Source organism: Nelumbo lutea, chromosome 3 (assembly GCF_056320005.1).
Source record: "Nelumbo lutea isolate HS-2025 chromosome 3, American lotus-T2T, whole genome shotgun sequence".
Taxonomy (NCBI): domain Eukaryota; kingdom Viridiplantae; phylum Streptophyta; class Magnoliopsida; order Proteales; family Nelumbonaceae; genus Nelumbo; species Nelumbo lutea.
In genome coordinates, this window is record NC_142686.1 from 15,688,920 (window position 1) to 15,833,098 (window position 144,179).

The 144,179-nt window shown below is 36.4% G+C and overlaps 5 protein-coding genes, 3 long non-coding RNA genes and 1 pseudogene across 33 annotated transcripts in view; 6 read left to right on the forward strand and 3 right to left on the reverse strand.

Moving 5' to 3' along the window:
* The first annotated feature begins 19,649 nt into the window (after nt 1-19,649).
* LOC148863164 (transcription factor bHLH79-like) lies at nt 19,650-34,355 on the forward strand. 12 transcript variants are annotated; one of them, XM_088981250.1, is made up of 8 exons: nt 19,882-20,651; nt 21,116-21,319; nt 21,571-21,670; nt 21,765-21,833; nt 21,913-22,029; nt 25,097-25,199; nt 25,887-25,971; nt 33,738-34,355. In XM_088981250.1, the coding sequence occupies exons 1-2, from the start codon at nt 20,327-20,329 to the stop codon at nt 21,124-21,126; spliced, it is 336 nt and encodes a 111-aa protein (XP_088837376.1). In that variant the 5' UTR covers nt 19,882-20,326; the 3' UTR covers nt 21,127-21,319; nt 21,571-21,670; nt 21,765-21,833; nt 21,913-22,029; nt 25,097-25,199; nt 25,887-25,971; nt 33,738-34,355. The 12 variants fall into 12 exon arrangements, with proteins under 12 accessions (XP_088837374.1, XP_088837372.1, XP_088837376.1 ...); XM_088981253.1 differs by having other exon boundaries at nt 20,038-20,651; nt 21,571-21,628; XM_088981248.1 differs by lacking the exon at nt 33,738-34,355 and having other exon boundaries at nt 19,650-20,651; nt 25,887-26,159.
* Nucleotides 34,356-55,027: 20,672 nt separating this feature from the next.
* Nucleotides 55,028-59,270, forward strand: LOC148863165 (cyclic dof factor 1-like). Of its 2 annotated transcripts, none has more exons than XM_088979637.1 (2): nt 55,028-55,855; nt 57,503-59,270. In XM_088979637.1, exons 1-2 carry the CDS (start codon nt 55,637-55,639, stop codon nt 58,820-58,822), a joined length of 1,539 nt encoding a protein of 512 aa, XP_088835763.1. In that variant the 5' UTR covers nt 55,028-55,636; the 3' UTR covers nt 58,823-59,270. The 2 variants fall into 2 exon arrangements, with proteins under 2 accessions (XP_088835763.1, XP_088835764.1); XM_088979638.1 differs by lacking the exon at nt 55,028-55,855 and adding an exon at nt 55,876-56,774.
* A 1,316-nt stretch (nt 59,271-60,586) lies between these two features.
* On the reverse strand, nt 60,587-64,142 carry LOC148863166 (uncharacterized). Its single transcript, XR_016110311.1, has 2 exons — nt 63,910-64,142; nt 60,587-61,871 (listed from the first exon to the last, which is right to left on the reverse strand). It is a non-coding gene; the product is annotated as an uncharacterized LOC148863166 (long non-coding RNA).
* Nucleotides 64,143-77,765: 13,623 nt separating this feature from the next.
* On the forward strand, nt 77,766-78,754 carry LOC148863167 (uncharacterized). Its single transcript, XR_016109187.1, has 3 exons — nt 77,766-78,283; nt 78,401-78,453; nt 78,707-78,754. It is a non-coding gene; the product is annotated as an uncharacterized LOC148863167 (long non-coding RNA).
* Nucleotides 78,755-88,989: 10,235 nt separating this feature from the next.
* Nucleotides 88,990-89,580, forward strand: LOC148863168 (Calcium-binding EF-hand family protein). The gene has a single exon (XM_088976258.1). It carries the CDS (start codon nt 88,990-88,992, stop codon nt 89,578-89,580), a length of 591 nt encoding a protein of 196 aa, XP_088832384.1.
* A 2,238-nt stretch (nt 89,581-91,818) lies between these two features.
* Nucleotides 91,819-93,825, reverse strand: LOC148863169 (pentatricopeptide repeat-containing protein At5g39680 pseudogene; annotated as a pseudogene).
* A 4,625-nt stretch (nt 93,826-98,450) lies between these two features.
* LOC148863170 (uncharacterized) lies at nt 98,451-106,933 on the forward strand. Of its 9 annotated transcripts, none has more exons than XR_016108952.1 (6): nt 98,451-98,733; nt 98,940-99,040; nt 99,193-99,350; nt 99,638-100,041; nt 102,758-103,166; nt 106,720-106,933. It is a non-coding gene; the product is annotated as an uncharacterized LOC148863170 (long non-coding RNA). The 9 variants fall into 9 exon arrangements; XR_016108948.1 differs by having other exon boundaries at nt 98,593-98,733; nt 99,663-100,108; XR_016108950.1 differs by having other exon boundaries at nt 98,593-98,733; nt 99,663-100,100.
* Nucleotides 106,934-111,068: 4,135 nt separating this feature from the next.
* LOC148863171 (uncharacterized) lies at nt 111,069-113,750 on the reverse strand. The gene is made up of 3 exons (XM_088979844.1): nt 112,947-113,750; nt 112,209-112,748; nt 111,069-111,690 (listed from the first exon to the last, which is right to left on the reverse strand). Exons 1-3 carry the CDS (start codon nt 113,536-113,538, stop codon nt 111,407-111,409), a joined length of 1,416 nt encoding a protein of 471 aa, XP_088835970.1. The 5' UTR covers nt 113,539-113,750; the 3' UTR covers nt 111,069-111,406.
* A 24,232-nt stretch (nt 113,751-137,982) lies between these two features.
* The window catches only part of LOC148863172 (agamous-like MADS-box protein AGL65), a 10,009-nt gene continuing 3,812 nt past the window's right edge, over nt 137,983-144,179 (forward strand). For 2 of the 6 annotated variants that reach the window (XR_016110612.1, XM_088980569.1), the window contains exons 1-8: nt 138,299-139,267; nt 140,301-140,360; nt 140,462-140,480; nt 140,611-140,675; nt 140,790-140,805; nt 140,912-140,973; nt 142,361-142,457; nt 143,337-143,467. Coding sequence is in view for 5 of the 6 variants with exons in the window: in XM_088980569.1 (XP_088836695.1) it covers nt 139,083-139,267; nt 140,301-140,360; nt 140,462-140,480; nt 140,611-140,675; nt 140,790-140,805; nt 140,912-140,973; nt 142,361-142,457; nt 143,337-143,467 (635 nt within the window). In the remaining variant the exon portion in view is untranslated. Of the gene's footprint in view, nt 139,268-140,300; nt 140,361-140,461; nt 140,481-140,610; nt 140,676-140,789; nt 140,806-140,911; nt 140,974-142,360; nt 142,458-143,336; nt 143,468-144,179 lie in introns of all 6 variants that reach the window. The other 4 variants (XM_088980570.1, XM_088980573.1, XM_088980571.1 and 1 more) reach the window with 4 other exon arrangements.

The following is a 144,179-nucleotide window of genomic DNA, read 5'->3' on the forward strand; positions in this document are numbered from 1 at the left end:
GATCTGACAATAATTACAAGTTTTTTTATTTTTTTCAATGAAGTATGAATAAATCCAAATTATTTTACGTACCAAAAATATCCAAACAATAGTTATTCGACTTTATTATGGCATAGATATGAATATTATATTTGTTTATGTGGTTTATTATGGCATATATATATTCATTTAACATTTAGATATATTTAATAACTCTTAATAGCATAAATATTTTATATATAATTGTTGTTTGTTTCAATTTTTAACCTATAATTTGATTTTCAATGAGTTGTTCATGCTTTGAGAAATTGTGAATGCGATTTATTTAATAGAAATATGTGGCACTTGTTAACATTAAATTTGATATTTGAATTTTATTTGTTATCAATCTAGATATTCATGTTATTTGGGCTTATTAATTGGGTTAAACCCAATAGAATGACCCAAACCATATTAAAAATTAGACCTGAACTGTAATAGATTGATTTGGTTTAATTTAGGAGGAAAATACATCCATTGTTTAAAATGTATTACAAATGTCAAATTTCCTAGTAAATCCCTCTTTCTTTATGGTTGTTAAAAATGGTTAAGCCTATGTGTATGTATGTATGTATTCATTTAACATTTAGATATATTTAATAACTCTTAATGGCATAAATATTTTATACATAATTATTGTTTGTTTCAATTTTTAACCTATAATTTGATTTTCAATGAGTTGTTCATGCTTTGAGAAATTGTGAATGTGATTTATTTAATAGAAATATGTGGCACTTGTTAGCATTAAATTTGATATATATATATATATATATATATATATATATATATATATATATATATATATATATATATATATATATATATATATATTAAATACGAATAGTCTCAAGAATATTTTTGGATTTTTCTGTGGATAAAAATCTTCCCTCCATATTTAAATTTATTGATAAAAAATGAGAGCAAATAGGGTAATCGGTTATTGATATTAAATGAATCGAAAAGATGTAATTGTAAAATATTCAATACATTCAATTCCCTCTCATTTGATCCAACATTTAAGGTATTAATTTGCAATCACCTTCATTTAATCATATATTTAAAGCATTTTTGTTTCTTCTCATCATTAAGTTCTATTAATTAAATTCATACATAATAAATTAATAATTCAAATAACATAAAAACTTATATTTTTAAAATCTATTTGAAAAAAATAGTGTTTTCATCTAGGTGGTGATAAGAAATTAAACCATTTTGGTTTAAATGGGTGATCCATGTTACCACAATTAAATAATACAATTCAAAAATAGATAAAATGCAAAAATATATAGAAATAAAAAAAATGGGAACATTTTTAATATCATATATTTGACATATTAAACAATAATAAGTATAATAAATAAGAAATGTTTTTATCAATGATGGAAATGGATTGTAAAATTTAGAACCAATTGGAAATAAAACTATTTACCTATTCTCACTCATTAAATCTCATATCTAAGGTATATTTTCTCATTAAATGATCTATTTAAGATATATTTTTCTCATCATTAAATTCTACTAATTAAATTCACAACATTAATTTTAATAGTATAAAAATAAATATTTTTTTAAGAATAAATTTTTTGAAAAGCAATTTAGAAACAAACATTATCTTCCCCCGGTGGTGGGTAAGATATTCAACCATTTGTGGTCAAATGAGTTAATAAATAATGTCATAATTAAATAATAAAAAATTAAAATATATAATACAAAAACTAAAAAGAATTGGGAATATCTCTAATAGTCTTTATTCATTATACTAAACAAAAATAAGTATAAAGTGTAAAAAATATTTTTATTAATAATGAAAATGGAATGACAAATTTAAAATCAACCTATAAATGAAATGATGTCATAGTCAATTAATAAAATGTTTAAAAAAATACAAAGAACCACAAAAATAAAAAATAGAGAAAATTTTAGACACATATCAAATGTTATATATTAATAAATAATAAAATATTTGGTAAATATCTAATATTATACATTCATTATATTGAACAAAAATAAGTATTATTCATAAGAATCAATGACGAAAATGTAATACAAAATTCAATATCAACCTAGAAATCAAACTATTTTTTATTTTGAGTGGTGGGTTGTGGTTTAATTAGGTTAAATGGATTAATCGATGATATGATAGTTAAAAAATAAAAAATAAAAGTAATCAAAAGAATATATAAAAATTATATATTAATTATGTCAAACAAAAATCAAATGTGATAAATAAAAATAATTTATAATTCTCTTATCTAGATAGTGGGCCAATGATCCAACTTTTCAAAGAAAGTCATGGTGTAATAAATTGAATAATAAATATTAAAAAAAAAGATAAAACACAAAAAATAAAAAAAGTACATAATTTTGTCAAAAACATTTGGGAACCTTTTTTATGTTATATATTTATCATATTAAATAAAAATAATTGTTAAAATTAAAAGAAAATATATTTTTTTATGACAAAAAATGGAATACAAAATTTAATAATAATAATAATAATAATAATAATAATAATAATAATAATAATAATAATAGTTATTATAATTTAAAATATCCACATGCAATGCATGTGCACATTTACTACAAGCATTTAAGTTTATTTTTAATCATATTGTTACTTTTGTTAATGCTCAATTTTTATCTTAACTATAATATATCTAAAATTCAAGTAATTAATATGAATAAAAATTTCTCACGTGCAATATATGTGACTAATTACTAGTTAAGTTAAAAATGATCAAAATATTTTGTTATTATATTTCACAAACATAATTGAGTAAAATCATAACATTTTAAACAACTTATTTATGCATATGATATAAATTTTTAGAATATATAACCGTATATATTTAAATGATATCTGAGATAGTGGTGGATTCATATTTGATCGAATTATAAGTAGATCAAATTCAAATTTGGAGAAACAGAGATGAGAACCATGGGATGAAACTTGGATTCAGTCCTCATAAAAAACGGTATTCATAGTCACTTGCAGTCGTGCATTGGAAATATCTCCTCATGATAGGGGTGGATTTAAGCCGAGCCGAGCCAAATACTTGGCTATTCGAGCTTGGCTCGCTTCAAAGCTTGCAAGTTCAAGCTCAACTTGGCTTGAGCTCGATTGCAAGCCAATTTTTTTTTTTATAAAAAATAAAAAAGTATACATATAAAAACATTATTTTATTTTACATACAAAAAATTAAGAATTATAAAAATAATTATTATTATACATATAAAAAATAAAAATACACATAAATAATGTTTTTATTTTATATACACAAAATAAGAATTATAAAAATTATTTGTCATTATACATAAAAATAAAAATATCATATATAAAATATTATTATATAATAAAATTTATTTATTATATATATTTATATGTATGTATGTATGTATACAATAAAAATTATTTATTTATTATAATAGGCTCACAAACCTCACGAGCCAAACTTCACTGGACTCAAACTTGACTCATTAGCAAATGAGCCTATATATCATACTCGAGCTCAGTTCGAAGCTCGACTTAAACTAAGCCAAACTGAACTCGAATAACTCGTGAGAAATTCAACTCGTGGCCACTCATGAATAAAAACTTTCAAGCATGAATGTATTCGAGATACATAATTACAAGTGGCTGTAAATACCGCATAAGCATCGTTTGTAACGACTAAATCCGATCTCCATGGGAATATGGGATGAACTGTATGTAGAAAGATGTTTCTTTTTTTTTTTTTTTTTGAGGGGATAAAATAGACTGTAAAAAGAGTTGAGAATGAGATATGATTTTTTCATTGTTAAGGCATATAGAGTTGCTAGGAAGGGCCCGCGGTGCCCTTGCCAAAGATATTCTTATTTCCACAGACCCCTTAAACAAAGACTACTCAACTCCAACAATTAAGCGCCAAAATAGGCTTTGTGTGGTACAAAAATCCAGATGGTTGTGTGAAGAAAAGATGCTCGATTCCTTTCTCACACTTCACAAAGCCTGTGAAGTGTGAATTTGATTAATGTAGAATGCACATGCACAACAGCGGAACTCATGACAAGTTTAGCACTGTTACATCAAGCAACTTTGATTTGAAATGACATTGAGCAATATCAGCTAAAATGCTGCATGTGATTAATAGAACACGTGGCAAGCTTACTATCTCCACTGCACGGTCGCTGTGACATTAGACAGATTGAGTCACTACTAAGAACATGATGAAAATACGTGGCAACTGAGGATTTAAGAGGCTCAAATTTTGGTTCACACACTAGAGTGAGCTCTGTTAAACAAGTATATTTATGCTACTTTATGCAGCTAATTTACTCAATATCTTAAAGCTTTTAGGTTGAAGACTTGAATATGAGAACTTCGTCACCTCATTATAGTTAAGGGTAAAATAAAATGCTCCCCTAAGGCTATGTTTGGTTTAAACGAAAAAGTAGGGAAAAGAAGGAAAAGCCGAAAAGGTAGAAAACTTTTACAAATCCTTTTATTGTAAATTTTTAACAAAAATCTTTTTTTTTTTAACCCTTGAATATGACGGGTGGTTATCCGAATATGACAAAAATAGGATCGGATAATAATATAAAGTAATTTGAAATAATAATATAAAATAATAATGGATAAAATAAAACGACAATACGTAATTGTTAATAAATATAAAATAAATATATTTGTCATTATAATATTATCTTCAACAATAAATAATTTCTATATAAATTATAACATATTAAAAGATTAAATAAAATAAGAGTAGTTGGAGTGTATTACATTGAATCTTTCTCATAAACTGTCTTCACCATAGTGTGCCTCATCCACAATAAAATACTGTGAACGATAAATTAGAATGTGGCTTATCCTTGTTTATGCTATTTTATTTACAGGGATTGTCTACACCCAGTAGAACATCACATTCTACCATGAACAGGATCAAAACGATCTCATCCACGATATTTTCACACTATTGAATGCTACCTTAATTGATATTTGAAATTTGAAAAAAAAAAAATCCCAAACATATGAAGTTACTTGTACAGTGTACAATATAACAACACCTAATAAGTGTTAATTGGTTTACACCACAGAAACCTAAGTTGGAAAGTTTACTCACCCTCACTAATGACTCCTCTCCCCTCCAACCCTGAAAAGAAAATTCATTAGGTACAACCGTATAGTTGTTAGGCGATATCCTATAAATGTCCTGGAACTTCCCATGTAATTCATACTTCGTGCCAGCTTTTACAAAGAAGGTTGTCACTATAGCATATTGCCCTTATTGAAATGGTTTGAGTGGAGGTTGTGAACTTGTTTGTGCAATTGTGCTGAACTGATCATTCAATGAGAGCTCCTGTATTTGCACTTCCTTTTTAACCATATCAGTTGGTGTTAGAGGTGAATCATGAAATGAAGAACAGGTAGGGAACCGAACCGTTGAGCCAGCTTTTTAAACTGAATCAGTCTTGTCGGTTTCTAGAAAACCAACAATGAAATGAAATCAAAGTTGATCGGTTAATCGGTTGACCAGTAAGATTAACAGTTGATTTTTCAGTTTTTTTTACATTTATAATATATATTTTAAATAATAAATAATATATTATATATTATAAATATATCTTTATATATAATGTACATTTATTAATTTATAATATGTAAAAATATAAAATATAAAAAATATATAATATATATATATATATAAATATATATATAAAATATATAGAAATATATGTATATAAACCAATTCGATTAATCATTAATTTTCTATATTGATTAACCGAAACTAAACCAACACCTTCAGTTTTTAAAAAATATGAGTCAAAACCGAACTGACTAATTCGATCCGATTTTTAGGTTTTTTTTTCTCACCCGGGTAGCTGTGATTGTTAAGAGTAAATTAAATAGATACCCATGAAACTTCAACGACATGATCAGGAAAATTCATCACTGAATCCATTTTCTTGAATTTAGGGGTTTGACAGTGAAGTGATTTAATTAGCAGAGAGCGTCTTCTTACGTGAGAGTGCGTCTCCAATTTTGTGCAACGATCTGGTAAAAAGGCACTAAATGGGTATGATCTGACAGTTTACAGCTCTTAATTGATTGATCATTTGATTGAATTATTTGAAAACAGAACAACAAAACGATGGGCGGGTGTGCCCCACCACCAAAAGAGTGAATCAATATCCTGAGTTTATGGACTGAATTCTTGGAATAGTCATCATAGAATTGCATTGGGTATATCTCCCCATTAAATAAAATAAAGTATAGAAATAGAGAGATATTTTTGATGCAAGGCTACAAAGGCTGTTCGAACAGCATTGGAACGGACTTTGTTCTGACTAAAGCCAATCTCTCTCAGAATAAGCTCAGCCGCATCTCAAAAAGTACCATAGAGGTACCCTCATCCTCATCAGCTCATCTCATGTGTACGCTTGGTTCAGTGTTTGATACTTTGATTAAATGGGTCATATTTGCTCCTCAATGCATGCACCCCAAACAAATGAAATTGGCACCGCAAACAAATTGAGCCTGAGAAATTAAGTCAGGCCCCATGAGTCTCGAGTTTAAGGGCCACAAATGATGGAACCGTTAATCAGTTCAAGACTGTTGTGTGCACTAAACATGTCAAAAGGTCAATGAGCAGAAAATGATAGCAATTGGATTAATCGGAGATTATGCAAATACTCTGCTTTAGGCTTCGTTTGGATGAGTTTTGCTTTTTAACATTGGGCTTTGGAAGGTAAATATGAACTAATAAGTGGGTTAGACTTAAGAGTTGCTTTAAACCAATACCAATCTACAGTTAAAACATTTTTACTCCCAAGCATAAACCCTAAAATTGGGGCTATGTACTTTTTCGCTTCAAAACCATAAATCCTGAAGCTTATCTTTACTGTATTTGGTTTGAAGGAAAAAATAGGGAAAGAAAAGGAAAGGCAGGGAAGTCTTTACAAACCTTCTATATAGGTTTTCTTATAGTTCCTTTCTGATGGTGCGCAATCCGGCCGGTCCTAGTTGTCAACGACCTTGCCTCTGAACGAAGCTACAGGGAGCCTAAAACGGAGAAGATGAGGAAACTCCGGGGGGAACCGGGTGAGATTGCTCCGAAGCTCAAGTTAGAATTCTCTCAAAGGCAATATAAAACCAGATAGCGCAAAGTTCACATTCCTCGTTCTTGGGGGGCAAGGAGCCTTTTATAACCACCTCGTGTACTCACTCCTAAGCTTCTGTCAAGTCGGGTATGATTATTTCTGCGCTCCTGCCAGTTCAGGTGTCATCACCTCTGCTGGGACAGAACCGCCACTGCTCTCTTTGTCGGAGCTGTCTCTGCAACTGGAGATGGTGGTAGCAAGTGGCGGTGGCAGGTGGCCGTTGGAAAGCGGCTATCAAGCATCAGATCCCAAGTCAGTCAGGCGTGCCGCCCCTGGATACGGACTTCCTTAGTGTCAGGCGAGGTATGGTTGTTCAGTTTGGCGTCCTGGAGGCGACTGCTGGAGTGGTGAGCGAGGTGAAGTTTTGAGTTCAGATAGGGGAGTGTCCCGAACTGTCATGGGGCGGGCCAGTTCGGGTAGTTGCCTTGTGTGAGGCTCGAGGCCTAAGGGAGAGTTCGGGCTCCTAGTAGGGAGTTCGGACTACTGGTTCCTCCCTTCGGTGCCCGCGCCTTGGGCACGCTGTTGTGCCGAGCTGTTGCTTTTGCCACGTGTTGAGTGATTACAAAGTCGGGCCAAATCTTCCTTCATCAATTGCCCCCTACTCCTCGTGCTAAGGGTCTTGCCCTGGCGCGAGGAGTTCACGAGGTGGCAGGTGGATTTGTCCCGTACTTCGAATTTCGGTTGACTAATAGTGCGAGGTGCGTTGTCAGGGTTCTTTGGGTTTCTCGAGTGCCCAAAAGATGGGAAACACGCTGACCTGCCTACAAATGCTAACAGACGTGACAGCATGCGCCTTATTTCAAAAATTCAAAAAGCGCGTCGCTAGGAGATGTGACAGCGTACGCTTTATTTCAAAAAAGTGCGCCATTGGGGGATGTGACAACACGCATCTTTTCAAATTTGAAAACGTGTCGTTGCCACCTTTAAAGTGAGGAGATGTGCGCTTTTAGTTTCGAGAGACGTGTGACTAGTCACGTCTCGGTCTCAGGAGACGTGCGGCCAGCACGACTGCGAGCCATCGGATTGGCTTTGATCTGAGCCGTTGTTTCTCGGTTACTATGGGTATAAATAGTGGGGGACCCTAGTCGCTTTGTCACTTTTGTGCTTTGCTTCTTGAGCTCGGGTCCAAGTTTCATCTCGCGTCCAGGCTTTTAGTTCGCACTCAAGATTTTAGCTCGTGTTTCAAGTTTTCACAGTCCATTCAAGCCTTTTTCCGGGTGAGTACTTTCTTGGAATCCATCTTCTCCTCCTGATGTCTAGCTTGGATAGCTCAGACAGTTCTTCAAGGGGGTCCGATGCAGGTTCTATGAATTGAGTTGCATCCCCCGACGGTCCTAGCGAACCTGAGGTAGAACTTGAGGAAGAGTTCGAGCCTGTAGGCTGAGTCACCTTGGGAAGTTTGGCGTCCACCTCTCGTCGAGGTCGGATGTTAGACAAGTTTGGGCCCTCGACCATGACGCCCAAGGGGCTTCAATCCCTTATTACCCAGTTTAACCTGCCTGGGGAGTACGCCTACTTCATACCTTCGGGCAACTTCCCTTGGGAGCACGGTCCAGATGAGATCATGATATTCCAGGAGCAGCTCGTTGCGGGGTTGCGCCTGCCTTTCCACCCTCTCCTTGTCAAGGTCATGAACCACTTCAGCGTTACTGTCGGTCAGCTTCACCTGAACTCCATTCGTAACTTGGTGGGGATAATCTCCCTATTTTGCGAATAGGGCTCTCCTTTAGACTTGGAGATCTTTTCTTCTATTTTGATGCTTAAGAAGCAAGAAGGTCCCCTTCTCGGGAGTAGGCGGGTGTATTACCTATCTCCTCGCCCGGGTTTTAAGCTTTTACATGAAGTTCTCAACAAGGTCCCGGCGTGGAAGCGAGACTACTTCGGGGTGCGAAGTGTATTGGGGTGGCCGTTTCAGACCGGGTGGGGAATGGTCGCCCCTGACTCTGGTGTTACGCTTGATAAAGAGATGGTGAAGGTGGTGCGGCTTGGGCTAAAATGCTATCAGTATCTGACGAAGGCCAAACTCATTGCGGCCTGCCTGAGTTCGGGTAGGTTCCTTACTCAGAGGTTTTTTGTTTTTATTGTTCTTTTGTTTTTTCTGATGCCGAACTCTTTTTGCAGGTGCGGTGGACTCAGAAAAGACTCATGGTGGGCACTTGTTTCAAGGCATGAAGAGGAGGAAATGAGTCGCCAAACGAACTCGTGTCGAGCTGCCCTGGGATGCGGAGCCCAAGGTACTAGACTACTCGTCAGAGGATCCACCCAGGGAGCCCGAGATGGTTCCTCCAATGCAAGAAGCGGCAGGGGGCCCTTATGCTGAGACTACTTACACGGGGGCTCCCGCTTACTCTAGTGCTCCCGCTTACTCTGGGTCTGCTTATATGTGAGCTGGGCCCTCAGGCTCGGGAGCCCAAGGGGAATTCAGAAGTGTGTTGTCGCTGAACCACGCTCTTCAGAAGAGTAGGGAGGCCATTTACCCTGAGGAGGTCGTGACGTGGACCGATCTCCCTTTGAACCAGGTGGCCTGTCGTGCTGTCACTCATGCCATGGTGGTAAGTCAGATTTTTTGTCGAGCTCTTTTGCTTTTATCCATCTTGTTGTCGTTCTTCTGATCACTTGTTCTTTCCTTTTGGTAGGTGAACTCTTCTATCCATGCCTTGGCGGCCTAGGTGGAAAGGAGCTCGAGGCAGGCGTGAGCTGCCGAAGAGGCTCTTCGTGCTGCTGAGATGACATCCCGAGCTGCTAAGGCGGCTGCTCGCGCTGCTGAGGCGGCTACTCGTGTTGCACAGACCAGGCAGGCGAGGTCTCAAAGAGATGCCGAGGCCATGGGAGTAGTGGTGAAGCACATGGCGGACCTGAGGCTGGATCTGCAGCATCAGGTTGAATACCTTCAAGAGGATATTAGGGAGAGGATGCAGATCTTTTCTCAAGGCATTGAAGATGCCAAGAAGAAGGTCGTCGATGAGTACATCGCCTCGCCACGCTTTGATGACCTAATGGTGGATTTGTACAGAAGGGGTTTTAAACTAAGCCGGTGGATGATCCGAAAGAGTACCCCGAGCTCGATATCAGTGCCGTATCCACTTCGCACATAACTTAGGAGATGGCTAATGCTGCTGATGGTGAACTAGATTCCGAGGGCGAGGCAGGATCTTCAGGTATCGTTGAAGTGCCTTATGATAATGAAGAAGTAGCTCCGGGCCTGTGAAATGTAAATTTTTTTTGTTCGAAATGCACACTCCCTTATTTTGAAATGGAATGACTTTTCTTTTGGTTAAGTGTTGGTTGTTCTTTCTCCCGAACTGAGCGTATGCCTGATCTGTTTCTTGCCCGGGTTACTACACTCGCACGACCTGTTTTGGTGTTAATACTTAGTCTCTGAGATGTTGATGTCCCTGTTAATACTTAGTCTCTGGTAGCGATTTTGTCCACTTCGCTTGGTGGTCTATATGTAGTATCGCCTTAAGTTGACAATGTTCCATGCTCGGGGTACTTATTTGCCCTCTAAGGTTTCGAGCTCGTATGCCCCCCTGAGCGCTCTCTTTACTCTGTAGGGCATTGTAGTACCGAGCTACTTTTTGCTTGTAGGTCGTTGTCCGAATGTGCGCGAGGTCTCTTACCTCATCTAGTAGGTTGAGGTTGGTACGTAACTCGTCTCCATTTGTCTGATCGTCATATGCTTCTAGTCACAGTGTAGGTATTTCGATTTCCGCTGGGATTACTGCTTCAGTGCCATAGGTGAGGTTAAAGGGGGTCTCTCCCATGGCAGTTTTTTCCATAGTTCGGTGAGCCCATAGAACACTTAGTAGCTCGTCTGCCCACAACCCTTTAGCTCGGTCTAGTTGTGCTTTCAGTCTGCGGAGGATGGCTCTATTCATTACTTCTGTCTGACCGTTTGCCTGTGGGTGTGCGACCAATGTGAAGTTTTGACGAATTCCCATATTTTGGCACCATTCTTGGAACTTGATATCCTCGAACTGCTTGTCGTTGTCGGAGATCAGTACCCGAGGTAGCCCGAAGCGGCATACTATGTTCTTCCAAAAGAAGTTCTGTATGTTTTGGACTGTAACTGTTGCCAGAGGTTCAACTTCTATCCACTTTGTGAAGTAATCTACTGCCACCACTAGGAACTTTCTCCCACCTGTTGCTGACAGGAATGGCCCCAGGAGGTCGATGCCCCATTTTGCAAAGGGCCATTGACTGGTGAGGTACTTGAGGTCAGTAGCAGGTTGATGGTGGATATTGGCATGCTTCTGACACTTGTCGCATTTTCTGACGAGCTCGACAACTTCTGCCTTCATCGTTGGCTAGTAGTATCCTTGTCAAAGTGCCTTTTGGGCGAGGGCTCTGCCGCACAGGTGTCCGCCGCATAGACCTTCATGAGTGTTGCGGAGTACGAGCTCGGCTTCGGCAGGTCGCAAGCAATGCAGGTAGGGAAGCGTGTAGGACCATCGGTACAACCGTTCGTCTATTATGACGTATTTGGTTGCCTGGCGCTGCACCCTCTTGGCTGCATTGCAGTCCGCAGGGAGAGTTCCATCTAGCAAGAAGCTCGCGAGTGGGTCGATCCAGCTCGGCTCGGCTTCAAGGACGGGAGTGACCTCCTCTGCCCCACCGAGAATGCTAGGTCGAGGTAAGTCCTCTATGTTACACGGTTCTCATGGTATTGTGACTCGTGCTGGCTAACCAGGACAAGGCGTCAACCTCAATGTTCTCTGACCTCGGGATTTTCCAAATGAAGTGTGACTGGAAGTTGAGTAGAGCCTCCTTTACTTTTGCCAAGTATGCGATCATAGTGAGCTCGCGTGCTTCGTATTCGCCCGTAACCTGGTTGACTATGAGCTGGGAATCACTGCAAAAACTATGTGCTTTGCTCTTACCTTTTGCGCTAGGTTCAGCCTGGCTATCAGTGCCTCGTACTCCGCCTCGTTGTTGGATGTCGCGAACTCAAACCGTAGTGCGTATTCTAATTTCGTGCCATTCGGGCCGCGTAGGACTATTCCAGCCCTGCTGCCCTGCTGGTTCGAGGAGCCATCTACGTGAAGGATCCAGGGCTCCTCATCCCAGTTCGCGTTTGGCCTAACTAGGAGAGATGCCATACTGGCTGCTACTTCACGGGGTTCAAACTCTATTGGCTTGGGAGCTCCGGGCTCACCCAAACTGGGGATCTCGGGCTTAACCGGCCCAGGGGCTTCGAGGCTGAATGTGCACTCGGCGATAAAATCTGCTATGGCTTGAGCCTTAATAGTAGTTCGAGACTTATACTCGAGGTCGTACTCGCTGAGCTCGATGGCCCACTTCATCAGCCGATCGGAAACCTTGGGATTGAGTAAGACTTGCCTCAGAGGTTTGTCAGTCACGACGATGACGGTGTGAGCCTGGAAATATGGGCGAAGTTTCCAAGCTGCAATTACTAGTGCGTATGCTAGCTTTTCTATCTGCGGGTATCTCGTCTTTGCTCCCTGCAAAATTTTACTAACATAATAGATGGGCCGCTGCATCCGATCTACTTCTTTTATTAGTACTGAACTGACCACCTCGTCGCTTGCCGAGAGGTACAGTTCTAAGACCTCGCCCTCCTCGGGCCTGGCTAAGGTTGGCATAGTAGTGAGGTAGCTCTTTAGCTCGTCGAACGCGAGCTAGCAGTCTCGGGGTCCATTCGAACCCTTTGCCTTTGATTGCCTTAAAGAAAGGCAGACAACGGTCTGCCGATTTAGACATGGAGCGGCTCAGAGCGGCTATGCGGTCGTTTAGCCTCTGAACTTCTTTTACTTTTCGGGGTGGTCTCATATCTAGGATGGCCTTTATCTTGTCCGGTTGACAATGTACCCTAGGAACTTACTCAAGGTGACACCGAAGACACATTTGTTGGGGTTCAGTTTCATGCCAAATTGACACAGAATTTGGAAGACAGAATCTAAGTCTTGTATTAATTCCTATGAGAACTGCGTCTTGATGACCATGTCGTTTACATAACATTCTATTTTCATACCAATTAAGGGCCGAAACAACTTATTTACAAGTCTTTGGAAGGTCGCCCCAGCATTCTTCAGTCCGAAGGGCATGACCTCTGGTTTTTTCCTCATTGGACTGGTCCATCCTGATTTGGTTGTAGCCTGAGTAGGCGTCCAAGAAGCTTAGCAACTCATGTCCCAATGTCGTGTCCACTAGGCAGTCAATTCTGGGGAGGGGGAAGCAATCTTTTGGGTAAGCTTGGTTCAAGTCGGTGTAGTCAACGCACATGCGCCACTTGCCGTTTTCCTTTTTCACCAGTATTGGATTGGCTACCCAGCTCGAGTAATGAGCTTCCCTTATGAAGTTTGCTACGAGGAGCTTTTCGACCTCCTCGTCGATTGCCCTCCAGTGCTTTGGGGCTAAGTTGCATTTCTTCTGTCTAATGGGTCTGACTACAGGGTCAGTGTTAAGTTTGTGAGTTATAAGGCTAGGGTCAATATCGGGCATATTGGTCGTGGACCAGTTCGGTTCGTAGAGGCTCCTTGATGGAAGCACCAATCTGTAGCGTTCGAGCCGGATCCATAGCAGAGGTCGAGATTGCGACCGTTTCCTCTATGGGCGAAGCTCGTTCCTCACCCTGCTTCGTAGGCCGCTCCAGCTCGAGATCGTCATCTACCTTGGTTTTTCCCTTCAGGGTGGCAACATAACACTTGTAGGACTCAAGTTGGTTGCCCCGCGCTACCCCCACACTGAAGTTAGTAGGGAACTTCATTGCCAGATAGTAGGTGGAGACCACTGCCCGCAGAATATGCGTAATTGGCCGCCCTATTATGGCATTGTATGGGGAGGGGGTCGCGACCACCAAGAAATCGTGGTTGAATCTGACTGTACAAGGTCATGTGTCGACTTCCACAGGTACTGTTATCTTCCTGAGGGGCTTGACTTCCTCTCCGCTGAAGCCCACCAGAGGAGTGTTTGTGGGATTCAGCTCGCTTCTCTGCAACTGTAGCTGGTCAAATGCCGACTTGAAGATGATGTCTACCGAACTACCTAAATCCACAAGTACGCGCCTGACTTTGAAGTCGTTGATCCTTAGTTTTATGACAAGCGCGTCATTGTGGGGGTAGTGGACACCTCGCGCATTGTCTTCCGTGAAGAAGATCGGTTCTTCTATCTTCAGCCTCTTTGGAGGGTTCTGTTCTTCTTGGGCTGCCTCGTGAACTGACATTCGGGCTGCTGCCGAAGTACACCCTGCTACCACCGAACCTCCCACTATCACATGGATGGTTCCCCGAACTGGCCTCTCTTCCGGAGGCTGTCGTTGCAACGCTTCGGCTGGTCTGCTGCTGGATTCGGGGGCATCCTTTCCATGCTCCCCTTGTCGACCTGCCTTATTGTTATTATTATTATTATGCTGTACAAAATTTCTCAAGTATCCGCAATGGATGAGTCCCTCTATCTCATCCCGGAGATTATTACACTATTCGGTACTATGACCGTGATCTCTATGAAAACTATAGTACAGATTTTTATTTCTCTCGTTTGGATTCCCCTTTAGGCGAGGTGGCCACTTTATGTATGGGGCGTCTTTGGTCATCATCAAGATCTCGGTCCGCCTCGTGTTTAATGGCGTGTAATCCGTTCGAACTGCTAAGGGAGCTCGGGACGACTGGCTTGGCTTCGCCTCGCGGGCTGGGTTTCTTTTGTCACCTGGGTTGGAGGCCTCACCTTCATTTTTTCTTTTCTCGACCCCTCCTTCGGTCTTTTGGTTGAGGAATTTGGCCACGGTCGCGGGTTGGCTGGCTACCATGTGCCATTTGAACTCCTTGTGCGTTACTCCTCTCTTGGCCGCCGTGAGCTGTACCGCAGGGTCTAATCGCGGTATCTGCTAGCACGCTTCATTGAACTGCTTAATGTAGCCCCATATGGATTTTCCTTCTCTCTGGACTACTCCGAAGATGTTTTCCTCAGTTCTGAGGCATTGCTTGCTAGTAACGAAGTGTGCGGTGAAGACCTGCACGAACTGGGTCCAGCTTCTTATTGACCCGGGGGCTAGGATCTTGTACCAGGTGCGGGCCACCCCCCTGAAGGTGGTGGTGAAGGCCACGCACATGCATGATTCACTGGCCCTAGCGAGGTGCATTTGGGATTGGAAAAGCATTGACGTGGTCGTTGGGGTCAAAGGACCCATCATACTTGTCCAAAGGTTGGAGCTTGAAGTCTCTGAGCATGGGGACTACTAGGAGTTCTGATGCGAGGGGGGAAGGAACTGAGAGAATTGGGGCAGCTTTTACCTCGTCTGAGCTCGTCTCTTCCTTACCTTTGAGCTCGGGCAGGACACGGGTGGCAGTTCGGTGACTTCGTCGATGCCTTCGTTGTTGAGTGGGCCTGGTACTGGAACTGCTGGCCTCTGTGTTGCCGAGCTCGATGGGCCCAGAATGTTGGTAGTCTGCTGCTAGGGCATTGAATCGGTTCTCTGTGAGCGGAAACTTAGGCTTGGAGCGCCGAGGTGCTGACTTTGCGGGCGAGGTTCCCGACCCGCCTGCGAGTTGCGAGGCAGGGGTGATTTTCCTTTCCCTTCAGCCTGGGGATGAAGCCTGGCTGTTAGGGGGGTTCTGGAGTTGGGAGGCTTCTCCTCGGTGAGGGCATCCACCCTAATGGGAGGCCTTAACCGGCTTCAGAGCGGGGTGCTGAGGTGGAAGCAGTGACTAGTTCAGGGGTAATTAGGGGAACTGTTGCTGATAGTGATGTTGAGAGAGGTGATGTAGTACTTGGTGCTGCTGGAGTTGATGCTACTGGAATTGTTGCATTTGGGCTTGCATTGCTCGCATACATCGCATCAGGTCGTCATACTGGTTCTGGCGGGTCTCCAGGGGACAGTAGTTGGTTTAGCAAAAGTTGTTTCGATAGGGAGTGGAAGAGGGACGTTCATGGTAGGAAGGTTTACGGGCGCCACTATTTGTGGCACATTCAAACTGGGGATTCCATCCACCAGAAGGGGGATGGTAAACTGTCCGATGCACACCACGAGGACTTGAAGTTGTTCCCCGGTGGTGTTCGTCTTTGTGCCACGTCCGACATTGCTGGAAGAAGCCATGAGTGTTGGAGTTTTTGAAAGAAGAGAAGGTTATGAGAGTTTTAGAGGGAGGTTTTTAGAAGCGTATCCCACAGATGACGCCAATTGATGGTGCGCAATCCGGTCGGTCCTAGTTGTCAATGACCTTGCCTCTGAACGGAGCTACAGGGAACCTGAAACAGAGAAGATGAGAAAACTCCGGGGGGGAACCCGGTGAGATTGCTCTGAAGCTCAAGTTAGAATTCTCTCAAAGGCAAGATAAACCAGATGGTGCAAAGTTCACATACCTCGTTCTTGGGGGGCAGGGAGCCTTTTATAACCACCTCGCACACTCACTTCTAAACTTCTGTCAGGTCAGGTATGATTATCTCTGCGCTCTTGCCAGTTCGGGTGTCATCACCTCTACTGGGACAGAACTGCCACTGCTCTCTTTGTCGGAGCCGTCTCTGCAACTGGAGATGGCGGTAGCAGGTGGCAGTGGCAGGTGGCCGTTGGAGCGCGGCTCTCAAGCGTCAGATCCCAAGTCAGTCAGGTGCGCCGCCCCTGGGTACAGACTTCCTCGGTGTCAGGCAAGGTACGGTTGTTCAGTTTGGCATCCTGGAGGCGAAGTGCTGGAGTGGTGAGCGAGGTGAAGTCTTGAGTTCGGATAGAGGAGTGCCCCGAACTGTCATGGGGCGGGCCAGTTCGGGTCGTTGCCTTGTGTGAGGCTCGGGGCCTAAGATAGAGTTCAAGCTCCTTGTAGGTAATTCGGACTGCTGGTTCTTCCCTTCGGTGCTCACGCCTTAGACGCGCAGTTGTACCGAACTGTTGCCTTTACCACGTATTGAGTGATTACGAGGTCGGGCCAAATCTTCCTTCATCACTTTCCTTTCCTTACTTTTTCCTTCAAACCAAACATAGCTTAATTAGACTGTTGGGCATGGTGATCACAGAATCTTGACTAGGACCATGTTTCCTTTTTCATGCTGATTGATGTTTAAAGAGCAGATAAGTGAAAATGGATGGGTGAGCCCACAATGGAAAATGAAAGGACATGAGTAGCAGAACTGCTTGAGCGCAGTACAGAGGATTCTGCCACCATGAGTTTTCAGGTTGCACAATATTAAACTTGAAGGACGTTGGTGGGTGAGGGCCTTTTTTGGTTTTTGTAGGCAAGCCATTAGATTCAAACAATTAAAGATCGCGAGATAACGAGTAAAATGAAGTAATTCCATCAAAAATTACTTTTAGCTTTTTATTGGATTTTCAGAGTGTCAGTTCATCATTTCATGGATTTATTGAGGATGTTAATAAAACTGAAACGAACTCGTTTTGGGATATCAAGAAATATATATATCCATTTATAGTTTTTACTAGTAATAAGAAAAAGCAGGGCAAGTAAGTGCTGACTGATGAATTCATTCAAAGAAGATGGTAGGAGTGATCTTGTTAATGTGAATAGCAGGTTAAACAGATCAAATCAAAGTAAGATGCATTGCAAGGGATGAGTACTTTCCAGGCCCAGAATTGGAAGGGTGGAGTTACTGGGAATTCATCACTCAATGGTAATAGTAGCTAGGGCCTATGGGTGTTCAGGACTGGATTGGATAATATTAGATTAAATCAGAAAATTATAGCTAGTTTGAGATTTTTTAGATCAAATCACGTTTTAATATAGAAACTAAGGTGGTGGGATTGGCCACGATATATTCAGTTTCAATCCACACTACATCTGTGCTATGCATTCAGTTGTCTGTGGTGTGGATTGATCTTTCTCGTCCATGTGTTTATCTCGTGGAAGTATTTACATTATACCATTTTGCATATAATGATATAATGATCCCATATTTCGTATGGATGTTTAACCCTAATATAAGACCTAGATTGAATAAGAAAAACTGAAAAATTAAATTAAATTGAAAAAATAATAGAAATTAAATCGGAAATCCGATTAACCGAACTAGCCACTTCAGTTTCAGTTCGATATTTTAAAAAAAACCAAAGGTACCAGTTCGGTTTCAGTTAACCAATATAAAAAACTGGTGGTTAACTGAACCGAGCGGTATACATATATTCCTATATATTTTATATATATTTATGCATAATATATATTTTTTATATTTTTATATATTATAAATTAATAAATATGAATTATATAAATATATATTTATAATATATAATATATTATTTAAAATATAATATTATATATTTCTATTTTTTATTATACATTTATATGTTTTTTATAATATATATTATAAATATAGAAAACCGAAAAACCGACGAACCAAACCGGTCAACCAATTAACCATTCGGCTTTGGTTTGGTTTCGATTACTGGTTTTCCAGAAATTGGTAGAATTGGTTTTGTTTCAAAAATAGGCCCACGTTAATTGAACTATGAGAACCCCTAATAAGACCTCATTTTTTGTTACTTTTATAACACTTCTTTGTGAGTTCGTCGTTGCTAGATTGGATGCGGCAAAATTCACATCTGATCTGATTAATGAAACTTTCAAAATGTGATAATCTAGTACCCACCGTTTACCAGCCCGTTAATCAGCCATTGACATTTGAAAAGCCAAAAATGCCCTAAGATTGCCATCTAATTATCTTTACCAACCATCCAAACATTGACAATAAAATGAATAGTCTCAAATTCTAAATTCTTCTAAACTAACTTTTTTAAATAGAAGAGGTTAGGATTTGAGACTGTTCAGATTTTTGTCAATATTTGAATGATTGATAAAGAGAATTAAATGACAATCGAAGAATATTTTTAACTATTCAAATATCACTTAATGATTGATTAACGGACTAGTTAACAACAAGTAGTGGACTATTATATTTTGAAGGTTCCGATACTGTATTGTTGCATTCTAAAAGCCAAATTATCACTTGAGCGAAATTACAATTAATGATCGAGAATTTTCCCTAAAGTTAACGCCACCTTACGTAAAATGCGATAGCTGACAAATGACAAAAAGAAAACAGAATTCCAGACTAAGCCCTTTCACGCGAGTGAGACAAATTGGACGTATGCTTCATTAATCTTCCTATAATTGACCTACTTGAGTAATTAATTAGGCATGCTATTGAAGAAATTCATCATCTAATTTTCTAATTAGATCCATGTCAACTTTAGCAAATCATGAAAAGGGTATTACAGTAATTATATACCTACAACGAAACAAAGATTGAATACGGAGATATTTACAATGCAAGGCTATAATTGTAAAGGCTATTCGGACGGGCGTTACACTGACCGAAGCCGAACTCTTACAACGATGGCATAGCTACTTGCCATGAATGGTGTACCACTTACCACACAAGTTCCGAACGGTGACGATAAGTAATGATGAAGATTTCGGTAATTTGTCGGTCAGCAAAACGGATGTCTATGGTCTACCCACTCATGAGTCACGATTTCACGATTTTCTGGGGGCATTTGGTATTATACATCTTATCATAAGATGGGATTCATTAGACTGAGATGTGCGGTGTCGGATTTTGTTGGAACTTGGAAGGGTTTTAGAACTTATATCGTTGGCAGGGAATCTCAATGCACCTCGCTGTGTGTGAGGACTGCGTGTGTGTGAGTGCCGAGGGCGTGCCTCTTGACTCTTGTGAGTTGCGAGTACAAGTGACGATCATCTTGAAACGTTGGACTCTCCGAGAATACCATAAATACTCAGTGACTCACTTCTTTCCAACTCCAACTCCCCAATCCCCACCGCTCTCTCTCTCTCTCAAACTGTGAGTACTGAGTAGTGGTGGCCTGGTGGGGTAAGACAGCGTGCGCATTGCGCACCATTCTCCACTGACGAGAGGAGATTGTGTAACTCTTGTTCAGATATTGGTGGCTTGGAAGCTCTCTCTTTTTGTATCTGTTTCATTGAAGGGTCCCTTTCCTTTTCTTTCATTTCAATGGTACTCTCCCACATTTCCCTTTTAAGCATACAACTTTAGAGTTGAGTTGCGAACAATTAACAAAAGGTAGGATGAATTGTTGATCACAGTTAGGTTTTGTGGAATCTGAGTCTCACTCGGTTCAAGTTCCTACTTTCTTCATCCTTTTTTTTCTTTTATAATGAAATGTGTAGTAGGATTGGAAGAGAATTTCCAATAGGTTTGCACATTTTGATGAATTTTGTGTCTGGAGATGGATCCTCCTCTGATTAATGAATGTCCGTTTCCCGCCGCTAACCCGTCCTCTTATAGTTTGGCTGAGATTTGGCCGTTTCCGCTCAATGGTGGTGGAGGTGTTGGGGATTCCGCTGGTGTTTTGGGATTGAGGAGGAATCATTTTCGGCAGAATTCGGGTGGGTTTGTAGATAGTTCCGGGACGGGGACGGCGGTGAATCGGGATATGTCCATGAATGAGTCAACGGTTTCGGAGCAGAGCGTGAGTCGAGGTGGGAATGGAAGGAAGCGTAGCGATGCTGGTTCGGAGGATGAGTCGTCTAAGCTTGTCTCTACGAGCAGTGGTAATCTGTTTTTAATTCATCTCTTCTCCTTTCCAAACTGTCTCTCTTGTTGATTTCCATTTCTTAAATGCTTTTCTTCACTTTTGTTTTGTTGTATTTATTTGTTTTTCTGAGTGTTCTAGCAGTGTAAGACTTGGGTAGTTTGGAATTACCGTATATTACTGAAATTTGCCTAAGGTTATTATGATTTAGGTTTTAAACTGGAATTGATATTTCTTATCTGGGAAGAACTTATTGCACTAAAGTTTTTCTTTTGAAGATTTTGATTTAAATAAGCTTCAGTACATTAATTTGGGGCTGTTGATGTGTTGAAGCTGGACTTTTTGAGAGTTAAAATGTATGAGGATGGATGTTCAGTTGGTTGGGAGTTAAAATGTTTGCATTAATTCAGATATTTAGATAGAAGTTCAATTGGTTGTCGGTTCTTATTATAGTTCTCTTGATAACATTTCTCTTTTGAGCAGAACGATTGTGATGGTAAACGTCTAAAGGTTTCTAGATCCAAAGATGAAAATGGTGATTCAAAAGCTTAAACAGAAGCAAGTTCTGGCGCCCGTAACAAGCCTGCTGAACAAAACACACAACCTCCTGAACGGCCTAAGCAAGATTACATTCATGTGCGGGCAAGGAAGGGCCAAGCTACTGACAGCCACAGTCTAGCAGAGAGGGTAATTAACTTATATCCTCTTAACTTCATTATTTGCAATTATACCTTGCTGTAAATGTGTAGAAATAGTGACCAAGTTTCTGAGGTTCACATGGAAACATTTTTAGCTTTACATTGAGATGCATGAACACTGCCTCTTTATTATTGCTATCATCTAGAAAATAGATACTTTATTGGATGCAGATGGTGCACCTTATAGATGATGTCCACGTATACCATATAAATTGATTATTGGAGCCATTTGTTGGACAGGCTAGGAGAGAGAAGATCAGTGAGAGGATGAAAATTCTTCAAGATCTGGTTCCTGGATGTAATAAGTTACAATATTGTTGCTTCAGTGCTTATATTATTGGTCTGTTTACCTTGGCATATGCTGTAACTTCTCTGTGTTATGAAGCCAGTGCTATTTTCTGAAGAGTGTTGCTCAGAAAAGTTTTGTTATCTAGGTCATTGGCAAAGCTCTGATCCTTGATGAAATAATTAATTACATCCAATCACTCCAGTGTCAAGTTCAGGTATGCATCATTTTTCTCTAATTTACTTTGTTGCTTTATTTATTTATTTATTTATTTATTTTATCTTTGCTCCTTTCAGCCAGTGAACTTGAAACTGGATTTATATAAAACTTTTGGATGGTAGTTTTTGTCTATGAAGCTTGAAGCAGTTAATTCAAGAATGAACCCAGGCATTGGAGGATTCCCTTCAAAAGATGTAAGTCTTAATTACATAGACTGAACCATGCTGCTCATTCTCATTCTCATTAATTTTCAGATCAACTTGGTTAAGTCTTGATCATTAAAATTGCACTTTTTTTGTTGAAAAATTATATGGTAGACTACCAATCGAGGGCTGGCTCGTTGGTGTGTTAGCTGGGTTGCTCCAGCATTGACGCAGAATCAAGTCCCGCAACCAGCACTTTGGGGAAAAAAAGGGTAAAGGGGGAAGTTATAGGTGATTAATAAAAAAAAAATATATGGTAGACTGCAAATCCTCACGTAACATTATTCCTCATGCTATATATGTGGTATTGGGCCATCAACCCAGCCGACTTAGTTGATGTCCGTCTTAACCCTTAACCCTATCTCTTCTACTTTTATGAATGCAACTCTAGATTGGAGACCATCTTCCAGCAGGAAAGTTGGTTTTCGTTGTCCATTTATGTTGTCAATTGACTGTGTAATGTGTATTGACTTTGGTGAACCAGTCACATAGTTTCACATATTATTTGGTTTTGACAATGGTGATTGGTGGTTTATTATGCCTATTTTCTTCTCATCATTGATGTCAGCTTGTCAAAGACGAGAAAGGCAGGGATGTAAGTAATGGGGCAACACAAGGCATTATAAGTGAAGAATTCAACTCTCTCCTAATGTGGCCAAGTGTGAGACTCAGATGAGGTGATTGGTGCACTTCACTGAGGTGCCCCATGGGGAAAAAAGTTATCTTCTTTGTTCTTTAGGCTGCATTTGTTTGTGATACAAACATTGAACCGGGGTATTTATGTACCCTGGTTTGGATTTGTGAGTGATTGTTTGTCATACAAAAGTGAAATGATTAAGAGGGAAAATGTTTTTTCCTGGCATTTTCGTATCGTGAGGAGAGTACATTACTGTATCCATTTGATGGATGCAAACTTGTACTCATCAGATCTCAATGTAAGTAGGCTTACTTTATTCTGTTGAGAGAGAGAGAGAGAGAGAGAGAGAGAGAGAGAGAGAGAGAGAGAGAGAGTGGGTTTACAACTGTTAACCATTTTGCATTCATGAACCAAAGAGAACGTATTTGTGTAAAGTACATATTTGCATTTGTATTGCAAACAAGCGCAGCCTCAAGGGAAAAAAAGTTCCTTCTTAAGGCTATGTAGCTTGGCATGTTGGTAGGTGTAATAGGTCATTCATGTTGTATATGGTTTATCTTAGAAGCATTATATTAATGGCTCTGTGTTGTTAAAATGATATATTCATTTGAATTTTGTATGAAACATCCATGTGAACAAAAAAAGTACAATGAACAACAATTTTGTGAAGAAGAATATTAAAATTTCCAAGAAAATATGAACAAATCCAAGCAAGGCTTTGCTTTTCTTTTTACTTTTTTTTTTTTATAAATAAAAGTTCATTAAAATTCATTATCAACAAAAAGAAAGAGACTGTTATTTTCTCTTTTTACCCTTCTTACTTGCCAGTCCTTCTCTTTGATTCTTCTTTTGTAGACAGACAAAACAATGAATAAGGATGCTACCTGATGATGCGCATTTTGGCAATTCCCGGCTGGCAGGTGACTCGGATGCCTGACTGAATAATCCCTACCTGGAATGTAGCTTGGATGCCTAGCTGAATGGTTCCTACCTAGAAGGTGGCTCTGATGTCTAGCTGAGTGGTGACGAGCTAGAGTGGTGGCTCTGATGCGACCTGCCAGGACATAGTGTCAAAGTGCCCGAGTTGCTTTACCAGGGGTATGCACTTCGATGCGTAAGTTAGTGAATCGAAGATTTTAAGATAGCTAAATGTGAGAGATCTAGAGAGCTGCGAGAACTAAATTGCGCATCTCCCCCCTGGAGTTGGAGGTAAGGCCTTTATATAGGAGGCATTGTTTGGCGTGAGCATCACACAACACGTCCGAGATCTTTGGGAGGATATGCCTAACTGCTCCAAAGTCCTCGGAGGTAGTCGTGCACGTAGGCCAATCTTTGTGCCTTACTCGGTTTCTCCCAAAACATTCGGTGTGAGAGCTAACTTTCGAGAGACCCGGGAGTGATGGGATGCATGCAAAAATTGATGGCGAGCACGTCTCGTAGGTCACCACCTGGACCTCAATCAAGTCGGCAAGCCCACGAGGGAGGTCACTCCCCATGTCGAGGTCGCTTTAGCTGATACTGACGAGGTACCACAGGTCGGCCCTGGACGAGGTGCTACTAGCCGCACTGAGTCGTGGACGAGGTCGCTGGCTAGGTTTCTACTAGTTTTGGGGGTGGAGGCAGGTCGCCAGGTCGGCGCTAGAGGTAGGTCGCCAAGTCGGCGGTGGAGGCAGGTTGCCAGGTCGGCAACAGGGGCAGGTCGCTAGGTCGGTGCTAGAGGCAGGTCGCCAGGTTGGCACCGGAGGCAGGTCGCCAGGTCACCTGGTCGCTAGGTCGCCAAGTCGCCAGGTCGGCACCAGAGGCAGGTCGCCAAGTTGGCGACAGTGCCAGGTCGCTAGCTGGGACTCCATCGTTTTGGCTAAGGCAAGTTGTCGCATAGGTGGTTCTGGGTGTCACCCAGTTGTTTCGAGATGCCATGTGTCATGATGTTAGTGGAGGGCCAAATCTGCCCTCATCACCACCCTAATTTCTTCTTTTTCTTTTGTCTCCCTATTTGTGCTTGTGTGGTAGAGAGGGAGGTTAAAAGAGTTTCCTAACATCTCATTCCACTAGAAGCTCTTGTTTTCAGGATCACTACTAAAAATGAGGTTCTTAGAGGACAATTCTTTGTTATTGTTTAGATTTTTGCCTTTGTTTTATTTTGATGTTGTTCTCATTGGATTCTTTTTCTTCATTGTAGGTCCTGAATCTTCGTGCATCTCATCTTATAAGTTCCTGTAACAAAAAAAAAAAAAAGGAAAAAAAATGTCTATGTATTTATCTTGCTTATCGAAAAATGGATTCGCCTTTTCCATGCTTCTTTAACATGTATCTATATATATATATATATATATATATATATATATATATATATATATATATATATTTGAAAAGATTCTGTTATCGCATTTTCCATCTAATAATTTAGATGTGGTGTTTCAGTTTGGTGCACAGACATTTGATACTACTAGTATGGCATTCAGTTCACAAGCTGCAAAGGAATATGACCAAGGATCACCACCAGAATGGCTGCATATGCAGATCGGTAGCAGTTTTAAACATCAGCACAATTTTAGTTAATTCTCGTAAATTGACAATAAGGACATCAAGCAGCTTGCTTCCTCTTCCAGTGGTTGCCAACAATCATATCCTCTATCATCTTAGTTCAGAGAAAAATAATTATTTATTTGGGTAATTACAGATAGGTACCCAAAACTTCCAATTACAACACTTGAGTACCCTGAACTTTCAAAAATAAACACATAGGTCCATCCGTTAGTATTTTCATAAGTTAAACAGTGCATAATTCCAAAAATACTCTTATCATGTATTTCTAAGATCATTCTCAGGTAACTGAACGTCTCCCATAGTGACGTTCTCACATGGACAGCCAATAACATATTCAAATTTTGTGATGATGGCATTTTCTAGTGATGATTTTACTCCGTAGAATGACCTCAAAAATACATGAGAAGGGTATTTTTGACATTATGCAATGTTTAACTGACGGAATACTAATGGATGGATCCAGGTGTCTATTTTTGAGAGTTCAAGGTACTCAAGTGTTGCAATTGAAAGATCAGGATACCTATTTATCACTACCCCCAAAGTACATGGTACCTATCTGTTATTTACACTTTATTTTTTTATGTGATATGGAGCTATGCTTGGTGTTTATATGAGTGAGCTTCAATTGAAAATCTGAAACAATCTCTGTTTCCTTGTGTGCTAGGGATTCATTATTTACCTTCATGTATCATTTGACAGGAAGTCCTCTTCTTGTTGTATCACTGAACTTGAATTAAACCTCCTAGTAGGTATGTTGTTCTTGAACTCTATTTAAACCTAACTAAAGAAAAATGCTTTTTCAAAATTTCTATAAGCTCAACCATGTTTTCTATTGGTAAGTATGAAGTACTTTTATTGATTTGTATGAAATAGTACAGCTAGACTCCCTTTGATTACAAACTATCTCAATGTTGAAAAAAGAAATTACAGACTATCAGAGCCATGTCTTAGTCATTTAGCTACATTAAGAAGCTGAGTTATTTCTGCTTTACTGCCGGCATTGCTATAATGGAAGAACTTCTTTTCCTGGCCATTAGATCTTGCTGAGTTTGCCTTGTAATATCTGATTTGGATGCATTTTCGTGGTTATATATTGGTAGTTTTCCACTCTTTAGAGACCATTAGTTGGCTAGACCTTTTTTAATCAAGTTCGTGATTGAAACACAGGATTTGATTCTCATTGGTAGCATGCATTTCATGCTGCCTTGAAGAATATGCAAGCTTTTTTTATCAATAAATATGCAAATTCTTTAGTCAGTCGATATGTTCAACTATATATTTCAAAGTGAGTCCTTTCCACTACCTCTGTCCACTCACCATGCTCCCCTGGGTGGTGCTCTTCTATTCACATGCACCGATGCACAAACCATCTCGGTGTACTTTTCTCTCATCTATATTTATAATATAAAGAGGAAAGATGAAAGATGAGGGCTCCCTCACCACAAAGTTGACACAGACCTCTTCTCATGTCTCACACTTGTTTAGTTATTTTTAAATTAAATCATAAAAATTATAAGTTAAAATAAAAATACACTCCAGTCTTAATTGCTTTCAATAAAATCCATTGTAACTCTCACCAATTGAAATCCATTGGACCGGTCAGTTTAACTGAATAACCGGTGATCTGGTTCCTGTTTCATAAAACCACTCGGGTTTTTAACTAATTGAAATTTTAAATGTGTTTAACAAAACTTGAACCCATGACTTTGTATTTTCAAATATTTTTTAATTATGATTAGTCCACCTCTTAATTGTGTTAACTAATGATTTTTTATTGTACATATTACTTTATTATGCATATATTTTAATGACTCTTAATTACCATTAATCCACCTCTTCGGTTGAACCTCTAACTTGTGAATCTCTCCCATTTCCAGTTCTATGTTCGGTTTAATTCTCAAAACATTGATCTCTCTCTCTCTATCTCCAATGGTCAATATGACATATCCCCTCATCCCATTAAATTCCAAATCTGAATCTATATATTAAAACAAAATTGTCTAGACATTGTTTTTTTTTTATATAAAATGCTACAACTCCTAAAGGTATTAGAGATAACAAACACTTCTAAAGACTTCTTTTTCCAAATTAATTACTAACATTCAATGTACCACTAATATGTGGCAATTTTGGGCACTCAAAAATCGAAGATAAGTTTTATTGGCTTTCGTACTTTTTAGCAGTAAATACGTAAGTTGGAAAAGTATTGCCTAAGTTTTTACTTTATTAGCAATTTCTTATTAAGATATTCACAATCCTACCCTCACTCTAATATACTCTCTTGGCATGATTCCAATAAAAAAAGCTTCTAATGTTTGCTAAGGTAGATAGAGTGGATGGTCTACCATAAATTGAATGATTTAATTTAAAATACAGGCTCACTTTGGAAATAGTACAAATATAAATATGTACAATGCAAATACGTATAAAATAATACAAAATACAAGGTTTTATACTCTACAAATTTGTATTTATACTCCTAAACTAAGCCATAGTATACAGGATGCTATAATATTTTTTACTTATAATAATTATTAATTATGCTAATAAATAGTAATTATTAAAATTAATAACACCTATTTTATTTTGCCCATTTATTTCACTTCTCATTATGATGTTATGACCCCATGCAAAACCTCAAATGTATTTACTTTTGACCTAAAAATGATTTGGGCATATCATGTGTTTAATGTGATATGAGCGCACCATGAGTGATTTAATTTGATATGGGCACATTGTAGGTGATTCAATTTGATATGGGCATGCTGCATAGGGGTGCAACATGGGCGGCCCCAGCCCGAGCCTGAACTGGCCCAACCAGGAATTTTACACGGGCTGGGCTCGGGCCTAGCCCTTAGGTAGTTCGAACCCGGCCCAATTATATATATTTATACATACATATGTACATACATATATATATATATATATATATATATAACATTTGTATAGATATTTGCAAACATATTTACACATACATAAATATATGAATATATATTTACATAAATGCATTTATATATGTATAATTTTAGAGTGGGTTCATTAACCAACCTGAGCCTGGCCCAGGCTCAAACTCAACCCGAGTGCATCAAATTACAAGGTGGGTTGGGCTCAGGTTGGAAAAATCGGGTTTGACCTTGGGCTCTGGCCGGACTCAGGCCTTAAACCCAAATTTTAGGGCTGGGCCTAAGTCGACTATAAACCCAGCCCAACCCGCCCGACTTGCACCCCTAAGGCAGCAGGGGTTTAATTTGATATGGCCACACTGCATGTGATACACCATGATATGGGCACACCACCAGGGATTTAATTTGATATGATCACACCACATTTTGCATTGTGTTGATGGAAACATGAAGAAGACTATCATTTGGGATAGGGCCGCAAATGGATAAATAATTTATTGTGTAGATAGACCCAAATTTGTTGATCCCTATTATACTCGTATCTCTAGTAATGCAGTATATTTTCACCCCAAAAAAATCTCTTATTACATAAAAAAGTGCACCATCTATCTTTACTTTATACTTGTAAAAAAAAATAATGCCACTATTTATTTTAAATTCACGTTCATACCACGGTGCAACTTGGGCAAGCCAGAGCAAGCCGAGACTGACCTAGCCTGAAATTCTAAAAGGCAGAGAGAGAGAGAAAACCTTCATTCCCTACCCCACCTCTCTTCTGCCTTAACTTTGGCTGTGCGTTTTTAGCCTGGACACGTTCACTAATTCACACCCATATCTATGATTATAGTTAAAAAGAAATATGAACAATTACTATTTTACCCCTCTATGATAACGTGGCATTCCCAAAAATATTTTCAACAGCATGGGGGCCAACGACCCCCAACAACCAAAGTTTTTCCCTCTTTTCTCTTTTTATTTATCTTCTTTATACAAAACACCAAAATCTTTCTCCTGAGATTCCTCTACTTCAGACCTGATCGTTTCTTCTTTAATTCTTATATCTTAAGAGAAATCTTTTAACTTTAAGAGAAAAATGGTTGTTCGTTTCCTCTTATCTCTTAAAGTACAATCATACAATTTTTTATTTTTTAATGATACCCCCCAAAAGACGAGCAAAAACTCTCGTATATGAGGTCAAAATGGATATTTTATAATTTTCAGAATACAGAATAGCATTCTCTGCATTCAAAAGAAAGAACAATTCACTAATACCAATATACTTTTTAATGTAATTATTGCACTTTTAAATATCAGACTTTAGAGCAAATGAACAAGCCCAATTTAAAACATTGTTGAAAACTGTTCATTAGGTGTGTACCCTTTTCAATCTTTTTCTAGATGTGAAAACTGGGGCTACTTCCTACTTCTAAATATCAAAATAGGGGATTTACCACTTTGGCTTGCTCAATAAATCTAACTCATGTTACTTCGGTAGTGATTCTTGTGATCCATATAAAATATTTATAATATTAAAACATGCCATAAAATATTTATGAATAATGAAAATGCCATAAAAGTAAATAAAATACAAGAAAAATGCAAAAAAAAAAGTCTCAAATAAAATTCCTCTGAAGTCTGAATCACTACTAGGAAATCCCCTTTCGTAGAAAAAAAAAAAGGATAGATTTGAGTTTCGTTTACACAACTGGTGATTAACATTGTTAATTCCCTCCATAATCATTGAATCAGGCATTCAAGTTTGAGGTTTTAATTGCTGGTTTGAGTATGTATTTGTCTTCTTATTTTATTGTACCATTTTTTCCATGCTCCTGCCTGTGTAAATGTAGAGGCCCTACAGCCCTACTAATTCCAAGCCCAACTGTAACTAGTAGAAAGATTCTTGCCCTACAGCCCTCCTTTGTATGAAGGGATATAATTTGCAATGATAGAATCAACTGCTTGCAGTGAACAAATAAGACGAAAATGAAGGAGATTTCTTTGTTTTCTTTCGGCAATTTAAAAGGTGGAAACAACAAATTCATTTTGGGGTACTGACCTAGTCTCAAGGTTTTTAAAACCGAACAGGTTAGGGTTTGGTTCTTGGGTCAAATGGTCTGACAGTTTGAATTGAATGGATGATTCATTTTGACAAAAAACTAAAAATCAATTACAAAAATTTAAAAATAAAAAATGGTCAAAACTGTTAGACGGTTCAAACGGTTTGACCACTCAGGTCAGCGGTTTGCTGACCAAATCAACGGGTTTAATAACGGTTTTGGGGTCAAACAGAACCAATCACTTGACCGGTTCTTGGTTTTTCCAGTCCAGTCCGGTTTTGAAAACCATGCCTAGTCTCTTATTATACCCCTATTTACCGTAAAACACTGTATTTGGTTGCAATGCAATTTTATTTGCACTAGTATAAATACTTGAGAGTGCAAATGAAAATAATACAAAATTTGGTTTAATTTTATTTTGAGTTATATTTTATTCTGCTTCAAGTCTAACTTTGCTTCATTTGTACTGCAATCAAAACAAAATAAGATAAATTTTAAAATAAAAATAAATCTTAATTTACATTGACATCATTTGCACTTCCATGGTTTTGCGCATCAGTGCAAGTAAATTTGTATTGCATCAGAACATGATCACCGTTACAATTTTTGGGTTACTGGCAGAAGAAAAAACGACCAAGAAAGGATGAAATGAAACAGAAAAAGGCACGTGTCTAGCGGGTCAAGGAGTCTGTATTTGGCATTCTTTATTTTAAGGATTTATTCTTTTTATGTCTATATGAACACTGAATTTTTAACTGCAAAAGAGAAATAAGGTCTTAAAAAAAAAGGAATGCCAAATGCACATAAACACAAGGAAAAAGAATAAAAAAACATCTGCAATGAGACTTCAGATCTCTTGCCCACAACATATTACCCCGTGCATTGGAAACATTTCCCGGTACATAATATTATATAGGAAGATGAGATATTCTCTACATGTGCATGCGATATTATGTGGGTAGATGTAAACAAAGTTCTTATGAACAGGAGATCCGGATCCGGACTTAATGAGCATCGTATTTGAGGTTGAAAAGGAGGCATGATGCTATTTTATATATCTTTGATATTTGTTATTAAAAGTTTAAAACTCTGCTATCGTTGTTTAATTTGAATACCGTTTTCTATTGGCTATCAAAAATTCACTTTGTTCTATTATATATTTTAGTTTTAATGCATGATTGCATTCAACAATTTTGTTTCTCCTCCCTATACTTTGATTATTTCTTATTTGAATATATTATTTGATTGATTAATTATTTAAGTTTTATTGTTTCTATCAAATTTTCCCTGAATCATTAACGCTTAACAGATTAACTTGACGTGTTCTATATATGTAATGCATGCAAATGTTTTTGCATATTTCTATAGAGAGGGGGTAGATGAAATCCAAATTGATATATTTTCCATTTAGAGAGCCTACCATATTATCCTCTATTATGTAATTTTTTTTAAAATCAAATCACGAGAAAAACAACATTTAGTCACCATAGCAAATATTGTCAAAGTTCTAGCTACTTGGTACCAGCCCATGCATCGTATAAATCCTTGCTAGTTATCATCTATATATACAAAAAAACTGATCAATTTCTTGATTCATTTTTAAAATATTAGTTTGAATTACGAGGGGGGATGTGATTCTGAAAACCCAAATTTTAATTTGACACCTAATTTGATTACCCGGGACACATATGTAGAGATCGCAATAGGATAGGGTTTAGGGTGGGTTTTGTAAATTCTAGACCTAATTTGTTTTCATAAACCTTCCAACCCAAATCCACTCCAAAACCCATAGTGTGGGTTGAATTTTGAGAATCCAAATCCACTCTGCACATAAAAAATGCAAAACCCATCCCGCATTCAAAGGTATGGGGGGTTGGGTTGGGTTTAGAACCCATATCTAATTTCCTATTACTTCTTGTTATATATAAGTAATAAATAAGTAAAATAACACAAATAAAGAATGAAGTTTCTAATTATTTGATTAAATCCTAACATGTTTATTCTTAAAAACTGAAACATGTAACAGAATTCAAGGTATAAAACTCAGAAAGGGTGGACCACAAGTTACACGCCTCTTATTTGCAGATAATTGCCTACTAATCTACAAAGCGGACATTAGTCAAGTTCAAATGATGCTGAATGTACTGAAGTAATTTGAGGAGATGTCTAGTCAAAAAATAAACAAAGCAAAATCTGGTGTTCACTTCAGCTCTAGGGTTCACAGAAGGAAAAAGAAAATGTTTCTGTCACTTCTTCACATTATATAGTTAAAACAAGTGGAGAAATACCTAGGAGTACAACTTAATCTTGGAAATGCTAGTTGAAATAATCACTCAGAACTTTTGGAAAAAATAAACTCAAGGCTAAGTCTATGGAAAGCAAAATTGCTATCCTAGGCGGCGGGCAGGACCACCATGATAAAGTCCACACTCCAAGCTTCCCAAATTCCACTCTAAAAAAGTTAGAACACAGAGGAATTTCTGGTGGAATGACACCATCAATAACAAATTTGTTACCATAGCATGGAATTTGCTGTGTAAACCAAAAAGTATGGGTGGCCTAGGTTTCAGAAGGATGAAAGAGTTCAATCAAGCTCTATTTTCCAAGCAAATTTGGAGGTTGTTTACTAGAGAACATTGCTTATGGAGGAAAGCAATAAAAGAAAAATATTTCAGATATAAATTTCTGTTCTCCTTATAAAAAAAGACAGGTAGATTCTAAATGGCGGAAACAATTGTTGTCTTTGTGCGACAAAATAAAACAAACACCATTTGGCAAATAAAAGATGGCTCTTCAATATATATATCTGATCCATGGGTTCCGTCTCTCCCTAATTGAACTCCTGACGTTCAAATAGAAGCTCAAAACCAGAATATTAGCATGACTATGAATTACCTCATTGGACAAACATTGATTTTGTATCATCTCTCATTGGACAAGCTCCTATGGATATCTTTGAAATCTAGGGAGTATGATGTAAAGTCAGGGTACAGATTCTTCACAACTACACAAGCATCATCTTCTACACATCAAAGAAATTGGAATCTTATATGGAAATGTAAAGTCCCTATGAGATTTCAAATCTTTATGTGAAAAGCTTGGTGGAATAGCATTGAGACTAAGGAGAGACTACGCTTCCTAAATGACAAAGAGAAATGTTCTCTGCGTCATATGAAAATGTCTCCATATGCTCACTCTATTTGGATCTCAGCTTCTCTGGGCATAAAATCCAGATAGGTTTCAGAATCAAGTTCTTCATGAATTTATATCTGAGTGGACTGAATCCAAGCTGAATGTATTAAATAAGGTTGAAAAACAGCTTTTTATTGCTAAGTTTTTTATCCTTTTTAGATTGATTTAGGATGCGAGGAATTCAGCTCTGCGTAACAAGTTTGTGCTAAACCCACTTCAGCTGCTAGAAGCTATGCACCACTTCTTACCTTTGAGCACAACTTTTCAAGACTCACCCAAGCTTTATGCACTCACATATAAATGCTTCAACAAAATATAAATGGTTCATTAATGGCTCTTTTATATCCACATCTATATTGGCAGGAGCAGGAGTTGCAATCTTCTTAATAGATGATGGTACAATATTCATAGGAAGTAACAAAGTTGCAGCAACAACCCCCCCCCCCCCCCCTGAATGGTGGGTTTACATATGTTCACCTACTGAGACTAAAGTTTCTCTGCATATTTTCTGGCTCAGAAAGCTTAGTCAATAATTTCTACAAGAATGATGAAGATGACTGGCTTATCCATCCTATAAAGCAGCAAGTTTTACAACTATTATCTCCTTTTGATACAAGAATGATGAAGATGATTGGCTTATCCAGCATATAAAGCAGCAAGTTTTACAACTATTATCTCCATTTGAGTTTTGATATAGCGTGTGTTTTGTTCCATGGGCATTTCGTGATAGGTGTTTATCAAAATGCCACCATGTCATTGTCAAATCAGCATTTAGCTACATAAATACTCACAAAACTGGCATTGATTTATGTGCATGCCTACCATTGGGGGAAGCTTCATTTTAACACTTCCCCAACATTAGACGTTTATTCACTGTTCTGCTGATGTGGCAACTAATGGCACCTGGTGGCACCTATTTGTCATAAACGATTGACATTATTACTTTTTTTGGTTTTGAAGACAAATCAAGTATAAATGTTTAGTTAATAAACGGAAGCTCTACCAAACACATGCATAGTATGTGTAAACCATGTAAATAGAGATATGAATAGAGATGCACATGAACTATCTTACAATGCATGTAAATAAGTATGGTAGTAGAAAACTCATGCAACCCAAGACCCTTTTGTACTGATGTTTCTTGATCAATGATAGCTTTCTGAGTTTCTTTTGGCAAAAAGAAAATGGAGAGCAATCTTGCTTAATCGGACTATGAAGCACCTCATGGTAGTCGTTTGAAGCCAAACTGAAGACATTGCATTGTTGTCTAGAAGAAAATCACCCCAAGTTAACTAGATCTCTGAAGCACCTCATAGAAGTGGTTTTAGTGTACAAAGGCCATAAGAGGGTTGTTACTTGAGCAATTGGTTAGGTTTTTCTTTTCTTTTCTTTTCTTTTTTTGTTTTTATCTTATAGTTGCATTTCATCCTTTTAATTTGCATGTATTTGCTTGGCTCTTGAGTTCGGGTGTGAGAATTGAGTATTCTCTGGTATCCGGGGACAGTTGTCTTACTTTTTCAGACTTATTGGCTGAGTTTGGAGGCAAGGACTTTGATAGAAAAGGGGTGAGGACTTGGTTTCTCTCCTTTTTGCTTAGGTCCCTGCATCCAAAAAGAGGTTGGTCTAGAAGAGGGTGAATGAGCAATCTTGGCCTCAGCACTCTCCCAAGCTTCCAAAGAATATGGATTATCAATTTGACCTGTGATTTTTTTCTTTTTGTTTGCTAAAAAGTATATAAAAAATTTAAATTAACAAGGGCATTCAACATTCACACTAACCGAAGAGAGGAGTGCCTAACCCTTTCCCTCTCTCCCTCTCAACTTACCCAGAATGGCTTTGTCCTAGTCGAACGGTGTGAAGTCACTATTATTCCCAAATATTTTGTGAAATTTAAGCCTAGGAGGCTCATCACTCGGTTATTTATTTCTGATGGGTGGCAACTCCATCTGTTCGACCATGAAGTGAATTACCAGTATTTTTTCCGACGTTCAAAAACAATAACTCCTCCTTACGAATAAGAAAGTTGGTTTCCTTTTATAGTAGGGCATGGATACAGTTTCATAAATTTAAAGAAGTCTAGGGGTATTTTTCATGATTTCGGGAAAGTTTGGTTAAACCAGGTCCAAGGGGTCAAACTGGGGTTCTTTGATGGATGGCTAGGATTTTTGGGTCAAAGATCAGAGGGTTGAAATGGGTCTAAGCGCAAAGAGTGGTTTTGTGTGAGCAGGCAAACGAGATTGGCCAAAATAGAATCTTTTTAGATAGATGGGTAAACATGGGTATTTTTTGTTGAAATTTGGCATGATGGGGTTTTTGGATGTTCTAAGTTTATTGCTAGGGTTGGATTGGACCAAGTGGACTAGATCAGACAGATTTGGAAAAGGGCTTGATTTGATCAATTCTGAGCCTCAAAACGGAATCTCTGGGCAATATAGGGCAAACAAGGGTATTTTAGGCTGAAATTTTATAGGTGGGTATTTTAGGGTATCTAGGGTCTGGTGGTAATGTCTGATTGGTTTAGGGGGTCAAGATCATAGGAATTTAGGTCAATGCAATGATTCAAAACAAAATCTTAGTTTGATGGAAGGCTAATTAGGGGAATCTTGGGTTGAAACTTTATAGGCAGGTGTTTTTGTTTGTTTAAGGCTCAATCGTATGATCTGATTGGCTCAAATGTCTTTGAATCATGGGGATCTAGGTTATGGATGTTTTATACTAACAACATGGGTCAAAATGGAATCTTCGCTTGATAAAAGGGTAAACGAAGGAATTTTGGGTTGAGATTTGCTGAGTAGGTATTTTGGGAGGTCTTAAGTTTAATGGTGGCCTCTGAAGGCTTTGCAGCTAAAAGCTAGGTTTTTTGCGGTGTTTTAGACATGTTAGATGGGTTTGATTGATTGTTTGGGGTAAATTAAAGGCTTAGGCAGTGGACTGAGCAAAAATCGAGTGTTGACAATCGGGAACCAGTTCCATGTTAAAGGAATAATAATCTAGAAAGACTTCGGAAACTTGTTTCCAAGACTTCTTCCTTGCGAGGTCCAAAATGGCAAACCATGTTTGTACATCTCTTATCAAACTTTTTTGGAACACCTGGATAAGGAGCTTCTCGTTTAACCCGTATTGGAACATATCTCCACCAAAGATTCTAAGGTGGGTTTGAGGACACCCCTTTCCATCATACTTTTTCCAATTCAAGCAATTTAAATTTTTCGTGGAGTACTGCATCAGGTATAAGCATAGTTCTTTAAAATCTATGGTTCCCCAAGTTATGAACCCCTTTTAATCTCTAGATTTCTTCCTTCATCTTCTCTATTTTCTCCTTTACAGGATCATTTGTAAGCGAGGTTGGCTTGATTGGGAGGACCTTCCTCTTCAAAGTCATTGACTTGGTTGATTACTAGCACTACGAGTTGCTTAGTGAAGAAGGTAGGTTGTGGCCTTTGGGTTGGCAATGCAGTACTGGCGATGAATACGAATGGGGTAGGAATCTAAATAGTGGTAGGGATAGTGAAGGTTTGATTAAATAATAAAAAGTAATAAATAAAGAGAAATAAAAAATGGATGGCGACTCCATCTCTTTGAGTCGGCCATGATCCTCTCGGAGACAACCATGAGCTTCCAGAAATAGGCCCTCATTTCTGGTTTGAAAAGTTCAATCTAAGTTTTTGATAGTGACTTCGTCTTCCATGGGAAAGGCACTGAACCGAGAAGTTTCAAGTCCCAAGGATTATAAGAGGGAAGGTATTAGGCACCCCTCTCTTCGAGCTGCTAGAGTAGCTCAATACAGGAGTTGTTCAGGCTCAGTTTGTTTTGGAGAAAAACATAAATGGTTGTAAGAATTTCCTAAATCTACAAGAACAAGCTTTCAACTTCTCTTAAGACCGATTTTTATGTGATGTTATCGGGTCTTAGGTGTTGATTTCCCTAAGACCCTTGCCTCTCTGCCTCTATTCTCAGCCAAGAAGAAATTGAAAATGATGGTTCTCCAACATTTCAGAACCTCAAGCAACCCTAAAAAGACTAAAAATAATTTACCTTTCGTATGTACCTTGTCAAAAGTTTTCCAGTAGTTAGGGATGAGAAAGAATGAAGTTCAAATAGGTTCTTAATCTGTGTAGTTCTAGTTGCAACAACTTCCGCTTGAAAATGGAGAAAGTGAGTTTGGAATCTAGGGTTTGTAGAACTTGCAAATTTTGGGTGAACAAGAGGCAGTATATGGGCTAGGACAAAGCTTTATTCTCTCATTGTCTCTCTCTCTCTCTCTCTCTCTCTAGGGGACCTCCCTCGGGTTTCCTCCCTTCAGTTCCCCCTTTGAGCTCGAATTAGGTCAATATTTATAGAGAAAGGGAGGGCATCAAGCCTGAATTTGTGCTACTACAGTGCCTGTGATTCAATAAAGGTTTTTTTCACACAAATAGGCAAAAATTGTTCAAAGAAAGAGATGTCCAGTCAAGTTTACCTATTTAGTGAAATATTTTGTTTGATTTGGGGGTGGTTTTCATGGGTTTTATATGTTCAATGGGAGCTTGGGGCATGTATGTCATGGTAGTCTCGTATTTGGGGTTGTTAGTGGCAAAAAATGTAAACTTGATGAACTTTTAAATGCTGATTTGTCTTTTTTTAGTCTTATGTAGGGGTCTATTTGGTATTTTAAGCTTTTTGGGTCTATTAGGCTCTGTTTCATTGGTCCAAGTGTTCTAATGGGTTTGTCATCAGCCATCACCCTTTTGAGGTTTCAGGTTGGGATAGATGACATGACAATTTAATCTAGTGCGTCGAAATGGTATCTTTCTAGTTTAATGGTTAAACGGATGAATCTAGTCATGAAATTTGATGCATTGGGGTTTTTTGGGTCTCTAGACATAGTGGTGGTGTCTTATTGGTTAAATAGGGCCAGAATGATGGAGATTTATGCTGACAAGTTCGGATCAATGAGATTTGCTGAAATAGAACATTTGTTTGATGAAAGGTAAAACATGGGAATTTGGGGATGAAATTTGGTGGGTCGACACTTTTGAACGTCCTGAATCTGATGGAAGTTATGGATCATTGATCAGAGGTCTGGATTAATAGATTTAATTCAGATTGTGGTCTTAGCTTATGGTTCAATCAACGAGAGGGCCCGAAATGGAATCTTACTTTTTCAACCATCAAATGGAGGTGTTTGGTCGTGAAATTTGACATGATGGGGTTTCTGGGTCTTTGAACATAGTGTGAGGTTTGATCGGACAAATAGGGTCAGTAAAATTGAGATTTATGGCTAACAAGTTCAAGTCAACGAGATTTGCTGAAATAGAACATTTGTTTGATGAAGGGTCAAATGGGTGAATTTTGAACTACAATTAGGGTGAGGAGTCAAGTGGATGGTTCTGATCTGAGAAAGATATGGTTGATCTTGGTAATCATTCAGGGCCATCAGAATGGGATCTCAACATTTTTACAGTTGGTCATCGTAGATTTCTGGTAAGGTTCACTAGTTGATCGCTTCCTAGTGATATTGAGGCGATGGGTGTGTTGGATTTGATTTTGGGGAATTGGAATTTCAATATCACATAGATCAGGGCCGTTAGAAAGGGGGCTAGCATGATGAATGATGGATGTTTGGAGTTTAGTCATGAAAATTGATGTGTAGTAGTTTTCCAAGTCTAGGGATGATGTTTGATCGGATGTTGATGTTGACTACAAGGTTGTTATTTGTCTTGTGGATTGTGTCAAATGAGGGCATTTCAGGTTTTGGAAAGTCTCAAGTTGATCTGGTTGTGTTTCTACTTTCTTGGGGTCTAAGAGGAGGGCGCAAAGAGGTAGGGTGAATGGATCGAGCAAAAATTGGGTGCTAACAATCGGTATTCTCATTCAAGTTGAATTTAATTATCAGAGAAAAGATAATAGGAAATTATACAAAATGAATAAATTATCATAAAAAATGGTTGCAGAAATATAATGGATAAGAACAAATAAAAAGATTATCTATTTGTAGAAATCATCCTAAGCCCAACCTGAAAATGTTATGTATAGTAAAAAATTATTATATTTATTAATAATACATAAAATATATATTATATAATAATAAAACTAGTAGTGAAAAAAGGTATTATATATTATAATATATAAAATATATAATATAATATTAATAATATATAATTAATATAATACAAAATATTTATCTAGATCAAGCTTTGAGTTTAGGCTCAAGATCTAGGCTTGATGGTCAGGCGGGGCTTGGGCTCAGGCCTAGTCATTTTCTATTTATAAAGATGAAAAGACCGGCGCAAGCTTATCCATGTACAAGTCTACCCGAAACCGACCGACCATTAGTAAAGATCGGCCAATTCGAGTTGTATCAATTTAGTGAATCGACTCAAAAGATTTAAACTTAAAAATTAATTTTAAATGTAAAAAAATTACAACAGTATTAAATAAATAATTTAAACATATTTAAATTATGGGAATTTAAAAAATAAATCATTTTAGACTAAGAAATATGGGAAATTTCTCATTTCCCATATTAAAAATTATATTTAAAATATAAATTATATATATGTATACATATACATATACATATACATATGGTCATGCCAGTTTACAAATGGCCAAACCAAAATTTATCCAACCTGGTCAGATTGGGAAATTGTGAACTGAAGTTGACCAAAAAATACTAGAAAACCAACCAACTCAAAATAATTGTATTGCAAAAAGATAATTAATTATTTAAAAATTAAAATATAAAATATTTGTATACTCTTATGTATCTGTATTGTATACCTTTCCCTTAAGAAAGCCCGTATGTCGCCCGAGTATTATTTACTCTTATGTATCCTCTCCTAAAATTTCTCCTAAACTACCTCCCATACTATCCCCCACTTTTTCCTGAATTATCTCTAATTCCTATTTATCTCTTAAATGATCTCTAATTTAGTATAGAGTTTCTCTCATAAATTATCTCTAATTCCTATTTATCTTCTCCTCTACTTTTTATCTATATCTATCCAAACAAAGCTGAAATAAAAAAAAAAATTAAAATTTATTTAAATATTCCAACAAAAGTATATAATAACTTTAAAATATTTTGTAAAAACACAAAAAAAAATTATAATAGATTTTATAATATTCATATTATTAATAATTTTATGTTTTTAAAAAAGTTATCACGAAATTATGTACTAAAAATATAAATTATGATATTCTGGATTATTCAATTTAAATTTTATACAAACAATAAAAATTAACATTAAAAAATAAGGTATTATTTAAATATTTAAATAACAAAATATTAAAATATCTAAATAATTATATAACAAAATATATAATATTATATAATAACTTTAAAATAAAAAAATTCAAATAACCAAAAAATTTAAATATTTTATATATTATTTAAATATTTAAATAACTAAATATTTTAAATAAGGAAATATTTAATATAACTAGATTTTAAATAGTTAAAATAACGAAATTATGTAATAATAGTATAACTTATAATTTTATGGATTATTAAATTAAATAAATAATCAATAAGGTAAAATTTAAATAATGATATTATTTAACTTATAATTTTAAAATCTTAAACTATATTTATTATATATTTATCTATACTAAAATTAATATTTATTTATAAATATATTTCAATAATTATGTATAAATTTATTTTTGTTATGTTATTTAATAAAAAAATTTTAATAATTTTTTGTACTTATTTAACTTTATTGTACTTATGTTATTTTTGTATTTTAACATTATTGTACTTATTGTGTAAATTTAAAAATTTTATAAATATATTTCAATATCTACTCTTATTTAACTTTTTAAATTTAATTTTTTGTACTTATTGTATTTTTTTTACAATTTATTGATTAATATTTATTAGATATTAAACTATTATTTCATTAAGTGTGTGCTTTTGCTATAGATTTTCAATAATTATTGGAGATTAAACTATTGTTATTAATTAGAGATTGGACTATTAATTTAGTTGAAATTAAGAGTGTTCAAGGGTTGGTTCAACTTGACTGTAGGCTGTTTTGGCAACCAAATTGACTTGGTTAGGTTGGGGAGTTTGTATTTTTACAAAATTCATTATGAAATTATGTACACACAATATAAATTATGATTGTGTATGAAGAAAACAAACCACCTTGAATCATGTGCTTGGGTAGGATAGACAAGAAAGGATGCAGGAAAATCTTAATGAAATTATATAATAACGTTACGATATTTATTAAGAAAACAAAAAATAATTACAATAGATTTAATAATAGTCAAATAATTTTATATTTTTACTTTTTATCTATATCTATCTAAAGAAAGTTTGAATTAAAAAAAACTAAGGAAATATTTAAATATTCTAATGATATTATATTAACATTAAAATATTTATTAAAAACACAAAAATTAATTAAAATAGATTTAATAATAGTCAAATTATTAATAAATTTGTATTTTTACAAAATTCATTATGAAATTATGTAGGCACAATATAAATTATGATTGTTTGGATTATTCAATTTAAATGTAATTAAAATAATGAAATTTTAACACTAAAAAATAAAACATTATTTAAATATTTTAATAAATAAATATATTAAATAATAGAGCATTAAAATATCTAAACAATTACATAAAAATATTTAATATTATGCAATAACTTTAAAATAAATAAAATTAAAAATACTCAAAATAATAATAATTTCATATTTTATAAAATTAATAAAGAAATTATGTAATAATAGTATAAATTATAATTTTATGGATAATTGAATTCTATAAATAATTAATATTTTCATATTTAAATAAATAAATAATAATTTAAATAACTATTTTCACTTCTATAAATTAATAATTCTAGAAAGTAACTGTCAAAAAGATTAATATTTGTTGATAATAATTCTCAATTCTTAATCTATATTTATTATATATTTATATTTATATATGCTAAAATTAATACTTATTAATATATTTATTATTTGTTACTATTGTTCATCTTTTTTTTTAGCAAATCTCGTGCATCGCATATATACTAAAAGTCTAAAATACAACAATCTAGAAATTTTCTCATTTTTTACTTTTTTTATTCCATATCATTTTTGACACAATCAATGAGATTCTTTTCCTTCCCAAACAAAACCTGAAGTCTCTCTCTCTCTCTCTCTCTCTCTCTCCCCCACACGTTCCCAATAGCCTAAATAACTCCCTCTCCTAAAATTTCTCTTAAGCTACCTTCCTCACTATTCTCCACTTTCTACTAAATTATCTCTAATTCCTATGTTTTGCCTCCCTCACATTTTATCTATATATATCTAAAGAAAGTTTAAATTAAAAATTTTGAAATTTATTTAAATGTTTTAATGGAAATATATAATAACATTACAATATTTATTAAGAAAACAAAAAATAATTACAATAGATTTAATAATAGTCAAATAATTTTATATTTTTACTTTTTATCTATATATATCTAAAGAAAGTTTGAATTAAAAAAAAAACTAAGGAAATATTTAAATAATCTAATGAAATTATATTAACATTAAAATATTTATTAGAAACACAAAAATTAATTAAAATAGATTTAATAATAGTCAAATTATTAATAATTTTGTATTCTTAAAAAATTCATCATGAAATTATGTACACACAATATAAATTATGATTGTTTGGATTATTCAATTTAAATGTAATTAAAATAATGAAATTTTAACACTAAAAAATAAAATATTATTTAAATATTTCAATAACTAAATATATTAAATAATAGAGCATTAAAATATCTAAATAATTACATAAAAATATTTAATATTATGCAATAACTTTAAAATAAATAAAATTAAAAATACTCAAAATAATAATAATTTCATATTTTATAAAATTAATAAAGAAATTATGTAATAATAGTATAAATTATAATTCTATGGATAATTGAATTCTATAAATAATTAATATTTTCATATTTAAATAAATAAATAATAATTTAAATAACTATTTTCACTTCTATAAATTAATAATTCTAGAAAGTAACTATCAGAAAGATTAATATTTGTTGATAATAATTCTAAATTCTTAATCTATATTTATTATATATTTATATTTATATATACTAAAATTAATACTTATTAATATATTTATTATATATTTATTATGTGTTACTATTGTTCATCTTTTTCTTAACAAATCCCATGCATCGCATATATACTAAAAGTCTAAAACACAACAATCTAGAAATTTTCTCATCTTTTACTTTTTTTATTCCACATCATTTTTGACACAATCAATGAGATGCTTTTCCTTCCCAAAATAAACCTGAAGTCTCTCTCTCTCTCACTCTCTCCCCCCCCCCCCCCCCACACACACACACTTCCCAATAGCCTAAATAACTCCCTCTCCTAAAATTTCTCCTAAGCTACCTTCCTCACTATCCTCCACTTTCTACTAAATTATTTCTAAATCGTATTTTTCGCCTCCCCCACATTTTATCCATATATATCTAAAGAAGGTTTAAATTAAAAATTTTGAAATTTATTTAAATGTATTAATGAAATTATATAATAACATTATAATATTTATTAAGAAAACAAAAAATAATTACAATAGATTTAATGATAGTCAAATAATTTTATATTTTTACTTTTTATCTATATCTATCTAAAGAAAGTTTGAATTAAAAAAACTAAGAAAATATTTAAATATTCTAATGAAATTATATTAACATTAAAATATTTATTAAAAACACAAAAATTAATTAAAATAGATTTAATAATAGTCAGATTATTAATAATTTTGTATTTTTACAAAATTCATTATGAAATTATGTACACACAATATAAATTATGATTGTTTGAATTATTCAATTTAAATGTAATTAAAATAATGAAATTTTAACACTAAAAAATAAAATATTATTTAAATATTTCAATAACTAAATATATTAAATAATATAGCATTAAAATATCTAGATAATTACATAAAAATATTTAATATTATGCAATAACTTTAAAATAAATAAATATTAAAATATTCAAAATAATAATAATTTCATATTTTATAAAATTAATAAATAAATTATGTAATAATAGTATAAATTATAATTTTATGGATAATTGAATTCTATAAATAATTAATATTTTCATATTTAAATAATAATATTTAAATAAATAAATAATAATTTAAATAACTATTTTCACTTCTATAAATTAATAATTCTAGAAAGTAACTGTCAGAAAGATTAATATTTGTTGATAATAATTCTCAATTATTAATCTATATTTATTATATATTTATATTTATATATACTAAAATTAATACTTATTAATATTTTCAATAATTAGTTTTTTGTTTTTTGTGATAAATATATTTTCACAAATGTTAGGTGGCTTGAGAAAACGTCTAGCGATAGAATCCCCATCTCTAGCTGACTTCATTCGTTGCCATGACCAAAGCAACAACGTGTTCACTACTCATACAAGAAAAACCTTGTTTCCTTGTTCCTTTTTAGCAGTTGGGTTTTATTTTGAAAATTTGAGAAACAATGGATGGTAAATCCAACATTTTATTTTTTTCGTTACAATTTAACAATGAAGACAATTGTTAAAAACAATAAGGGTGCTTTAAGACAATATTGAAATAGTGAGGGTATAGTTAATCAATTTCCTAAATCTTAGGGGTTGTTTAAGAAATTTGCCCTAATTTTAATGTCTCAACCTATATTTATTATATAATTATATATACTAAAGTTAATATGTATTGCATTTCAATAATTATTTATTGTTTTTTGTGATAAATATATTTTGAATAATTATGTATAAATTTATTATTGTTTTTTTTATTTAACAAAAAAATTTCAATAATTGTTGTGGATTATACTACTATTATTGAACTTTTTCAATTTAATTTATTATATTTATTATATTTTTATTAATTATTTATTATATTTTTTATCAATATATTTTCAACAATAATGCATTTTCGCTTTAAATTTTCAATAATTATTGGAGATTAAACTACTATTATTAGAGATTAAGTTGTTAATTTAGCCAAAATTAGGAATGTTCACCGGTTGGTTTGATTCGGTTGTTGGTTGTTTGGCCAACCAAATCGACTTGGTTAGGTTGGGGAATTGGTCACCCAAAACTGACTGACCATTTGTGAAAACTGGCCCACTTGGATTGTATCGATTATGGTTGATTTTTTGTTTGGTCAATCGGTTTAAAAGATTTAAACTTGAAAACTTGAATTTAAATTAAAAAAAAAATTATAGTGGTGTTATTAAAAAATAAATTTAAAAATTAAATTTATGATATAAAATATTTTAGACTAATAAATATAGAAAATTTCCCACTTTCCCATATCAAAATATTATATTTAAAATATAAAATATTAATATATATCTATGGTCAAGTCGTTCAATTTTAGTCGATTTATAAATGGCCAAAGCAAAACTGATCCAACTTGATTGGATTGGAAAATTGTTGAAACAAAACTGAGTAGAAATACTAGAAAACTGACCAACTCAAATTGAATTGATCAGATTGGTTAGTCTCATCAGTTTGAAGCATGCAATAAAATTATTTTTAAGAGTTTGGTGCAACTCTTCAATCTCCAAACACGTTCTTATGGATCAGTACTTTTTCAGTTTCAGCCAAGATCAGATGCAGCATAACTATCTCTCTCTCTCTCTATATATATATAATAATCGCTTGGGAATCTAAGATGAGCTGGTGTATCTTCTTTATTCAAGTATTTGTAAATTAACCATTCGAAAATGGACCAATGCTCCTGATTAATTTGGTAATTTGTTTGCACGATATATTTTATTCAATTCAATGTGTTTGGCATCCGACTACAATTTCCGAGCAAAACACCAAGGAGACAGTGGTAATAAAGCAAGGGGACAAAGGCTCCATATTTATGAAAGAGGAATGTTGAAACCAGTCGTTGTGCAAATAATGATACCTACTTAATTAGGCGTCCCATTCTGTTGACCTTAGGATTTGTTGATGTGATGGGGAATGGGTTTTTCCTCCAAACACTTATCCCACCGTTTATTAATTAGGGGGCATTCTTTTTTGATTTGGATAAAGGGAAAGTTGGTCAATTGGATTTTGGTTCTCATTAATCAAGAATCTCATGTTCTTTATAGTTTTATATGGGGATGGGAGGAAGTTTATTTTTTTATGTATCACTTTCGTGTGTAAATGATACCCATCTCCTATGTGGGTAAATAACTTTCCCTCATAGGAGGAAAATTACCAATACTTGAATGGGACAAAAATGTTCTTTTTAATAATGGGTTTATATGGCTAAAATGGTCATTATCTTATTTACTTGGAAAGTAAAAGAACATGGGTAAATGCACTTATTTGGGTAAGTGTTTTCCAAGAAAAACTTACCCATGTAATTGCATTTACCCAAATAAGTAACTTAACGAAAAGCGAACAGGACTTTAATAGATTTGCCTCCACAAACTTATCCTTAACTTTTACATAGTTAGATCATATATTTTCCAATCACTTCACCGATGGAAGTATATAATTAAGTTCACTATATAGACAATTGAGCTGGCATTATTATAAAGACCGTTAGGGTTGTTCATAAGAAGACCCAACCCGACCAAACCGACCAACTTGGACCGACCCAACCCGAGTCGGTCGGGTTTTCTTCAGCATCGGTCGGTTTCGGGTTATAAAAACCTGAATCGAACCGACTTAGTAGTTAGTTCCTATTTAGTAGTTACAACCTACTTAGTTCCTACTTAACTAACTTGTCTCTATCCTAGTTACAACCTAACTTTAAGTGACCACTAAGTAGAGCCGAAACCAACCCAAACCGATTCAAACCAATCAGGTCGGTTTTGTTTAACACAGGGTCGATTTCGGTTTCAATTTCAGGTAACCCATTCAGGTTGAATCGATTGGAAAAACATCAGTAAACTGACCAAACCCAACCCGTGAACAGCCCTAAGACCGTTGCCTAGGAAAGTAAAATAAAGAAAATAAAAATTTGGTTGATAGTCTTTGAGAATAAATGTGGCACTTTTGCATTTGAACTGGACTTGAACCGGTCTAAATAATTGGCCTTCTGTGTTTGAGAGAGAGAGAGTGCAACGATCCAAATACTTTCACTCCCGCCTTCTACTTCGTGTGTTCGACGAGTTCTCCTTCTTCTAGCAAAAACGTTTTTAGAAATCGATAGATTGAGAAAGGCTTTTGACGAAGAAGGAAAAGGTAAGGCTTCTTCTTCTTTAAAGTGGTTGATTCAGTTGTGTTTTCTCCGATTCTAGAGCATTAACCGGTACGGTGGATCTAAAATTAGTTTTCTTCATGATTTGCTCGAAGGTGCCATTCATGCAAGCTCTGAAGGGTTTATTAATCAGCAGATTACTGTCGGTGTCGAGATGCTTCTTTTCCGCCTTGCTGTGCCCCTATACTGCTCCGGTCCCTTTAGGTATTTGTCTTTGGATTCTATGGAGTACCTGTTTTAATTTGTTATTGAACATGAACAAAAAAATAGGGAAGAGTATACTGGGATTTCATGATAATACCGAAAGCTGAATATATATTGGGATTATTAATATGTTGAGAAACAGGAAAACCTTGACTTAAGCTTCCTTGATAATATTGGGTTAGGGAGCTTGTATTTTATTCTTTTGTCTTTCTCCCTTGATATATTATTACTTTCATGTTGTGCATGTGGTTGCACGCTTGAATGCGCTCTGTATACAAAGTTACATAAGCTTGTCTCCGATTCCAATGTGGTTGCATGCTATGCTTGTGCTTGTGGTAACAAATTTCATGTACACTGTTGAGGAAACTAAATCCAAAGAATCATATAATTTCCAAAGAAATCATAGAAATAGAGAATATAGAATACTTTGATATTAAATCCAAACATTCATTAACCATAGGAAATTACATAAATTTGTCTACCTTGGAACTTCAAAAAATTACTGCTTGACGTAAATGAAAAATAAAAAAAGGTTGTGTTTGGTTTGAAGGAAAAAGTAAGCAAAAAAAGGGAAAAGCAGGAAAATTTACAAGATTTGTGAAAGTTTCCTTACATTTCCCTTCCTTTTCCTTTAAACCAAACATAGCCTAAAATGACCAATTACTGCTCAAAAAGTGCCCAGTTTAATATTGAGGAAAAAAACCTGCCAAATACCATAAGCTCTGATTAAACCAAACACGGGTGTGGGTGAGAGAGAGATCTAATTGGGCCTAATTAATGAACTGACCGAACTCTTGCGTAAATAGGCCTAACCAGGTGATGGCCAAAAGGGATTAAAAGAGTTTAGATTTTTTTTTTGGTAACTTAAAACAGAGTCTAGATCTTTGTTTTGGTAACTGAGCAGAGTTTAAATTTGATTCTTGAATTTTGTTTTGGACACTAACAGTTTGATACTTGTTAGGGATGTTAGTACTCCCGGTTGAGTATGGGTCGGCCTTATCCTGAACCCACACAACCTGTATAAAACCACATCCTACCCCGAACTTGACCCGTCCTGTAACTCGGAGGGTGGTGTTGGGACTTGGGACACCACACAGGAAACTAGGGGATGCAGGTGGGATAAAACATAAAGATATTAATAAAATAAAATAAAATAATAAAACTAATTAAAAATGATAACAATTTTTTATTTATTATATAAAAAACAGCTCAGACATATATGACAGACTGTAGGGACCCGAATGTATGGCCTCGATGGGTTTATATTTCACACCCGAATCCAATTGAGTCATACAAAACCCATTAGTTCCAGCAAGGTTGGCCCTGGAGCAGAATGTGAGCTTCTTTGGTTAAGTGGATTTCGGATCTCTTACTTACAATACACCATCCCCTGTAAATTGAGAATATCTCCCCCTGCATAATACTATGCAGAGGATGCTCTATATCTGGCTGCGATAAACATAGACAGAGTTCTCGTGGGTAAGAAATCTGGACTCGGTTAAGTGGCCCTATAAACCTATACATCTCAAATTTACAACTGTTTTAGTTCGGATCAGATAGGCACAACTTTGGAAGTGGGTAAATGAACACTTAAAAATTTTTTTAACATTTGTCCCTTACCATATTCACTTTTGTCAGTTATCAAAATATTTATCAAGTGTTAATTTAACATGTTTACTTTTATTGCGTCTATTAGATCTGGGTTCACTTTGATTTCTCTTTCGCAAACTCATTTTTTTGTCCGAATCGGGCGCTTCTCCTCATACCAACCTCACACCATGTTGCAGTCGTGCGTTCTCTATGAATGACAACATGCAATTACAGAAAAGTTTCTCCACATGTCTGATGTTGATGCAATGAATGTTTTGTGAAGAGTGAATCTGGATCTTCTTGACCCATATTATGCCTATTCCCACAAAATACAAGTACAAATTAACTATATATACATATATATTTAATCAATAAATAAGATTTTTTTTTCCAAACAAAAGCAAAAAAAAAAGTGTGATTCCTTTATTTTTCTAAATTTCATGATTTTTAATTTAAGAACTTGTTGATTTATCATCCATGTGAACACACGTGTGAGGAGACACCCACTAATCTCGCCCCTCTATTTGTGTATTACATTTTAAGGGTGAGTCAAATTAAATTTACCATTTAAGTTGACCCATGGACATCCTTATATGAGATCATCCACTCTTATTAGAATTTCAATTTGGACTGTGGTCAGAAAAATTCATAACTCAGAAATATAAGACTTGAGTTGATTTGGATTGACTTAGACTCAGTTTGGAAGAAGTACAAGCACAAATATATACAATACAAATGCATACAAAATAATACAAAATATAAAGTTTTACATTCTCTTTACATAACAAATCTAATGCATCACATGAGCCCCCACTAATAATTATTTAAAATAAGGGTTTTATTTGGATTCACCTCACTTTTCCCCAAATCTTCTTGATCATACCCTGAATTTTTAGATAATTCCAAAGAATCCCTTATCATACATTCTCTCTATTAAAACACAAACAATTAAGACGAGATTATTCTAATACCACTTTGCTCATCTCTATCCTTTAAGTCAACATGCCATAATTATTCGTTTGATCTAGAGGAAAAAGATAAAGTTTAAATCTTATTTTATAAAAAAAAAGCAAGGTGCTGTGAAGAAAAGAAAATAGGGAAAGAAATGAAGGATGTTTTTATCAAAAAGAAATAATTTAATAAAACTGATTGGTAGGCCATGGTTAATTTTGATATATTAAACAAGTATTAATGATGCATGTGAGCCACTTTGTTAAGTAACAGTGGCCTAAGGAAAGGTGGTCTCAAAAAGTGAAATACTTGAGAGTATCTCACAAAAGTGATGGGGAGTTTCAGATATATATATATATATATATATATATATATATATATATATATATATATATATATATATATATATATTATTTTCTCCATAGTTAGAATATTATTTATTTATTTTTGGTGAGGGTCTGTTTGGTTAGTAGTTGGATTTGGAATTAGAATTAAAATGGTCTTTTCCCATAATTTATTTGGTTCACACAGAAACAGAAATGGGAATTAGAATTAGCAGGAATGGAATTTCATTCCCAAAAAAGAAACAGGTAATGGCCATAAGAGGAAATGCTATTCTAACAGAAATGAGAATGAAACTCTGATTCCATTCAACCAAACAATTAGAATCAAAATAATCAATTCCTATTCTGATTCCAGACCCCTATTCTCACAAACCAAATAAGGCCTTAAAATATTTATTTTAAGAAACCAAATCTAATCCCAATAAAGGGTCCCAACATTGAGCCACTTCCTTGATCTCCATGGAAGATGTTCTAAGCTGCAAAAGACTGGACCCAGTGTTGGGACATGATCCAAATTCTATTTTAGGGGGTGATGGGATTTGTTCCTCACAAATGAGCGCCTCACAGGCACATCCACTGGAACATCTCTCGTGAATAGTAACAAAGGGAAATGTTCCCAATGCAGAATAAGATGTGTGTGTAAGGCACTTGTGAGGTGCCAGGTGTGAGGAGCAGATTCGGTCTCGTTGCCGTGATGGATAACATGGTAGGGTTGTTCATAACGAGACCCAAACCAATCAATCCGGTTTGATCTAATCCAAATTGACCGGTTTTTCTTCAGCACCAATCGATTTTGGGTTACAAAAAACATAAACTGATGGTTCGGTTTGATTTCGATTTTCACACATGAAAACCAAAACCGAATCGACCCAAACAGACTTATATATATATATATATATATATATTAGCTTTATTTTAGAAATATACATATTATATATAAAATTTCTGATATATAAAATATCAGTTTTAATCTATGAAGTCATTTTTAATTTCCAGTCATTTAGCCTTTGCTTTCTTAGACTTGAATCCTTTACTGTTTAGACCAAGAGAATCATTCACAAAGTTGACCCAAACCGATTCAAACCAACCAAATCAATTTTACTTAATAATGAGTCAGTTTTAATTTCATTTTGTCGAATGTCGAATGTCGGTCTCTCCCCCCACTCCCCCTCTAATTTGTCTGCTTGTCCTTCGATCCATCCAATAGCAATAAGCTAATTATACGAATTAAGAAAATAATAAAAGAAATAAACAGCAGGTTTACAAAGGAAAAGAAAAAGATTTTGTTCATCTCTATTCTCTACCTCGACAGGGACACGTGCTCTTCACGAGGAAATGGCTACTCGAACCCACGTGTACCGAGGCAAAGGACAGCCACTAGTTGAAGATTCTAATGTTCCCAACGCACAAATGAAGTACTCTTTACCAACACGTGTCCTTTCACGGAGCAGCGGATGAACGGCCAGGATGGGACTCAGAGACCTTTTCGCTTTTAAGCTTTTCAAAAAGCTGGGTCATGTGGGGAATGTGTGGCTGACGTGTCGCGCCGCCTATTGCATTCCGTTCTCCTTACGATCAGCACGGGGTCGTTGTGGGCCTCAAGGGCCAACGTGGACTTTCGTCTTAAAAATTTCGCGCTTTTGGATTTCCTCCCGTTCAGTAACTTACCACTCCGAGTAGGTATGGATCGTAGTCGTACGGGTGTGTGTGTCATTAATAACTCGGCAGAAACTCGGTGAAAACTTGGAGCTCGGCTTCAAATTCAATATTGCTGTGTACGTCATTCTCTTTTTTGTCTTTTTCTTGACGTCAGATCTCATACCGGGCCTTACATGAGGTCGAGTACCTCTAATACCAATCCGACGGTCGGTAAGTAGTAAGTACCATGTACGCGCAGCGTCGCACACGGTTTTCAGGATCGGCCCATAGGCCATAGCCCAACATCGTCCACTCCAAGTGTTTTCTCACGTGACAGTATCCAAATTCGTGGTAAACAAAGTGCTCCTTTAGAGCTCGTCGGTTGTCACGTGGCAAACACTTGTTACCATTGTTTGTCCTTCTATGTGGGCTGCCAAATTTCAGATTCCTGGACTAGATTCAAAGATATGTTTGTACATTCGTGTACTTTTTGAAAATTAGATAATAATTATTTTATAATTCAATAGAAAAATATAGCATCGGAAACAACTTTACTAATCAAAACCCATCCATAAATTTTGATAAATACCACCTGACGTTTACGTTTATGATAACAGTTGATTGGTTACAAGTTTTTTAATATCATGCCTAATATATATTATTTAAACAAGATTCTATCCATCAACCATGCAAGTGATGCACCTGATCATGGGATATCATTCGTTATTTTTTTTAGTTTTCGTTGATTATTTAAGAAAAAATTAAAAAAGGAAAAGAAATAAATGTCAGGTTTTTTAGAGGGTAGGATCGACAGAACAGGCTTAATTATTATGGGTGTCTACAAATCAAAGGGGTGAACCCGATTCCACTAGAATTTGTAAAATCTGTTGGAATAAATACCCCAAATGTTTTTTATGTGGGTTACAATATTAAAATGCATTTTATATTCGTATCAACCCAAAAAATCAAACTAGATAAGAAAATAAGCACTATAGAAATAAATATTTTATTAAAATTAAGACAACTCCACATCTTACTAGTTGGCCTGTAACAAACTAATGAATGCTGTAAGGATATATATCCAAACTCAATTTTTCCCAAAGCCAAAAGTGGGCCAAGTAGCAATTTCTTCTACGACCTCCACGGCTCCAACTACCATATATTATAAAAAAAATAAGGAAATTTTTTTATGTACTTTTATCCAAAATTCATCATGACATTTTTTTTTACATTTCTGTTAAAGAGTTAGTATATGTTTGGTATAGTTTTCGTTTTATTAAGGGCCCCTTTCGTAAGTCATTTTGAGTCTTGTAGCTTTGACAGTCAAAAGATGCATTAAGTTTTTGATATAGGATCTGGTTTGATAAATGCATGTCTTTCCGTGCGAGATTAAAACACAAAAAACGTGGGAAGCTTCATTTGGAGCTTCTCAAAATCAGCCCAAAATGGGCTTCGCGTGTCTTTTTAGAATCCCGTCTTTTGGCGACTAAATCTTCTGCATGCCAAATGGAAATATACCGATTTTCGGTCTTCCCAGCTTGTAAACAACCAAAAGACGTGCCAAACAGGCCCTAAATAAACGTTTGTACTTGATTTATCTTCAAAGAGAGTGTTTGGTTCCATTTAATTTTATTCAGTAAATGTTTTGTACTTGTGTCATTGCAAAGCTGAGAAACACATTTAATGAGAGCGTTTATGACACATAGGCGCCATTAGGCACCACATCAGCAAAATGCCAATAAACGCCTACCCATTTTAGGAAGCTCCAAAATGAAGCTTCCTAAAATGGGAGAGGTGCACTGATTTGCAAACTTCTATACACACAAATGCAATTAATGAGGCATTTGATGATGAGATGCCTATGTGGCACCATCAATAAATGCAAATGAAACCAAACATATACAAAACTGAGAAAAGTATAAACTGTTTATGAACACTAAGCACCGCATTAGCGGAATAGTGGATAAACGCTCAATCATTAGAGGAAACGTTAAAATGAATCTTCCCTCAGTGGTTGGTGTACACATAAATCAAAGTTCGCTTTTATGAATATCAATGCGTATGGATGAATATGATGTAAAAAAATGCTGATTTGGTGATGACATGATAATGTTTTGATAAACATTTATCACAAAATGTCCAACAAACTAAACACATGCTTAAATTCACCATCACTTTTCAACACATCCAATGAACCAACAGTGAGTTCTATTGTCTAAAACTCATCTTCTATTAGAATTCTATTAATTTACCATTAGTGATTATTAACATAAGTATTTGAGTATTTAAGTATTTTACAAGATCAAACTTCTCTTGAATGTCTAATCAAGCTTATTAAATATTTTTTATGACAAATGTACCTCTAATTCGAGACCAGACCAATACCAGGCTTACAAATTTTAGTATTTATATATGCTATTTTATGTTATATTATATATTTCTTATGTAAATATTATAATATGAAACTTAGCATGCCATTTAAAATTATATATATATAATATTCTAAACGTAAAAGTTGTAAGCTTGGGGCTTATGTTCCAAGCTTGGAACCTGGATTGGGTCAGGCCTAGGCAATGGCAATTATATTAGGTGTAAATCTGACCAGGCTTGGCCCGACCAGACCTAATCCATGATCATCACTATTTTTTTTTTTATTGAAAGCGATCATCTTAAGAAAAATGCCAAAAAGTTATAAAGATAACATTTTTTTTTCTTTTTATTTGAATACATCCCATTTTTTTTATAAGGATGGAGAGACAAGGACATTTTCATTAATTAAAAAATGAAGTATTTCTTTGGTGTTTATATAAAAACGGGGATGTGCCCAGTGCCCGGATCACTACCCATAACCAGAACCATAAGAACGTGGCGAGTATATGAGGGGGAGAGGCGAGGAATTGAAAGCGGCAAGCGAGGGAGGGCGCTGACGAAGCGTAGAAGGGGTTAGCACCCACTTTCTTTATATATAGAGAGAGAGAGAAATGGGAATCAAATAGGAAGATCGCAAGGCCACAAGAACTTGTGGCTGAGAATTGCTCCCTTGCTTACGTGGCATCGAGAGCTCGTTATACGGAGGAGCAAATCACGACAATCCCAAACAACGACGACGACGACGACGACGACGACGACGCCGAAGACGACAACATCATCAAAACGACGACACGCCCACCCTCCCGCGAACAACACAGCCCAGCTGCAGCCACGCCCATACACTCATGACGGGCAACACTCAGGTTAGTAAGCAATAGAACCAGCGTATCCGGATTTCATTCATTTTTTTGGGGTTCGTCAGATCTATCGTGGACTAAAATGTCGGAAGCAAAAGACCCGGCGATTAAGCTCTTCGGGAAGACGATTCCTCTCACGTCAAACGACGAGACTTCGGCAGTCTCTGCCATCTCTGGCGCTCCTACTGCTATTGCTTATGCTAAAGACAAACTCGATGAGGATCGTTCTTCTTCTGCGGCTTTGCAGGACGAGAAATCAAAGAGAGCAGCAGCAGAACAACAGCGACAACAGAAGGAGAAGGTACGTGCTGTCTTCTAGTGGAGAGTTTTCCACCATCTGTCATATGCAAATGAGATGCTGAAAACTAGGAAGGAACGACCCATTTTTCAGAAAAGTAAAACAATGGGTCGATCTTTCTCGAGGCCTTTTTCTCTTTCTTTTTCTGCTTTTCCGTGCTTTAAACTACTTTGGTTGTTTCCTTCCCTCTCTCCGAGTTTCTTATTTTGGTGCGATTTGGTTTTTCACTTGGAAATGCTATTTTTAGATAAATTTGTAAATGAGGTGTTTTTTCTCCGCGGTTTGATTTTGAACATTGTGTTTCTTTTTCATGGTTTGCTTTTGGACTACTTGTTTTCGGGTTTCTTTTACTTCATGCCACAAACAATTTTCTTTCCAGCTTTCTCTGAAAAAAGAAAAAGAAAGAAAAAAAGAAATCCAGGTCTAACTTTCTCAGACAAATGACTTTTAATAATTCGGTCACTTCCTTAAACTTCAAAATTAACGTAGTTTTGACAGGGAATTAGTATTTGGTTTTTCATCAAAACCAAATACTAATTATCTTGTATTCAGTTTTCATTTGGGGCTTCCTGGTAAATTATCATTCACGATGTACCTGTGGAAGGGTTGCGATCTTCTGAGTTCGGAGTGTGTGTTAAAAGTCTAAACCTTTTTCTTTTATTTTCCGGTTTAGTTCAGGTCCTCTCTTACACTTCCATTCTTCTTGATGTTTAATCTTCTCTGCTTAGTCTTTACTCCCCCGATTGCCCCAGAAGGGTCCTTTATTTTTACTGGGTGTCAATTCCTTCACTGTTTTGCTTCGGAAAATTGTTCCTTTATCGAATGGGTTTCTGCAGTCTGCAGAGATCTCTGGACAGCTCAAAGTTTATTTTCTTTACAAAATCCGCACTTTGTGACAAACAATTACTGTGGAGACAGTGGAGTATGCTTCATCATTTATTCTGCAGTAGTTTCTTCTTTATATGTAATTTAATATAATTTGAGAATCTTCGGCTTTGACAACTTCAATTAGTTTTCCGCAAAAAAAAAAGCATCTCCGGATCAAAATTTTCCCAACTTTTTCAGCTAATATTTTTGTTAAAGTCTCCGCATCAAAGAAAGTTCGATCACAAAATATATAAAAACTGTTTATTACTACTATAATATCATGTTTATTATTCACCTTCTCTTCAACTTACCCCATTCTTCTAAGAATTAATTTTCTCTATTTCTGTTTTTTTTTTTTTTCCTTCGAAATGATGTATTATTTGAATTTTCAATTTCTTTGCACCAGTTCAAAGATAAACCAAGCAATGTTCTTTCAATTATAATGTGTTGTTACTGTACCTAATCCTATAATTCTCTAATTGCGAAAGAAAAAGATGATTCCATGGTGCAAATTAAATGCACTAGACGTGATTATCTTTTGAAATTTCCAATATGTTTTTTATTAAATTCTGGTGGAGCCTTTAACCTTGATTCCTAAACATTGTTCTAATAACGCATACATAATTTGTTCTTGGATGTGAAATATTAAACAGTTATGTGTAGAGGAAAAAAGAGGATATTAATTTAATAAGCTATGCATGAAATTCGGTATTTGCTCGCTTCGTTTCCTTTGTTCACAATGGTTGATTCTTTGCTCATGGAAGATATGGTCCTAAATTTCAGGATCCATCAGGAGGAAAACCGACCAAGCCTACGGGGGAAGATGGCGGACCACCTACGAGTCTGAAAAAGCTGACAGATCCAGCTACTTCCTCAGAGATGATTGATGAACCCCAAACCGCCTCAGTTGAGAAGGAAGCTGCAACAACAAAAGCTTGCAAGACTGAGGAAGAACAGAACGAGACAACTACGAGTATCCCACAAGAGAAGACCCTGAAGAAGCCTGACAAGATATTGCCATGTCCTCGCTGTAACAGCATGGACACAAAGTTCTGTTACTTCAATAACTACAACGTCAATCAACCCCGGCATTTCTGCAAGAATTGCCAGAGATACTGGACAGCCGGTGGGACCATGAGGAATGTGCCTGTGGGTGCTGGCCGTCGCAAGAACAAGAACTCTGCCACACATTATCGGCATATTTCAGTCTCCGAAGCCCTCCAGACCACTCGAACTGATGCCCCAGATGGAGTTCACCACCCAGCACTGAAACCCAATGGCACCTTACTCACATTTAGCTCTGATTCTCCTCTATGTGAATCTATGGCTTCCTTGTTGAATCTTACAGAGAAGACAATTCGGACCTGCACCAGGAATGGGTTTAATAGAGCAGAAGAGCAGCGAATTCCAGTGTCCTGTGGGGCAGAAAATGGGGATGACCATTCTAGTGGATGTGGATCGTCTATAACTTCATCGAATTGTACAGAGGATGGGAACAGGGTAAGTTTGCAAGATCCGATGATGCGGAATTGTAATGGGTTCCCTCCTCAGATACCGTGCTTTCCAGGAACTCCTTGGCCTTATCCATGGAATTCGGCTCAGTGGAGCTCTGCAGTACCCCCACCTCCTGCCTTCTGCCCTTCAAGCTTTCCCGTATCTTTCTATCCCACGGCAACTTATTGGGGTTGTACTCTTCCAGCCAGTTGGAACATCCCCTGGATATCCCCACCATCATCTTCTCCAAGTAATGGGGGCTCGGGATCTGGTCCTAATTCTCCATTGGGCAAGCATTCAAGAGATGGAAACATTCTTAAATCAAATAACAAAGAGAAAGCCGATCCATCAAAAGAGAGCAATTCAGAGAAGTGCCTTTGGATTCCAAAAACTCTGAGGATCGATGATCCTGGTGACGCTGCAAGGAGCTCCATATGGTCAACACTGGGGATTAAAAATGACAAGGCTGATTCAATCAGTGCAGGGGGGCTCTTTAAGGTCTTCCAACCAAAGGGCGAAGAAAAGAATCACACGGCTGGAGCCTCTCTAGTATTGCAAGCTAATCCTGCAGCACTGTCTCGATCATTGAACTTCCTTGAGACCTCATAATGGGAAATTGTTCTGTTGAGCAAGTGTTTCATTGAGACGGTGGTAATGGTAATGGAGGTTGCAACTGGTTGAGTTGAATTTGCAGCCAACACCTGTGGTTTGGGCCACGTTGGTCCACTATTCAGGCATTTACTGCTTATAGATCGGCAAGGCAACAACTTTGAGAGAGGAAGGCCTGAGAAGGACCCAGTTCTGGTCTCCTCTGAAGAGAAAGTTCTTTCCTAGAGCTCTCATACCCAAGTAGCCAACTAATTTCATTCTCTCTCTTTTTGGTTTTTCACAGTATGACACTATGAACAAGTCCTGTTTTTTCCTAGATGGTTTGCCAGTTTGTACATGTATATATCTAAATTTAAGGTGGTCAGATAGAGGTGGATAAAGGAGTGAGAGATTCTTATATGTACTAAAAAATAAATTTGTGAATCCAAGCGAGTAGAAGTTTTTCTTATTTTTATGTCTCTTACCTTGACAGACAAGCTCTCCTTTATGGGATTCTAACGCTTTACTCTTTGAGAGTTGAGACTTGAGTTGCAGAGCCCAGCCCAAAATTGGGCACCTTCTGTATTCCTTCCTCCTATCCAAAACGATACCATATTAAGATCTCTGTGCACTGTAACCCCATCAGTTATTGCCACACAGATTTCTCTGGTTCCTAAAATTTTCAAAAATGGGCTTCATTTCATCATTCCATGCTAAGTTGTTACTCATTCTCAACTTACTGATGAATTTTCCACTCCGATCACATGGAACTGATGTACTATCAAGAAATCCCTCAAACTCAAAGACCGACCGATATGCAACTTATTTTGGTTACCCCAAGAATAGTTTCAGAATTCCAAGTTAGAACTGAACGTAAGCAACAGGAAAGGTAAAAAGATGTTTGGTTTTTGGTCTTGTCCGGTTGTTTGGACGAGGCAAAAGCGGAAGAAATCATTACTTAGCTCGGTGGTGTTGCTTAGCTCGGTGGTGTTGCAACTTGGCAAATGGATCCGATTTCAACAAGCTAATATTCTCAATCTCAGATTCGACATTGAATATTATCAGTGAGATTCAGATTAATTATAAACCAATAATCGGATTCAAAGTCGGGCAAATGGATACTACTCGCAGCCTAGGGAGGGGGTCAAGTTGGAGATAAAAAAGAGTGGTGGGGCATCATCTAGAAGGGCGGAAAAAACAAAAGTTGTGATAGGTCCTTTACTTATCCTGATAAACTTGCACTTGTGTGAGAAAAGGCCAAACATCTTTTCTTTTCGACGCCATGGAAACCAGACAATTAGTACCAAAAGGTGGAAAGCTGACGGAAAAGGTCGTTGTCCTCTTCTCCTTTTTTTTTTTTTTTATTTCTTTATTTCTTTTTATTTTTCTCTTTTTGAGATGGAATGAAAGATACCCAAGATGAATGAATTAAATAAATCATAAAATGATGACCGGGTAGCTTGAAAGCTTGAAAGATATCCAAGAAAGCTATATAGCTAGGTGGAATGGTGGATATATATTGATTTCCCACAAAAAATAACAACCAAGTATGAAATGGTGATGAATTTGGAACAAAATTGAGAATTATTTTTTTTAGTGAAGGAAACCATCAAGATCAATGCTGTGAAACCTTAAAAAGCAGAAACGTGGTGCAAAGTTCTGAAACCAAATGAACAGATTCATTTGTCAAAGTGGAGACACAGACATCAAGTTGGGTTTTTTTTTTTTTTTTTATGTTGATAGGTGAAGAAATTAAGTATGTTTGTTTTGGAGAACACTGTAGAGGGTTGAAAGTTGGGTAATGGCTCTCATAATTACTGAAACTTGATGGACACATCAAAATCAGAGGCACAAGGCTACAATTGATTCATTTCTTCGTTCGGGTTTGGAAGGAAGCTAGCACGTCACTTAGATATTTTGTGGTATTATCGTATCGACAGGAGAAGAAGACCACCTTTGTTTAGGTAGAAGATGAGTTGTTATTGGGACCAAACCCATGTGATGCCGTGGCGTAGAGGTGGAGCCTTTTTGGTATCCTCTGTTGCTTTGCCTCTTTTCTCTCCTTCCTTTCTTTTATCTTTCTTTTTGTTCTTTTCCTTTTTGTATGGAGGCAACTGCACTGCATTTCCTTGTATGCACCTACTAATAAGCTGCAGTTATATACGTACGGGTTGAGGTTCAGATTAGGAGCAAAGCAGCATTTGAAGCCATTCGATGGAACCGATTGATGATACCAAAAACAAATGACATGAAAGCAAGAAAAAGAAATTTGGATTGCAACCTTCAACGAGACGCACACCCATAGAATCTTGTTCGCCCAAATCATGTGGCTCTTGTCCAGAGATTGACTTTCTAAAAGGATGCACGTTGGAGACAGCCTTCTATGATAATGCAGATGTTTGTCCTAAGAACAATCATTTCAAGCTTTTTCAAAATTCAGGTTCCTGTTGTAGTCGAACTGTTGGGCCATTGTCTCGCACAGTGCATCTGTGCCTGTGGACACAATGTACGCGCGCTAGCTAGCTGGATATGGTCCAAGCAATTGGCGTGGCGAGGCGAGGCGAGGCGAGAGGCTCAATTAGTCTTAAGACAAGACATAACCTCCTGATCCCTTTAATATTCTGCTCCATCATCTGTGTTATCTCAGCAATGTCATCACCAAAACAGATGACCCTACCAACTTACCAAGTGGCAACTGCCCAGCACCTCACCAAGCTGCACTACACTACACTAGGCAGCCTCGGTGAGCATGCTGACTGAGTAAGCATTACAATCAGTATGTGCATGACACATCTTTAGTTCACCAATCGGGTGAGCTGGGGAGGCACACCTGCCGCACACAGGTGTGGTAGCTGCTCAGTGTTTATAGCTCATTAATGAATGTGCCAACTGGACTTTCGTTTGTCTATAATTCCATCATAGTACACCTGACCAGGCCACGTCATTTCCATACGGCATATATGGGCGCTGGGGTTGCCTTTCATTGTCACAGATATGATTCACAAAAGCTTAAATGGAGAAGGAATAATAATTCACATCTTCTGCGCCCACGGTGCAGCACTTTCTTCTCCTGCATGGGATCCCCCACTAATTAGATGCGGATGATGAAATGGGAAAACAGAAAAATAGATCACTGGAATGTTTTCAATTCAAGAATTCATCACTATTCACTAGCCAGCTTGTTTGTGTGTTGTTAGTTAACAGGGATAGCCGAGTCCCAAGTAAGTCCCAAGACCCAAGTCCTACTCGGTAAAACAAACAAAAATACAAACACATGGAGAGCATGTTAAAAGTCTCAAAAGTTTGAGTGGTTAGGCCGAGATAGCTGGACATTTGCACAACCCTATGTACCCAGAACATTGGAGCCTAAACCCCCTGACATGGGTAGTGTTCAACTAAGCCAAAGGGATAGAGCCCAGTTCTATGGACCCTCTAAATTATCAAGATAGATGCTCATGTAAGGGAGTAACTAAGGACATATCGATTATTGAAGGGGCACTAAGAAAGCGAAAGGCCGGTCCATTAAAACCATAGAAACAGATGATTGCCCGAGTCCGAATCTTGTTGGCACAATGGGTGAGCAAGATAAAGTTTCTCCCTTGGAATAATGCTTTTGACTCAAGGACCTCCCCACCTTTCCTCTACTATATTCAACTACCTCTACTTTTGTCTCGGTGGAACAATATTCATTTATTTTAAGTTGCTCTAAGACCACACGATAACACATTTGCTCAGAAATTCTTTTCATTCCTAAATTGCTGGATTAGGCAGCTATTTTCCAAATTTACAACTTCAATCCCCACTCCCCAATGATTTTTTTTAGTCCTTAAGTTAAAAGTAATAAGTAGGTAGATAGGTTAGACTTAGAGAGCAACCAGGAAAGTACATTTTCTTCGAGTCAAAAAAAGCGAGAATGACCAATCAGTCCAGATGAGAACTTTATAACCCCAAAGTACAGGGGAAATGCATCGTGACCGTGAATTGATGCCAAATTCACGGAGAGTATGGTTTATAAGAAGAAAGAGTACAGTAGGGGGTTGGAAATCAGAATTCTGCATCTTATCTATCCGTACTTGTCTGAAAAAAAAAGAGTACAGTTTCTTTCTGAAAATAGGGTTAAATCATTCAGCAACTCTCATTCTCAAAGGTCAATGTTCCACGTTCAACTCACATCTCTATTCTCTCCCTCCATTTAATTAAGGGTAACGTGCAGATTAGTATTGTATTTTGGCCTTTTGGGTCTAATCCACTATGGTATTTTAAATTTTAAAACGTGTCAATTTAATTCAAAGTTAACTATCTAAAGTTCTGAACTCCCAAAACCTACGAATTTAGTTTCCGTCATTGGTACTATCTTAGTTATCTATATCATATGATGACATGTGTAATTTATAACTTTTGAAAATATCAAAATTAATTTTTAAAATAAGACATTATTTATAATCTTTTTATTTTTTAAAAATAAAGATTGGACCAAAACAATAATGAACAACCCGGAATACATTTGAATTTAGGCGATGGGTGATAAAGAAAATTAGATGACACCTAAAGGGCATTTGCATATTTTCACATGCCACTAATGGCGTGTGAAATATGGGAAGCTCATGGCTGGTTCAATGAAATGGAATTGCCATCCATTTTTAGAAAAAATGGGTCCTCATTTTTAGATTCGAAAATTGACTCACTCGTTTTGATAGTGACTCTATTCTTTATGGGAAAATGCACACACTTGAGAGATTTCGACCCCCAAGGATTGAGAGAGGGAATGTGTTAGGTACTCATCTCTCCATGCTATAGCAGCCCAATACGAGAGTTGTTCAGACTCAAATTTTTATGAAGAAAAACAGAAATGGTTACAGGAATTTCTTAAATATGGAGGAACATGCTTTCAATTTCTCCTAAGATTGATTTTGAGGTGATGTTATCAAGTCTAAGGTATTGATTTCCTTAAGACCCTCGTCTCTCTGCCTCTATTCTCAATTAAAAAATTGCAAACGATGGTTCTCCAATATTTTAGAACTTTAAACAATAAAAAAAAAACTAAAAAAAATAGAAATTACGAAATTAGGTTTAAAAGTTAAAATGAAAGACTTGCATTTCGTATGTACCTTGTCAAAATTTTTCATATAGCTAGGGATGAGATAGAATGACGTTCAAACGAGCTCTTGACCTAGGGAGCGTTTCTGGTTATAATAACTTCCGCTTCAAAATAGAAGAGGCGAATTTGGAATCTGAGATTCAGAGTACCTCTGAATTTCAGGTGAACAGAAGGCAGTATATGGCTTGTGAGAAAGCTCTCTTCTCTTTTCCCCATCCTCCTTTCTGGCTCTCTCTCTCTCTCTCTCCCCCCCCTACCCCTCTCTCTAGGGGTCTCTTCTCAAACTCGAGTTGGATCAGTATTTATAGAGAAATGGAGAGGAAGGGATCTGAAATTCGTCCAATGGGAGGTGACTTGCACAGGTGAAATGTTTTCTTCAATATGGGGGTGGCTTTCACGGGTTTCATGTGTCCAATGAGAGGTTGGGGCATGCTTGTCATGACAATTTCGTATTTGGGGTTGTCAGTGGTAGAAAATGTAAATTTGATGAACTTCTAAATGTGGTTTTGTCTTTTCTTAGCTTTAAGTGGGGGTACTTTGGGTTTTGGGTCTATTAGGCCCAATCTCATCGGTTCAAGTGTTCTAATGGGTCAGGTAAGGGGTTGGCATCAGTCCCTACCCTCTTGAGGTCCTAGGTTGGGACTGCTTATTTGGCGATTCAATTTGACACATTGAAATGGTGTCTTTCTAGTTTAACGGTTAAATAGATGAATTATGATGCAAAATTTGACGTACTAGGGTTTTTTGGGTGTCTGAATACAATGGTGATGTTTGATTGGTCAAATAGGGTCAGGATGATTGAGATTTATGGCTGACAAGTTTGGATCAATGAGATTTATTAAAATAAAATCTTTATTTGATGAATGGTCAAACAAGGGAATTTTTGGATGAAATTTGGTGGGTAGAAAATTTTGAACGTCCTAAATCTGATGGAGGTAATGGATCTTTGATTAGAGGTGTAGATTGACAGATTTGATTTGGGTCAATGATTTACTAGTTAACAAGATGATCCAAAATGAAATCTCACTTTTTTAACGATCAAATGGAGGAGTTTGGTTATGAAATTGGCGTGCCAGGGTTTTTTGGGTCTCTAAACACAGTGGTGAGGTTTGATCAATCAAATGAAGTTGGGTTTGTAGATGATAAGCTCTAATCGATAAGATTTGTTGAAATAGGATTTAAGCTTAATGGTGGGTCAAACTGGAGAGTTCTTAGAATGAAATTTGATGAATAGGAATTGATGAGGGCAGATTTGGCCCTCCAGTGGAATTGTGACACATGGCACCTCATGCCAACTAAGTGTGGCCTCTTGACAGCTCGCCATAGGCAGCTCGCCACGGGCAGTTCCCCATAGGTAGCTCGCCATAAGCAGCTTGCCACAGGCAGCTCGCAATAAGCAACTAGCCACAAGCAGCTCACACCCTCATAGCCTGGTAACTTAGACAACTTGGCATTGCATAGGCAACTCGCAACTAGGCAGCTCGCCACTTGTAGGGTAGCTCGGTATAGGAGTAGTTTGACGTATCGCAGGAAGATCTCTGACTTGACAACCTAGCCCAGACACCGACCCGTCGGCTAACACAGGCGTGGACCTGACATCCTAGCCCAAACACTGACCCATCGAATGACGCAGGCACCGCCCTAACAAACCTGGCCCAAGCGCCGACCTGGTCGCCTGACACAAGCACCAGCCTAACGACCTCGAGGAGTTCACCACCGTACCCCGGTTTTGACGGGATGTGACGAGTCTTACTGTTTGGAGGCTTTTCACCCACCTAACCCGCGAAGACTCCGGTATATAAGGACCTCACCCCCCAAAGGGGAGGGGATGGAAAAAATGGAGGTAATCCCTGCTCTTTATCTCTCTCATTTCTCCAATATCATCTTCAAAGCTCTCTACAATCAGAGTGCTAACTTAAGCGTCGAAGAGTCCCCGCCAGAAAAATACCCCCGGGTCCTTTGATTCAGTTCTCGCAGGTCCCTCAGCTCCCGCCGTCTACAAAGAGGGAAAAAGGATGTTCTCGCAGGTCCCTCGGTTCCCGCTATCTACAAAGAGGAGGGAAAAAAGGATGTTCTCGCAGGTTCCTCGGCTCCCGCCGTCTACAAAGAGGAGGGAAAAAAGGATGTTCTCGCAAGTCCCTCGGCTCCCGCTGTCTACAAAGAGGAGGGAAAAAAGGACGTTCTCGCAGGTCCCTCGGCTCTTGCCGTCTACAAAGAGGAGGGAAAAAAGGATGTTCTCGCAGGTCCCTTAGCTCTCGCCGCCTACAAAGGAGAGGAAATCGCCTCATGTAGAGGGTAGTCGGGTTGCGCTGCACCAGGGAGCTCCACCGTCCTCTGAGTTGCAGGCTGCCTAGGAGTGGGTCAAATGATGAGTCCACCAGGGATCTCGCCACCAGGCAGCTCGCCACCAGGCAGTTCGTCACCAGGCAGTTTGCCACCAAGAAGTTCATCACCAGGCAGTTCGCCACCAGGGAGCCCGCCACCAGGCAGTTTGCCACCAGGCAGTTTGCCACTACGTAGCTCTCCACCAGGGAGCTCGTCACCAGGCAGTTCTCCACCAGGGAGTTCGCCACCAAGTAGCTCATCACCAAGGCACATCACCACCGGGTCAAATAACGAGGTACTTAACCAAAAAATTTTATACATCACAAAAAATGGTACGTGACCAAAAACGGTTACATCAGGAATGGATTGAGGTGAGGAGTCAAGTGGATGGTTCTTATCTAAAAGAGAAATGGTTAATCTAGGTTTTCTAAATCAGAGTCGTCAGAATGGAATTTTGGCGCTTTAAAGGTTGATCGTTGAGGACTTGCAAGGGATTTGCTAATTGATTGTATCCTAATGATCTTGAGGTGATGGATGCATTGGATTATGGCCATTAGAAAGGAAGTTGGCATGATGAATGGTGGATGTGTGACTAATTTATAATTTTCTAAGTTTGTAGGTCATATTTAATTGGACGTCGATATTGATATTGAGGTTTTCATTTGTCTTATGAATTGTGTCAAAAGAGAAATTTTTGGCTTTGTAAAGTCTCAATTTGATCTGGTTGTAATTCCAACTTTTGGGGTCTAAAAAGAGGGTACAAAGAGATAGGGTGAAGAGACTGATAAAAAATTGGATACTGAAATGACAGTTAACGATTTTGGACTAAACTATGATGTTTTGAAAGTTAAGATATTGGATTGACACATTTTGAAATTCAGATACTAAAGTGAGACTAGGCCCAAATTAGATAATACCAATCTGCAATTTACCCTTCAAAAATAAATATAAAATAATAGGGGGCATAAGGTTTAAAATACTGATACATCCCTTACACCATATTAGGGAGCAAATTGAGCATTGATATTTTGAACTTTGAACTCAACTCACACAAACTCACAAATTTCTATAGAACTGAATTAAGAGCCAAGTAATAGCCAAGTAATAATGAGTGCACATCAGCCCTCAACAATGGGGCACCCCACAATGTCTAAAGCACATCACAGCCTTGTATTGGGAACACCTGATGATAATACAAGAAATGATGAAACATCATTGGTAGATGTTCCGAATACATGGCTGTGGGATGTTGTGGGGGCTGATGTAACTCAGTAATAATCAGGTTTACTTAGAGCTGTAGTACTGTATCCTGGGTCCTGAACCTGTGACACTTTCAGGTCGACAGAGACAGAATTGTTAGTGGGATGATGACTGATCAGATCACTGATGCACTCCGTTGAGGAGGAGGGGGAGGAGGAATGAAGTTGGATGCATTGCATTTACTTATTCTGTAGCCCCTTGTTTGTTGTAATATTAAAATGTACACAAACTCAGTCACGAAGTGCTCCAAAAGAATCTTGATGTTCAAAACCAATTTCCTAAACAAAAGTGCAAGCCACGAACAAGGAAAAAGTTGTTGGGAAGTAAAACATTTAAAAATTCTCATCTTTTACTTTGTAAGTGGAGTGGAAGGAAACCTAACTTGTATTACACAATAGAATAACTATTAAGCATATATATGTTAGCAAAAGGTCATCAACTTGAGCTTCCAAAGTCCTTGTCTTACACAAGCTAAGCAAACCCACTATTATAATAAGCATTTCTGTGATTGCTGTAAACCACACTTCCCTCATCTCATATTGCTCATACTTGATTGGGAAACAATTAAGATAGTAGTAATATATAGCTTATGTCAAAGTGTCAAACAATCAAACTCTATTAATTAGTTTTGAATAGTAATTAATGCATTTTGTAATTAATTAATGCATCTTTATATATTTATTATTGGATGCAATCTCATTTTTTTTATGGGGTGCATTTGACTCTTGGCAGTGCAAATCTGAATTAGATACAAATTATGAATCTTAAAAACTTATGTAAATCTCAATAAAGTGGGGATCACATCATTTTACTTCAATATATTCTCTTTCCTATAAGGTGAGAACCACATTGTTTTATTTCTTATAAACAAATAAGGCAAAGTTAAATCTCAAGAAAAAGTAAATTAGAATCTATACTCTTCCTATTTGTATTCCCGTAAGCATTTGCACTATTGCAAACAAAATTTGTACTACAAACCAACAAAGCCTTCCAATTCAGGTGTGAAGAAGGATTTCTTAATTTCACACGTTTGTGTAGCAAATATCCCACATGTGCTCAACTTTGCTCTGGCTACTGCAATACTTTAAATCATGGTTTTTTAAAACCGAACCAGTCAGGGGTCTGGTTACTGGTTCGAACGGTCTGACCATTCGACCCAAACGGTTGGCCCATTAACCAGCCGGTTCAGCGATTTGTTGATCAAAATCAACGGTTTTAGAGGAAAAAACGATTTTGGGGAAAAAAAATCTAAAACTAGTCAAGTGACGAGTTTCTAGTTTTTTTGGTCCGACCATCTGATCCAGTCCGATTTTGAAAATCATGCTTTAAATACATATTAAGAGAAGAAAAAGATCAAATAACCAGATCAGTATTTTGTGGGCTCATTTATTTTCAAGATGTTCAAAAAAAGGTGAAGAAGGGATTGATCCAATAAAAAAGGCCGGGGAGATGTCCAATGAATTTGAGACACATTTCTACATTTCTTATTCTTTTCAGTTTCAATAATTGGATCCCTCACATTATCTTTTTTTTTTTTCCCTTTAATTTTACTTGGCGATTATTTTTGTTTGTAATTTATTTCCTTAGACTGTCTACAATTCCATGGTACAATAAAAACCCAGTATTATATGTATCTATCTGTATGTATGTGTGCGTGGATTAATTTAAGAAGCTACTAAAAGAAAATATTTAAATTAAGGGAGCGGACAAAATATTTTATAGTTTTGGTGGTAGGCGTCGTTTATATCCAATACTGCTAAGCTTAGGTCAATATGGTAAAATTATAATTCATGGTATTCAAAATCCATTGGCTAACATATATACTAATACTACTTATACAAGTTAACTCGTGAAAGGAACATATAGCTAATATTCCTAAATCATGTTTATTTGAATTTCAAATTTGGAATATAAAAACTTCGGGCGAAGTGTTAAATGCTTATTGCCAATGAGTAAGAATTTTGTTATTAAACATTCTAATGTTATTTATTCATATCTATTCTTGTTTAGAATGAGAGTAAGAAATTAAGAATTGAAAGAATGAGACCCATAGTTGCAAATCAAAGGTGGCCTCAGACTCTATATTCATAGCTGGTTAACTTCCTTATACAACAGAGAACACTAGGAAGCTTGAAATGTTTGGAAGTAGAGGTGTAAATCGTGTCATTCTGGGCTGGCATGATGCGATCCTCGTGCGGCCCGCAGGTTGAGCCAGGTCGTATTTCCCTATACTAGGATACTTTGGGGGCTTGGCCCGAGCTTGTACTGGCCCATGTCGTACCGTGGGCTTGGCCCATGTTAGGCTGGGCTACAGGTTGGGCCTTGGGCCTAGGCCAAACCGGGCCAAACTGTTTTTTTTTTATATTTTTTTCTAAGTAAATACTAAAACTAAAATACTACACTTTCCTTGATTTTCATCATTTGCTTCAAGTGAAATATTAGATGTAATGTCATGCCCTCCTTTGTCTTGTAATCTACCCTCAACATCCAACTAATCTTTAAATCAGATGCACATCTCCATACTTTAATCATTCATGTAGCTTCTCTTGTCGTCTACCACCCTAATACTTACACTAAAACAAGACCCTGATAGAATTGTAAACACCTGAGGGGTTAGTAGAAAGTAGCTACTCACATGCTATGGCGACAAGGACTAGATAGTTTTTTTTCATGTCCTCTCCACTAAGCTAAAATATCAAAACTATCTCATTCCTCTAAGTTGCAAGAATCAGCTAAAGTAGATTTTTGCCTTTTATTTATTAGAAACTAAATTTTGTCTTTTCCACTACTGAAACTAGTTGTTGGGGGGCATTGTTGTCATTTTATCTCCCCCAAAGCTAAAATACATAAATACCCCATATATAGTTGTTTATAGCTATTGGGGGTATTTCTATAAAAAAAAAAACCCAAAAGTTGAAACTAGCCATTGGGGGGGTCTCCAATGGCTAGTTCTTCGAGCGGACTGATCTCGACCTATTGTGGGCTAGCTCGGCCCAACCCAAAGACCTAAAACCCCAAGCTCAGCATGGCCCATACAATCATGTCGTGCTACAACATGGCCCGTGAATCATTAAGCCGAGCCAGCTCAAAATCTTGCCAAGCCATGCCAGGTCACAGGTGGGGCGACCGTATTTACACCTCTATTTGAAAGGGGTTATTTTATGAGGTATTTAGTACCATGGGAGTTTATTTTTATAAATGTTCCATGTCAGTGTCAGGTAGGGGTGCAAATGGATCGAATGATCCGATCCTATTTTGTCGAATTCAGATCACCCTTGTTTGGATCTTCAGATCTGATCGGGTAATAGGATTTGATTAGAAATCGGACTGGATTTGGATTCCCACTATCGGACCCGAGAAGATCTGATCTAGTCTGATATATATTGTATACTTATAAATATATATATATATATATATATATATAATACATATATATGTTATTTATTTATTTATAAATGTATTTTTATAAATTTGTTATATTATTTATTTTTTTTATAAAAAAAATGTATATATATGATGAAAATAATTAAAAATACTTGTATTTTTTTGTTTTTACTTTATTTAAATTAGTATATTTTATTTTTATTTTAATAATTTATTAATTTTTAAAGAAAACAAATCAGATCGGATCAGATCCGATTTATCGATGTGATTCGAATTCAAATCAAAGAGTCTTATCAGATTTGATCGGATCTTCGGATTGGATCGGATTATGATATGTCACAATCTTATTCACATTTTAAATAGTAGTATAAATATAGAATTATAGATGTGTTTAATTTTTTCTATAATTTTTCGTATTTCTGTGTGTAAAAATAATTATGATATGTCACAATGTTATACTTACTTTTTGTTTAATATGATAATTATATAATATTATACATGTGTTTGAATGTTTTTCCAACTTATGTATTTTTTTTTATTTTATTGATTTTTATTATTTATTTATGTCATTAAATGTTAAAACATTTGACCCAAAAAAGTTGAATTATTAATATTTGCTAAACAATAAAATAATTTTGTTTTTGGTTAGTTCTAAATTATGTATTTCATTTTCATTATCAATAAAAATAATTCTTATTTATTACATTTATTTGATTAACAAAAATATCATTAATATGTCTATTTTTTTAATTTTGTAAATTTTATATTTATTTCTATTTTAAAAATTTTATTACCTAACTATAACTTCATGGGTTGATCAATTTGATTCAAATGATTGAATTGCTTAGCCACCACTAGGATAAAGAATTGTTTTGTTTATGAGTCAGTTTTAAAATATATGAGTTTATATTGTTAAAAATATTGACATAGATCTAATTAATAGCATTTATTAGTGAAAAATAACTTAAGTATAGGATTTAAATGAGTTGAAAAGTAATAGTTATTGAAGTTACATTTTCAACCTTTACAATTAAATATGGAATAAATACACAAATATGGACATTTTTAGTAGCCATAAAAGATGACATTAAAGTTATAATAAAATAACTTTTATATCCTTTCTTAAGTAAAAAAAATAAAAAAATAAAAGATAATTTTAGTAAAAAAAAATCTAATATTCATCTAAACACATGTATATAGTGTAAATATAGATTTGTGGTTAATACCAAAAAAAAAATTATTTGTGATTGTGAATGAATGCTAATGATTATCAACCATGCAATTGAGGAATCTATTTTGGTCGTGCACAAGTCATGTTCAAACTTACCATCGCAGCCAAAGAAAATGCAAAGACATAGATGAGAGGCATGATAGCAGGTTCCGAAGAAGCAGAAGAGTTTGGGTATACATCAAGCACAAGCAGCTACAAGTCTAATTAAACAAATTTGGACAAGCAAGAGTGGTTTAACTTTTTGGTAAATTAGTTGTTAATCAGTGCACATCATCATATATAAATTTTGGGTGAAAAGACATCGTAACCTAAGAGTTCATCTTTTCTGCTTGCTTATGTTGCATGTAAAGCAGAAAATAACTTTCCGGATCGGTGGCCATATATACATATATATTCTCTCTTATATTGGATTTAGCCGGTAAACTTAAGTTGGAAAATACATTTTCTGCGACCACGACAATGAAATGTGAACAAATTAATCAATCCTTGAAATAAAAAACAATTGATGTGATGCATGTCTCGAATTTTTGTTGAGAGGTGTATATCTGAATTGTCCTATGTGACCACTGTGTCGTAGGAAATGCGAGCTCGTATTTAATTTCACCCTTTTATTATGGATATAGAATCTTTATTTTCAGTCCTTTGCATGAAAATAAATAGAATTATATGGTGGCTTTTTTCAGCTACTAAAAACATCACAGAAATGCATAAGTTGCCTTTACATCCGATTTATTTACAAAAAAAAAAACAATAAGGCCGTATTTGGTTTGAAGGAAAAGGAAGAAAAAGGTAAAGAAACTTGTACCAATATTTTCCTACATTTTCCTTCAAAAATACAATCAAAATAACCAACTAAAGAAATACGCTTTTGCCATTTCTCTTCCAATGTGTGTATATTATAAATTTTAAGGAACAAAGTCGGATATCTGCAAATGAAAGTCCTAAAGTACTAATAGTGATTAACCAATCACATATAAAGAAGGAAAGTCCTAAAATACTAATTAATTTTGAAGCTTGCAGTAAAATTAAATTTAAGAGCTGGGTCAATCTCCAAACGCGTTCTTATATATGCCAACAACAGATACACTACTGCATATATAAACATAGTAAACATTAATTAAGAGATAATTAATTGATGGACAGGATTCTCCATGGGATCAGTACGCATGTCAACCCTCTACGTGCAGGCTCTGTGCCCTGCACAAATAGCAAAAAGTTTCATATTGCCATTAAACTGATTTCATATATCCATTAAAGAAATGGATAGATGGGCATCATAGTTTAGAAACATCTAGCTAGGTTGGATCCATTTACCACCTTGAAGTTGTAAGATTATCTCTAAAATAAATAAACATAAACTAGCTGTACTAATTGTCTATCGAGGGACGACCAACTTGATTCTTCAACTATTAATATTTGTTTATAATTAATTAATATCCACCACATAGAAATAAAATCATTTTTATAAATTGTTATTTTATTATATATGCAAAGATGTATATACATACATGTGTAGTATACGTTAAAATATATAAATACAAATTGCATTATATATTGTATGTTTGTCTTCTCTTTTTGTTTTCTAATAAGAACCCAAACCACCATATACATTGCTGAATACTCCTAAAAAATATCCAAAAAATCTTATATTATATCATTGTCATCAGCATCTAAATCTAAATCTTATCCCAACTATATATATATATATGGTTGACTTTACTAATTCTTTCTTCACAAAATATGTTGTCCCGCCGATTTGAAGCATCACTTTTCGGTGAATCTACTGTAAGTTGGACAAAACTCCATTACATTTTGTTTTATAAAGCTGATTGTATTAGTGCGTACTTTTGGAGCGAACAAATGGCTAATTAATCCCCAAGGTGTCTTATGTGATGGACAACCAATTAATCTGGTTTGGTCATGGTGTGACTCCAAATATTTTCTATTTATCCTAATAAGTGTATTTATTCATGTTCTTTTATTTTATAGGTAAATAAGATAATGATTATTTTAGTCATAAAAAACTATTATTAAAAGAGTCAATAAGGATAGAATTTTTCTTCCATGTGAAAAAATAATTTATTTGGCCACCTAGGAGATGGGTATCACTTGGTTAAGTGAAACCCAGGAAAAATAAATTTTCCTTTGACTCCACATAAATCTAAAAAAAAAAAATGAATTTCTTGATCAATGGGAACCAAAATCCCATTGACCAACATTCTCCCTCTCAATATCCAAAAAACAAATAGACGCTAACTTAAATTAATTGCATGCAACTAGACCTGTTCATGGGCCGGGCCAGGCTGGGCTTTTACTCTTTATAAATAAGATTTTGTTAGGCCCAAGCCTAAGCCCGACCCAACCAATGGGCCTACAACTTGGGCCTGAGCCTGGCCCAAATAAAAAGCCCGAAGCCCAACCTAACAAAAAGATAGATTGGTGCTTGTGTCTGTGTTCGCCACCAGTTCCTGTGTCTGTGCCTGTGTTTTCCGTTGACCAAACATTAAGAGAAGAATAGAACAAAAGGGCAAAGAGAAAAGACTCGCTGCTGGTGCCTGAGCTCATGTCTGATAAATGAACTAAGCTGAGATTCTGAGAGTGAGAAGGAGAAATGAGAAGAGGAACAACCGAACAATGAAAAGAGAGAGAGAGAGAGAGAGAGAGAGAGAGGATTCACAGTTGGTGTCTAAGTTTGCGCGACTCGCATCTGATAAATGAGTTGCTGAGATCGATTCTGAGAGAGAAGGAGAAGTGAGAAGAGGAACAAGAGAGAGAGAGAGAGAGAGAGAGAGAAGACTCACCAGTCAGTGCTGGAGTTCACTGGTTGCGCCGGTTTTATCTTCCTGAGAATGCTTGGCTATGTGAGACTGTGATTGAGAAGGGAGTTTGTTTAGTTAAGAAAAAGAGATGACTGATAAGAGAGGGGTTGAGAAGAGAGGGATTAATATTTAGGGTTAGGGTTTAATTTATACAAAAGTCAGGCAAATCCCGAGCCCGACTCATAAAATAGTCAGGCTCGAGCTTTTAGACCCGAGGTCAAGCCCATGGCCAAAAATACATACTCAAGCCCGTCCGAAAGCCAGACTGGGCCAGGCCAGCCCGTCGGGCCACCCGGCCCATGAACAGGTCTACATACAACTATAAAGCTATAAGAGGATATATCTATAATATGTATTTCCAACCCACCCACCCCCAAAAATAATAATAATTTAATCAACATTTTCCTCCGGCCTCCATCTTAAATTCAATACACGGTAGATAGTTCACGGATTGTTTATGGATCCGAATTTTCTTTCCTTGATGCGTGGAAATCGTAATATCTCTTATATATTTATTAAATTATGAAGAATAATTTAATAGGATAAATCTATGATGCCAGAAATTAAGGTATGATACGGCAAGACAATCAAGTTCAACACTTGATTGGTTACTAATGTTACATATATTATCTCTGTCTGGTATCATAATAATCAAATCCAAAATATTGTCTTGTTTATATCTTCACATATCATTATTATTCCATTCTGGGTGGTGATTTACTCTAATTATATAATTAGTGATATGGATAATCATCATTATGAAGACCCAAGTATCTTCTTCTAACTGGATAATTAGGTCACATTCACCAAAATGCTGAATTCTATTGTGTTTTTCAATTTTGAATATCTGCGTTAATCTCACAAAGAAAACAGAAGGTAAATTCTGTGCATGCATGCCTACTTTAAAACGAATCAAACCTCCCGCCAGTATTCTATGATTAAGGCTGCTGTTTTATTTCTCACCAGCAAGGTTTTAAAAACGACTCTGAAACGAAACTGTTTTGGGCACCGTTTTCTGGTTTGATAGTTTAACCATGGTCAAATGGTTCCACCCGTGACATCATAAATAAATTAAAAAAATATTTATATATAATAAAAATATCATAAAAATTAAATAAAATACAGAAAAAAGAACAACATATGAAAAAATAAAAATATCTAAATATAAAAAATAAAAAAATATAAAAAAAATAAAAAATTCCAAAAATTATAGAAAGAAATCAAAAAATATAGAAAAGATTTCCAAAAAATACAGAAAATTACAAAGCATTAGATAAATTTACTAGTTGAGCATACCTTCCTTCCACCACCTAGCATCCAAGGCTTTTTCTTATTTCATTAAAAATATTAAAAAAGTACAAAGTCCTCTACAACGAATATCTATACAAGGATAACCAAATCTGAACCTATAGGTCCTATACTCATTCTCAGATATAACTTTCTGTAGCTTTACAAACGGATAATTCCAATCAAAAAAGTATGAGCTGCTTGTTTTTTCACTTTTTGTTTAATACAATGAAGAGAAGAGGTAAAATGAAATGAGAAACATAACGCTTAAACAAGTTAATGGTTCAGAACTGAACAGTGGTAACCGACTTACTTAGTTACCTGAAAAATCACAGTGTTCGCCGGCAGCTGCAGTGATGAATTGAAGATAGTCACCGGAGGTTGGAGTCCACAGTGTTCGCCAGTAACCACTGCAAAGATAATCGCCGGAGCCATTCCTTTCAAGATGCGGTTGAAAAAGAGTGAAAGCTTTTGGTTTCACAGTGTTCACCGGCAGCTACAGTGAAACTTTAGTTGCCAGCTGCCACTGCAATTCTAGTCACCGCTGGTTGCCACGGGTCACCGAAAGTTGAAAAAAAAAATAGAATTTATAAAATAATGAACCGCTAACCATTGGTCGAGTCGAACAGGTTGACGGTTCAACTGGCCGAGTCAACGATTTTTTTACTTTGTCAATATTTTTTCACTAAATGACAAGTCGATGTAAACCCAAAACCATTCGAAAAACCGGTTTCTGATCCGAACGGTCTGACTGTCCGAATCAACGACGGTTCGAAAACGTTGCTCACCAGTAAGGAAAATTGGTAATTAAGGTCGATCCCTTCAAAAAGATAGTGGGTTTTCTTGGTAATGGTATTATACCAAGCAAGAAGTCAGCTTTAATTTTCAGCTTATTAGGCCGAGTTACATGCATAATGTGAGACCCAACTCTGATTTCAAATTATTTCCATCTATTTTATGTTCCACAATGGGTAGGCCCATTCCCACTGAATTGTGAGGCGCGCTGTGTGAGAGCAGAATCGGACTCATTCCCACTACCTTTTGACAAATTTTAGTTAGTTGAGCAAATCCGTACGCTCGTGAATCTATGAAGGCAGCAGTAGCCCGTGCAAAATAGTCAAACCTTGAGGCTCGAACCACTCACGTCTGCTGTATTTTTTGGCTTTTAGCGAAACCCATTTCGGCATTCACAAGGGACTGGGGGGATAAAGCTAATAATATTCCCCAATTTATATATGGGTAATGCTAGTTGGTCTATTCAGTGAAAGTCTTACTCGATCCAATAATTTCCAGGTGGCAACTGCTCCCACCACCCTCTGGCCTCTGTTCATGTGCCGAAGGCCCCACCTTCTCCACATGGACAGTGGAAGAGGATACATTTCTAATTTCTAGAGGATCCCATTCCCATGATTGAGACAGTAACCATGCTTATCTTCAAGGTGACAGCTCGAAAAAGCTGGGCCGTCTAGAGGATATGGAAAGCCCTGGTGACCCGATTACCCCACTTTAAATGCACGACTTCATGCCTTAAAATATTGACCTGACATGAAGGATTCTGATAGAAAATAGATGCATTAGTATTATATTTCTATGGGTTGACTCAGAATAAAAACTATCCGTATCATAGATTCGATACACTTAATCAAACACATGATCCGAATCAGCCATGGTCATGGAGCCTTCCAAATTGGAAAACAGCGGTTTCGTAGAACCTCACGACCACGAGCAGAGCAGTAGTTTCTGCTTTTAAAGATGGGAATTGTTTATCTGTGTATCCATGTAAACTAAACTATAAAAAGGAACGTCGACCCCCACGTCTGGATACCACTATAGCTATAGGTGGCGGGATCTACTGTCCACTACTCGTAAAAGTACGCTTTTAATGTTCGAGATCTGAACCCAAAGGCGGTTTTCAGAGTAGAAATTGTCTTCTGATCGGGACTTACCGTTACCGGCCAAGATTCTGACATCCAAGAACAACCCATTTGCTGGAAGTCGGATAGAAATAATGGGTCGCTCATGCTTTCTCGCAGCAGTTTTTCTTATTTTAGCTCTTCTGTCTTTCTCCTTTTCTCAAGGTTTTACCCTATTTTGCTACTAAACTAATTCTTCTTCTGTTCTTGTTGTCTAAACGATTTTTTCTTTCTATTCTTCTTTTCTCTGGTTCTGCCGTAACTTCTGTTCTCGATTTGTAGGGTTTGGAAGAGATGTCTCTTTTAATAAAGGAGATTCTTCCGTGGTGCTAAAGGTGGCTATCGGTTTTGGTGTCTGCTCTTCTGTATCTCTTTCTTTTTTTTTTTTTTTTTTTTCTTCCTGTCTAATTTAAACTTCTATAACGGAAGCTGGAAAGCTTTAGCATTTAGTAGCTTCTACGAGTGCAAATCATGAATTTTTCAGAGATTTGTATAGCCGTTAAGACTTTATTGAAGCATTATTAATTCTCATATAGAGGGAAAGTTTCTATTCTTGATTTGTTGATTTCATTTTGTTTTCTTTTACAGGGGAATTCAAATTCAAATTCAAAGGAAACGGTAGAAATGAGATATTGATAGTGCTTCAGTGATGGTAATGCTAGCTCTGTATATTTGTCAACTATCATCATCATCATCTTCTTCCCTTCACTCCAACGTATTAGAATTTAGAATGTCAAAGGAATGTTGGTGAGAAGATAAACAGGAAAGGAATCTTTGAATTACTCGATCGATTAGTAGTGTTGGTGACAAATTTGTTAATAATATATATGAGATTTTACGGTGCATAAGGGACTCAATATCACGAGGTCAATAATTCATTATTCGTTGGGGTCCATCAATCATAGTTCATAGACAAGAGTCAAGAGTCAAGACTGTATGGGTTTCTAATTTCTACTTTCTACATGAATTTATTCATCTAGTATAACTAGAGGACCAGCATGTGTGATGTGTCAAGATGTCCACATGTATTGTACAAAGAAAAAGAAAAGTCATGTGCCAGCTTGGGACCTACGTGGCTTGATCCCACTTGCAAAGGGAGAGACTCTAGTAGTCAGCTCTCTAGAGTCTAACCCCTCCCCCGACTATATATGCAGCCAGAAGGATATGAATCAATCAGTCCTAACGGTAATGGGTCATCATCTGCTGTCCACAACCACAAGGTGTCAAAATTAATTATTATATCACTTTAATTTCTAATAATGGTTCGATTTTGATCCCGGGTTTGAACTCTGAAGTTCCATTAATCCATTCACCCAAAAGACTCTAGACTAGGAAATAGTTAGGAATGGTGAGGTTGATTTCCCTGTTTCAAACTGAGCTAGGATCCTTGTTAATTTCAAACTGGACGAATGGTGGTGTCGTCATTCGTCCCTTTTTAGAGTTTGGATGGATTCATCCACAAAGCCATTAGGCCAGTACCCCACCCATGCCAATTTGTACTCATCCAATTGGAGTCTTCTCCAAGTGGTGTATTGGCCATCCAAGGTCAATAATTTGCAAGAAAAACAGAAAAGAAAAAAGGTTCACAAAATTAAAGGTGCTTATTATTTTTGACATAGAAAAATGGGTTTATCTCAATGATGATCTGATAGGAATCGTTTGTGTTATGACTGGGTAACTGTTATTAACTTTTACTGTATCTTTGGTTCATTGTCTCCACCAATATTCAATCAAAAGAAATTAAAAATAAATAAATAAATTGCTGTGGAATCAGAGTGGTGCCAACCAGCAGCGCTTGAAGAAGCCTTGGGCCAAATTGCATATGCCCAAAGAAATAACAAAACATTAGGGACACTTTGGCCAAGTAATAAAAGTGCTTGTTGTTTTGTCCTTTTTATTTTTTTCCCCATCCAAATTGTCGTTTATATGAGCTCTCAACTAATAATTAAGGATGCCAATTAATCGGGTTCAATGCGGTTTTGGCTTAACCTGAACCCATTTCTTCACTATTCAATCCAAAGTTGCACCAGACTGTCAAAGTACCATCCACATTGTTACACAAGTATGGTAGTGGAGCAACAGAAACTAAGATTCAAACAAAACAAAATACCCAACATGCGACATTCTATTCAAATATTTTGTGCATTAATTTCTGAAAATTTGCAGGAATTAAAATCCAACACAAGTACATATTTTGTACATGAAAAAAAAAAAAAAAAAACACAAGCACAAACGGGACAAAGGCCACCACTGGGATGGACTGGGGATGGGGGATGGGGGGCTCTTGTATCACTCACACGGTCAATCCACCTAACACAACAAAGGTGTCGTAATTAACTAATTATTGTTTGATATTGATCTCTGTATGCCTTCTTTCCCCAAGGTCAGAGACTCAGAGGCGGAGCCACACATCACACATGCAATTCCCCAACTTTCAAGTGGGAGAGGAGTTCCCTGGTTCAAACCCACTGATTGTAGATGCTGGTATGGTGGCCTGAAATGACTGGTTGCTCCACTCCTCCTCCTTTCTTCGCTAGTCAAGACTTTGGTTACAGAGGATGCCTCAGTACTTCATCCTGGTTGGGTAATGGATGGATAAGTCAGCATTTCTCGCCGTCTCCACTACCAACTCCCAGGGTTGCTCACGGGTTCCTTGTTTTATTTATTAATTTGTCCCCACAATCCTCCAAAAATTGATAGGGAGTTGAACATGATTCAATGATTCGTATGCCCAAAGCAATTAACCTCAAATCCGCATGGGTTGGACCTTCTAGTTGCTTCTACGCTTATATTATATGCATAAAAAGGTGGTGGTCTTGGCGGGTTCAGGTTGTTGACTCAACACAGCATGCCTCTGGTTTGGAAGTGCCAGCCCAACCTCAAAGAAGAATTGGGTATTTGTTTGGTCATCTTTTACTTTTTGGCACAGAGGTCTCTCAAGTTCTCTCTCTCTCTCTCTCTCTCTCTCTGTTTCGTTCAACGGGTTGATCTGTTATCAAAAGGAAAATCGACTTTAAAAAAACATGTTCCAGGGAACTCGTATGGGATGAGGAACTACAAACACGCAGAAACAGGACGTTAATGGCAGAGAGATGTCATTGCTTACTGTGTTTAGGATTGCAAAATGGCTTCAGCCTAAAGAACTGAATTGGAGAAGGAGAGGTGACTCAGCCAACGATATTGGGTGGGATAAACTAACAATATAAACATTTGCAGGATGCAAAGTCTAGGCCCACTCACTGGATTTGGACAAAGCATCTTTCAGGGAAGTTTAAAACTTCAGTGGCTTAATTCAAAACACTCTTCCTATTCTTTCTCATCAAGTCAAATCTTGTACTAAATGGATTTGGAAACTCTCCTATCCCCCAGACATCAACTTCTTTTCCATAACCATATCCCCGTCAAAACAAAAATCCTCCTTGACTCCCAAGACTTGTGCTTTTTGTCAACAGCATCCGGAAACCTCAAATCATCTCTTCATAGAATGTTCTTTTACAAAGTCTGTATTATTTGCCTCTCTTGGAATATCAATCTTGTAGAAATGAATCGTGCATCCTGGATTGACTGTATCCTTTATATTGAACAAAAAAGTTCAAAAAAATAAATGTTTGGGTTAATACTCTCCTGGTAAGCTATTGCTTTATATTATATTTGGCATGTGAGAAATGAAAAGATCTTCAAAGACTCATATAGTCATCTCCAGATATAACTTTCCCCACCCAACTATGCTTAAAACCGAATATATGCACTGATTGTCTCATTTTTACTGATGCAAGAAAGATTAATCATTCCTTATTTTCTTATGGAATCATTGTACTCAATACTCAATTACAGCGAACACAAATTTCAGGAGGAAAAAAGAAATTGCACTCTATAGAAGAAGCCGAACTTTTTGTGAGTCACCAAGGGAGCATCTTAATACAGCAGCTTGGAAAATCTCATCTGACATTTTGCTCAGATTCTCAAGTTATAATCCAAGCTCTCCAAAATCAATTTTCTCTCCCTTGGTCATCTTTAAGACTGTTGTTTGAAACCCCGAATTTATTATCTAAGTTTATTTCTTTCCAACTTTTACATATCAACAGGAGGTATAATGTTCCTGCGCATCAAATAACAAAATTGTGTAAAAATACTCGAGAGGAACATCTTTTACTATATAACGATCCTCCTACTGTATAAAAGGTCCAAGACTTTGTATTTTGTTCTTTTTGTTAATAAATTTTTTTTTTACTTTTAAAAAAATATGAAACAGGTATTTCATTAAAAAAAGTATGAAGAAGGTAGAAGAATCGACTATCCTATCTATCACATTATTAGACAGTTATTGCCACTGGAGCCAAACCCATAAAACTTTGTCTATTCCCCAAAGTGATTTTGCCCCCAAAATTTTGAAAAGAAGAATTATACATTTAATTACATTACCCTCAAAGCAGCAACTCCAGATCAACTCTTCTTCATTTACCATAGTAGAAGAAGAAAAAAAGGGGATGAACACGTATTATAGTGGCTACCTTTTCCAATGACTGCAGAGACGACGAACTCAAGCACAACACAACCACAGACCACAGTAGTGAGTAGCCAGTAGGGATGGCAATCCCTGCCCTCCTGCGGGGATGATGATGAGAAAATTTTCATACTTCCCACCCCATGTGGTTCCTGGTCCCCGTCCTGTAGGGATCCCCACTTAGTTAATTACTAAATTACTTTTGATATATGTATATAAAATTAGCGGGGGCTGTGTGATGCACGGAATGGGTACCTTTCCTGGGCCCTCGCCCTTGTAAGTTAAGACATACTCTAGCCTGTCCCGACACCAATGGTGGGGCAGGTTTGGGGTGAGACACCCATTCTCTGTTGGGGATGGGAAATCCTCAAATTTTTTCCATCTTGAGGCAATTCATAAAAAATCTAAATTTATGGATATTTTACAAATAGGATTATGGGAATTTAGGGGTATTTCAGGAATTAGATTATGATAAATTGGGGGTGTTTTATAAATGGAATTATAGAGTCCTAGGATTATAAGAATATGAGGAAAACTTAGAGATATTTTAATAATCGATGTTAAATCTATGAATATTTTATTAATTTGTCATTGGGTTCAGGGAATTATATGCAAATCCCATCCCTAATTTGGGACAAAAATATTTCCCCTGTACACACCCCGTCTTTGCCCGGTCCCCATTTAAGATTTGAGAAAATTTGACTCGTTCGAAGTGGGACAAGGTAAGGCCCCAATTTTACAGGGAAAATTGCCATCCCTACAATTCTAATAATTTTCTATAACTAAATAACTAATAATAAATTATAATATTTTATGATAATTTCCAACAAATTTTTGAAATTTCTATCGATTAGTAGTAATGTAAATTATTTACTATTAATCAAAGTAAATTATTTACTATTAATCAAAGCAAATTAATGTAATCATGGTAAATTATATTATTTTTAATTAAAATTAAACCATTTATTGTTAAATAATGTAAAACCATGTATGATTGAAGTCAACCAAGTGGCCTAGATCGGTGTGGATAGACTTAATAATTTTCCTAAATTATTTAATAGTTACTTATTGAAATAATAATAATAATAATAATAATAATAATAATAATAATAATAATAATAATAGTAATAGTAATAATAATAATAATAATAATGGATTGTTATTTAAATAACTATCAAAAACTTTCTATTACTTAAATAATTTTGAAAATTAAATTTTCATAGATTAATTTATTAATTTTTAATTACTTATTTAAAAAATAATTATGGATTATTAATTAAAGAGTTTCCCTAAATTATTTGATACTTGTTAATTATAATTATTGATTTTATAGAAATTAGTAAATTACAATAACTATTAACATATTTTATCAATAAATTGTAATAAAAAAATTAATAAAATTTATTAAATTACAATGATTAATGTAAATTACGTTAAACATTGAAATTTTGAACATTTATTAATAACTAAAAATTATTAAATAATGGATTGTTTATTAATTTTTGGTAGATTATTAAATTATTTAATATTTGTTAAATAATGGATTATTTCATAATTTTTGGTAGAATATTTTCCAGAATTTTTTAATAATTTCCATAACTAATGGATTATTTAACAATAGATTATTATTTAAGAATAGATTATTTAACAATAATGGAAGATGCCATGAATATATAGGAAACATCGAATTCCCCTTATTCCCCTCTCTTTGCTTAAAATTTCCTCTATAGATATAAATATTGTTTGATTTGGAAAACCAAATCTTAATAAATTATGGCCCTATTTTTATGGGAAAGTGGAGAGAATAGAGGGGGATTAGAGATAGAAGTGAAGGAGAGGATAAAACATGTATTGAGCTAATAATGGAGAGAAGTTAGGTTGTTATAGAAAGTGAGAGACATGAGTGAAGTCCACACCCTACCCCAATCCTGATTATATTATTTGCATTTTAATTTTCCTTTATTTTAAATAAATACCTTTCTAAAAATTTAATTAAAAAATTTCAGGGATTTGGGTCCCCAATGGAAAAGCCCTCTCTATCAAGGACCAGGGATGCAGGCTAAAATTTTTTACATGGATTAATTTAAAACTCGAGGTCGGGATGAGGAGTATGATCCCTACCCTAGCGGTCATCCCCTAAACCCATAACACCCCCCAAACCCATAAATATAGTTCCATTACTTATGATAATTATAAATGTAGTATCCAATACTTACGAAAATTATTGAAATTTTCCAATCATTTATTTGAAAAATTAGAAGTTTTATAATTTAAGTTTCACTAAATTAACAAAATCACTAATTATTGCTCAAAATTATAGTAAATATCAAAATTATTGAAAATATAAAAAATAAAATTATATTTATTGAAATTAATTATCCACTAAAATTTACTGAAAGCTTTTAATTATTGTTTGGTAATATCATTAAATATTAATACATTGACCAAAATTACTGAAAATATCAATAACTACTTATTGCTAAAAATTACAGATAATTTTTAATTATTAAATTTTTATTTATTAATACTTTAATTAGTTATTATTTTTTTAGTAATTATTGATTTAAATAATTAATTTTCAAAAAATTATGAAATTAAATTAACAAAATCAATAAATTTCAGCAAGTAATTCTTAGTAATTAAAATTTTCAATTTACCAAAATTAGGAAAAATTATAGTTTAAGTGTTGATATTTACTAAATAATATTCAATAATATCAATAATTATTGAAAATATAAAAAATATTTCATAAATTAATTTACCCACGTTTTTGGTTTTTAGATGGTTTATAATATAGATTAAGAGGTGTTTTAGGAGGAACTTTAGATGGAAGAGATTGTTTAGGAGAAATTTTAGGAGGGGTTGAGCTTATTGGTAACATGAGAGAGAGAGAGAGAGAGAGACTTGGAGTGGAACTCTAGTGAAGTAAAGAGGGCTGCCACTTGGCAATAAAGATTAAGAGGTGTTTTATAAAGAATTTTAGGTGTGAGAGATAGTTTAGGAGAAATTTTAGGGGGGAATTAATTGGCTAAGTGATTGAGAACATGAGGGAGAGATTTGGAGGGGACTCTAGTGTAAAAGAGAAGGCTGCCACTTGGCTACATGAAAGGGCTATGAAGGGGTAAGGGAGAAAGAAGAGAGGTTTAAGGAGAGAAGAAAGATGGGGAATAGGAGCCGTGCAATGCACAAAATTTGACTTAAAACTTATTGTTCTATAGAGCTACACAACCAGGGGGTATGGATGGCAATTTTCTCCATCCCTACCAAGTATCTGGCCTCCTCGATCAGACAGGGATGGAATGGAGATTTCCTTAGTGGGGACAGGCTGGGGAAACGGGGAGTGAAATCCACACCCTGCCCCAACTCCGATTATATATATTATATTAAATATACAATATTATTTGTGTTATTTAAAATATCATTTATATTATATATATCAAAATATATTTAAAATATTATTTGCATTTTATTTTTTCCTTTCTTTTAAATAAATACCTTTCTAAAAACAAACATTTAATTAAAAAATTCAGGTCCCCAATGGGGAAACCCTCTGTATCGAGGACCGCGAGTTAAAGTTTTTGACAAGGATTAATTCAAGGTCGGGGTGGGGAGTATGATCCCCGCCCCAAACCCGCCCATTATTGCGATTCCTACCCTAGGGGTCATCCCCTAAACCCATAATTATAGTTCCATTAGTTATGGTGATTAATAATGTAGTATCCAATACTTATGGAAGTTATTAAAAATTTTCAATTATTTATTTGAAAAATTGGAAGTTTTATAATTTAAATCTCACTAAATTAACAAATCACTAATTATTGCTCAAAAATTATAGTAAATATCAAAATTACTGAAAATATAAAAAATAAACTTATATTTATTGAAATTAATTTCCACTAAAAATTTATTGATAATTTTTAATTATTAAATTTGTATTTATTAATATTTTAGTAATTATTGATTTCAATAATTAATTTTCAAAAAATTCTGAAATTTTTAGTAATTCTCAGCAAGTAATTCTTAGTATAGTTTAGGTGTTGATATTTACTAAATAATATTCAATAATATCATTAATTATTGAAAATATAAAAAATATTTCATAAATTTATTTAACTACCCAAATTAGTTTACTCACGTTTTTTTTTTGTTTTGTTTTTAGATGGTTTATAATATAGATTAAGAGGTGTTTAAGAGGAATTTTAGATGGGAGAAATTGTTTAGGAGAAATTTAAGAGGGTGTTGAGCAGTTTGAGAGAGAGAGAGAGAGAGAGAGAGAGAGAGAGAGAGAGAGAGAATTGGAGTGGAACTCTAGTGAAAAAGAGAGTGTTACCATGTGGCAATATAGATTAAGAGTGTTTTAGGAAGAATTTTAGGTGGGAGAGATAGTTTATGAGATATTTAAAGTGATTGAGAACATGAGAGAGAGATTTGGAGAGGGGCTCTAGTGTAGAAGAGAGGGCTGCCACGTTGCTACATGGAAGGGCTAGGAAGGGGTAAGGGAGAAAGGAGAGACTCGAGAGAAGGGGGCCTTTTTGTGAGAACAGGTTAGGAAATGGTTCACCGTCTCTGCCTCACCCGGTTGCCATTCCTAACAACTATGAAAGAAGAAAAGGAATAGTGATTCTAGAAGCAACAAACTTGATGGGTATTCTTCAACATGGAACTGGTAGAAGTGCTTAATATTCCCAATTAATCGTACCAAAGAACAAAACAAAACTACAGATTCAATTGAAATGTTCACAAAGTAGTATAAACAACTCTTGTGTCACTTACCCCCCCCCCCCCAAAAAAAAAAAAAAAATTGTGTCAAGGATGGTGGGAATCAAGGTTTTTAAAATTGAATCGGACAATGAACCGGTCAAAGAACTAGTTCCCTGGTTGAATAGTCTGACCGTTTGAACCGAACGGATGGCTCGTTCTAACAAAAAATAAAAAATAAATAAATAACTGCCAAAATCGTTGGATGGCTTGTTCGACCACCTAGGTCAACGGTTTTTAGCAAAATAACGATTTTGGGATAAAACAGAACCAATCACCTGACTGGTTCCCATTTTTTCTGATCCGGTCCGGTCCGATTTTGAAAACCATGATAGAAATAGGTTTGGAGAGGCTTTTATAAATTTTAAACCCTACCCAACTCTTTATACCTCCCAATCCATGCCTTCTCCAAAATTTATTGGGGATTGGATTTTCAAAATCCAAGCCCTTCTCACACATGAAAATACAAAACCCTTTCCAACCTTATCCTCCCTCTATTTGTATTTGAAGGTGAGGTTGGTTGGTTTGATAAATTAGGCCACGAAGTCATACCCAATTTTCTATTATTTCATGTTATGTATAAATAATGTGCAAATAAAATAGCATGAATAAATATAAAAATTTCAATTATTTGATTAAACATATAAAAAATGAATAAAATTATCAATTATCCTTCACTAAAATATAAAATATTATTACATTTAACACCTAATGCATTATAACTTTCAACAATGTACATATAAAATTTTGCCTAATACCCGTCCAGTGGGTATGCTTTATTTTAATAAAAAGACTATGGCGCAAGTCAATGCTACCACGATCATGTATGTTGCTGCGAGAGTTCGTAGGGGTTGGGGGGTAGGTGGGGGTCAGTGGACAGGACATGGATTCCTTTGTTAACTGGCTGATATATTGGGTCGGTCGTTCATAAAGATCATACGCAGCTGCAGGGAAATTCAAACACACCGCTCCCTTTGTAATTTTCTCCATTTAATTAAAAATACACCGGTTTCGTGTCTTGGATTTAAAGCAAATGGATCAATAGTCTCTCTCTGTCGGAGGCGCAACAAAGTGAGTTATTTACCAACACAAAGGATGACCGAAGACCCAGAAGAGGAGACAGTTTCTGGGTCTTTTACAAACAATAAATAATAAGGGTTATATATATCCAAATTCCATCCGCCAAGAATCTTGGGAGATGCAATTTCGATTTGATATATGATGGATATGTAAAATATGGTTTTGAATCTGATTCATTTACATATCCCATATCTGGATATTCGGTTCTATTTAGAAGCTCAGATAATCTTTGCAAAGCTTAAGATAGAAAACGACCAAGACTCTTTCCCATCACTAACTTTAGAGCAAGTTCACTTCAAATATGCAGCAGTTGAGGAGAAATTTCCTTTCTGGAGCAAGTTTTGTGCTTTTCAAACTTGTACAGGAAAAGAAATAAAATAAAGACCTTGATTTTTCAAAGTTGATCATTTTATATATGTATGGATATGCCCGTCTCCATTTCCCAGATAATCCCCAATTCAGTTTCTTCATCTGTTTTTAACTTGCAGTCTTTATCTATTTCTTTTAGAAATCCATATTGTTTTAAGATATGGAAACACTATCACCAGCCACAATCTTACAATTCTCATTAACTGTCTGTGTTGAGTACATCTTGTGCCACAGAGTTTTGGCCTGGCTCATCAAACTTCCTCAGTTGGATTCAAGTTTCCAATTCCCCCTCAGATCACTACTTGACTTTATATCTGGTAAATCAAAGATTTGTTCAAAGATAAAATATCAGAGTCATGAATCAACACCAAGCCAGAAGTCTCATGCCAAGGGAGATGATGGGAGACTGTGCAGAAGAGATGTGGAGGAGGTTATCAACAAGCTTGGGCTGTTGTATAACCCGCATGGCGATAAGATTCAGGACGGGCTGAGTTTGGATGAGGTTTCAAAAGTTTTTGAGGATAAGGAGCCAAGCTTGGAGGAAGTCAAGGATGCTTTCGATGTGTTTGATAATAACAGAGATGGGTTCATAGATGCAATGGAGTTGCAGAGAGTTCTCTGTTCTCTGGGTTTCCAGGAAGGATACGACGTGGAGCAATGCAAAAGGATGATTAAAACCTTTGATGTCAACAGAGATGGGCTGATAGATTTCAGTGAATTTTTGAAATTGATGGAAAGCGGCTTCTGCTGAATTAAACACTTTGGAACACACTTCCATTTAATTTGACTTATAACAGAAATTTCTTTTCTTCTCTTTCTAGTTTTGTTTTTCCATGTCTATATATAACCTTTTGGTGTTTCGATTTGAATCAAATTTGGGTGCCCCCATCAGCACAGAGTTAGTTCCTCAGCATCAGATGACACTAAGACGGGATTCATGGCAGTAACACAAGTTTGTATGATCGTTGAGTTGTTCCCTATCTGATATGAAAACAGGACACCTGGCTTGTCTCAGTCGTATATGAATTGTTTTACTGAATCCCGAACCCCTCACCTGAGCTGACTGCTGATAATTAACCCTTTCATAGGAAAGAAAGAAGAAATGGCCAATTCATTCTAAAATGCAGTTGTCCACATCATACCTGTAATATATTACTTCCCAATCCTTTCAGAATTTTGTGGTTCTTTTGAATTTTTAAAAATAAAAAATTAAATATCGGGCTATATAAGTTCACCCACAACCATCAACCAATTCAGTAAATTTAACTGAATCTAGAATGGCCATCTTTTTAGCACAGCCCGTGCAATCTTCTATTAAACGCTAAGGTGGTGTTTGGGACCATTGCCCTTTTTTTTTGAAAAAACAGTCCCACATCAGGTTTTGAGAAGAAGGGCAAACAACACATCGGCATATGCTGTTTGGTTAACAGTTTTCTCAAAACAGTAAAATACATTTTGCCGTTTTTTCAGAAAAAAAAAACCTACCCATAATAAAAATGTCATTTTTGGTGTTTCCACAAAGTGTTTTCTCAGAAAACAGCAATGAAACCAAACAATACCATGAAAAAACATTTTCTCAAAAATTGCAAAAAATACGGTCCCAAACACGCCGGTAGTGAAATCATAACTGAAAGGTTCATAATTTCTTGGTGCAAGTAAACAGAAATTCTCCACTGGCAACAGATTCACTACCTACAAAGCATTTCATATAAAACCTGAAGAGCTTCTTACATTTTTAGCGTCCCCAAGCGGATGCAAAAATAGAATCTTCTGTTCGGAAGCCACTGGGAAATTAATTGAATCCTTTGATTCAGTTTTATATGGCATTTCATTCCACTCATCTGCCGACCCGAAACAACTTCAGGCTATTAACAGAAACTGAAAATGTGTTCATTTTCTAGAAAACCTAAGCTAACTTTTTTTAACTACCAGCAGTAGAAAATAAGCATAAAATCTTTAGTTGCCCAGTTCAAGCATTAGATGGATTTTTTTATTTTTAAAGATGAAAATAGAATTATATCAATGTATAAAGAGAGGAATAGAGCCCTGCCAGAAAGCTATATAAAAAGCAGGTAAGCAGAAGATTGCAGAGGCTGTGTTTGGAAACGATGCAAATAAGTGTGAATGCAAATATGTAGAGTGAAAAACGGTTCATATAAAATGAAAAATTGGGTTAGTTTTGCACTAACAAATTTATATTCATACCAAATAGACTTTTAGCTGTAATGGATGCAAACATGAATTCCAATAAAGCATATTTTTTTTTTCTTTTTTTTTTTTTATCAAAAGCCCACTTGAATGCAAATGACAATGAAGTAGTAAAACATCTTCTGCTTTACCCTTTGCTTTAGCAATGTGTTCAGCAATCAAATTACTTCTCTAATTGCAGATGCAAGAATCATCACAACCCATAGATGCTAAGAAGCTGAACCTTGACAAATATTATGGATTTTTAACCAGGCATTAAATGGCAAGTCATGAAACTGTTTTTTTTTTTTTTGTTTTTTTTTTTTTTTTGTGCCTCACAAGTGGAAGAACCACTTTTAAGTGGGTCTAGAGTAGTTGTAGAGGAAACACATTTCTAGTTGAGCTATTGATTTATTTAGAAGAGAAAACCTGTTATTGATGGCGGCCCAAGTGTATTCAAGCTTTAGGGAATGGGAGATTCCTCTTAGTGACAAGAACTGAAAACTATTGTTGCTGTTTCCTTTTCTTTTGGAACTATTTTCCTTGGCTTCCTTTGTGGTTCTACTGTAAGAGTAACTCACACAGATAAACTAAACAAAATCAAGCATGATGAACTTTAATGTCTATTCAGGAGATGAGGAGAAATTAACTCACAACTTTATATTTTAGGGAAATAGACTTAAGGGAACTCGTAACAAATTTGTTTAAGAATACTTACATGGAACCTGAGCAAAATGGACTCAGTTTGGGCTTGCATTGAAAGCTGATTTTATGTAACAAAGCACAGTTGCCCTCTCAGCTGAATAGGCTATTTTCTTCATCTAAGTTGCTCAATGAGTGAAAGGTCAATGGAGCATCACCAGTATTCACCACAAGTGCAACCACCATATATAAAGCAGTGGAACCGATTAACGCCTTTGATGATTATTTTGCAGTTAGTGACCATTGATACGAGTTTTATGGCATAGTGGCAGTCGTCACACATCGGAAGGTTCTTGATGACACGAATTGGTGCTCCTATAGGTGCATTCATAAGGCCATATGCTACACCAACTTTTCACTGTGATAACTGAGATACTCTTCCTTCTATTCATCCTCCACATCATGCAGCACAGTGTCGACCCTGGGCACATAACATAATGGTTTTACAAGTGGTAGTAGCTCGACAACATGTTCATGTATTTGGTTTGAATAGGGGTGTTTCTTGTCTTCTGAAATAAATAAAGACATGGATTTTATTTCTTATCTCTATTCAGCTCACCCCTGGTTCTTTCTTGATGTTTCTTCCCCTCATCAACTTCCTAATGTTTGCAACTCCATCCCACCTCCTTGCCTTGGCATATATAATATATGCCCCCACATCACCAGGATCCAACTCTAGGACACATAGCCTCTGCTACTTTCATTCCCAGACCAAAGTTTTCCTTGGACATGGCAAGCATTGAGCAAGGTACACCATGCAAAAACATCCCATTTGACTGATGATGTAGACCTCATGAAACTCTCAGCTTCTTTGAGTAGTCTTGTCCTACTTGGAAGCCCAACAATGCAAGTATAATTAATGCTCCACCCTAGGTGTGATCCCAATACCCTTCATCATCTGATTTAAATAGTAGAACCCCTTGTCAACACAAGCAGATAGAACTCCAACAAAAGTTACATAGCTAGGTGCTTCTTCAGCTAACAACATATTTTGGAAGACTTGTCTACCAAGTCCATAATGGGAGTAGCCACATATCATTGATTTCCATGTAATGATGTCACGGTAAGACATATCTAAAAGTACTTGATGCCCAAATTCAACAGCACCCACTCTTGAAATACATGCATGTTGATCAGGGCATTTCCAACAATAAGATAGCCACTAAATCTGGTTTTTCTTTATACACGCATTTAATACATCTCCATGATAATAGCTGTCCATGAGACCACATTGTGGTTGCATAGCCCATCAAAAACATTTCTTGCACACTGAATATCTTACCACATTTCCCGTACATGTCTATAATTGCTCTGCCAATGAAGATATCAAGCTTAAGACCAGTCCTGAATATCTGATTGTGATTTGCAACCTGGAGTTTTAAATCTTTCAAATGTTTGCAGAGATTAATAAGAGTAACATATGTGATATTGTCCCTCACTACAGGCTTATCCACCATCTTATTCAAAACTTCCAATGCTTCATTTAGATACCCGTGTTCTAAAAGCCCAAGGATGATTGAGTTATAAGAAAGAATATCCGATCCTGGCACAGTCTCGAAAACCTGTGAGGCACCTTGCACATATGAACAACTTGAGTACATATATAGAAGTGCATTTTTAACATATGAGTGAAATACCAACCCAGACTTCAATACATAACAATGGCTCTGTTCCCTCTTCGAGTGCTCTGATATTAATTGGCACATAAAGAAATAATGGTGGCAAATATATACTCATTGGGCTGCATAGTTCCATCCAAATTCATTGTTTTAAATATCCTGAAAAGTTCGGAAGATAGTCCACTATGGAGATAACCTGCCATCAGCTAGAGAGCTCCAAAAAACTAGGTTTCTTTTAGGCATTCGGTCAAACAATTGATGGGCTAATGATATTTGGTTGCATTTTGAATAATAACTTATCAGACAGTTAGATTGAATCACAACATCTTCAATGCTTTCATTAATGGTTCTCTTGAACAACTGACCATGGAGCGTTTTACCCAACTTCAAGTTCCTTGTATCAGCAGATGCTTTCAACAAATTTTTAGTCTTTTCGAGAGTGCCGGAGTGTGGATCTCCGGATGTGCATGGATGAACATCAACTGTACTTTGAACTTGTCTTGACATTTAATTAACAAGAAGAGTCCAACCTTCCTCTTCATGCTTGTCCACGTGCCATGCTTTTAGTAATTAGATTAAGCAATAATTAAATAAAATGCCCCTGTAGATATATCTGTTGCCTTTTCATTGGTAACCCATAATTAAAGATTTCTCTAGTGATTTGAATTGGAAAAGAATTTTTGCGCAGAAATTAATAAAGTTTTATATATTGACAAAATTGGATACATCAATAAGTGGGACAATTTTTTTTTCTTTTTTTTTGAAAAGCACAAAACTGCTCCTCCTTAAACCGAGGATGAGATTATGACAATGAACTTGAGGGAGAAGAAAGCTTTGGTATGCTAACTTCCACTGATCCAAAGATTTCAAAGTTCAATTGGGGTTCTTCTACAATATAGCCTTCTTTTTGTTTCTCATAGATACATCTACTAATAAAGTAAGACCGTTTAATGCCCAGTAACATCTTGACCTTGTTCATTTTGTTGATCAAGAAAAATCAATACAGGGAGTATACGCTTAGGTGTCTCTTGCTCGGAAGTTAATACAATAAAATCAATCATTCAACTTAGGGGTGAGCACGAGTTAGTTCGGTTCGGTTCCATGGCAGAACCTAGAACCTACCCTGTAAGGGTGGGTTCCAAGTTTGTGGAACCAGAACCTACCTTGTGAAGATAGGTTTCAGGGTCGATTCCAAGGCCTACCCGTAGAATCTGTTATTTGTTTACTCTCTGTCTTAAAAGAATGAAACATGTCATTTAAAACTTATATTATGTTTATTGATTAAATTGAGTAATTTAATGTATAGATTATTATAATATATTAACATGTGGTTCAAAATTTGTCATATTATAATTTAAATTTTATAAATATTACTTTTTATATTATTTATTATACACATTCAAATATTAAAATGAAAACAAATGATCAAATCACTTAAGTAATTCAATGGTCAAGTGAGACCATGGCTTTGGTAATTATAAGTGTTTGTGTTCAAATCTTCACACTCTTAAAAATATTTTGGAGTTTATTTCAAGGCAAGTTCAATTCCAAAGCCAGTTCCACTAAGGCCAATCAAGGCCAGTTCATTGGGTCGGTTCAGATAGGGTAAACTCCTAGACCCTGGAACTGACCTAGGTAGGGATTAGACCCTACCCTGTAACAAATTGGGTAAGATCAGTTCAAGGCTGGGTTGAGGTCGGTTCCATTTGGTTCCGAGTAAAACCTACCCATTTTCTCACCCCTAATTTAACTTCTCAGAAAAAAGGTTTGAATCATTAAATAAAGGGTAAAATACAAAAACTCCCCTATAGTTCCTGACAATGATAAAAACCTCCCCTTTAGTTTTACTTGAACAAAAACCACCCCTAAACTTTTAAAATATTCGACAAAAAATTTCCTTTCGTTACTGACCCAGACGAAAAGCATTTAATCAATCCATTTTTTTTTTCAAAATATCATTTTACCCTTTTATAAAATGGGTACTAAAATAACTAATCGGTGAATAACGGATTAAGCCTGACCAATAACAGTTGCCGGTGAAGAACCATTACCATGGAACACCTATATTGTAACATGAAAATCCTCCAAATGCAAGAATAGGGCCTCACAAAAGCAGAACTATTTTGTTTGCAAAATGTAAAGAAAATGAATAGAACAGATAGAAAGGATTAGAACGAAATAGAAGAAGATACCATTTTCTTTGGAGGAGTTATTTCTTTATGAGAGAGGGTTTGGAGTTGCTCGTCAAGTTTTTTTTCAATGCCTTTCAGGCCTTCTCTTGGTCTAACTTGAACTAGGATTCCTTTTCCATGACACGCAGAGATGAATTTCTCCTCCTGATCTTGAAATTCTAACCCCATGATGGAATAGCAAAACAGAGGGTATCACCTTCAGCTTAGAAAGAACTGAGGGAGAGATTAACGTGGTTTCTGAATTGTGTGAGCTTGTAGAAGCATTTGACCACACAATCTCCATTATCTTTTAAAGCATTTATATGTTCATATGAGCAAAATCTCCATTGTTTCTCAAGGTTGATGGGACTAGAGCACAACTCTTTGATGAATTGTTGCCGTCTCAGTTTCTTAGTGACCTAGTTCTGGACATAGTGAATTAGTGATAAATACAAAGATTTCGTTCCTACTGCGAATCATGATAAATTTAACTATGGAATCCCAACCCAAACTCTTGCTTTCAAGATTTCATTTAACTTCCGGATCCATTTCCCCTGCTCTATGGGTCTTTTTTTTTTTTGTAAAATATTTTGTTCTGTGACTCTCATCCAATTCTTGAAAAGGAAGCAACCATCTTTGTTGAATTAGAGCAGAGAGATACATATGGCGTCAAGAACTATTGCCAAGGATGTCATCACTCTTCGGGGTTCAGAAATTTTCGTTAGTGAGTATTCTTCCCTTTTAACTATTATTTGGAATCTTCCACCCTCAAAGGTATTTAGCACTAAGTTAACATTTGACCAAGAAATGCCCAGGAAGTTAACGTTCGTCAACTGTTCTTCACTGGCAAATGTTATTGGTCAACTTAATCCATTCTTCATCAATTAGTTATTTCAGTACCCATTTTACAAAAGGGTAAAATGTGTATTTGGAAAAATTATGGATCAGTTGAATGTTTTCTGTCTGGATCAATGACAGAAGGGAGGTTTCTATTGAATTTTTTAAAAGTTTAGGGGAGGATTTTATTAAAGTGAAACTATAAATGAGGTTTTTATGATTATCAAAAGCTATAGGGGAGGTTTTTGTATTTTACCCTTAAATAAAAGAGTTTAAATTTAAGGGTAAATTGCTAAAACCTCTCTTGAAGCTTCTGGCTCCTGAAGTTTGGTGATTACAATTACCTCCCCTAAACTTTCTAACATAATTGCAAATAGACCCTCTCTGGTAGAATTTTCTAAAGGAAGGCATGAAAGTGTCGAAAATACCCATGCAATTACTTTTAGCAAAAATATTTGTTTTCCAAATTTTCTCTTTATATGAATCACTACCCCAAACCCTTCCAATCTCTTTTTTGAAATTGATTTATTTTTCAAACTTTCCCTTCATATCAATCACTCAAAGGTAAACCTGCAACTTTAAATTCTCTTTGTTCTTGTTGTTTATAAAGTTGTATTGTTTTTTCAATAGAAGCCAGCCTCAATAATAATTGCATGGGTATTTTGGACATTTTATGCATTTTTTAGAAGATTTTACTAGAGGGGGTCTACTTGCAATTGTATTAAAAAGTTCATGGGAGTTGATTGCAATTACTAAACTTCAGGGGCCGAAGCAATGGCCAAAAACTTCAGAGGAGGCTTCAACAGTTTACCCTAAATTTAAATAATAAATATGATAACATAGCCCTCAAAGACTCTACATTTGTGTTACCATAACCCCAATATACATAAACTATGCTTGTTAAACCACAACTTTAAAATAGAGTAGCAAACAACATGAGAAGTACTAGTAATAGCCATGGTTAAAGTCTATGAAGAAGAGCTTTTTGACTTTTATTCAATGATCATGCTGATGTCTTCAAAGGAGACAAGTTAATTAGGTCTGTAATCTATCAATCTCCTTGATAAATATACATGTTCACTACACATAGAATGGTGGATGAAGTAGAAATGTAATGAATGCTAGGGCTCCATTTGGGAAGTGCAAATGCCAGTTCAGTGCATATATTCAGTTTGGTTCAGTTTTGTTAGTGCCCGGTTTGTGTATTGAAAGTGACAGTTCACAAATTTCAAGGCATGTTTGCACTGGAATGAGACCAAAGTTTTCCTCAAAAAAGGATGTAAAACTTTGCATTCAAAGTTGATCAATGTTAAAAAGTATGGTTCGATCTTGGGATTCCTATTTGCATCCATTACAACTAAGGTTCAGTTTGAAAGGAGTACAAATACAAACATGTATAGTATAAGACCTTGCATTTTGTATTATTTTGTATCTATTTGTAATATATATATTTGTATTTGTACTCTTTCCAAACCAAGCCTGAAAATCGTTTTGCAAGAAAGTAAATTTATCAATGAAAACTAAAATTACTTTGCAATTGTATGTACCAGAATACACTTTGTATTTGCACTTAGCCTAGAGAATGAACAAGTTGGTCTGTGAGTGAGATTTGAAAAGGGCAATTGGATGCAGGACGCATTGAGCATAGGCACCACAGCTCCATCTGCATTATCAACCTGAACATGGCTTTACTTGAGTGGGTCATGAGTGTCGCTCCTCAATCTATAGAGAAAAACAGCAAGTACTCTTACAGCTTCAATGGCCTATCCCTTCAAAGAAGGGTGAATTATAATTTTCACACTTGAACCCAATTTCTCATGCTTGTCCGCCGGAGATGTTTAGCACTGCACGAAGCAATGGCCACCAAACTAAAAAGTAGCTATAATATTATATATTATAAACAAATGAATTAGAAATGACACGAAGTTATGCCCCTTTCATAAAAATTCAGAACTTCTGCCAATAAAATATACAATGCTTTATATATATGCATACTCGAATTCGGATTGGTTTAACAGATTACGTTGATTAACAGAGTAAGGTCCCAAATGGATATTCCAGGAGTTTGGCGACAAAGTAGATATAAGGTCGAAAGGAAGAAGAATGGGAGCGAAAGAGGAGTTTGGTCCTTGAGCGGGAGTGAAATTTTAGTAAGGGGCAATCTAGTCATAAAAATTAACTGTTTTGGTACACCTCACCGGTTTTGCAATTTGTTAGAAATCCGTATCTGAATTTTCGTCAATTATTATTATTATTATTATTTTTTTTGGTAAAAACTAAAAAGCCGACAAAAAAATCGAGGAGAAGGAAAGAAAAGAGGGAAGAAAATTTCTTCTCCGATCCTTAGAGCAAAATTGGGTAAAGCTAAGAAGACACTCAGAGTCTGAGGTAAGAAGTATTTGGCAATTTGTTCTTTTATTTTCCTTCTTAATTACTTTCGTTGTCGGTTTGTTTGATTTAAACCAAGTCCTGAAAAGAATGTTTAAGATTTTCCCCAGTTGGATTCTTTCCTTCTTTTTGATCCTTGAACATTTATGGAAGCTGTAGAAAATATTATTACTTATGTTAGATTTAAAGGAACACCTATTTTGCAGCAACTATACTTGGAGGAGCAGTTGCTCCAGACCTCTTCAAGGAACTGGTGCACCGTTCATGATAGAACATATATTCCCACCATTGACATGGGGATGTCAGGGTAAATTAGCTCTTTTCCTTGTCTCATATAGATAGGCTGTACAGCGGGTGCAAAGCTGCACTCTGAATTCTGTTGTAGCTTTCATATTTCTTTATTCAACTAAAGGGCAACGTGTGTCAAACTTCTATTAATCCAACTTCTTCACCCAATAGGTTGGCCAATACAAGGTCAATTGCGTTATTCATGTAATTGAGAGGATTGATTCTCCATATTAGATCAAGGGCATCAACTTCCAGATACTATCTTCATCCCAAGGATGGAAAGTTTGTGACTTGGACTTGAGATGCCTCCATATAAAACCATGGCTCAGGCAAGTTGACTTGTTCACTCCAAAAATCATTGGTTTCTACTAACATTTGAATAACCATTGAAGGATTATTATTAACTTGAGAATAATGTTGTTTTTATCAATGTATCCAATAAAAGAGTGCCATGACTTGATGGAGTTGTTTTTGACCCTAACAGGTTAACTGAATCACGTTGAGAACTGGCTTGGTGATAGTGTTGTTTCACTCACTAGAACATTAACTACTTGACTGGATAAAACTTAAAATAAAGCATGATTAGCTAACCTCACTCTGAACTTCTTGAACTTAGATCTGTGCTGCACCTGCATGACCAGGTTCCTGGTGGCGGCACCATATTGCTGATCATGGAACAATATTTTTCTCTTCAATATGTAAGAGGAACGCTATTCCTGGTGTACAAACCATATCTTCGGTCATTCATGTCTTGGAGCAGCCTGTTCTATAACAAAGTTTCAAGGGATTGGTGATATCCACATCTGTGTAAATGATATATAGCTCTGCATCTATGTTACTCTGATATGGCAAGGACACAGTCGGACATAAAAAGGGCAGCCCAGTGCGCGAGGCTCCTGCCAATGCAGTGTCTGGGGAGGGACAGATGTACGCAGCCTTACCCCTGCACATACAGAGAGGCTATTTCCAAGATTTGAACCCTGCCCAGGTTGCAATGGAACAACCCAACACTTGGACATGGTATATAGAATTTACACTAAAAATTGAAGTATCTAACATGATGCATCACTCTTGTGCAGGTACCTAGGTATCATAGCTCTGCCTTTACAAATGCCTTCAGCACTAGTACTCTTTCATTCATTTATTTATTTTCTGATTTGTAAAGATTCTAGTAATTTTTTTTTATAAAAAGGATCTGAAGACTTCATACAAGAGGATTAGAAAGCTCTTTACAAAATATACAACCTATGCATCAATGGTTGAATCATGTATAACTTTGTGCATGCCATTGCCTTTTTGGTTAAACACATTCATGCTGATAGAAGGGCCTGAATTTTTTAGTTTTCTGTTGGTTGGAAAGTTTTTCTATGGCTTGCTCAGAATGATGTATGGTTACTGGCTGTACATGTTGCATACATGATACATACTTGTAATCTGAGTTTTACAGTACATATATAATACAATACAACACTTTAACTTTCTCGAAAAAAAAGAGTCTCTTAAAGTGAAGCCATTGAACTCCTTAAGAATTCATATGCAAAAGAGGACGTCCCTCTCAAATCTTCCCTTTCAACTGATCCTCTTAAACTTGCTTTCCTTAAAGCCCCACCCCCTTCCTTTCGTTCCAAATGGACCAACAAATGGTAAAATGAACAATATTGCACAAAATACGACCCCTAGTACAAAATAATCCTGTTTTAAACCAAACTTGAATTAGATGCAAAATCCTGTTGCCCCTGTCTCTTTGGATAACAGGGGCATTACAATAAAAGATGCAGGATATAATATTCATTAGAATTACCAGGGTTGTGGAAGTTATATGCAGATTTTTTCTTCCAGTTATAATGTAGAAGCCTGACGGCTACAATGTCACAACTGATTCAGAAAACTAGTATGGCCATGGAAAGGTCAAGGGAGTTGGAGTGGTAAGGAATTGGACTTAAGGTGTTTCAAGGCATATGCCTAGAAAATATGTTCGGAAAAATTATAAATATAATATATATAAAAATACAAAACATTAAAACATGATTTAGTTGATTTCTTAGTGTAACCCCATATAGTTGGTAGAATAGTATATCCTTGAAATATTTTTTAAACTTGAAAAATAGTAATATCAAAGAAAATAATATAAACAAACACCTTTTAGATCTGTAAAAAAGCAATCATATTGCATAATCCAAACTCCAAAATACTCAAATTGTATCAATCATATTTGTAAACCAACCATGCCCATGTCCATACTATTTAGATGGCAGAGAGATAATGCTCATTTGAACATCCAATTACAATTCAAAACTCAAACAACAACATACACAATTTGATTCAATTCATCCCTAGCCCCCAGCCCTAGGTCATTTATTTACTTGAGCCAAAAGCTTTCCACATAGCCAACCAAAGCAGAAAACATGTACACTTTAAAGGCAAGACAATTTTCCTGCAAGTAATTCTGGGACTTTGAAAGTTTCGACTGCACTACCCATTTCTGCTGAATGTAAGAGTTTTACAGTACTTCAATAGATCTTTTAAGGGATTCCTAACTTGAGAATTCTGCTTCAATTTCAGCTAGGACCAAAATAGATGCCATGAGCAGAATGTAAAACCATACTGCTAATGATATTTTATAATATCCAGACTTGATGATGGAAGAAACTTTAAGGTATATTTTCTTAGTCTAGCATGGCAAGAAAAGAATATCCTTAAGCCTAGTTCCTGTGATGAACCTAGTTGCAAAATCCTCATGCAAGCTTTCTTTTATAAACAGAAAAAGACTTGTTTGAACTCATCCCCGCCCCTATGTTGTAACCGACTACAACAGTAATGTAAGTAAAAGCAAAAACTCCAATACTATGTATGTTAGAGGATTGAAGATTTGAAGCAGGAGGCAAAAAGCTATGATATATCTGATATAGAATTATCAGAAAAATAATAAATTGAACCATCTGCTTAAAAACAGGAAATGATAGGAGAACTAAGAGGTCTAATCCTGTATAAAACCCAATATGAAGAGATGAAGCACCAAATGCAGATGTCGTTGAAAATGCAAAAAAAAAAAAAAAAAAAAAAAAAAAAAAACAACAATGGAGACCTATAAGAGATCAGATTTCACTAAAATAGTATCAATTATTGTCCAGAAACCTGGTCTTATTGAAACACATAAAAGATTGGAATTAGAAAATAGTCTCAATTCATTTTAGAGAGAAGTTGAAAGGGGTAGAGCCCCCTGTTGTTCACTTGGAAGAAGCAGAAGAAATAATAATCTGGCACTAATTTTTAGTAACCCTTTGTTCTCCATGGATGCTTTCTTCTCTGCCAAATTTCTCTTCTCCCCACTCTCCACTCCTGTGCGGAAGCAAGAAACCCATGGTTGAATGAAGAACTTATTTGTTAGATTAAACTAAAACCCAACTTACATTACTTGCAAATGAGATGCACATTTAGGCCTTGTTCATTTACTAAGAGGCCATTTACCCGGGTAAGTGCACTTACCCATGTTCTTTTTTGTTAATTTACCCAAGTAAATGAGGCTCTCAACTTTCCCATGTTCTTTTGCCTCACCTACTTTCCCGGGTAAGTGGTTAATTTTTTTATGTTTTGTCATTTTTACCCTTGGGCCCATGTCCATGCTTTTTTGGATTATATTGTTTTAATGGGTATTTTAGTAGGGGGGTAACACTTCCCCCCTACTAAAATCTGCGAAACGGACGAGGCCTTAACGTTTTATTTATTTATTTTGCAGGAATAGCCACCAGGATTAAAAGTATCGATACATATTGTATTGTTTCATATGATACATATAGGGCCTGTTTGGCAAGTCTTTTTGAGAAGATATTCTTGTAGCTCTGACAGTTAAAAGACGTATTGAGCTTTTGACAAAAGATCTGGGCAGCCCGAAGACCGTTTGGCAGATGTGCGTCGTTCTGCGTCTTTTTGTGCGAGATTAAAACGCGAAAGACCCTAGAAGCTTCATTTGGAGCTTTTCGAAATCAGCCCAAAATGGGCTTCTCGTGTCTTTTCGGCGTCCCGTCTTTTGGTGGTTAGATCTTCCACATGCCAAACGGAAATAGACCGATTTTCAGTCTTCCCAGCTTGTAAACAGCCGAAGGACCGTGCGAAAAGATGCACCAAACGGGCCCATAGTTTTCAGGGTGAGCAATACACGAAATACTGCGAATTTGGGAGAATTAAGATATTCAGAGCTTTATATTCATTAAGAAGAATGAAGATTTCAAATCTTGTTCTGAAATAGTGTCGTTTTCATAGAGAATTGCTGTTCAGAATCAGGTGATATGCAATTTTTATGTATTGCCCATATCAACACTTTGACCCATGGTAGCAACAGGTGTTCACCGATAATATGTTGAGATGAAAGAAATGTTGTGTACACCTTGTACAACTTGAGTTGTAGACCTCACATATTTCATTTGTAGCAACTGAGGCAAGGTGGTTTGGTGCCACCTTTTATGTAATTATGTCTTGACATGAGTGCTTTATTTTACTGTTTTAGACAAAGTTCTTTCTAGTCTTGTTTGGCATGTGTTGAAGTATTCGATACTACAGAATTCATTGTCATGGGAAGTTGTATTTACTTTGGAAGTAGGTTTCCAAAGTCTGGTAATCTTGCACTGGTATTGGAAATACCTTGTAATTTTAAGGTTGTGCCTGTGAGTTGCCTTTGCTCTCTCTATCCATCTCTTCTATACCTTTGGTCTTGATAACACCATTGCTTAGTTTCAGCTGTAGCTTGTTACTTGTGTTATGTCCTCTTCCTGGTTTCTGCTGCATTATCTCTTCGGGCTAGTGTTTTTCTTCAGTGTCTTTTGCTAATATTTGCATTAAGGTATGATATGATCAACGGTTAAGATCTTCCCTAGATGTGCAGTACACAGAAAGAATGAGACTTTGGATGGTAAATTAGGTGATCCACCTATAATAGATATGCCATACAGTCTTGACTTTTTGGTAAGCATGAATCTTTACGTGTGTGTTATATTGTACCATATTTTTGTTTTTGACTTTTTCTCTTTTTTTTCCCCTTTTTGGCTCTCATTTATTATTGAAATATATTCAAACTGAATTATTATTGGAGATGAATCTTTCCTTCTGTCCTGCCTATTATTTTCTCTAATTGTACTTAAATATATGAAATATAAATAGTAAACATGAATCTCTATTAACATGATTTGGGACATAAAGAATATGCTTTGGGATTCACAGCTCACATGCAACAAAACATGGCCCTGTAAACATGTTTGAACGGTTAAGATGCAGGGACTGTCTAAATATTTTCCTTTGGATACAATGGTCCATTATTTAATAAAAAAAATGATCCATTTACATCATTCTTTAAAAAATAATTCTTTAAAAAATAATTGCATATTTAGGGAGTAATGAGATAAATCTAATAGATGTCGGAAACAATCAATCAACTCCCTAATCAATATGCTTACACAACTAGATAAGGATGTCTATGGTTATTTAACCATTGATCTGATCTTTACAATGTCAATGAGGTACTCCTTTCTGCTATCTTTGGTTAAGCATGGAAATGAAACCTTTTGGATATGTTCCTATGGTTCATACCTGGTTTACATTAATGGGAAGCTTAGTATATTAGAAGAAAATGTAAAAGTCTGAAGGCACAAGGTGTTGAATATGTAAACTCCAGAAAAGCTCATATATTGAGCTGTCTTTTCTGTTGATTTACGATATTGAAGGGTGTTTTTAAGGAATATTCATAATATTAACTCAAAAAATAATATTGGAGGATGTTATATAGGTTAGCTTAGATGAGTGTAATGAGATTTCTTTTGGAAAATATTCCTTCAATGCCCACATGACTTACAATTTTCAGTAAGAGGAAGTTATCTATATCATACACAAATATGCAGTTTAATGGCACAAAGTGTTTGGATGTGGCAACCTGGAAGATCTTTTTTTTTTTTTTTTGACAAGTCTTTTTGTGTGGATATATAAATTTGAAAAATGTAATATCATATAAGTTAGTTGAGACGACTAGGTGAGAAGGTATTAGTGGGCATATATACAGCATAATTATTAGTTTTTTAGTGAAATGCAAGAAGGCATCTATTGCATCCTTTTAATTAATTTACTAAGTCATTTTAGCACGTACTAAAGTTGGTTTTATTTGTGTGGAATGCTATCAAGCAATGCTTTTGTGAAACTCTGAATTATTCACCCACAGACATGGTCGGACCCATGAAAAGACACACTGCTAGACATGTCTTTTCATAGGTCCCATGTCAGGGGGTTGTACCCTGATGTTGCTTAACGGTATTCTTTCATTATGTCATCTGGCTGGCACAAACGGCTAGATCATCCACTCTGATTATTTGCAACTTCTCTCAGGGAATTTTCTTTCCAGTATCTATCCTTCTGAGTTTCTTTTATTGATCTTTAGCCATGACATGGATATCTGGGTAATTGTCAGACACTCTCAACAAACTGAGAAGTCAGTTTGTTCCTTACAAAATATTTTGTTTTTTGTATATGTGTTCTGCAAAAGTTATTGATTTACTTATACAAATAACATGTTTCTGTTTTATATCTCGACTACCATTTCCTGTTATTTATGAGCACTAGATGTAATTCCACTCATTTTCGTAAGATTGCATAATGGCTTTGCTGCCCATTGTATGCTTGTCTTAGGTTGCTAAATGACTCCTATCTGTTGCTGCCTTTCTGATTAAGAAAACTATAAGGAGAAAGAATAGGACTGAAGAAATGCATGTGTTGCAGATACCTGCTCCCATATGTGCTAGGTCATGCTTTTGGTAACTGCAACTTTGATGAGAATGCTCAACTAAAACCATAAACCAGCAGATCTACCATAGATCAATTCTTATAAAATGAGATTACTAGGTAGGAGGATGAATCTAATTGAAATTTACAAAACAAGATCCTAAGTCCTGAGTTTGAAGTGGTGAATTGTATAATAATAATGTAAGAAAAGGACAATTTTGATAAGTCAAGTTTCTTCTATTTCTATATTCAAGTATTAGTATTGCTCCCATGTCCAAATTTCAATACTTAATTCCTATTTGCATATATTTCATTTTTGTAAAGCCTTCAATATAGCCACCAGAGTTTTTTTTTTTTCTTTTTCACGTAATAGTTTCTCCAAGCCTAGGATGCTCCTCTCAGGAGTGTTCAGTTTGCACATTTTGTCCATCTCTGTTAATCTTGTAGGCTCAGAGCCATACTATTTTATATTTCCTTTGGTTGATAATTTTCCTTAGGAAATTTAAATTAAAAAGGTGCTTGCTTTACTGATAAGATCATAAGATTCACATTTCCATCTGTTTCTAGATTGTGTGCTCTGTAACCATAGTTTGGTGGGAATGCTCAATCTATGACCAAACATAGATGGTCCTTGGATCGATCACGCATGTTTTGTTTTTTTCGATCATGAGATTAGGAATATGCCACCTCAGAGTGCACATTCAAGCTTTGAAATTTTATTTGGCATGCTCTTATGTCAGTGTGCCCTCTCGGTGTTTTCCATTTTCTGTTGTAGTTATTTTGTTAACAGTATTTTGTTATTATGTTGTTTCCTATATGATAAGACACAACTAAGTGCAAGGAGGTTGAAATATGAAATTAAGTTGAGTTAAACTTTCAGACAATGTATATCATAGCGACCATTATGTTCTTGTCCTAACTCCTATCTTTGGTCTGCAGGTGCGGTGCAAATACTCGTGTGGGGCCTTGTGGCTGACAGGTTCCCCCTTTTATCAGATTCAATCTTTTGCTTCTAACTGGTTAATGAAATTATGATCTGAAAAAGCTGATTGATTAGGTAATCAAAAAGCATGGATCATTCGTAAAGGATAAACCTATGAGTGTCAGATCATTCTCCATCTTAAATATATTTGAAATTGAAGTTGGTCTCTTAGTATTGTTATTGTGCTAAACTCAAATATGTGGGAGGAGGGGGGGAACCGTGATAAGTAAAGCAGATTTTATTGATGGTTAGTGCATTGAAAAAGCACAAGCAGAGGAGGCAACATTTCCTAAATGGGCTTGAAATTGATTCTTCTTTAAGTTCACAAAATTCATAAATTTTCACCATCTTTAATTTACCACTTACTGAGTAACATAACCTAGTCCAAAAGCTTTTCAGTGATCAAAATAAAGCAATCTATACACACAGAGACATGCAACGCTACACGTAAAGCTAAGATTTTATCATACCAAGTTTGGATTTTTATCTTAACAAGTTTGGCAGTTTGTGCCCAACATGCTTTGAACACTATCACGTGTCAGACTGCGAACCAATATGGAGGTGATGTTATCTAGTTCTGGGACAAGGTGACAGTGCACGAGAAAGAGTAAGTTGCACAAACAGCATTATGAGACCACCATAAAAAGCAATATGATGTGTAAGATTTTGGATTCAATTCAGATGAGTTGGATGCTGCTCCAACTGTAATAACATGTGAAAGTTAATATACCATGTACCCTCAAAATGTAGAAAATTGCTTGTTGCCAATGCATCCAGAGTCCACACCATGACCATTGTCCAGCTTAGCCAGATTGAAGTTTCATTCAACAGGCAATTATAGAAATAGAGGACAGGAGTGGATCCAGAGTCTACAGCCAGGGCCATGGACCCTTTTTAGAAAAGCATCGTGTAGGAATGTTTTGTCTCATCGAACAGTGGATTCAGTTCTAGCTGTAGAGCCTCCTTCTAAGCTATCAAAGCTTGCCATCATTCCCAATGTCATTATGTTCCAAATATATCACCTCTAATATACATTTCGTGTCAAGTTGTTATTTCCTGTTCCTGAACTTTAATTCCATATTCACAAGGAATTGTTATGTCAACATTGTGATTGGAGGAAAGATGTTGGCTCTCCTTTGTATTATCTAATCAGGAGGAATCAAATCGTAGCATTGTATCCTCATATGGTGGCAAAGTTTTGGTCATCCAATGAATTCGTGCTTTCAATCTGGATGGTCCAATTGATGTCCCCACCCCCCCAGGTTTTATTGTCACTTAATGTTCTTACTTTTGTCATCCAACTATCCAAGGGAAGGAATTTTTCTTTCTTTTTTGTCAAGAGCAGTTTTCACCGATGAAACTTTCAAGGCAGTTGGAACCCAATTTGCAGTGAGACGGACCCATACAGTCAGAAGCAATCGGAATTTCTGCCAGTACAAAGTTCGTCCTCTCCAGCATGCTGACAGAGCAGGAACTGGAGGCAGCTTTTGCATCTCAGAACGAGAAACCTCAGTTACAGTGGTTACGATTTTAGATAATGGGTGATGTTTGGGTTTAAATCCAACTTGAACGGACTGAATTTAAACTGGGTTAGGCAGTTGGTAGTCATCTGGGGGAAGAAGCTACTCCTGCCCCCAAATAGATAAAATAAATCGAAGGAAAAATTAATGGGGAAAGGAAAAAACTGTCGACGACAGAGCCTATCTCAATTTTGTTTTGGATATGGTGTAGATACTGATTCTCAAGGAATTGTAATTCCCACGGTTGTTGTGTTCCGGCTCCAAATCCATACTTGTAGAATTCAAATAACTAGAGGGTTAGCCTTCAATCCCGTGTTGTTTGACATTGAGCATCACAGATTCCCTAGAAGTTCACTTCAAATCCGTGGAATTGGAATGAGAAACTTCCACTTCCTGCCTTTATTAAATAAGGGTACCGTTTACTGTATCATCAAACATTCAAACTTTTGAGCTTCCCAAGACCCAAGAGCACCGAGACTAGCTAGCTAGCCAGATCATCCAACAGTTACTCTGGCCAAAGAAAATGAAGATGACCCAGTAGAGGTAGAGGTAGCCAGCATGCTCTATAAACTATATATATGAATATGATGGATACCTGACATTGAAAGTCCAATGTTATAACTTAACCGGACAGGCGGACACCATTTTCGTCCATCCAACTCATCTCATCTCCAGATTCATTAAGTGGTTCATACTGGGGTTGCAGTACACGCCATAGATCTTGATGATCAGTACACGCCATGGATGATGATGGAGCTGTGAAGTTAAATGTTAGAGCTCTTAAATCCTAATTCAATGATGCCCCTGGTTCTATCAGGTGACCGTGAACCAGTCAACATTTGGGTTTTGCTTGTAATAGTAATAGACTTTGATCTTATCCACCTAATTTAATTAATAATAATAATAATAATAATAATAATAATAATAATAATAATTGTGAATTTGTGATGGAAATGGATATTCAGAAGAGGATGTACTATAACACTGAGCAATGACAGCAAATATAACGAGTTGATGAAACTCTTGGAAATTTCTCCCTGGCAAACCTGATATACATGCTACAAGACAAAGCTGCTGGACTGGATATGTCATTTTTTATCATGGGTCCCATCCCATCTTTAACTCTGTGGGGCGAATAAATCCCAGAGTTGCATAAACTGGTTGTTTCTTTAACTTTCATCCATATCTCATCATGAATTTCTATTTGGGGGATTCACAATGATTCCACTGTTGTGTTGAGCTTTGGAGAAAGCTCCGGTGGAGGTGTCCAATTAATTCATCTGGATGGTAATTGATTATGAATTCCGAAAATATGAAGTTTGAGAGGAGTCGGGGAGAGAAGAGAGAAGGCGTAGCTCATTTTTGCCTGCTTGAGAGTTGAGAGCAGTTACTGTCAGCGATGCATGCAAGAAAGTTGGTGTTCAGAAGAATCTGTCCCCCCCTTCCCCCTTCCCCCTTCCCCCCCTCCAAGTTTTATTTTATTTTCTTTTGCCAGACTCGTTGGAAAAGGACGTTTTTGAAAAGTCCCATGTCTTTCGTTATTGTGTTTCTGTTCCACTGTTACCATCCTCGAATCCTCTACAGTTCTACTCGTAGCACTGGGTCAATACATTTCACAACGTCAGCTCTGTACACGTGGGCACATCAGTCTGACCCGGGGCATTTTGACAAGCCCAGTGTCGTCCGGTTCTTTCAGAGGATTCGGCGTTCCTGTTACCGACCCCCCTCCCCATTCATCATCATCTCTCTTTCTCTCTCTCGTCTCCAGTCCTTACAAAGATTTTAAAAAAAAAATTCATCTAAAGTACGGTCGTCCAAGTTCGTATGTGGAAATCGAAATTTTGATGGTATTAGTGCATGAAACAGGTCTGATCCATGATGCTTGGACCGGATTTAAGCTAAAAAAATATTGGTTGAGTTTTGAGAGACCTCGGCATTGAGTCGGTAGATCCGATAACTGAGGCAGAGGGTTTACTGAATCCTGGTTAGGCGCTTAGTACGTAACAGGGCTGCATATGAGCTGGCTGGGTCTGGACTCTGGATGTATATGTATACCAGCACTTGTATTTTCGAGTAGGAACTGATTTCTACTTTTTTCTATCTAGGCTCTTTGTATGCAGAACAGCAGAGCTGCAGAAGGATCCCCTCCCATGGGCTATGGCCCTAAGAAAAATGAAAATGAAATTGAAATAAATAAAAAAACAAAGAATCGACAATAAAGATATCGGGGCCCAATACGAACCATCATCCATGCTTTGATTTGCACCATTTCTGTAACTCTGTTCTGTTTGGCCTGAAGCGAGCAAAGATTTATTATGATATCTATCCTTTAAAAGAATGGTCAAGCCTCTCTCTGGCAAGAGCATTTGTCTTTCGCAGTCTTATCTTTATTTCTTCAATTCGTTTATTATTAACTATTGGGAGATGGGATCGCATGGTAAGTCGTTGTACGTGAACAGTTCACAGAAGATTGAAAGTTGTAACTCGTTCGGAGGTTTATTTACATGCCTCAAGTCTAGTGACCCAGATTGCCATGGAGAATTTTATATTTAATTAAACAGACATTCTGTAGATCTAATGGGATAGACTTTTGTTTCCTAACAGGTGCCACCAGTCGAGTTTAACGTTAAATGCAGTCAATATCAACTAGTCTTGTTTTTTACCCAAACACTTGATTCAGTTTATATTTTGGTCCTTTCCTAAAACTTCTTTTTCAATTTTGTTTTATTTTGTTGTCTCCTTCTTTGGGGGTATAAAATATTAAACCTATTCTGTAGGAGACCCAATAAAATGTTAATTAAGAAAGAAGTAAGTTGAAGTAGTATGATGTTTGATTGTACACAAATGTTCTAAAATTATTCTTCTACTTTTTAAGGGCTCTCTCATCTCATGATTCTCATCTGAGGTGGTGGATTACAAGGAAATTTCATCGGAAGGGTCGTTCCAAATTAAGGATTATATTATTCATGATTTCTCTCCCCCTACAAACTGAAGATCTTTTCTTCTTCCTTTTCGTACCTTGAGTGCCACTATAGAGCCCCTTCTTTGAAACACTGTTCAGTTTCAGCTTTGATTTCTCCTGGTCTCAGAGACTCCTTTCTTTTTCCCGGGCATTCTCTTCCCTTCATGTGGCTCCAACCCCAAGAAAGTCTATAAATGGAGGTGAAATGGTGCTCTCAAAATGGCTGGCCGGGTTGTTGTCTGCAGCAGATGATGATGGTTCAGTGACTGAGACGTGGGATGTTGAAGTTGTCGAGTCCGAGAAACAAGAAAGCTGATACTGGTTTGACTGTTGCATTGGCATCATCATTGGAGGGTGGCTGGTGTAGAACCCAGTGAGGGTAGAATCATCGCTTGGTCTATCCCAAGGCCTGTTCTGGCCGTAAAAGCTGGTCATGTTATTGGGACCTGAAAGAAAAAACACCCAATCACAAAGATGAACAAATCTCAGAAAACAAATAATGATCAATAATAGAAATAAGGATAACGATGCTGATGATGAAGATGACAGATGGTAATCAGTTTGTTTGTCATACAAGTATAGAAACAAAAACAAAAAAAGGGTTGATATTGAAGCCGATTTTGGTTACAAAATACCCAACCAAAGAAAACATTTTAACATAGAACCTGAACTTGTACTGGGTATGATGATGCTGATGATAACCACTTTGTATATCGTTTCAAAATGAAAAAAGGGAGTTGATAGTTGTAGTGATTTAGTTTGCAGCGTCACAACCTAAAAATATTAAGATAACAGAAGTAGTTTAACCAGAACTTTTAGTGGGTCGCAGTCTAATTAAGTAGACAATATATCAATCGAGTTGTTAAATGAAAACTGCACAGAAGTCCAAATTCACAGAACAGAAAAAAATAATAATAAAATAAAATTTAGTAGTTGGAATGAGGGATGATGAAAAAGGACATACCAGAGAAGAAATCGAAAGGGACTTGATCCGAGCAGTATGCACCATGAGGCGGGAAAATTTTCCTGCTCGAAGAACCAAGTAGCAAATCTCTGGAACATGAGACTGAATCTTCTCCACCATTGGTCATGTTTGCCAAACCATTCGAGCCAGCAATTCCACCACAATAGATAGCTCCAAATGGGAAGGCAGAGTGGTTGTTGAAGTCACCATTACATAGATTTAAGGAGTTAGAATCTGTTCTTGTGGATGTATCTCTGCAGACAAAATTTGCAGGCTCTTCCAACCTTCTGCTAACAGTTTGACTAAGCTTTCTCCTCCTATAAGCATTAGACTGTTCTCTGTATTTCCTCGCCATTATAACATGCCAATGGTTCTTGACTGCATTGTCAGTCCTCCCGGGGAAAAGCCTTGCGATCATGGCCCATTTGTTACCATACAATCTGTGAGCAGCCATTAGCCTATCTTCTTCTTCTTCAGTGAAAGCTCGTCTGTTGATCCTAGGGTCCAACTGGTTAAACCATCTTAATCTGCAACTCTTACCTTAGAGCCCAAAAGGGAAAAGAGACAATTCAAAGAACAGAAAAAAAAAAATAAGAAAAAAAGAGGAAATTTTTGAAGAAAACAGAATAAAAATGTATTCAAGCCACAAGAGAACTTTGATTTAGTAAAAGAAGATTCATTTGTTTTTGTTTTACAGGTGGTTTTACAATGTTCTTTTACTTCCCGGTATATTCTTACCTGATCTTCCTTCCAACTTCTCTGCTATAAGGTTCCAATTCTGAGGGCCATAAAGAGCAACAAGTTCCTTGAGCTTAGTGTCCTCTGCAGGCCTCCAATGCCCTCTGGCACACAGTTTGGATTGCCCACAATCTATTTCCTTCCCATTCACTGAATCCGCATTTGGGTTCTCTTCATTAAAGTTGTGCTTGTTGTTGTTGTCTTGCATGACAGCATTGTTTTCTCCAAACCCATCACTGGATTCAGAGCCTTTAGAATCATCTCCCTCATTGTTGTGGGGGTCCTCCAAGCTGCTGTTGGTGCAGTTTCCCATAAAAGGGAACGCCCAACCACCTCTCCTGTTATCCTTCTGGGAGCTTTTACCATCATAACTCTCTTGGGAAGCATACTTGGGATTGATGGAAAGAGAACCTAAATCTGCAAACACCCCCATTGAAGAAGAAAGAGGAGAGGAAGAAGAGGTAGTGGTGGTGGTGGAGTTACTGCTAAAACCAGTCGAGTGATCTGGTGCATACATGTTATAGTCCTTGGTCATACCATCATTTTCTTGGTGACGGACGATTTTGCTGAACTGTTGCAAGGTCAGCTTCATGGCCAGAGAGGAAAAACTAAAAAATTAAAAGAAAAAAAAAATGAGAAGAGAGATCGACAGAGATTGAAGGGAGGGGGAAGGAGTTGCAGAAGAGAGAAAAAAACTTGAAACAGCAATAGCGCTTTAACAGAAACCCACACGGCTTCTCATCTCTTGACTCTTTTAGAGGAGTTTATAATCCTGACTGACCGTCTGACCCTGACCTTTATTTCATTTTTTTTTTACCAGTCTTCTCTTTTTAGTTTTGGTTTTTCCATTTTTAACAACCCAACATCACTCACACGTGTGTATGTCATCTCATTTCACGCGTGAAAGCTGAGAGAAGTCTCTCTCTCTCTCTCATATTGTCTCTCTCTAGCTTGACAAAAAAAACACTACTGTGCTGTCTGCTAGCTTGGGCCTGCAGAGGCCTAGACACCTTTCTTTTCAAGAAGGGAAGGGGGGGAGGGGGGGAGTGGGGCTGGGGTTTGGGTGGGGCTTGAGGCTTGACACAACATCTCCTGTCAACCCTAGTGAATAACATCTCAATCTCAATCTCCATCAGTCCTTAACTTGAGATAGTTAACCTGGGTTCCACTTAACCACCTGAAGGAGACTCAACGATAACCCCCCCCCCCCACCCCACCCCACCCCACCCCACCAACAAATGACAAAGAATACATGTTCTTCTTCACTAATAATAACCGTCCAAACAGGCATGGAGCTCATGTCTATTAAACCCCACCAGCTCTTTTGTCCCTTTTCTGGATTTTCACGTATTAATTAACACAGTATACTTAAATTTTATTGTTCTAGCCATTTTGGCAAAAACTTTTGTTCCCTCCTGAAGGAGTGAAGGAGAGAAAGGAGAACAAAAAGCCAATCACTCATCTCCTACATAATCTTAAACTTGACTGAAATTTGTTTCAAATTAAATTTGAAGGGAGAAGAGTTCTTCCCATCGCTAGCAATGTACCCTGGTGTTAAGCTAGGCATTAAATAGTCTGGGTCCCATTGCAAGACTTCAATCACTCTTCAGTCCTCTCTTAACAGGACTGGTATCAGGACCCGTATCTCCATTTAATTAAATTGGTTCATGGGATTTGTTCATCAAAAGCAAGTCACTTTCAACATCCCTTGGTATTCCACCCAAATTTCTTAAAAGGAAGAAGATAGTAAAACTGAACTGATCAAAGGAAGATAACTGTATATTCCTACCAGACACCACCAGTGAAAGGATTGTATAGTTTCATGCAAGATGTCCTTGGCCTGCACTCAACATGCACATATATGACATGTGTATTGTTGAATTTTTTAACTCATCCAAATTTCAGTTTTTAATTTTCACCAACCTGAAAATCCAATGGTAGACGTTTCATTTAACGAGGTCACAGTGCAACAGGAATGTACCATCTTTTGCTGCGAAGAGCTGAGCACCACTTCAGTCAAAAAGCTTTGAAACTTGGCTACTTATGGAAATCAACCTAACTAAAACAGCCCAACAAATGAAAAAAAAAAAACAAAGATGAATTAACCATCTCATTTGCCTCGAAACCGAAGGACCTTCCTGTAGACCGCAGGTCCCAACGAGAGATGGCATTTGTAATTCTGTATTTCCCTATTCCTAGACCAAGTAGTCTCTAGTCTCTAGTTGTTGTACTTGTTATATCGTTAAGGGGTGCATGCATGCAATTCTGAACATGCTTACTGAAGCTTTTGGGTGATTTGATGTAGAATCAGCTCTTTGATTTATGGAAGATTAAAGCTAAATCAAAATATGCCCAGTGAACAAACCATCTTTAGTTCTTTTTACTACTCTTACGCCTTCTTAGCTGAGTGGGTGCGCGTGTTGCCCAAAACCACAGATTGTTTAACTTAATATGGTTAATTTGCACTGACCTGAACCTAATCAATCATGTTTACCTTTACCAAAAGGAAATGATATATATTTTGAATCTAATCATCACTTATCTATAACAAAAACACAGTTTGTTTGAACTTTGAACCCGATGGGTTGTTAGTTGGTTATCATAAGTGAGCAATAAATCTGGGTTGGTTTCTTTCCCAGTTCACCATATATATATATATATAGAGGTTCTACTTTCAATGATGAATTAAAATGGAAAAAATTACAAAGGTCGTACACTGAAACTGTTAGATCTAAAGTTTCTCATATATTTGTATACCAATTATATGTGGACGGTGGACCTTGGACCAATATCATCATATGGATTAGTTAAGAGTTATGGCATTGTTGGCAGGTGGAGGAAGAGATTTTCTTCAGACAAGAAGAAGAGATAATTGGGTCTCCCAACTACAAAGACCACCACTGAAAACTGAAAGAAAAGCAAGAAAGGAAACGTGTGTTGACAAGTAATTTGCTTGGGAGAATCTATTGCTCCCATCATACGATATTCACCTTTCTAGAGTGATCAAGCAAAAAATTTCCTCTCATTCCCACGTATATCATCCCTCCCATCACTTGCATGTGAGGACTATCAGTCACAAGTAGTTGCTTATTGCAGCAGACCTGATAGATTGATTGTTGGGACAAATATCATGAATGGTTGCATTGATCCTTGATTAATATAATAGATCTAGAGAAACAATATGAATTATTTGACGAGATAACCTTTTTTGTAAAAGAGAAGGATGCCTGTCCATCTGGGCAATCAATTTACTTTACCAGGAGCCACAGATCGATGCATGTATGGAAGTGAAAGATTTAAGATGGGTAGGTGATGTGGATGGCCCACCATATAAAGGGTAGAGCTGCTCCATAAGATTCTGTTGTTGCATGGTGGTGCTCTCTGATTGACCCTTTTCTGTTGCAGCTATTGGGTACTAAGTCCTCCAAAACGAGACAAACCCAACCCTAGCTTAAAATGGGGTTCCCAATCCAGAGCCTAAAGTTGCAGAGAGAGAACATGAATAGAAAGGCTTTTAACCTTAGGACTTGAGAGAACGCAGAGATCAATTGCTTATGGCCTTTCCTACCACACTTGTTCATGAGCTAGCGGAACCCCATTACCTAAACCATGTGCTTCCAACTTCCAAACACCGAACCTTAACACTAAAACATATATTATATAGACTTGCAACAATCCAAAACCCAAATTCTTCATTACACTTGATTTGTGGGGGCAACAATTATTATATGCTATTATCAGTATGACTACAAGTCCAAGGCAAGATATCGAATCAATACATCATCAACCCAGTAAGAATTAATGTAAGATGCATTAGAAGGAAGGAGTTCCTGTCTCACTGGATGGATGCATGCATTTGGCTTTGAGTCATCAGTAGAATCTGACTCCACATTGGACGGTTGCCACTGAGGGCTCATACGTCATACCCATGAAAGAAAAGCACAAACCATTACTAATGAAACCTGGATTTGTGACGGTTTGAACTTGAAATTTTCAACATCCACACGCCACAAACATAGAGGCCAGGCCACAGTTCGGCCCTACCACCTGGTTGGTAGAAGTCTCCATTGTGGGCAAAGGCGGGCAAACCTTGGGCTTGGACTTGGACTTGGACTTGGAGTGAGAAAGGATAATTAAAGAAAGAAAGAACGGGATATGTATAAGAAAAAGAGAAAAACAAACAAACAGTGGGCCAGGATGGACCATTTGGAAGGGTGTTAACCCTACCATTGCTCTTAAATATTTGTCTCAAAATGAACCAGAATGGTACTAAAGCCGTAGTAGTACTCAACGCTCCAGCATGACATATTTAACAACCTAAGACCCATAAATTAATGTTGAAGTGTTGATAACCTACCAAGCGCAATGCTTTTAATGTTCTACAGCGTATTCTTGGTGGGGTTTTGTCTCCCTTTTTTTTTAAAAAAAAAAAAACCTAATAGCTAACTTTTCTCCGTCTCCTCCTTTGCAGTTTTGAAATACATATATGTCATCTTCTCAGCTGCCTGTTGGACAAAGTAGAACAACATTTAGATAAAGACCCATCTCCTGATGTGAGGTAGATCATCAGCATGAGTCATGAATCCATCTGTATACATCTGGGTCATGATGAGAGAAAGAGAAAGAGAAAGAGAGGAAACTGGTTTTCCAAATTTTAGTAACAATATTTGGGAAACAAACAAACAATAAGTGAGCAGATCATGGAATGAAGTCTAGTAATAACGGGTATTGTAAGCAGCAGGGTGAAGTCACAGGTAGTACACTGCACAGATATGTACACAAAAACACCAGCTACAACTCTACACAAGACTCAGATGAAGTAATAGCTCACAAGATATAGCTAGGTAATGTACACAGTAGTACTAGAGACAGCTAGAAAGAGAAAAGAAGGAACCTTGTTCACACAACAATAGGAGGTTCCTAACCATTGGATTGGAGTTTGATGAGTGAGTGCCAAAATAAGATGGGTTTTGGTTGTTTGGCAGATCGCCATGCGACAATATATAGCATCAGTGAGCCAGTTACTTGTCAATGCTGGCCGTGGCCGGGGATCAAAATAAAAATAGGTGAAAAGTTATATAAGGCGAGGGTTAATGTTGATTTCTGTAAGTCATCCCAAAAAAAGGGATGGATGGACGGAGCTCACGATCCACATATGGATAATAAAGGTAGGGCCTGGGGGTGGGAGGGGGTTGGACTGCATAAGTTAACACAGTCCGTAGAAAGAGATGACCTCATTGATATTTAATACTATAAATAGATAATAAAGATGATGTTTTCACTCTTTTTCATGGTTTACAGGACGTCAACAGCGCATATCAAAAGGGTAAGCCCTGAGACTAGTCTTGATTTTTTAACTTTTCTGAGCCCCAAAGTTGCTGTCTCTCCACACCTCCACCTCCCAATAACCCCAAGTCTTCCACGGTACTTCAGCCAGTGAGCCAAAGAGAGAGAGTGAAAATGGGATGGGGGCGAGGGAAGATATTGAATTTAAACGAAAAGGGTTGTACAACATAATGGAGATGAAAGAAGTTATATAACTGTACAGATGGTGGCAGGAAGAGAGACGGTGGGGGATGGAAGCGGAAGGACAATTTTGATTTTGTTGAGATTTCCTGGCATTGATTGGGGAAGAGACAGAACTTCGCTAACACAGAGGGAATTGTTCTCTCTCTCTCTCTCTCTCTCTCATGTAGTCATGTATCCATTCCAAGCAGAAAAAGTGAATGTGCCCGTCCACGTGCAAAGACCTCTCGTGTTGTTACGAACAAACAAAGCAGGCCCAACGGTTCATCATCTATCTATCTTTGAACGTCAGTACTACTGCTTGGCTTTCAATGAATATATATTATATTATATATGACCACCTTATAAATAATAAGATGTGATTTACATCCACACTTGTACTACATTGTATTGTTACATCACATGTATGCTTTCTCTTTCACATAACCTAAGCTTCTCCTGCTCACCCGACGTGATGATATGCATTTGCACCCCCCCCTCTCTCTCTCTCTCTCTCTCCCCTCCCCACACACACACACAAGGACAGACAGACAGAGACACATATGTATGTACAGAGAGAGAGAGAGAGATTGGCACACTGCACAAAAAGTCACAAGCTCAAAGCGGTTTGAAGTTCTGAAGGTCTACCATGCATATAATTGCAAGCAGATTGGAAGTATAGCTGAGCTTCATCATCCTCGATGAACCATGTAGCATTTGTGGGCCAGGGTTGGAGTGTGATCAGTGCATCTGAATTTTATGTTTATGACCAGTTCCGAATCTGACTCACCTTTCCGGCCGGCTAACATTCAACCTACAATTTCCCCACCAATTCAGCAAAGCAACGTAGCATGGTTGGTTACATGTCAGCTAGCGATTATTATCGATCATGGACCTCAAGTTCATGTTAATTACTTAGTTTTTAATAATCAAACCAGCCCTTTAATTATATAATTTGGAAATTATCTCTCTTTATGGCAAGAAATCCCACAATCACAACCATATATAAGCAGTTTCCCATAATCTCAATTTACTCTACAGTTGTGAAGTTCTCGGATGGAAGAGCAGTGAGGTTACTAATTAAGGTGATCAATTATCATAAGGTCAGCGTATAAATCGGAAGTGCATGAACCGGGTTTATGTGAAATGGGTTAAGCTTCCAGCAAAGATATGACCAGGAATGAAACTCGTTCATTCCGATGAATATTTTGTTCTTGCACCAGACAATGAATATATTAATTTTTAAGAAAGAGACAACAACTACTCCTAAGTCCTAACTGCTTCAGAAGAAAATATAAAAGAATTTGGATTTTCGTATACAAACACTTGAATAAGAAAAAGCCAATGCCCCTGCAGCACCTAGCTAGAGCTAACCAGTCGTACCTCTCTACCAAAGGGAAAAAAAAAAAAAAAAGGCACACACACACACACAACACACTGATGAGAATGTGCTCTGAGAGAAAATTTTTGTAAGCAGTAAAAGTTGAAGACTTTTAATTATAACTAGTAAAAATTAAAACAACCAAATGATGCCTCAAACCTTACTCATCTTAACTGAAAATTTTAATACCTGTTCTTCTTATTGAAAACATGATTAAATTATACATAGTTCAAAATAAATCCCTAAAATCTCCTTGGTTTGCGAAAGATCATAATTTGATTCATCTTTCTCCTGGTGAGCTACTATAAACTTGAAAGCATGTGCGCAGTAGCAAAAAGAGCATAATTTGCTAGGCTTATTACTGAAAGAAAATCCTTCCTTTTCCATGAAATATGGGCACAGAGTTTCATGTTAGTATCAAGGTTTTTAAAATTGACTCGGAGAAAGAACCGGTCCAGGGTCCGGTTTTCGGTTGAACAATCACCCATTCTAACAAAAAAATAAAAAATAAATAAAAAAGTCAGAACAGTTCGAACGATTCAATCACCCAAATCAACTGTACATTTTTTTGCAAATGTCTGATTTTGAGAAAAAACAGAACCGGTCATATCTTATAAAAAGTTCAACTAAAAATAGCAGCCTTTTAACTCGAATGACTTTGAATGCTTCAGCATACATTAATAGAAAGTTGCATGCATGTAACAAGTAAACAACAATGACCCACCATTATATTGAATGGATCTTATCTAAGAGATTACACAAGGCAATATGATGAAAAAGATAAGAAAAAATAAAATAAAAACTATATATGTTGATTAACTAAAAATTACTTTGCAGATAGATAGATAATTAATAAAAAACAATCAGTATGTCTTCTTACATGCAAACTCCTTGATGGGCCAATTAAAACAAGTGAAAATCCATAGATTTCCCTTTCAACTGAAGTCAACAAAGAGGCAGAATCAAGAGATATGCTTCCTATCCATATTATTATTTTATTATGTTACATCTTTAATTTGGGTGATGTACATTAGCGTTAATCTAATATTTAAAGCTCTTCATATTTCATACAGGGGCATCTGACATATGTCCAATCAATAGTATCGATTCATTTAAATAGATCCTCGAAGGTCATTTCAAACAAGAAATACTTTCATCAGAAATTCACATTTACTCTTCTTATTGTCTAATTAATTCACTATTATTTTTCATTTAAACTGAACTCAGATCATTTAATTAGCATGCGTCACTGTGTCAGATTCAGATAGGGGGTGGCTTCAACGCACGATTTAAGTATTAGGGTTAAAATCTGATGAGGGCAGATTTGGCCTCCAGTGAAATTTTAACACGTGGCACCTCGTGACAACTAGAAAAACATCCAGCTAACAAATTTACGACGTTGGTGACCCACTCGGGCACCAGTCTGGCCGGCTTGGCGCGACCTGCGCGCGGCCTGACGCGCACCTGCGCGACCTGCGTGCGGTACACGCGACTTGCGCGGCACGCGCGTGCGGCCTGCGCGACCTGGCCGACCTGGACCAGCCTAGCGCATTATCCAGCCAAGGCGCCCACCGACGAACCTGGCCTAGACACTGACCCGCCGACTGACACAGGCGCCAGCTTGACGACCTGATCTAGACACTGACCCGCCGACTGACACAGGCGCCGATCTAACGACCTGGCCTAGACACTGACCCGCCGACTGACGCAGGCACCCCTCTGACAACCCGGCCCAGGCGCCGACCTGGCCGCCTGACACAAGCGCCAGCCTGACGACCTCGAGGAGTTCACCACCGTACCCCGGTTCTGACAGGATGCGACGAGTCTTACCGTTTGGAGGCTTTTCACCCACCTAACCCGCGAGGACTCCGGTATATAAAGACTCACCCCCCAAAGGGGAGGGGGAAGGAAAAAAGGGAAGTAACACTGCTCTCTAGCTCTCTCATATTATCTTCAAAGCTCTCTACAATAAGAGTGCTAACTTAAGCATCGGAGAGCCCCCACCGGGAAAATACCCCTGGGACCTCTGATTCAGTTCTCGCAGGTCCTTCAGCTCCCGCTGCCTACGAAGATGAGGAAAAGATGGAGTTCCCGGAGGTCCCTCAGCTCCCGCCACTTACAAGGAGGAAAAGATGGAGTTCTCGGAGGTCCCTCAGCTCCCGCCACTTACAAGGAGGAAAAGATGGAGTTCTCAGAGGTCCCTCAGCTCCCGCCACCTACAAGGAGGAAAAGATGGAGTTCTCGGAGGTCCCTCAGCTCCCACCACCTACAAGGAGGAAAAGATGGAGTTCTCGGAGGTCCCTCAGCTCCCACCACCTACAAGGAGGAAAAGATGGAGTTCTCGGAGGTCCCTCAGCTCCCGCCACCTACAAAGAGGAGGAAAAGATGGAGTTCTCGGAGGTCCCTCAGCTCCCGCCACCTACAAAGAGGAGGAAAAGATTCAGTTCTCGCAGGTCCCTCATCTCCCGCAGCCTACAAAGGAAAGAAGACCACCTCATGCTGAGGGCAGTCGAATTGCACTGCACCAGGGAGCTCCAGCATTCTCCAAGGCATCGGCCGCCTAGTAAGCAGTTCGCCACTAGGCAGTTCGCCACCAGGGAGTTCGCCACCAGGCAGTTCGCCCCCAGGCAGTTCGCCACCAAGGTAGTTCCCCCCAGGGAGTTCGCCACCAGGCAGTTCGCCCCCAGGCAGTTCGCCACCAAGGCAGTTCACCCCCAGGGAGTTCGCCACCAGGCAGTTCGCCACCAGGGAGTTCGCCAGGCAGTTCGCCACCAGGGAGTTCGCCACCAGGCAGTTCGCCCCCAGGCAGTTCGCCCCCAGGCAGTTCGCCACCAGGGAGCACCACCAAGCAGTTCGCCACTAGGCAGTTCGCCCCCAAGCAGTTCACCACCAAGGCAGTTCGCCCCCAGGCAGTTCGCCACCAGGCAGTTCACCCCCAGGCAGTTCGCCACCAGGCAGTTCACCCCCAGGCAGCTCGCCACCAAGGCAATTTGCCCTTAGGCAATTCACCACCAAGCAGTTCTCCCCCAGGGAGTTCGCCGCCAAGTAGTTCGTCACTAAGGCACGCCACCACCGGGACAAATAACGAGGTACTTAGCTAAAAAATTTTACATCACAAAACATTGGTACATGGCCGAAAACGATTACATCAAAATCCATCTCTTAATAATCTCTTTCAGTTTAAATCAGAAAAAGAAAGAGAAAGAAAGCAGCGAAGAAAAGAAACGAAACGTACAACAGTGACTCAGGTCCATAATCATGGACAAGGACATACATTGCAGTACATGTGCCCCACGCACACGTCGACCCAAACCAATCAATCAATTGGTCTTTTTTGGATGTGCTATCCATCCAAACATGACCGGACTCTGTCCCTCCCAATTATCTTTTAACCTTCCAATCTGGACTCAAATTTTGTTTATTATTATTAACTACTAAAAGTTTGTCTGATTAATTTTCTACCTAATTTCATTTCATCTCTTTCTCTCTCTCTCTAGATCTCTTCGTTGGCTTTGTTTTTAAAGTTGCAATACATCCGAAGCATGGATGCATATATGGATGGTTGGTTAATTAACAAGGTTGATGAAAGAATTGGTGGACCATGTCGAATGCTAAAATCCCAACACACCATGCCCTGTGTTTTCAGAACCATCAAACCATGATGTTAGCTTGGGTATCAACAACTTGAAAGTTCGGTGCGTGCACAAACATGGCCCCATCATCTGAATCTGAAACACCAAGATGAAATGAATGATGAATCAATGTGTCTGTGAACTCCGTCCATCATCATTGATGATACAGCAAGGAGTTATCATCTGTTTTTCTATTTATTTTTTATTTAATGTGAATGTATATGCATGTCATATTATGGTCTGGATACATTTGAGTCGATAATAAGCGGTATGCAGTCTGCAATATGAATTAACTTTCAACTACGCATGAGTAATAAGAAGGAAAACAATAAAGAGGTGATGAATGAGAATTATGTATTATATTGAAGCCTAGCTGGGAGAAAAGAAAGAGGAATTGGGTTGTTAGGGGTTGATCTTGATAGGGAGGGTTCATTGCATTAGATTAGACAATGACGTTTGTGTAACGCCAAAGATGCAGATAAAAAAGTTGAACAAAGCTACGAGCATCAGAATCACTTTTCAACATTTAAGGAAACCGTCAGAGATGGGTAATAGAACCTCTGTATTAACAATTATTTTAAAATACCAACATACCCTTGTCTTTTACCCACCCAACATTTTGATTTGTGATAACTAAACATGCATCTTCACTCATTTAACTGTTATTATCGGTCCTTTTCATGGAAATTCCAACCAAAATTCTCTCTCTCTTTTTTTTTTTTTTCTTTTCAAGATTCTATCTATCTATCTACGCTAAGCTGTAGATATATAGCTAGAGATGAAGCCTTCCCTCTCTTCCATCCATCCGTGGCCTATTATTATAACGTTTCTGATTTACTTGTCTCTCACACCCAGTCACAGGCCTTGATACTGTAAATCACAAACAAACAAACAAAGAAGAGTTGCTTCAAGTTTAAGACAAGTCATTGTGAATTGCATGAACGTGGGGCCATGAAATAATCTACCATACATGACACATCTGTACGAACATGGTGTTGTATCTCATGTGTCTGTCAGAGATGGCCTCATTAGCAACCAATGTTATGGATTTTCGGTCGCTTCTCGTCTCATGCATCCTGAATCATTCATTCACTCACCGACGCCTACATCTCCAACATTTTATGACCATTCGTTCAACCAACCACTAGTTTCCAACTACTGATCATTACCGATTTCAGGTTAGACAGGACTAAGGAGAGAGAGAGGGAGAGAGAGACCCACACTTTGCTTTTCTACGTTCCTATCGCTAGCTATATATAGCTCATACAAGGGAAAGGGATCCAAATTATGCCAAGCATTTCCCAGTTAAGTTCGTTTGCCCCAAGTGGGTTTCTCAAGTGTTCTAGTAGTGGAAAGCAATTAGATAGAGATGGAAAAAAAAAAAAAAAAACTAAGGAGCAACAGCAAGTCACGACATCGATCAGATTTCAGATGTGTGACGGGTAAACTAGCTATTAACTAACCTGATTTAGGGAGTCCATCTCTCCATCCACTGCAGACTGCAGTGGGCAGCGCCCCATGACAACAAAAAAACAAACTAGTGTGGGTCTTCGTGAAGGATCCTTCCACCCTATAATTATATAGCTTACTTACTCATATCTTTGTCCAAGCAAAAAGATAGAATAGTATGGGACCGGAGAAGACAAGATTCCCCAACCGAGGAAGAGATATCACAGCAAATTAAGAACTCCACACTGTTGCAAAACAAATGAGTATACGTAGCAGACAGAAATCAAACTCTTCCCCAAAAGATGATGCACAAAGGCAAAGGACTTGAAGGATTCCACATATCATGTAATGCCAACAAATGCTACAAAAACTGGGATGACGATGATGTAGACTATATATATCCAACAATATGTCTTTGCACAGACACTGTAGTAATTCTAGAGGGCAGACCTCAGGGGTAAAATGGGATTGTGTATCATCATGCAGAGACCCCAACAAAATTAGCTAATTCAATTCATAGTTTGACACAGTTGGAGCTCAGTCATCAAAATCTACTCCATATATAGTTTTCTTAATTAATTAGCTAACAGCCAACAGGTAGGAAGTAATGATTAACGGTCAGAAACAAGCTTATAAATACAGAGAGAGAAGATTCAATTCATTCAGTCAAAAAGGATTCTTTAACCCAAGGTGTCCCACTGTCCCCTGGTTTTTAATCTACTAAATTGATGGCTAGAGGACATACACCAAGCCTGACCATATCTTAACAGGCATCCCTTTCCCCCACCAATGTCCACTACTCAAACTTGGCTATGTTGGATTACTATCACTTGAAATAATGTTGCGAAGCCAGGAAGCATATCCTGCTCTTGTTTCTCACACCATTTCCACTTCCAACTGAGAGAGAGAGACCCACAACTGAACTATTCTCATCATGTACCTGTCCCGACGTAGATATTTCTGGAAAATGGTGAAAATACCCATCTATCTTTCCTTAGCTTCCTCCTACATTTTGTCTTTCTTTTTTCGTGCAACATAAAAGCAGCACAGTGAAGCACGTGAATAAAGAACCATATATACCAATATATAATTTTATTATTCACAGTGAAACTGATGGTTTGGATTATACGGCCTATGGTCTTACAATAATATGAGCTCCTAATTAATTAAATTTGGTGGGTCCAACAACTCAATAATTTTAGGTCCAGTGGTTTTTAGGACTTCCAGCTTCAAATATACCCTCAAATAATACAGAGTTAATGATAATGAGTTGAAGCTTTTAACTCAGAAAGCTTAATTCGTCATCAATTTGAACATATATATATATATATATATATATATATATTTCTGTAGCTCTCAAATCATCTTCCAGATATAATCTGATGCGAAATCCATTCGGCTTTAAATACGAACTCTGAAGAGCCGCAGTAAATTAAGAAAATTATATTAGGAAATAGAGCAACTCAAAGAAGAAAAGGATTTTATGTAGCTAGCTTATTGACCCTGTACCCATGTTCAGGAGAAATTAATGATCGACTTTTATTCTCAATTATGAAAAACAATAATGGCGAAGATAATGCAATTTTACTTAATAGCTTTTCTCAAATCTCGTGTACCTTGTATACATATTCTCCCTAAAAAATAGAGTTGTTTACATCAAGACCATATAAGACCATTCGGAGGGAGTTGATAATAGCAAATTAGTTTCATTCCCTCACATACTTTGTAGGCTACAGTATGTGTTATCTCATTTTTCCTGTCTATTTACATACATATGTGAGATTTTATATACATCAAAACATTTTAGTAGGTCTAATGCAACATCCCTATATATTTAAAGTGTTGTTTTTTTCTCTACACTCGAGGCTTTTGAATTTTGACATTATTATATATAATATTTTTTTAAATGTTCTTTTTTTCTACACCCTAAGCCTAAGGGTTGAGGTCAAATCATTTTTGACATTATTATATATAAAAGGACATAACTAATTATCATGCCTCAGAAAAATTTTTAATGCAAATGCAAATATGTACACTACATATTTACTCATTTTTTGGTTTATGAATGCAAACACTATTTACATTTTAAACCATTTTTGCATTCATCTTGTTTATTTGAAATCGATGCAAAAGTGTGGGCCCATCATTAAATGCTCCAACTATCTTATGCTTCAATGCATTAACTTTGGTCAAAAATTTAATGAACACAAAACTTTATCCAAAAAATAGGTACAATAATGCTCTAATCTCAGAATACCAAAGTGTCTGAAAATACATTTTTGCTCTGATAATCATTATTATTTTAAGTTTCAAACAAACGCTTGCAAACACGAACCTGGGTATATAAATACCCTAGTTCAACGTTTGTATCGCAAACAAACAAAGCCTTAGACTCAGTTTAGAAGGAGTGCAAATACCAATGCAAATGCATATTGCACCCTACAAATTTGTATTTATTGTCTTTCCAAAGTGAGCCTTAAATGTATAATTGTTGACATGATATATATAGCATCCATACATAACATATATGTTTACTGATGCATTATGCATATATAGTTGTATATATTCTACAAAAATACATATTCTTGTTTTTTTTTTGGTATTTACAAAAATACATATTCATATAATAAATGTTAAGTGGGGCTCATACTTTTCAACCCTAACCTAATCTTCAACCTGACCAAGGTCAAGCTAACCCAGCCCAAGCTTCAACCCTTAATATAATACGTTGATCTGTATTAATAATATAATAAGCTTTTGATCTGCAATATCTCTACCAGCAAAACCAAATTAATTAGTTTTGGCTTTTTATATCCAAGTCTTTTCTTTTCAAGAGCACCGATCTATTCTTGAATTTCCTTCACATAATAGAATAAGGAAATTCTATTTTTATTCAAAAAAAAAACACCACTATCCAACAAAAGTCGAACTTTAAATCCAACAGATTACCTAGGATCAAAACAAGACATGTTACAACAAAACCCTATGAAAACAAGCAGCTGGATCATCAGAGGCCAAAAGCCACTGTAAAATAAGGTACAACATAGTTTGCCAGATCACAATCAAATCCTCTGAGCAATCCTGCTCATTACAAACTTATCAAAATGAAAGGTGGAAACTCTTCTTCTATTTGGCAATTCGTAAATTGGACCACTGGACCATTTGGCCTTTTTATTTGTTGCTTCTTTCCCCTGACTATGCAGAAGATTTGTGATAGATTTTTTTCTTTTTTGTGTGTGTGTAAAAAGATCGGTAAATTTGCAAATGCTCTGGCAGGAAAAAAAAAAAAAAAAAACTCTTTCTGGCAAACATATGAATTCAACTAAGCTAAAAATCAAATGCAATTTTGTTTTTTTACATTAACAGAACAATATCTTTTCTCACCAATACATCTGCACAGAATCATTTCAAAGAGCTGTTTTAAGTTTTAACCCCATATACATCCTGCTGGACTCTGTAGTGACTAGAGACTGTCTTTTGAAATAACCAATAAACCCAGAAAAACATGATAATTGCCCCTCAAAAACATTTACTTTCTATATATATCCAATGACTAGAGAATTTGAGGCTTTCAAGCTGCTGGTAAATTAATCCAGGATAACCACAGCAGTTTACCTCCAGCTCCAGGTCTTCAATTTCAATTAATCCTGGAGTACCGCCTATTTTCCAGTTTCAATTAATCCTGGAGTACCCTCAGAGTTCCTCCAGGCTCCAGAATCATTAAAAAGATGCTGTGAGACCAAAAGAGAAAAGAAAAGGTTTATACTTAATTTATAGAAAGATACAGAGTACCAGGCTGGCGAAAACTTGAGGGAGAGGGTGGTCCACATTCCACAATGCAAATTACTTAATGGGATGGATGTTCAAAACTGCAATGGTCGTTTGACAAACAAAGCTCTTTGTGTTCAACTCGGAAAGCAGCAAACGTACAAGATTCTGGCATACTGTGCAAGACCACCGTCCATTATGGTCGGTAGCAGCTCTAGCCTCTATGTACGGGCTACGAGCTGATCTTCGTACGTACAGAACATTGTAATATTCTAATATAGTAGCGTCTTTATCTTTCTTTTGTGGTAACTCGATGGTTCCATTCATAGATACCGGACCGGCCAATCATGATACACCACATCAGCTCTATAAACATTGGGCCCATTAAAGATTTCTTTTTTCTTTATCTTCACAATCAATCCCACCCCCACCCGGGGGCTCGTTTGCAGTTGTAGGGTGTGTGCTGGGATGTTTGCTGTTTACGTTGGACAGCATCTCCTGTCCAGAGAGGGCATGGGAGTTAATTCTTCACTGATACACTTCCGCCATGTTTGGGAGTTCTTATGTTAAAAATAAATGTTTTTTCGAATAAATACTTATTTGTATTTGATATCCAATTTTTTCAAGTGTTTATATATTTTAAATTAGCACTTGTTTCATATTGGGTATTGGTGGTCTTTTTCTCCAATAATTACTTAAATAAGCAATGGTGATTCTTTTGTCCTTCAATTTCTTTCAAACTTTCAAAATACCCAATCCACAGTGAATGAATAAAAGTACTTTGGCAGAAGTATTCTTATAAAATTACTTTTCTAAAAGTGCTTTCATAAAAGTATTTCCACAAAAGTACTTTTATAAGTGGTTTCGTAAAACTGCATTTATAAAAGTGATTTCACAAAAGTACTTTCATTAAAGTGCTTCTATAAAAATACTTTCATAAAAATGCTTTTATAAAAGTACTTTTGCAAAAGTACTTTTATAAAAGTGCTTTCACAAAAGTACTTTCATAAAAAGTGCTTTCATAAAAATGCTTTTATAAAAATACTTTACTTTTGTAAAAGTACTTTTCATAAAATTACTTTTATAAAAGTGCCTTTGTAAAAGTGCTTTTATAAAAGGGTATAATTGGTATTCTAAAAATTTACCAAGGACAAATTTGGGTGAAATTTTGAATAAGTGCATATTGTATGAACACTTAAAAAAAATTGTAAATTTAGGCTTAAAAAATAAGCTCTTATTTTTAAATTAAGCACTTATTTCAGACTTATTTTCCAAATACCAACAAGTGATTGATAGTTCAAATAAGCACTTGTTTTTAAGCACTCCCAAATATGGCCTTAGGCCTGATTTTTCTTTTTTCTTCTTTTTTTTTTTGAAAAGATTGAGTTCAAAACACACATCTTCCATGTCTTTAAGTATAGTTGCTGAACTATCCATATATATATATATATATATATATATATATAGTTCTAATGTCTCCTCCACTCTTGTAATCTTTTGAATTAGGCTAAGTGCATCAACAAAAACATGTTTCTGTCAATCATTTTGAATCTTCAAAACCGAAATTGAAGTCTTTTTCTGGATCTGATATGACTGTGCTTGTGGAATTAATTCTGGGACTTGAAATTTCTATACATTTTGCAGTTGTGGTGTGTTGTTTCACCATTCCTCTATCACCATGTGAATGGGTTGATTTGAAACTAAATCAAGATTTTATTCTTGTTTGAACCTGAAACCAGATTATTGTTATAAGGAAAAAGTTGCCCGCAAGTGTTCTTTTGCACCATCACTTAGGCTTAGTTTGAAAGGAGAGCAAATACAAATATGTAGAGTGTAAAACCGTGTATTTTATATGTATTTGCACCCTACATATTTGTATTTGTACCATTTCCAAATTGAGCCTTAATGTTTGGCGTCTATGATGATTCTCTACACCTGATTTCTTGAAAATCGATGATTACTGAAATCAGTGAGTTTTTAAAAATCACTCTTTTTTGTTATTTGGTATAATTTCCTTTATGTTGATTTTCAAGAGTGATTATTTTTCATTGAAGCACTAGAACACCTTCTTGCCCTTGCCACATAAGACGCCACCTCACCCAACAAAAATAAGAATTGCCTAAAAATCAGGGAATCGCTAAATGTGGTGATACTTCAAGCAAGCCAATTTCAGCAATCAATTTTTTGTTGATTTCTCAAAAATTGGCATATTTGGCCAAAAAAAACATAGAAAAATCACTCATTCTTCAAATGATGATGTGGATTCAACGTGGCACATATTTATAGGAAATTGGCATTGATGCCAAACATCACCAAAGTAATGTGAGATGCGGAAATAAATAATTATGTTTTTCGCAGGTGGACAAGCAACTTACCCACCCTCCAAGGGGTAACTGATTGATACTCTCCAAAAAAAAATTCGTTTTCCATGGGACCCATAATAGTAACAGAAGAATACGTTACCCCCTAGATATCATTAAAAGAATGAGATTGATGCAGCTCAAATATGAAGAAAGTTAATGAAAGAAATTTGTTCAAAGAAATAGTAAAAGAAGAAGAAAGAAATTTGATGAAACTTCGTTAATATGAGATAACTTATAATATTAGATAAGATTGGGGCTCACTCACCCAAAGAGATGATTCTCTCAACTCTCAAAGAAAGTTATAAGCTTCTCAAAAGAAAGGAAACAACTTGATGCCTCTAAATTGATACTATAAGGTTTTATATAGAGAACATAAATTAACTATCGAAGCATTAAATGAACAACTAACTGTTAGGTGTTAGAGAATTTAAGAAACTAACCATTAGAAACCCACTAACCAAAATGATTGTTGGAAGCCCATTAGGCTATGTTTGTTTAATGTGTAAATTTAATTTTACACCGATAGAAAATATGAACCGGTTCAGTGATGGATGGAAATTTAAATTGGTTGTTTTTGAATATTTACATCAATCATGCTTGGTTGTAAGGTGTAAATTTTGATGAATTTTTTTTCGGGGTTTGGAGTACAAGTCAGTGTAAATATAGCCTGCTACAACCTGTAGCTTGTAGCAGATGCATCATTGCTCACCGACTCTTTCCTCCAGAGAGAGAGTAGTGGAACAAAGAACCGGAGAAAATGGTAGAGGCATACAGGAGGCACGAGGTGTACATGAAGGCTGCCGGGGTGGAGGCGTCTAAGAGGTTGTTCGGGCAGAAAGCAGGAGGCACGGCTAACCCGCGGTGCCCTTCACCCTTCTCTTCTACAACCATGGCTATTGGGGGATTTATTTTAGTGGTTGTCGTCACTTACTTCACCTTGTATGCTAAAAAGAAGGCCGAAGCTTCCGCCATGATGTGGCCAAGGTCACCGCCAAGAAGGTTGACCTGGCCACCACTAGTAAGATGGAGGTTGAGATAGAGTAGACGGAGAAATGGAAAAGAGAAACGTTAGAGTGAGAAGAAATTTACTTTGATTGTAGAAAGGGTAAGTTTTACATTGATAATTTTAATGTTTTTTTTACATCAATTATTGATGCAAAAATATTTCAAAATATACACTCTATCCAAACGCTTGCAAAATCAAACCAGGGTGTAAAATTTATCCCAGTTCGATTTTACACCTCAAACAAACACGGCTTTAGTGAATTCAAATGCATGTCCACTTATTATCTTCTCCTTTTAAAATGGTATAGTGCTTCTTGGATTATGAACTTGAAGTACATGCATCAAAGGCCTTATAAGGAATTAGTATAGAGCCATCCTATAAGCAAAAACTCTGTTCACATACATTCATCTTACATTGAAAATATGTCTTGTGCATATTAAATTCGTGGGTGTCGCACGAGCAAAAAATTATGTTCGCATAACATTCATCTCCACATTAGAAATAACTCATATACATATATGTTAAATTCATAGAGCTCCTGTAAGCAAAACCTCAGCTTACATAACATCCAGTTGTACATTCAAAATATCTCCTGAGTATTCCCATTATGTATGTGACTGGATTCCTATACTTTCAAGTGTATACAAGAGTAATCCCCTTATCCGCATAGTATAATGGGAAAACCATAATTACATCCCAAGCTGTAAAATTTATACAACCAAATTTTCGCAAATAGAAACTACCATGCGAGGTCCTTCTCAACACTCTGTTGATGGGCAGGTATTAAGGTTTGATGAGTCATTGATGAAGTGTCAGTTGAATGCTTGACAGTTGCATCCCAAATGTAAAAAGCTAAAACAAACTTAGAAACATAGTATATATTTGGTTCCGGTGGAGTTTATTGAAAGGCCATTTACCTTAAACTTTTTTTTTTTTTTGGTTGAACATTACTTTAAAAGTTTATTGTTTTTCATACATGCCACGTTAACATTTTGTTTCAGGAAATATTGGGGTATTAGCAATTTAATCCCAAGGCGCCATGGGCCCATAATTTACGTGTGCATCACAACGGCATCCAAGTGAAGTGCAATTCCTTATCATGTATGTATGAAAAATCACAAATCACAATACACAGTAAACAAGGAGAGGAGGTAGCATCACATGCAACTGCAAGCCGGAAGCCCCCTCAAAGGAACAGTTGGGCCAATTTCCATGTGGTTCTGACTTCTCAGAGAGCAAAACCAAACTGGTACGTGACAGAATAAAAATAAGTCGTTGACTAAACACCAGAGGGAGAGCGTTAAGGGTCCCGCCCCATCCAGGCATCCACATCCACTACTCTACGCCATGCCCTTTGCACTTTGCAATTTTGCATGCCACTCAACCACTCATGCATGCATAGTCCCAAAGCCGACATGCATATATAATAGACTTGATTGGGTACACTTCTCACTTCTCTCTCTCTCTCTCCCAACTCTCATGCATCCATCTCATTCCATGCCAAACCCCATATATGTATATATAGTCGTAGCTTCTTTTTTTTCTCTCTCTCCCTCTATATATATAATTGAAGTTATTAATAATCAACAAAATAGTAATCATACATCAACATATATCAGCCATGCATGCATCATTTATGAACTATATATATATTTTACTATGCCTTTTCAGTTTCACTCTCCCTTCCCTCCTAGCTACTAGCTTAGCATGGAAGAGACATCACTACTGCTCCCTCTGTAGACAGTAGACTCTAAAAGTAGTGTCTAAACCCTAAACCGTGTCTGACGCGGATACCAAAAACAAAAAAAAAAAAAAAACAAAAACCGTGTCTGATGCGGTCATGAATGGCCAATTCATAACACTTGATCCATAGATCTGTGTAATTAAACAGTGGAACTTTAAGCTAGGCCAGGCGTTCCTGAGTTGATGATCAAAAGTTCAAAACCGAACGTACGTGAGGCGCGGCTAACGAGTGGATGTGTGATGTGAAATGTGTGAAACTCAACTCCCGCAACCCGCATCCATTATGTGTAGCTTTGAGTTTGAGTTGACACACGACGTAGGCTTCTGTTTGGGTTCTAATTTTGATGACCATCCCATCCGGCATTCCGGCTTTGTTTTATGAACGGATCGATGAGCCTTATCCCTTATGTACAACGTTGATCATCATATCGTTCAAATGCATGTACACTGTGAATATTATTGAAGAGAAATTTAACTGTACCACTTTTTCATTTGGTATATATTAATTCATTCATTGTTTGTATATATCCATCCCTCCTACAAAAAAACAAACTAGTTCAACCATGTTCTATATCATTTTACCCGCAAAAAAAAAAAAAAAAAATCACTCATTCTAGGAAAGGAAAATCGGTTATTGATATGTAATTAAATTAATACGTGGAGGCCAGGGTCCTTTGGGAGGGCCGAAGGTTTGTTGAACTCCTCTCACTTGGCTGAACGACAACAACATCAAATTTGGATTTTCTGGATTTTTCACCAAACGATGCTTATATACTGTCTGCATGGAAAAGCCCTTCCAAAGGGATCGAGGCTTGGGGACACCAAACGGTGCTTATATATAAACAAATGCAATTGATCTACTTCCTATAATTCTTTTTTATCTAAATCATTTATAATTAATTAAAATGATTTAAGAGCTTAATCCTCCTAAATAGAATTACCTTATTCATGGCTGAGTTCGGATTCAACTTTTGCCAAAATTTGAAGAGGTCAACAACTCCTAAAGCCCATAAAACCCATTAATTGATTAAAGCCCTGTTTGATTTCATTTTTATTAAATGCTTTTTTTTAAGTATTTAAAATAAGTGTTGGGATCACGCATTAAGTGTAAAATAAGCATTTATTCCTATTTGATAAAAAAGTAAGGAAAACATGCTTATTGAAAATACAATTTGAGAGTGACTTTTTTAAGCACTTATTAAATAAATGCATGTTCGAAACTTTTGGGACAGTTCAGTCCCTAGTTAATTTTTTAAATCCATGAAATACCCCCCACGTGTTAGAAAAACCCTCTTCTTCCTCATTCGAACAGACCCGAATACACTAGCGGTGGCACTTCTACTGGGAATGACCGGCAACCACTGAACAATCTAAAAATTCATCGATGATCAGGTCAATTTCACTTTTGGAACCATTTTTTTCATGTTTTCATGATTTTTTTTTTTGAGGCATTTAATGCTCAAAACCCTTTTGGCATTGTTGTTTACCAATTTTGATTTTTTGGACACACCATTCTCGTTGTATAATCGCTGGCAACATCAGGTTGTGTTAATTAATTTTGCGTTATTGTTATTTTTTGTGCAATATTTTTCTCAAAACTGGTTTTTTCGATTGTCAAAGATAAAAGCGATAATGTTGTGTTAATTGTTTTGTGTTAAATATTATTGTAGTTTGTGTTTTTATTCCAATTTATGAATAACTGGTGATTGTTCTTTGGTGAAGTTTTTCCAAATTTATTTTTTTTCCTTAATCCGAATATTGATTGTTTCTTTTTATTAATACGATTTTTTGTGATACTACTTTTTTAAATTTTATTGCACATTCTCCACATGGCACTCAATGTGTAGGCCCACATGGATTCCCATGTATTATAGTGTGGTGATGTGACAAACTTCCTTCAAATGTATAATGTAATATTGAACATCATTGTTTATATGTGTGAATAAAATAGGGGCTAAAATTGTTGTTTATGCTAAAATAAACACTTGTGGGGAAAGTAGCTCATCAAACATCCCCATAAGTGATTTGGCAAATGAGTCACCAAACACCATTAAGTGGTTGTTAAAATAAGCACTTGTACATATCAAACCACTTAATAACCAAACATAGTCTAAGTGGCTTTACTCTAGTCTTGATTCTTGACATCAGATCTACATTGACCCAAGCTGATTCGATCATGAATAGCAGATTTGATATGCTTGCCACGAGTTGTCCCCACATCCCTCTATCCACAGGACATTACAGCTGTGCATTAGGAATATCTCCCTTTGTTATTCATGCGAAGATGTTCCCAATAAATGGTGGTGGTATTCTGTGAGTAGAGATGTGGGAACAATTTGTAGACAATAGATCTAGAGTGACTTAAATGGCCATCCAAACCATAGAAGCAAATGGTCTTGCAGCTCTTGCTCTTGCAATCATTGTTAAAAGCATATTAGAAATTATCTATTACTCAAAAATGTTTTTAAAAATAAGGAAAAAAAAAAAAGCTCTTTGTGTAACTAATGAATGTATAATTACAATATTAGAAGGGGAAATTTTGTCCCACCCAAATGTTGTCAACTTTTCCCCTAGGTCTTGGGAGGAGATAGTGATACCTAGGGAAAATAAATTTTTCATAGACCCCACATAAATTTGAAAAAAAGAATATAAGTATCTTGATTAATGAAAATTAAAATCCCATTGACCAACTTTTTCCTTTCTCAAAATTCAAAAAACAAACAGACCTTTAAAAGCAATGAATTAATATCAACCATTCAAAATGATGTTCTAAAATTAATTAATCCCAAAGGCCAATCATGATAGCTGAAATGACTGAACCGAATGGCATAATATTGCTTTATATTTTCATTGGTACTATATTCCAAAAAATATTATTTTGTTCTAAAAAATTGTTACTTATTTTTTTGTATGAAGTATATAAAAAATAGTATATATACAGTTTTTTATAGTCATACTTGGTGAAAGAGTTAACAGTGGAGGTTTAAGATAAATATTTATACCTCCCCTCTGATTTATGTTCTAAAAATCTTCATTTCTTTGTTTTCCCACTTCTCGACTCCGGGACTCCCCATTTCATATGCAAAAAGGAGGAATCCTCCAATGCACCGATACCTGGTTTTATATGCAAAGCGGCAATGAAAAAGGTAAACTTGGTTTGTTTATTTTATTTTTTTAAATTAACCAATAAATGATGTTAGAAGGTAGGATTAACGGAGTACAATAGTTATTCAGTAAGTAAGTAGGTTGTCGAACCAATAATAATGTTCCACACCAGTCATAAAATACTTATAATTAATGAACCTTTTCAGGCTCCATATATTTTATTATTGGTGTGAGATATTATCATTGATTTCAAGGTTTTTAAAATCAGACTAGACAAGAAACCATTCTAGGTCCAGTTCCCAGATCAAATGGTCCAACCATCCAGTCTGAACGGACAGTCCACTCTAACAAAATAAAAATAAAAAATAAAAAAATAGAAAAAAACTATTGTTTGAGTCAATAGTTCGATCACCCGAGTCAACAATTCATTGACCAAATCAACAGTTTTAGACCAAAAAGCAGTTCTAAGGTAAAATAGACCAGTTCCCAGTTTTTCCAATGCAATTTTGAAAACACTGATTGATTCCACAACCCATTAGCTAAAGCTTTAGCTAATAGGATAAAAGGCAATAAATACTAATTCTCCTATCACATGCAAACATATTTGAATGGATGACACCCAATGATGTAATCTCATCCAACATATGATGTCTTAGTCCAGTTAAAAAAAAAAAAAACGGGATGGGTTAATCATGTCATGGTTTTAAAAACCAATTTAGATGGAATCACTTCGACCATCGATTCTTGGGTCAAATGGTTCGACTGTCCGGTTGAAATCCAGATCAAACGATTTTGGGTCCAAAATCAAATCCTGAGCCATAACTGGTTCTTAGGTCGAACTGTCCAACTGTTCAGTTCGGTTCGATTTCAAAAACCATAGTTTTAATGTATTTAAACTTTAAAGTGATAATAAGCCTGAAGCCCGGCCCATGACAACCGTAGAGTTAGCGCTTCCTGTAGAAGAGGATTAATTAAAGCCCAAAATCACATATCTGAATTCTCTATACTGTGTTACTGTCTTACTGAGATGTTAGCCACGTAAGCGTAACTGGTAAAGATAGTGGTTAGAGAGAAAAAGAGAAGCCAAACGACTCGACATTTGAATGTCGTATCGGCAAAATATCTGAATTCTATATCTCGTTTCGGGCGATGGACTCCTGATAACGAGGAGCTTCCTTGGTTGAGAGGGGTTTAATGATTCTCCAAGGAGGTTGAACTTTGAAGGGTACGAACTCACCGTCCGTTTGAATTTCGTGGTTCTCGAAATAAATTTATAGTTTTTCTGTTCTTTCTTGTTCCCGCTTTTTTCTTTCTTCCAATTAGTTGGTCGGTTTTGAAAATTCGGGTGCCTCCCGATTCTCCCGCGCGTTTTAACGACCGATTTTTCAGCTTGGCCGGTCATGAAATGTGAGCTATACATCTCTCTCTGCATCTCTTTTATTTCTTTTTTTTTTTTCATTATTCTTTCGTTACCTGCAATAATTCTTTTTTTTTTCCTTTAATGATTTTATCTTTTTTGTCCTTTGTTTTTTGAAAAAAATATAATTTTAGTTGCTTCTTGATTTCTTCATCTGGGTATTTGTTCGTTTGGTGTTCTTTATCTGTTACATACGATTTCATGCTTTTTTATTACACGGATTAGGTTTTTCAGAAGGTTAGGAATCTGCAACTGGGGATTATTTGAATTTTATTTGGGTATTATCTCCTCTATTTCTAATTCCATATGGGTTTTGTAATTTGAATTTTAGTTTTATATGGGTTTTCACCTATTTTAATCAGCTTTGGTAAACTTGATATGGCTTTTGATTAGTTGTTCGTTTCTGTTTTTAGCAGTAGAGTGCTGTCAACAGTTCCTGCTATTTTTTTTTCCGAGTTTCGATGTCTCAAACGTAAATTGCTGCTGTGTTGCCTTTCCGCTTCAATTGTTTTGTCGCTTTGTAATTCGGTTTGAATGTGGATATTACTAAATTATTTGATTTATTTCCATCGGAGTTCAAGGTGTTGGCAATGGATGCTTCGATTGTATTTCCGCATAGAATTTTGTTGATGCAAATTCGAAGTGGACTTATGGGTGAAACTTGACGAAAGGGATATTGCTTTGCTAGGATTTCAAACCTTTTTTCAGGGGATCAGAAGCTCTAGAGATAGGAAAGAGATAAAGGGCTTTACTTGAAAACCTGTAGGATGGGGAGGGTTAAGCTCAAGATAAAGAGATTGGAGAATACGAGCAGTAGACAAGTAACCTATTCAAAAAGGAAGAATGGAATCTTGAAGAAAGCTAGGGAATTATCCATATTATGTGACATAGACATTGCCCTTATCATGTTTTCACCAACTGGCAAGCCTACATTGTGCCTAGGAGAGCACAGGTACTTTGTTTTTCCTTTTAGCTATACCTTCTGTTATCTGCTCATCAATAACCTTGGCTCTTATGTGATTTTACAAGCCAAAGTCTGAAAAATGGTTTAAACAGTGCATAAAGTTGATTTCTAGTGACATAGAGAAAAGCAGATCATTTCAGTAAAGTTGTACCTTTATCAAAACTGAAAAAGTTTCTTGTCTGCTCTCTACTTACATGCATCCTTGATAATAGTAAATGATCAAAGGTTTCTAATTGTATCCAAAGGCATGGTATGAAGTGAACCTATATAGCAAGAAAAATACTGGCCTCTCCTTGGAGTAAAAAATGAAGAACATTTGCGCTAGGTCCTAATGACTTGAAAAAAAGGGAAGGACAAACGGGGTTATTCATGTACAGCTTTCAAAACTAAGAAGAAAACATTACGTACACTGCAACGACTTCGGTTATAGAAAAAAAACCATCGGTGACATCCTTTCATCCGTATTCTTGTATTTCTTTTTGGGGTTTCAAATAGGCTTGTTTTGAGTTGAATTTAAATGCATCCTCCAATAAAAGATCCATAAAAGTGACATAAGGAAAATTTAGTTTACACTGAGATTGTTGCAATTAGGCTAGCATAGAATAACTTTGCAGTAGAAGGTTTCATATGTCTCTGTCTTTTGCTTCAGTCCCTATCATGTAGACGACTAGACGAGTCTTTCTTATGCCATGCATCATAGATTATTATCAATGCATAAAGACAAGTTCTTTCTATGCAGAACATTCAAATTTAGATTGTTTAATCTTAGCATTTTGGACTCTAAGGATGCAGGATAGTATATCTTTCCATCTACTGTACATATTCGATCATGAAGACACTAAACAGAACATCTCATTTGAACTGTAAATATTCTCATTTAACCCTGAAAATCATCAAAACCTCTTTATATTGTATATTACTAACTGGTTTTGTTTCTATGTTATAGAAAGTAACTTTATATTTTTCGTCATTGATTTTTTTATGTCCTTTTCTGATGATTCTTTACTTCTCCATGATTCAGCAACTTTGAAGAGGTTATTGGAAAGTTTGCTCAATTAACTCCACAGGAAAGGGCAAAAAGGTTCTCTCAGCTCAATCTTGAGCTTATCTACTTATTTATTGGGTTTGGGTTAGATATGAATGGTATTTGGTGTTTAATAAATTTTCACTGGATTGGAACAGGAAATTGGAGAGCCTTGAAGTAAGCCAATTCTTCATGATCTATTCTTCTATTGCAGACTTCATTCTCTTGGCTTTTTACATATGTTTGGATTTGAACCATCTTTAATGTATGTTCACACAACATTCTGGTGCTTTCTTTGAGACTATAGGCACTAAAGAAAACATTTAAGAAGTTGGATCATGATGTAAACATACAAGACTTTTTGGGTGCAAGGTTTGTGCTAATATTGGTGAAATTGGTACTTTATTTTTGCAATAATACTTCTTGTCTTCTGCATTGCATTCGTAGTTAAAAGAAACTGATACTTCCCTTCTCTTTCGGTTGCAGTACTCAAACAGTTGAGGTATTTATCATAAACCAGTAATTATTGATGCCTTTCTTGATCTTTCAGTTTCTAATTTGTCATTCATGTCAATGACATCTTATATTTTATCTTTCTTTTTCTGCAGGAATTGACCAACCATTCAAGGTTATTGCAAACTCAACTTTCAGAAACGCACAAGAGATTGAGGTGCATCTTTGAAACAGTATTTATTTTATTTTGCTCCCTCTGAGATGTTATAGATTTATATTGGTTGGAAGTTTGAAATATATTGGGCTGTACTTCATTTTTCTAATCATTTTTATTTGGTAAGCTCATTCCATTGATATGCCTCCAAACTGTTATTGCATTTTTAAGTAGAAAGCTTCTTTTGTTGTAGCATATAGATGAATTACAAATTCCAAGAAAAAGCTAGCGACTTATTCAAGAGTAAGGTATAGTGGTATACAATGCTGACTATCTTATAAATGACTGAGAGTCTGAGATGTTTTGTTCACATTCTTTCGAAAGTTGAAACACCATGTTTTGAACTTGTTCTACCATAATATTCAGTCCAGTTGATTGGAGATTACTAAGTTTTTTAACAATCCAAATACAACTCAATTCACCCTTAGTCCCAACTATTCAAGGTTGGTTATCAACTTTAGATTCATTACTGGTGCTTGCTTTTTTTTTTTTCATCCGTAATTACCATATGTCTGGACATGTATGAGGGTCATTGGTGGTCCTTTCTTAATACTGGAAGCCATAGTCTACATTGGAGCAAAGCAAGTTCCTTTTTTTTTTTTATTTTTTTAAATGGAAAAAAAAGTTACAAAACAGTTGTTAATTTCATTTACAGAACAGTTATGAAAGATCATAAAAGGCTAATATATTAAAAAATTATCTATAGTAATATTAAAGGTGGAAATTCAAGTAGACTTATTAAGTGCCACACATTTCTTGGAACAATTTCAAGAAAGAACCATTAAAACCTGCACTAAAAGAATGGTAGCAAAACTGTCTCTTGCTAGAGCTCTCCAGCTTATGATCCATTTTCTTACATTTAATGTTGTATGTCTATCATTATCTTTGATGAAATTCTACCTATACCTTCCCCTCTCCTTTTCATGTAAAGTTCTGGTACTGAATTTTAGTTTTACCTGCAGTAAAAGTTATGTTTGAATGTGAAGATGATCATAACAAGTCTAATTTTTCTTTTAGAATGTTAATGAACCAAGGATGATATTCTACCAAAAAAAAAAAAAAAAGAAAGAACCAAGGATGATGTGGATAAAACTCACCCAGTTCAGTTGGCATAAGTTATCTTCTATGGAGTGAGCTGGGCTCTATAGCTACTGCATCTTAATATTGTTTACTGAGTATTTTCTAATTTATCACCATGTTTCATACATCTAATCATTTTTTTTCTGAAGCTTTCACTTTCCATTCCTTTCTAAATAAGGGAGGCTTGATTTGTCTTTAAAATGCCTTTTCTTCTGTATATGTATGTACGTATATATATATAAGCTAGCATAAAACATGCTCGATTCATCACTGTGATATGATAATACTGCATACATTTTGTTTTCTTCAGCTATTGGACTCATCCAGATAAAATCAACAATATAGAACATCTGAGGGCAATGGAAGACTCTCTTAAGGAATCACTTAACCAAATAAGAGCTCATAAGGTATGGTTTTTGTTGTGTAATACAGGCCTCTCTTGGCAAAGATCTGCTTTTATGTTTTATTTCTGTACCCTATTGTAATTCTTTTATCTAATCTAACAACACCATCTGGAAGCTGGGAACTATGTTTAGTTTATTAAAAATTCAAGATCATTTAGAATTTTTAGTCTTTGCTTCAGAATGTCTCCTTATATGTTGTATTTGTAATTTATTAGTAATGTTTCAGCATAATGGTACTCTATTGAAGCTAGTTAGGGTCTGTTTGGTTTGTGGGAATAGAGGTCTGGAATCAGAACCAGAATGGTTCCAGCCATTTGGTTGGGTGGAATGGGATTCTGATTCCCATTCCTGGTGGAATGGCGGTCCCCCATTTGAGGGAATGGCCATTCTGGCCTCCCCCCTTGGGAATGAGAATCTCCACTCTCCAGCCAGCCGAAAAAAAGGCAAGTGACTTAAAAACCCCCCAAACCCTATTTCTCTTTACCTGACACCAACTCTTCTTGGGAGTTGTGCATATCATATGGAATCTGATCCTAATTTCTGTCTGAATCAAACAGGTGGGGGGAATAAGCAATTCTGATTCCAGTTCCAGGGGATTTTGATTCTGATTCCCACCGCAAACCAATGTTGGACATTTACATGTCTGTTATCTATGCTGATGGACACCCCTGCCACACATGTGGCCTGGAGTTTTGAAATATTTGATTAGCTTGCCCAGTAACATATAGATTCATAATTTATCCCCTCGATAATTGCATGTAAAAGCAGCTTTTCTCATTGAAATGCAGTAGCCAAATGGATTATTCTGCCCATGTAGAGATCTTGTAATTTTTTTATTGTTGCATAAATTGGAAGTGTTACACAAGTTCCTTTGATATATAGTTCCAGAATGGGATGCATCTACCCTTGGGAATGAGTGTTGAGCAGCCACAAGCACAACCCATTTCATGGCTGCCTGGTAAGGACAGTCAACATATGATGTTAGCAGAGGATCCAAACTTGTTACCTCACAGGTGAGTGGTTTTCCTATATCAAGAATTTTCTGATTGTCTTCGAAGTTTAACTTTTCGGTCAACTCAGTTGGGATCAATATTGCATTCATGATCCAATTTCACAGGAAATCACATGGGCCAAACTTATCTTCTTAAATTGCATGCATAAGGCATAAGCAATAACTGTGCTTCCAGACCTAGTTGGAGCATCATCTCTTACCAAAGTTGATTTTCACACTCTCCATTACCCTGTGATTGGATTCAAGATAGTCTGTGAATGCAATTGGTTGACTCTCAACACTTGTAAAAGGGGTGATCCATATGGTTTCTCTGAACTGGTTCATGCATCTTACTTGTAGAAGTGAAGAATTCTGATGCAATGTTTGTTGGGCAATTTAATTCACATTGAAGAGCAGTCCCTAGTTGCTAGTTATAAATCTACATATGTGTATTGAATTCATTTTATTTCTTTTATTTAAATTTCTAGAGGATAAATTCCAGACCTGTTCATGGGCCGAGTAGCCCAACGGGCTAGCCCGGCCTGGCCCGTTATATATCAGGCTTGGACAAATCTTTAAGCCCATGGGCTTGAGCTCGAAACACCAGGCCTGACTGTTTTCAGGCCAGACCTGGGCTTTCCCAAATAAGCCCGGCCAATAATATTAAATATAATATATATTATTATTATTAGCAAAAAAAAGTATTATATAATATTCTTATATTATTAATATAT

Coding starts and splice junctions, on each gene's coding strand:
- LOC148863165 (XM_088979637.1), top strand. CDS start 55,637: ATGTCGGAAGCAAAAGACCCGGCGATTAAGCTCTTCGGGAAGACGATT. Junction 55,856..57,502: donor AGCGACAACAGAAGGAGAAG/GTACGTGCTGTC, acceptor CCTAAATTTCAG/GATCCATCAGGAGGAAAACC.
- LOC148863171 (XM_088979844.1), bottom strand. CDS start 113,538: ATGAAGCTGACCTTGCAACAGTTCAGCAAAATCGTCCGTCACCAAGAA. Junction 112,749..112,946: donor GAAGTTGGAAGGAAGATCAG/GTAAGAATATAC, acceptor TTGGGCTCTAAG/GTAAGAGTTGCAGATTAAGA. Junction 111,691..112,208: donor CCCTTTCGATTTCTTCTCTG/GTATGTCCTTTT, acceptor TTTTTCTTTCAG/GTCCCAATAACATGACCAGC.
- LOC148863164 (XM_088981248.1), top strand. CDS start 20,327: ATGGATCCTCCTCTGATTAATGAATGTCCGTTTCCCGCCGCTAACCCG.
- LOC148863168 (XM_088976258.1), top strand. CDS start 88,990: ATGGAAACACTATCACCAGCCACAATCTTACAATTCTCATTAACTGTC.